The sequence below is a fragment of the Pristiophorus japonicus genome, chromosome 17, assembly GCF_044704955.1.
Source record: "Pristiophorus japonicus isolate sPriJap1 chromosome 17, sPriJap1.hap1, whole genome shotgun sequence".
NCBI classification, from domain to species: Eukaryota; Metazoa; Chordata; class Chondrichthyes; family Pristiophoridae; genus Pristiophorus; species Pristiophorus japonicus.
In genome coordinates this window covers 96,672,099-96,816,277 of record NC_091993.1, presented here as the reverse complement: position 1 = coordinate 96,816,277, position 144,179 = coordinate 96,672,099, and the positions used below count along the sequence as shown (strand labels likewise).

Genomic DNA, 144,179 nt, shown 5'->3' with positions numbered 1-144,179 from the left:
TGTGGCATGGAATTGATTCAGACCTGGAACACTGTGTTCGCAGGTGCACGACGTGTGCCCAGCTGGGTAATGCCCCTAGGGAGGCCCCGCTCAGCCCGTGGCCCTGGCCCATCAGGCCATGGTCACACATTCATGTTGACTACGCGGGCCCGTTCATGGGAAAGACGTTCCTTATTGTGGTAGATGCATACTCGAAATGGATCGAGTGCATCATTCTGAATTCATGCACGTCATCCACGACCGTGGAAAGCCTATGTGTGATCTTTGCAATCCACGGCTTGCCGGACATCCTGGTTAGTGATAATGGCCCATGTTTCACAAGCTACAATTCCGAGAGTTTATGTCGGGCAATGGCATCAACCACGTCAGGACTGCGCCGTTCAAGCCGGCCTCCAATGGCCAGGCGGAACGTGCAGTCCAAATCATTAAGCAAGGCATGCTCAGGATTTAAGGACCCTCCCTACAATGCCGCCTATCGCATCCCCTGCTAGCCTATAGATCCTGACCGCACTCGCTCACGGGGGTCCCGCCCGCAGAGCTACTCATGAAACGGACACTCAAAACTCGGTTGTCCCTCATTCACCCAGTCCTGACCGACATAGTTGAGGGCAAGCGCAAGTCACAAAACGAGTACCATGACCATAATTCGAGGGGGAGATGTATAGAAATAAATGGTCCTGTATTCGTCCTCAATCATGCCATGGGGCCCAAATGGCTTGAGAGCACTGTAATTGACAAAGAGGGGATTAAGGTCATCGTGGTAAAACTCAACAATGGTCAGATATGCCGCAAGCATCTGGACCAAGTAAAAAAAAGGTTCAGCATCGACACGGAGGAACCTGAAGAAGACCATGAGATGGAGCTCACCACACCACCAGTGAGCAAGCAACAAGAGCAATCAGAAGAATGCACAGTCCCTGCGGTCAGGCCGGAATCACCGTAGGTGACAGACACTCACGTCAGTGTCCAACAACCAGAACCCCAACTGCGGCACTCCACGAGGGAGCGTAGACCACCTGAGAGACTAAACCTATGATCCCAATAAGACTTTGGGGGGGGGGGAGGTGATGTCAAGTACGTAACCACAATGTAACACCACTGTATTACTGTATACACCCAACCTAGATGCATACCTTGACCACTGGGGGTGAACTTGTAGGAGACACTCCTTACCTGATCACACAGGTATAAAAAGGAAGGTCCCACGCAGGGTCATCGTCTTTGGAGTCCTGTGAATAAAGAGTTAAGGTCACAGAGTGACCTTGTCTCCAGAATGTGCCTCATGTGGTTTCATACTGTAGAGTAAGGACTTTACACTTCACCTGCTCCACGGCGACATGCAGACCATGATCCTTACCAATGCATCCATTACAGACCCAATCCACATCTGGACCAGGGTCAAACAGGGCTGCATCATCGCTCCAACCCTCGTCACTCTTCTTCGCTGCCATGCTCCACCTCACAGTCAACAAACTCACCGCTGGAGTGGAACTAAACTACAGAACCAGTGGGAAGCTGTTTAACCTTTGCCGCCTCCAGTCCAGGTCCAAGATCACCCCAACCTCTGTTATTGAGCTACAGTACGCGGACGACACCTGCGTCTCTGCACATTGAGGCTGAACTCCAGGATTTAGTCGACGTATTTACCGAGGCATACGAAAGCATGGGCCTTACGCTAAACATCCGTAAGACAATGGTCTCCCACCAGCCTGTCCTCGCGGCACAGCACTGCCCCTCATTCATCAAGATCCACGGCGCGGCCCTGGACAACGTGGACCATTTCCCATACCTCGGGTGCCTCTTATCAACAAAAGCAAACATTGAAGAGGAGATTCAACACCACCTCCAATGCGCCAGTGCAGCCTTCGGCCGCCTGAGGAAAAGAGTGTTCGAAAGACCAGGCTCTCAAACCTACCACCAAGCTCATGGTCTACAGGGCTGTAGTAATACCCGCCCTCCTGTATGGCTCAGAGGCATGGACTATGTACAGCAGTCACCTCAAGTCAATGGAGATATAGCACCAATGATGTCTCCGCAAGATTCTACAAATCCCCTGGGAGGACAGGCACACCAACATTAGCGTCCTTGTCCAGGCCCACATCCCCAACATTGAAGCACTGACCACACTCGATCAGCTCCGCCGGGCAGGCCACTTAGTTCGCATGTCAGACACGAGACTCCAAAAGCAAGTGCTCTATGCAGAGCTCTTTCTCGGCAAACGAGCCAAAGGTGGGCAGCGGAAGCATTACAAGGACACCCTCACAGCCTCCCTGATAAAGTGCGACATCCCCACTGACACGTGGGAGCCCCTGGCCAAAGACCGCCCTAAGTGGAGAAAGTATATCTGGGAGGGCATTTCAGGTCTCAACGCCGAGAGCATGCAGAAATCAAGTGCAGGCAGCGGAAAGAGCGTGCAGCAAACCAGTCCCACGCACCCTTTCGCTCAACGACTATCTGTCCCACCTGTGACAGAGTCTGTGGCTCTCATATTGGACTGTTCAGCCACCAAAGAACTCACTTCAGGAGTGGAGGCAAGTCTTCCTCTATTTGTGGGACTGCCTATGATGATGATAATAATCTTCCTCATCCACGTCCTGCTCTAGCTGTCGTGTCTCACCAAGGCTAGCGACTCATTCCTTCGCAATGTCGTGCAGTGTGCAGCAGGACACCTCAATCTCTCCAACATATTGCAAACTATCCTCTAACTGATACCGAAAAGGAGTATTGTTTCTTGAAGACCCTGAAGCCATTGAATGACCTCACATTTTATGCCTCATTTTACAGATTCTCTGCTTCAGGATGCGGATTGCACAGTTCAGCCGCAAGTTATGGTGATACATTGTAACTCTTCTGTCCTAGAAACAATCTTCCATCTTCACTTAAAGGAAAGAACAACACACGGGTTCCATAGAATGAAGGCATCATATCAACTGCCAGAGAATTGGGCATTGCGTGTATGATCCTCTGCTGGCAGTCACAAACCATTTGTATGTTCCAGGAGTAGAATCTCCCAGGTTGAAGCCCACAGATTGAGAGGAGGCTTGAACAACTGTACGGGTGCAATCAACAACTCGCTGCAGTCCCGAGAAACAGGACAAGTGGTAAAAGCTATCTCCTTCTTTACTATTACTGTGGCTTCGGGAGATGATTTTGGTGTCTGTGCGGTATGATAGAAACCAGTCATTTCTTTGATGAGGCACTAGACAACAAACTAATGAAAGATGCAGATAGCATTTGTAAGCAACTGGAAAATGCCAGAAGCAGTTGTGACCTTAATCATTACTGGCAGCGACACGTCAACAATGAAAGGTGACTGCAGAGCTTCCTGCAACAAGTGAGAGGTTGGTCATCGGAGGCCCAGTTCACTGTAGAAGGAGATAGCTTTTACCACTTGTCCAGTATCTCGGAGCTGTTTCGCCGATATTGAGGTAGATTTGACATTGCTGATAGGTTTGCTGGACATGATAAATGTCAAATGCAGGTGGTTCCTCTCCAAACAAATCTGATCCAGATGGAAGCTGGAACCACCTCCAAAACTATTCCACCAAAACAATGAACAGAAAAGATCCAAGGCAGAAGATTTAAATCAGAAAGGAAACGAAGTGCGAGCACCCACAAAAATAGATGCAACAACAAGCATCTATCTAGTGCCTTCAATGTCGTAAAACGTTCCAAGGCGCTTCACAGGAGTACTATCAATAAAATGCAACACCAAGCCACATAAGAAGATATTAGGACAGATAACCAATAAGTTAGTCAAAGAGATAAATTTTAAGGAGCACCTTAAAGCAATTAAAAATCAGGTATCCGCAAGAGGCCAGAACTAGAGGAGCAGAGATCACAGAGGGTTGTGGGACTGGAGGAGGATACAAAGATAGGGAGGGGCGAGGCCACGGAGGGATTTGAAAATAAGGATGAAGACTTTTAAACTGAGGTGTTGCCGGACCAGGAGCCAATGCAGGTCAGCGAACACAGAGGTAATGGGTGAATGGGACTTGGTGTGACTTATTGATATTTGCTTTGTGAACAATGCACAATTCTGTTCAAATGCTGCTTTGGTCTCTCGAGCAGAGTTTTGGATGAGCTCAAGTTTATGTAGGGTGGAAGAATTGGAGGAGCAGAGAGATCTTGGAGGGCTGGAGGAGGTTACAGAGATAGGGAGGGGCAAGGCCATAAAAGCCATAAAAGAATTAAAGGAAGAGAGGCACCAAAAGCAGTACTAACTATAATCAGAGAAAAAAAACTCTCTTTCAGCAGCAAGCAAAATCAAATGCGTTTTGTACAAATCACTTCATTGGCTGGGAGTTCCACCACAACTTCTTACTGTGAGAGATTCTCACATGGCTCGTGATTTGTTCAACAGGGGACCATTAACAAGCAATTGCATGCATATCTGTATTACTATTGAGCTCAAATCTCTCTCGAGATGGAATTTCACAACAAATGGCCAAAAATTGAGAGGGCATAGCCCCAGATATTAAAAAGCCCATTAAAGGAATGTGCATTTGACACTTTTGTTTATGTAACACAAAGCAGATTTCAGGGCCTGCATGCTTCTTCTTACAAGTTGGTTGTTTTCTACTTTTGTTGCCTTATAACTCACCAATTTCATTCTACCATTCTGCAATATAATTCCCATGAGACACAATGCATGCAAAGAAGCACAGTTGTACTAAGGGGCTGATGCAACATAACCAAAAAGGCAAACTACAACTCTCAGAGGCCCGTGTATAGGCCCAGGCTTCCCAGTCCCCTCCCTTCCTCTAGCAGTTCCAAGCTCCACACCACTCTCCCTTACAATCTCTGCCCCAATCTAGCTGTTCCCCATCACCAAGCCCACTTTTCTGATTTACAGGCCTCACTGAACCTGCTCTCATCTTCCATATAAAGTTCACTCCTACCACGTTTCCTCCCAATACAAGTTCTCCCCCCGCTGCTCTCTCTAAATGCACTCAGACACTCAACTTTAAATATCCCCAAACCTTTCTCAAATCTGGTGCAGCCACAAGCCCGTTGAAAGCTCAGAATGAATCCCAATTTATGCCGTGAAGGGGCAACTCACAACTTAAATATATGCATTCTTTAAATTCAAAGACGTATGTATTTTATACAAGTAAACATTTTTAAATCAATAGAAACAATCACAAAAGAAAGAGGAATAATTATATTGTCATCATCATCATCATAGGCAGTCCCTCGAAGCGGGGATGACTTGCTTCCACGCCAAAAAAGGATGAGTTCACAGGTGTTTCAATGAAGGACCTAATATTCCAGGTCCTGAACTACATCCTAAAGTGTGGAAGATGCCTGTGCGTGGATTTCTTTTAACGTGGGGTGGCTGTTGCACACCAGCCACCACACGGGCTTGACAGAGCTAGGTCTTGGTCCAGTGGCAAGGGTTATCCAAGACAACTGGAGATCTGCTCTGCTGCACGGACCTAGTGCACACACATATCGCAGTGTGGGCTGGCCCGTGCTGCCCCTGGACCCCTGGCCCCGAACTCATGCCTCACCTGGGTCCCGAACATGTCCCTCTACAGTCTCTCGCCGCTCCTTCACCCCGATCTCGTCGCTCCTGCTGTATCTGCCCACGCTCCAATCACTGACCTGGACCTTGATGACGTCATTCTTCGCTGCCGTCACCCTCCTGCACCAGCTCGCACTGCTCCCTGAAGTAGTACGTCTCCACGCTGCTGCCGGGCCGCCATACCTCCGCTCTTTTTATGGCCCCGGCCAGCCGCTGATGTTCTCACGCAGGTCAGGGCCTCTACACTATTCAAAGAATAGCAGGCAGTTCACCCTGGTGGTATACAATTGTATAACATCAAGGTGAACTGCCTGCTATTCTTTGAATAGTGTAATGGGTCGTCCACCTGAGGGGGCAGACAGATACTCGGTTTAACATCTCATCCGAAAAACAGCACTTCCAACCATACAATACTCCCTCAGTACTATACTGGGAGTGTCAGCCTAGATTATGGGCTCAAGTCTCTGGAGTGGGATGTAAGTATATGGTTTTTGGTTCAACAATTAATGATCCATTCCGAATTTGACAGAGATACTGACTCAAAGAAAATAGCAAGCAGGAGAAGTTCTGTGTCAAATTTCACCACTAATATTCAGTATACATTTTTCAATTAGGTGATTAAATTAGGTCTATTTCTTATTGATAATTGGATGGCAAGCGCATACGTTTGTTCAAAAGTTGCATTCAATGAATATTGGTAACTGCAGATTTTCTCCAGTGTCAGGAAAAGATCCATGTAGGCCAACAATGTGCAAACTACACTGGTTACCTCTTTGGTTACGGTTGAGAGCCATCCACATCGAGACAAAATGGCAGTCCTGGCAGCACCTCCAAAGGCAGGGAGTGAATCCACTTCACGAGTCTTCCACGTCTCTGTAGGCACATATGCAATGCTATTTACACGACAGGATGTGCCTCCAATGGTGCTCATCTCAGACGCAGTTGCATAGTATAAATGGAGTTTCAAATGAAGTACTTTCCTTATTGGGTTTCCTGTCATGCACATCCACATTGCATCACTCCAATACAATACAAGTGCACTTCAGTCAACCATTCCTATTTATACATTTTAAAGTGTCATTTACGGCATTTTTTTCAATACTCAACTTTCCTCAACAGTTTACTTTCCACCAATAAGACATCCACTTAGAAGATGTTTTGTGGGAGACCCAACAATTCAATAGGAATTGCAGTATGTACAAGTCCCACTAGTGGCTGGTATTATTTATACCATGAATAGAACCACCTGGACAACCCACAGATGACAACGTAACATTGCTCAGCTTAGAATCATAGAATGGTTACATCACGGAAGGCCATTTGGCCCGTTGAGCCCGTGCCGACTCTCAGCTAGTCTCACTCCCCTGCCCTTTCCCCGTAGCTCTGCAAAATCTTTTCCTTCAGATACTTATCCAACTCAATTTTGAAAGTTAAAATTGAGTCTGCCTCCACCACCCTTTCAGGCTGTGCGTTCCAGATCTTAAACACACGCTCATAAAAAAGTTTTTTCTTACACTGCCTTTGGTTTTTTTGCTTCTACTCAGACTAAATCATTGCTGAGCAGTATGGTTCAGATTATAGGTATTGACTTGATTACATGGTTTTATGCAGTGCACACATGTCGTCATTTTAAAAAGTTTTGAAGGTTCAAAGAGAGAAAAAATACTTGTATGAAAGGAGTTCCTGCAGGGCTGTCTGACGCCACCTTGAGCATCTGCAACAGAAATGGTGGCAAGACACATATTTTTGGCAAGCACAGTCCTAGAAGAATAGGGAACACTAATGTATGGGGGGGGGGGGGTCAATAATGCATGGGAGGTGTGGTACAGAAGGGAAGCCAGCTTGTTCTTTCTGGCAATTTGTATGGAAACCGTCACACTCTAGCAAACACGTTTTGACCTCTGCTGTAGTTTGACACAGCTGCTCTGTTAATTAGAAGAATAGCCTGTAGCAATTTACCACCATTAATACTGATTCGCTCATTAGAATATTGAATTAAATCGCACACAATTACTAAAAATGTTAGAAATTAGAAGTCAGACAATTAAAATCAGAATTATATTGTCTGTTCCGTAAAAATGAAAGTATGAAAAATCAGAGGCAAAAGGCACATCAACAATCAGAATTGCATTCACAACACTAATGTGTCAAGAATTCACTTTTTAATAAGCATAATTTTTTTTAACTATCTTACAAGCTGCATACTTCAACTTTAAGGTTTATGCTCAACAGAGAAGCAAAGTGACTATTTCTTTAAATGTAGTAAAGTACTTGCATATTTTGCATTCCTTTTAAACACTAAAGATGACCCAAAGTGATAAGATATAATCCATTATGTTAAATAACTTTCCATCGGTCTTACCAATTTTTGTTTTTTTAGACTCTTTCATATGCCTAGCCGATACAAAAGTTCCAATCAGACAACATAGCACTAGCATTAAGAAACTACAACATCATAAGATTACTTGCAGTTTTGAATTTGAATTTAACACACTCCCCTTCACATTATGAGAAACACTGGTTGACTATTGAGCAGAATCATGTTTTTACAGAGCTGTTGTGAACAGGTCCTTTTCAAATGCTCTTGATCTCAAATTCCACCCCACTGCATTTACACAGTGACATCGCTAAAACAGTGTGGTTCAGATTCGAGGTACTGACTTGTTTAGGTCCCCTAAGCTTTCATTACAAGTGGAAAGGCTGATTGAGGGTTAAACCCTTTCTCTTGCACGATTGATAGGAGGAATAGATATCCAATTAATCACTTCTAGTTTAATCACTGGTATTTTCCCCTATTTCCCTCCTTCCAGCAACATTTTAACCTCGTGGTTGTCATGTTCTATACCTGCAAATTATGCACACCAAGGCAATTTCTGGAGATGAATTTGACCCTCCCAGCTTCAACAGAGTTAATTGCCTTATGAATGAATCTATGTAATAAGCATTATTTTGTGCATTACATGCAAAACCTTTATGAGCACAATAAATCGCCATATCCTTTTGATTAAATTAGAAACACAGAATTCCCATCAAAACCATAATTCAAACATCACTTCATTGTTAGTTTTATTAGAAGTCCAAAGTCCAGCATTTTTGATTTATTTTGTGAATGTTGGTGTACAAAGTACTGGAAAATGAACCAACTTCCCATTTCAGACAGCCTGTGAACAATCAAGCACTGCCAGATCAGCTATAGTACTGTTCAATGCAGAGCGATGCTTGCTCTACTCAGCTCAAACCTCAGGAGAGCACGCACGTACGTGTCATTTTCCACACCAGCCTTCCCGTGCTTTCTCTGAGTGAGATTATCAATTGTGTCAATTAGGACTAATTTAAGGAGAGTTTTGCACTCTGGCCTCATAGCCACAAAGAACTAGATTAAGACTGTCCAATGGCTGGATGCTTAATGAAATATGTTACAATCAATGTCTCATAACACACACTAACAAGCAAAATCGAAGAGCTTCATGCATTCTTTTTTTTATATATAAAGAAAAATGGGGAACTATAGTTGTTATTTCTTTTGTAGTACTCCTAAATAGCATTCATGCTAGGATGGGAGACATCAGTAGGTATGTCTTACTAAGCTGTCCGCTTAATGTTAATCATACAGGGGGAAAATCCATCCATTAGTAACAGATAACACTTTCATACTACACAACAGGGGAGTAGTGGTAAAAAGCACATCTCATTATGTGGTATAGCCACATGGAGTTTTATTAACTTTAAGGATCAAAGAAAGGCTTTGGCCAAGCAGCTCTGCTAAAAAAATACATTAATGTAGTATCGCAGAAGCTGTACTCTGCTATTACCATGTTTTACAGTTTCAAAACCTGCAGCATTCCCACATTATTTACACCAAAAAAGCATATGACATTAAAAAATCTACCTGGAACAACTCTATCTTTAGACCAAACAAAAGACTTGCATTTATAGAGCACCTTTCATGCCTTCACCAGACATATCAAATAGTGCAATGGGATCTTTTACATCCACCCGAGAGAGTACATAGGGCCTCGGTTTAACGTCTCATCCGAAAGGCTGCACCTCTGACAGTGCAGCACTCCCTCAACAATGCACCGGAGTGTCAGCCTAGATGTTTGCGCTCAAGTGCCTGGAGAGGGACTTAAACCCACAACCTTCTGACTCCGAGGCAATGGTGCTACCCACTGAGCCACAACTGACACGACAAGAAGTGTTTCTAAACTAACAAAAAAATGTGACAGATCAGTCTGTACAGATTAAATTCTTACTCGCTATATCTGGAATTATGGATTCAATAATTGCCTACCATCAGAAAGGAGGCGCACCTATCGCTTTCTGGCATTCATTATCGGCACAATGGATGTGGTGGCCATTAGAGAGAAATTCAGCAATTTTGCTGAAAAAAAGGAGCGGAGCGGTATTGGTGGCGGGAATGGGCTCTTTGCAGCGGTGTGATGTGGAGTGGCTGATGAGGCCGTGAAAGTCAGCTCATGGCCATTTACTGAAAACAAGGCAGCTGCTCCCTGGCCTTCTTAAAGAGCAGGTTTTGCAGCTAGGCCTGAGCACTGAGTTTGTCTCTATTGTTTGTGAAAGAATGGCTAATGCAAGAGGTTTAAGGAGGGCCAGCCGCTTCTCGGATGTTGAACTTGAGACCCTGGTCCAAGCTGTGAAGGGAAGGAGGCGTGTTCTCTATCCGGACACCGGAAGACCCAGTCGCGCCATCTTTCTCAATGTCTGGAGAGAGATCGCTGTGGAGGTGTCGGGGACCTTCACTCAGGACCGCACCGCCACCCAATGCCGCAAAAGGCTGAACGTCACAATTCAACTGATGAAAGTGAGTACATGTTCCCCCAAATCCTCACCTTCCATCTGCGTGTCTCTCCTTCTTCTTCTCTTATTTCCCACCTTCACTATATAGTCAGTGAAGCACCATTTGATTGCTATGGCATGTATACCTATGTGTGCATACTCACAATGGAGGGTCCATTTCATGTGAGAGTTACACCTGTTGGGGGGTTTCCCTCTGCCCCAATGCAAACGGAGACAAGGGTATACTGGTTTCAAGTGATCTTTATTCAAGCAAGTGCAGTGAGAGGCTCCTCTCAGCTGCAGCTGAGACAAGAATCTAATTTTTATATTCGAGCAGTTGGTTTATATACAATCTTCGGGACTTGGCCAATTAATTGTCCAAGTCTTATACATTTAATCACATCTCCACAAATCACATCTTGTTTATCTAATTTGCCCTGTTTCCACATTTACCATTGTTCTACTCTTTAGCTTTTATCCAATTTACGTACACATAACCATACCTTCACAAAACTCATCTTTCTTATCTCATTCTCCGCACGTCCTTGATTGGCGGCCCATTTTTCAATGTATGGCCCCAATCATCGTGTAATATGCTCTTTCCAACTGTCAGAACTGTCTTTGTCCTGCAAGACTTCTCCCTTATTACATCAGCCAGCTAGTCATTTAAGCTGCTGATCTAACTTTTAATCCCTTTACACCTGCATGTGATGGACCCACACTTGCACTAATTGCTGAGGGCTCATGACACTACTCAGCAACCCTTCTTTGCTTTGCAGGCCAAGGTCTCTCACAACCGTTTGGAGCAACAGAGGATTGGTGGGGGCGAGGCCGATATCCAGCAGCTGACCGATATAGAAGGCAGGGTGCAGCGGCTAGTGGGCCCACATGTTGCCTTCCCTGTGGTCGCTGGTCGTGTGGATCCCGCTGGGGGCAGCATCGGTAAGTGAACGCCATCCCTCCCTGGAAGTCCAAGCGCCTATCAGTCAATTGCTTATGATTGCGTGCCAGTTGCTTGCTGCATGGTGCAATGCCCTACCTCAGCTTGATGAGACACCTTATGCCATTTATGATTGCAGAGGATACCTTGAGTGCGAGCCAGAGCAAAACTGAGACCCTTGAGCCGAGTGCGAGCCAGAATCAGGAGGGCAGTGTTGGGCCGAGTGCAGATGAAGGCGAGGAAGAGCAGGATACTGCTGACAGCACTGCACCACTGCTTTCTACACTCACATGCGCCAGCTCAGATACTGGGAGTACGTGGTCGGGTCAGTTCGATTTATCAGAGGGATCTGCACTGGATGATGCACCAAGGCCTAGTAGGCTGCAGCATGGTCAAGGGCAAAGGCAACCTCGGATGCCATCTCTCTGGGGGGAGAGTTCGTATGCGTGTTCTGCTAAAGAGGACTCAGATGAGCTCATCGATGTTGGGGCTAATGAAAGAAGGGTGAAGGGCATGGATTCGCAGATGTTAGGGGCAATGGCAATGGTGCCCGAGAGTCAGTCGCAAGTGACCAGGAGTGTGGAGGAGTCTGCCTCCCGCATTGTGGACAGCTCTGCGCACACCATGGAGCCCATCATTGCCAGTGTGCAAATGATGGTGGACTCCCAGAGTGACCGTGCGGATCCAACTGTAATGTGCGTATCATGGTCGATGTGACAGTTGCCATTACAGCACAGGCGCAAGGGAATGAGTGTATGAATGCTGCTTTGCACAAGATGGCCGCTACCCTGGAAGCTCAGAATGCTCTCATGCACTCTGAGCAACAGGCCACAGAGCGTCTTACTGCTGTCGTCTCTGGTGCCATCGAGACTGTGTCTGCTCGCATGCAGTTTCAGCTGGATGCCACGTGAGATCTGACTGCTCCCATCGCAGCTGAGTCCACCACAGTCCACAGGGAACCTGCCTGTGTCGCGACACAGCACCCACCTGTGCTCCAGCAGATTGCTAGTGATGATTTGGTGCTGCTCAGGGGGAGTGGCGTAGGCATATCGGACCATGATCCTGATGTGCTCTCTCAGGATCACAGCAGTCCTGAGCCGAGACCTGCCACTCCACCATTGCTGCCAACCATGGAATCACCCCAGCCAATTCTGACTGAAGATGCCGAGGAGGAGGCAGCCCAGTCTGCAGCCGGACCTTCTAGGGCCAGAGCTGGTCGAGGGCGTCCGAGGAGGACATCTGTAGCTTCTACACTTGAAACACGGCAGCCTTCCCAGAGCCATGATGCAGCCATAGGAGAGACACTGCGGTGTAGTTCCAGAATAGGTATGCGCGTGAGGAGTTGTAAGTGTCATGTATTTAACCATCTTGCAATGACATAGTCATGTAACTGTAACTCATGTACACTGTACCTGTACCCTAGAAAGGCACACCCTGACCACAGGGGGTGAACTTGCGGGAGACACTCCTCACCTGGGTTTCCAGGTATAAAAGGGGAGGTCCCACCCAGGGTCAACACTCCTTGGTCCTGGCAATAAAGGTGAAGTTCACAGAGTGACCGTGTCTGATATATCTATGCCTCGTGTGAGTTTGTAGTAAGGTGCAAGGTAAGTAAATGCACAAGGGTGAGGATTGATTATTGTACGTCGGAGTTGCGATCATTCCTGGGACTTTTGAACTATTTTGGGAACTTTCTGCCGAACTTAAGCACATTGTTGGAGCCGTTACATATGCTCCTGCATAAAGGTTGTTAATGGTTTTGGGGGGACTGCCAAGAACGGGCTTTCAATAAGGCGAGGAACCTGCTGTGTTCCAACAAACTGTTGACTTTGTATGAACCTTGTAAAAAACTGGTCTTAATATGCGATGCATCATTCTACGGGGTTGGGTGTGCTGCAGCAGGGTAACAATGACAGCCGACTCCAACCGGTGGCTTACGCCTCCAGGTCGCTCTCCCAGGCAGAGCGTGGATACGGCATGGTCGAAAAGGAAGCACTCGCTTGTGTTTACGGTGTGAAAAAGATGCACCAGTACCTTTTCGGTAGACAGTTCAAGCTAGAGACGGACCACAAGCTGTTAACATCCTAGTTGTCCGACAGCAAGGCTGTCAACGCCAAAGCGTCAGCTCCATACAGTGCTGGGCCCTCACGCTGGCTGCGTATGACTACACCATATGGCACCGGCCAGGCACCGAAAATTGCGCTGATGCGCTCAGCAGGCTCCCACTGGCCACCACCGAGGGGGCGTCGGAGCAGAGCGCTAAGAAGGTCATGGCCATTGAGGCTTTTGACACTGCGGGCTCCCCCATCACAGCCCGCCAGATCAAACTCTGGACCAACAGGGACCCCCTCCTATCCATGATAAAGAAATGTGTCCTGACTGGGGATTGGGCACCCGCACACAGGGCGTGCCCCGAGGAAGTCAGACCGTCTCAGAGACGGATGGATGAGCTCTCCATCCAAGCCGACTGCCTGCTATGGGGCAGCTGAGTAGTCATGCCCCAGAAAGGAAGGGAAGCGTTCATCAGGGAACTCCACAGCGAGCAGCCTGGCATCGTGTTAATGAGGCCATTGCCCGGTCACATGTATGGTGGCCGGGGATTGACTCAGACCTGGAACACTGGGTTCGCAGGTGCACGACATGTGCCCAGCGGGGCAATGCCCCCAGGGAGGCCCCACTCAGCCCGTGGCCCTGGCCCACCAGACCATGGTCACGTATTCACGTAGATTATGCGGGCCCGTTCATGGGGAAAATGTTCCTGATTGTTGTCGATGCATACTCGAAGTGGATCGAGTGCATCATATTGAACTTGTGCACGACATCCATCACCGTGGAGAGTCTGCGTACGGTTTTCGCGACCCATTGATTGCCGGACATCCTGGTCAGCGACAATGGCCCATGTTTCACTAGCCATGAATTCCAGGAATTTATGACAGGCAATGGTATCAAGCACGTCCGGACAGCGCCGTACAAGCCGGCTTCCAATGGTCAGGCGGAACGGGCAGTCCAAGTCATAAAACAGGGCATGCTACGCATCCAAGGACCCTCCCTTCAGTACCGCCTATCGCGCCTCCTGCTGGCCTACTGGTCCTGGCCGCACTCGCTCACGGGAGTCCCGCCAGCGGAACTCCTCATGAAACGCACGCTCAAGACGCGGCTGTCCCTCATTCACCCAGCCCTGGCAGACATTGTTGAGGACAAGCGTCAGTTCCAAACCGAGCTCCATGATCGAGGCGCAAGGGGGAGGTGTATAGAAATAGATGACCCGGTATTTGTTCTTAACCACGCTTTGGGACCCAAGTGGCTTGAGGGCAACATAATTGGCAAAGAAGGAAAATAGAGTCATGGTGGTCCAACCAAACAATGGGCAGATATGCCGCAAACACTTGGACCAAGTAAAGAAAAGGTTCAGCATAGACACAGAGGAACCTGAAGAAGAGCATGAGATGGTACCCACACCACTGCCAGCGGACGAGCAACAAAGACAGCCCTCAGCATGCACAGTCCCTGCGGCCAGCCAGGACAGGCCGGAATCACCTCAAGTGACAGAGACACGTGCCGAGGCTCAGCCACCAGAGCCACAACTACGGCACTCCACGAGAGAGCGTCGACCACCTGGCAGACTTCACCTCTGAAACAAAAAGACTTAAGGGGGGAGGTGATGTCATGTATTTAACCATCTTGCAATGACATAGTCATGTAACTGTAACTCATGTACACTGTACCTGTACCCTAGAAAGGCACACCCTGACCACAGGGGGTGAACTTGCGGGAGACACTCCTCACCTGGGTTTCCAGGTATAAAAGGGGAGGTCCCACCCAGGGTCAACACTCCTTGGTCCTGGCAATAAAGGTGAAGTTCACAGAGTGACCGTGTCTGATATATCTATGCCTCGTGTGAGTTTGTAGTAAGGTGCAAGGTAAGTAAATGCACAAGGGTGAGGATTGATTATTGTATGTCTTGTGGATCCATTATTTCTGGTCTCATAAATCTTTATTTTGAATAGCTATGCAAGTTCACTGTGGGGAATGATGTGTGAAAGGGCTCATTGGTTTGCCCATAGAGATGCACAGATGAAGGCTCAAGTGAGCATGAACTCAGCGGAAACAAGCAGCAATGAGACGGTTTAGGACTTCTCTTGGAGGGTCTGAATGGCGACACCACCTCCTGCATGGCTGCCAACCCGTATTCTGGAACTCCTCCTGTGCCTCCCCCACCTCCTCCATGTGGTGCTCCTGCACCTCCTCCTCCTGGACCTCCTCCTCAGGTGGTACTGCTGCCTCGTCCTCGAAACATAGAAACATAGAAAATAGGTGCAGGAGTAGGGCATTAGGCCCTTCGAGCCTGCACCACCATTTAATATCATGGCTGATCATTCAACTCAGTACCCCTTTCCTGTTTTCTCTCCATACCCCTTGATCCCTTTAGTCGTAAGGGCCATATCTAACTCCCTCTTGAATATATCCAATGAACTAACATCAACAACTTTCTGCAGTAGGGAATTCCACAGGTTAACAACTCTCTGAGTGAAGAAGTTTCTCCTCATCTCAGTCCTAAATGACTTACTCCTTATCCTTAGACTGTGTCCCCTGGTTCTGGACTTCCCCAACATCGGGAACATTCTTCCAGCATCTAACCTGTCCAGTCCCGTCAGAATTTTATATGTTTCTATGAGATCCCCTCTCATCCTTCTAAACTCCAATGTATAAAGGCCCAGTTGATCCAGTCTCTCCTCATATGTCAGTCCAGCCATCCTGGGCATCAGTCTGGTGAACCTTCGCTGTATCATAACACCCAGGTCTCGTTACACCTCCCCTTTTCCTAATCTGCCGCCATTCAGATAATATTCTGCCTCTCTGTTTTTGCCACCAAAGTGGATAACCTCACATTTATCCACATTATACTGCATCTGCCATGTATTTGCCCACTCACCTAATCTGCCCAAGTCACCCTGCAGCCTCTTAGCGTTCTCCTCACAGCTCACACCGCCACCCAGCTTAGTGTCATCTGCAAACTTGGAGATATTACACTTAATTCCTTCATCTAAATCATTAATGTATATTGTAAATAGCTGGGGTCCCAGCACTGAGCCCTGTGGCACCCCACTAGTCACTGGCTGCCATTCTGAAAAGGACCCATTTATCCCGACTCTCTGCTTCCTGTCTGCCAACCAGTTCTCTATCCACGTCAATACATTATACCCAATACCACGTGTTTTGATTTTGCACACCAATCTCTTGTGTGGGACGTTGTCAAAAGCCTTTTGAAAGTCCAAATACACCACATCCACTGGTTCTCCCTTGTCCACTCTATTAGTTACATCCTCAAAAAATTCTAGAAGATTTGCCAAGCATGATTTCCCTTTCATAAATCCATGCTGACATGAACCGATCCTGTCACTGCTTTCCAAATGAGCAGCTATTTCATCTTTAATAATTGATTCCAATATTTTCCCCACTACTGATGTCAGGCTAACCAGTCTATAATTACCCATTTTCTCTCTCCCTCCTTTTTTTTTTAAAAGTGGTGTTACATTAGCTACCCTCCAGTCTATAGGAACTGATCCAGAGGTGATAAACTGTCCTCCAATGGTTGTGCCCTCATGATTGTCAGGTTGTGAATCATGCAACAGATGATCATGATTAGGGGCACCTACTCAGCACTCCTCCTGAGCGATCCAGGCAACGGAACCTTTCCTTAAGGATTCCAATGGTCTGTTCAGTGATGCACCTGGTGGCTGAATGAGATTGCTGTGCTGCAGTCCTGGAGTGCCGAAAGGGAGTCAGCCAAGTGCAGAGTGGGTAGCCCTTGTCTCCAAAGAGCCAGCCGCAATCTTGGTTTGGCCCAGCAAAGGCACCTGGCACACCGGTTTAGCACAGGATGAAAGCATCTTGGCTGATGCCAGGATAGCGGGCATCAACTGCTATGATTTTGCGGTTGTTGTCGCACACCAGCTGGGCATTGAGGGAGTGGAATCCTTTGCATTTTCTGAAGATCTCCGTATTGATCTGCTGTGCCTTCAATGCCACATGGGTGCAGTCTATAGCGCCCTGAACCCTGGGGAAACCCGCGATCCTGACGAATACGGTCTGCCACTCCAACTGCTTCTCCCTGCTCATGGTGAAGGATATGTAGTCCCTCCTCCTCTTTACAGAACATCTGTCACCTGACAGATGGAGCTATGCGCGGCGAACTGGGAGATGTTCGAGATGTCAGCTTGAAAAGATCCAGTCGGGTATCAATTGAATGTGATGGTCACCTTTGATGCGACGGTCAGTGCTTCAACCTTGTTTGAGGCTGCAGGTCTGGCTGCAAGATATTGCACAGCTTCATCATGATGTCCTTATGGAATCGCAGTCTCTGGAGACATTGATCAACCGTCTGGTCCAGGTATGAGAACAGCTGTCAGTCGACCCTTTGGTAATAGGGCCTTCTGCCACCACGTCGGTGTAGGCGTCTTCCTCTTACAGCTGCCTCATTGCCTTCTCCCTCCTGCTGTTCTTGGTCCTCATCCTCTGCAGCCTACTGCTTCCTGGGGCACCTCTCTGGGTTCAGCTCTGTCACCATCTCCATGGCCTTCTGCATTTTCCTCAGCCATATATGCTGTGTCCCTTACCCACTGCCTTTGCAGCCGTTGGAACCCACACCGCTTTCTCCTAAGTGCCTCCCTGCCACGCACAATGTGCAGGAGGCGTTCCGCTGCCAGAACTGACCCCATTTAGTTCTCCTCCGCAAGCACAGCCTCCACAATCAACGCTCTCTGTTGTAGAGAATGAAGATCCTGGGCCACTATAACTCAATCCCGCTGTCAACAAGGCAACTCGCAATGGATGAAAAAGTCCGAAAAAAATCTCTCCGACAAGAATGCTGCTAGACACAACACGCCTTTAAAGGTCACTGGCGGTCTAGAGCAAGCACAGTGTACTGACCCAAAAACCTGTCGTTAGCACCAACAGGCAGCTCGAAGGCGATTTGAGCTGAATTTAACTTCCGGGGCGGGTCAGAGGTGCGCGATCTGATGACATCGTTAACGACGCATCTGCGGAAGCAGGGCGGAATTTGGGGGAACGGGAAAGATATCCACACCGCTGGAAAAACCCATGAGGGCAATACCACGAATGTCGGCCAGTCCGCCGCGACTCAGCAGCCATTCCACACCGACCCGTGGCCGCCGCTTTCAGGTGGCCAGAAGCCTTATAGAAAGGGGAAATTTTGGCCCCTCTGAGTTTGTCCACAACTAGTCTATAAGTTACCTGGGATACCCTTCACTCTCCATTGGTTACTTTCCAATCCAACTGGTATATTTAACAAGGATTGAGAATTTGCCACCCCCAATGGGCTGCACTCTATGTGGGAGTCGTCCCTTTAATTATTGGGGACTTGGCCTGGAGGGGGGTAATAGGTTTTTAAGTCGGTTCACGGACTCCCAGGCCGCCTTCAATTTCTGCAGTCTGGAGGAGTCCGTGTTCCATGTTTATGTTGAGTGTGCGAGGTTGCAGCCCCTCTTCCAATATTTGAAGCGGCTGCTCCTCAAATTCTGGTTGCACTTCAGTCCCACATTCCTGCCCGCTCCCCTGTGCAGAGGGGAGCGGGCAGGTCGGAAGGCCTATTCATAGGACTGCTCCTGGGCCTGGCCAAGGGGGCCATCAACCGGTCCAGGCAGCGGGCAGTCGAGGGGGTCGTTCAGCCCGACTGCCTGCCTCTCTCCCGTGGTTACATTCCTGGAGATGGAGCACACGGTGTCCACTGGTACACTCGCAGCCTTCCGCAAGAGATGGGCGCCAGAGGGACTGGAATGCATCATCAGCCCCGGCAACCAAATTTTAATTTGATTTGTTTAACGTCCAAAGTTTAATTTGTGAATTTGTCAGTTTTAGTGCCCCTTTTTAAGGAGGCACTTGATTTATAGTTTTACTAAAATAGTTGAGAACTTGTCACCTCTACTATTCCCTCACTAACTTCTTACAACATTCCTGGTCTTATTTGTCAGTTCTTCTAAGAGCAAAACATTGTGAGCTAGACATTTCAGACTGTCAGGTGCATCATTTTTACACCAATTTAAAGTAAGTTTCGCCTATCAATGATCTGGAGAGGTATTTAAAAATCACATTTGGCTATCCACTGGAGCGGAGATTGATATAAAACCCATGTAAAAGTGAGCAATCTACTGGCATGCAGCCTTTAAAATGTCAGTTTTGACGACTGCAGAAGCAGGTTGGGAGCAGAACTTGGCTTATTTCAGTTTGACTGCAAGCTTGACTGGATGTCTCATGATTGTGTCACTTTACACGAAAAAAGGACATCCTGGCAGGTATCACCAAACAAGGGGCAGAGGCAGAGAAGATTTATTTCAAGGTCCAACCTGCAAACTCTCTCGATGAAATAGAGCAGAAGAGAGACCGAGTGCCAGATGTCATTGACTCAGAAACATTTATGGCACAAAAGGAGGCCATTCAGCCCATTGTGTCTTTGCCAGCCGAAAAAGAGGTATCCAGCTTAATCTTGGTCCGTAGCCCTCTAGGTTACGGCACTTCAAGTGCATATCCCAGTATTGCCTCTACCAGCCTTTCAAGCAGTGAGTTAAAGACCCCCACCACCCTCTGGATGAAAAAAGTTCTCCTCAACTTCCCTCTACCAATTACTTTAAATCTATGCCCTCTGGTTATAGACCTCTCTGCTAAGGGAAATAGGTCCTTCCTATCCACTCTATCTAGGCCCATCATAATTTTATACACCTCGATTAAATCTCCCTCAGCCTCCTCTGTTTCAAAGAAAACAACCCCAGTCTATTCCCAGGCAGTGGCAGTAAACCTTCAAAAAAGATAATTCACACCATGTAGAGAGAGATGGCATTGGCACCCCAAAACTGCAGACCTGTGCCACAAAACATTCAATGATCTGAACGGGGCAGGCAAGACAACACAACAGGCACTCTCCTTTTTCTTCCTTGGCACCAGCACACTCTTCGCCCTCAAAGTAACAGCTGTACAACTAATCTTAGTTAAGGAGGGCACGGACTCAAGATCTTACAGTGTAGCTACCTCTCTGCCCTCACAGCAATTACTTTAATGCACAACTATAAAACTCCTTCCTCCACTTTAACAGGGCAGTATCACCACATTCCTTATTTCAGCTCTCCTATAGCACCTAGCACCGAGGATCGTTTGCTCGTTGTCACATATAATCTGTGCGTTTGGGTGTGAAAGCCCTTCCAGGTGGGTAGTTCAGGGGGTTTTCTGTGGGAGTTTTCAAAGCAACATGGCTGCCATCGATTGCATCCTGGACATCGGAAAAGCCAGTAACTCCATAAACTGAAAACCCCACAGTGCACCGTGGTGATTTACCAAGATCCTCTGTGGCTGCCTGTAAAGAGCTTGTGCCATAAAAGCTGAGTGTGGTTGTCGTTTTCATTGCCACAGATGGAGCAATGGCAGCAGATGATCGTGGCTGCAGATCCTCATGCAAGAGGTGACAGAGATGGATCCCTGTTATCTCTTGGGTGAAGAACAATCTTCTTATACACATCTCCTCATTAAGTTCCTCATATGAGCTGTGTCATCTGTATATTCTTTAGAGGTGGGGGTAATATCTAGTGGAGTCCATCCTCCTTAAATACTGCTCGACTCACCTTTGCTTCATTCTGTGGTTCTGCTCCTCCTTCTCCTAGTGTCAGTTGTGGCTCAGTGGGTAACACCCTTGCCTCTGAGTCAGAAGGTTGTGGGTTCAAACCCCACTCCAGGGACTTGAACACAAAAAAATCGAGGCTGAAACTCCAGTGCAGTGCTGAGGGAGCGGTGCACTGTTGGAGGTGCCATCGTTCAGATGAGATGTTAAACCGAGATCCTGTCTGCTCTCTCAAGTGGACGTAAAAGATCCCATGCACTATTTCGAAAAAGAGCAGGGGAATTATCTGTCATGTATCTCACATAACTATATCTTACCATGCTATACATGACTGTAACTAGATATGACCTGTAACCACAAGCTTACCTTACCACCAGGGGTGCACTTGCAGGAGACACTGGATACCTGTACTTACACAGGTATGTAAAGACAGGTCTCAGGCAAGTGTGGCATTCGAGAGCTGTGTAATAAAGGTGCAGGTCCTGAGTGACCTTGACTTCAGCATGTGCCTCGTGTGAGTTTGTACTGCAGGGTCAGGACTTTACAGTGGCGACGAGTTACGGGATTACAGAGTCCACAGAATGGCGACCAACGGCTCAGATGAAAAATACAATGCTGGAGATAATTGGGAGAACTTTATAGAAAGGTTCCAGCAAAGCTTCGTAACCAAAGACTGGTTAGGCGACGATAAGGTAGACAAGAGAAGAGCCTAAATCTTGACCAGCTGTGGCTAGAAAACATACGCCTTAATGAAGGACCTGCTGGCACCCGAGAAACCAGCAAGCAAGTCGTTTGAAGAGTTGAGCACACTGGTAAGAGACCACCTGAAGCCAGCGAGCAGCCGACACATGGCCAGACACAAGTTCTACAACTACAGACGCTGTGTGGGCCAGAGCATACCCGACTTCGTGGCGGAACTTCGGAGGCTGGCTAGCTTATGTGAGTTCTCCGATGAACTAAGGAGAGAGGTACTGAGAGACTTTTTTATTGAAGGAATAGGCCACGCAGGCATATTCCGAAAGCTCAAAGAGACCAAGAACCTGACCTTAGAGGCAGCAGCACTGGTTGCACAGACATTCTTGGCAGGAGAAGAAGAAACGAGGTTGATCTACACTGCGGGTACGACAACTAACGAAACTTCGGAACAAGGGGTTCAGAGCGTGAAACAAGCCGCTACCCCTACACACAAAGGCAGGAGAGCAGGCCCTCAACAGCAGGCAATGGCACCAGAAGCCATCAAGGGCCACATGAACGGCCGTTCACACCTCATCAACCCACAATGCGAGCGATCAACTACAAACTGAGAGAAGCTCAAGAGAGATCAGCCAAACGCAGCTCATCCTTTGGAAACAATGGAAGCAGTCTGTGCTGGAGTTGTGGTGGAAGGCACACATCAAGGCACTCATGCTGTTTGCAGAAACTGCAACTATACAGGACATCTGGCCCACATGTGCAGAAAAACGGCAGCTCGGCTGGTATATGAATTGGAAGGGTCGGAAAGCGGACCAGAAGACAGTGGGGACAGTACCCGGGACACCGAGGCACAGCGGGTCAACACGATCAATGGCCACTGCTCTTACAACAAGACGCCTCCGATAATGATGAGGGTCCTACTCAACGGGATACCCGTCAACATGGAGCTGGATACGGGAGCGAGTCAATCTCTCATGAGCGCTCAACAATTTGAACAACTGTGGCCGCACAAAAGCGACAGACCAAAGCTCACAAGGGTCGACACCAAACTAAGGACCTATATGAAAGAAATCATCCCCGTCCTTGGCAGCGCCATGCTCTTAGTCACACACAAAGGGACAGTGAACCGACTTCCCCTGTGGATTGTTCCCGGAGATCTCCCAGCACTGCTGGGGAGAAGCTGGCTGGCAAAACTAAATTGGAAAAGGGATGATGTTCACGCCATGTCGTCAGAGGAACGGACCTCCTGCTCAACAGTTCTAAGTCGATTTGAACATCTCTTTCAGCCAGGTATGGGCACCTTCAAAGGGGCTAAAGTCAAAATCTACATCACACAGGATGCCAGACCAGTCCATCACAAGTGCCCTATGTGATGAGGGAAAAGATTGAACATGAACTGGACAGGCTTCTGCGGGAAGGCATTATCTCACCCATGGAATTTAGTGACTGGGAAAGTCCCATCGTCTCAGTCATGAAGCCTGATGGATCCGTACGAATCTGTGGGGATTACCAATCTACCATAAACAGAGTCTCCCTTCAGGACCAACACCCGCTGCCCAGAGTGGAGGACCTATTTGCCACATAGGCTGTAGGAAAACTTTTCTCAAAACTAGATCTCACATCTGCGTACATGACGCAAGAACTGACCGAAGAGTCTAAGCTACTCACCACCATCAACACACATCGAGGCCTTTTCATGTACAATCGATGTCCATTCGGCATCAGGTCGGCAGCTGCCATATTCCAGCGCAACATGGAGAGTCTGCTCAAGTCCATCCCGAGGACGGTTGTATTTCAGGACGACATACTTATCACGGGCAGGGACACCGACTCCCATCTCCGCAATTTGGAGGAAGTACTAAAGCGGTTGGCTCGGGTAGGCCAAAGAGTTAAGAAATCTAAGTGCCTGTTTCTTGTGCCCGAGGTTGAATTTTTGGGCAGAAGGATTGCCGCTGATGGAATCCGCCCAACAGAGTCCAAAACAGAAGCAATTCGCCTGGCACCCAGGCCACGGAATGTCTCAGAACTGCGCGCCTTTCTCGGGCTACTCAATTACTTTGGGAACTTTATGCAGAACTTAAGCACGCTGCTGGAGCCTCTCCACGTGCTACTCAGAAAGGGTGCGATTGGTTTTGGGGGGACGCCCAGCAACGCGCCTTCAATACAGCACGCAACCTTCTGTGTTCCAACAGTGTTTTGGCATTCTTTGATCCAGGTAAAAAGCTAGTTCTCACATGTGATGCTTCAGCATACGGGGTCGGGTGCGTTTTACAACATGTCAATGGTGCGGGTAAATTATAACCTATAGCTTATGCCTCCAGGTCACTTTCGCGGGCGGAGCGCAGGTACGGAATGGTGGAGAAGGAGGCGCTTGCGTGCGTGTACGGTGTCAAAAAGATGCACCAATACCTTTTCGGGGCCAGGTTCGCGCTAGAAACCGACCACAAGCCCCTCATGTCCCTACTATCCGAGAGCAAGGCAATAAACGGCAACGCCTCGGCGCACATTCAACGGTGGGCACTCATGCTGGCATCTTACGACTACACCATAAGGCACAGACCAGGCACAGACAACTGTGCCGACACGCTTATCAGGCTACCCCTGGCGACCACGGAAGGGTCTGAGGAACAGGACTGTGAGATAGTCATGGCAATCAATGCCTTTGAGTCCACAGGTGCGCCCATGACGACTCGCCAAATCAGAGCCTGGACGACCAGCGACCCCACGTTATCCATAGTAAAAAGATGTATCTTAACTGGTGACTGGGCAGAGGCTCGCAATGGCTGCCCCAAGAAGATCAAACCCTTCCATAGGCACATGCATGAGCTGTCACTATAAGCAGACTGCCTGATGTAGGGCAGCCGAGTAGTTATGCCTCTGCGAGGCAGAGAGGCATTTGTCCGGGAGCTTCACCGCAAGCACCCGGGGATCGTTCTCACGAAGGTCATAGCCAGATCCCACAACTGGTGGCCTGGCATTGACGCGGACTTGGAGCTCTGCGTCCGACGGTGCACCATTTGTGCCCAACTCAGTAATGCCCCCAGGGAGGCCCCCTGAGCCCCTGGCCCACCAAACCTTGGTTGCGGGTACACGTAGACTATGCGGGCCCATTCATGGGCAAAATGTTCCTTGTAGTTGTAGACGCATTTTCAAAGTGGATCGAATGCACCATTTTAAACTCGAGCACCACCTCCACCACTGTGGAGAGCCTTGGAACTATATTTGCAACGCACGGAATTCCTGACAAATTGGTCAATGATAATGGTCCGTGCTTCACCAGCGCAGAATTCCAACATTTCATAAGTGACCACGGCATAAATCACGTTAAGACGGCACCATTCAAGCCGGCCTCCAACGGCCAGGCGGAGCGAGCAGTGCAAATCATTGAACAAGGCATGCTCAAAAATCCAAGCTCCAACGCTGCAGGGGCGCCTGTCGCGATTGCTGCTGGCATACAGATCTCATCCGCATTCATTGACTGGAGTTCCCCCCGTGCAACTATTGATGAAACGGACTTTAAAGACAAGCATGAAATCGTTGAGGCAAAGCGCCGTAAGCTAACTGAGTACCATGACCGAAATTTGAGGGGGAGGTGGAATGAGATAGGGGACAAAGTGTTTGTGCTAAACTATGGCAGGGGTCCCAAATGGCTTGCAGGGACAGTAACAGGAAAGGAAGGAAACAGGTTACTGGTGGTACAAATGGACAATGGCCAAACCTGCCGGAGGCATGTAGACCAAGTCAAAAATAGATTCACCAACAACACTGCTGAACCAGAGGCAGACTACAATGTGGAACTCACACCACACCTGGTGGTCAGACAGAGGGAACAACCTGAGGAAAGGGCAATCCCAACAGACAGCCCAGGCGAGACACCAACAATCATACTGAAAGAAAAACAGGCACCAAGGCAAACAACTGAACCACAACTAAGACGCTCCACGCGAGAGTGCAGACCACCTGGGAGACTGAACCGATAAAGACAATAAGACCTTAGGGGAGGGTGATGTCATGTATCTCACACTACTGTGCATAACTGTATCTTACCATGCTATACATGACTGTAACTAGATATGACCTGTAACAGACAGCCCAGGCGAGACACCAACAATCATACTGAAAGAAAAACAGGCACCAAGGCAAACAACTGAACCACAACTAAGACGCTCCACGCGAGAGTGAAGACCACCTGGGAGACTGAACCGATAAAGACAATAAGACCTTAGGGGAGGGTGATGTCATGTATCTCACACTACTGTGCATAACTGTATCTTACCATGCTATACATGACTGTAACTAGATATGACCTGTAACCACAAGCTTACCTTACCACAAGGAGTGCACTTGCAGGAGACACTGGATACCTGTCCTACACAGGTATATAAAGACAGGTCTCAGGCAAGTGTGGCATTTGAGAGCTGTGTAATAAAGGTGCAGGTCCTGAGTGACCTTGACTTCAGCATGTGCCTCGTGTGAGTCTGTACTGCAGGGACAGGACTTTACATTATCCCTGGTGCCCTGGCCAATATTGATTCCTAAAACAACATAACAAAAAAAAAACAGATTATCTGGTCATTATCACATTGCTGTTTGTGCGAACTTGCTGTGCACAAATTGGCTGTCACATTTCCTGCATTACAACAGTGACTACACTCCAAAAGTACTTCATTGGCTGTAAAGCACTTTGAGACATCCAGTGGCCGTGAAAGATGCAATATAAATTCAAGTCTTTCTTTCTTACATGATAAAGGCATACAGAGGTATGCCCATAGGGAATGCCTTCACTTTGGTTCAGAGGCAGTGAGAAGCAAGTTCAGATCTGTGTAGGCAGAATGCCAAAGCAAAAATTCACTACAAAAAAGTCACTCATAGCTTCAGAGATTGCCACTGAAACTCTCCACAAGCTTCAGCTTCGGAAACCCCTCACATCTGCCTGTCTCAGTTGATCCAGACAACAGCTGCACCTTATATTTTGCGATTGAACCTACCCAGTGCTCTGTGAGTGTAAACGCAGGAAACCCAGAGCTGCAGCATTACTATACCTCCCTGGAATATATATAAATAAGATCACTTGGGATTTGACGGATGGATTGCACAAGGGAATTTGAGATGGGGGGGAACAATTTTGGGGCAAAAAAAAAGTTTCCACCCCAATTTGCTACCAAAATAAATGACTTCCTTTATAATATGCTGAAATTATGCAGAAAGCAGCATAGAAAGTCTTGCCCCCTGTGATAGGGGACCTCTGTTAATGTTATGGATCCCAATACACCATGTATTCCCAGTCCTTTGCAATTCTCCCATCTCCAGAGTGCTCAAATAAAAAGAGGAGGACTACAGAGCGAGATATCTGGATAAGAAATGGCTTGCTTGGATTAAAATACGGGAACAGATAATATAACAAAAGCATTAAACCAATTCAAGTGAAAGGGCTAGATTTTCAGCTCTATTTGTGCCCCATTTAGCACGGACGGGGCGCAAAAATTATTTTTTTGGTGTGAAACGAGGCGCATAAGATTTTGCGCAGGGGCGGAATTTTCAACAATGGTTTTGCGGCAGCACTAAATCTTAGCGCCCGCCCGCTGTTTTCATCGTTTGGACGATGTAAATCGGCGTACATCGCTGCACTGGAGCCCCGGGCGGAACTTTCCAGCATATCGCCCGATTTAGCGTCTGCCCGGGAACCTGCCAGCAAAAAGCAGTCGCACCCCGGGTGCACGAGGTGCGAATGGTGCCATCTTGGAAATGGAGGAGAAAGTCAGAGTTGTGAGTGATTAAAAGCATTGGGAGAAGAATGCTGCGTTACTGAGTACTTTTCATTGTGAAGTTTATGTGAGTTTATAGTTTGTTTTAAAGGACATTTCAGGACATTTTAAAAGATGGGAGCTATACTATGTCAGCCATTAATTCCAGCTGCTATATTTATACGGCGCCGAGCTGAAATAAAGCTTATTGTTGATCCTTTTCAACTTAATCGAAGAAGTCGCAGACGTATGGGGAGGAGGCCTTACCCCCCAAAGGCTTTACAGGGAACATCGCTCATACCTCCAACTCTCTGAGGTACAGTGCGTTAGAAGGCTGCGCTTCCAAAAAGAAATGCTGAAAGAGATATGCCAACTCGAACAGGCAGACCTACAGCCTACCAGCGGCAACAAGACTGCACTGCCCGTCAAGGTGAAGGTGACTGTGGCACTTGCCTTCTATGCCTCCGGCTCCTTTCACGCATCAGCGGGGGGACATATGCTCCATCTCGCAGCACGCTACACATTGCTGCATTTGCCAGGTGACTACTACACTGTACGCACACAGGATGGACATCATAAACTTCCCAATGACCAAGGAAACCTAAAATAAGAGGGCCATAGGTTTTGGATGATTTGCTAGCTTTCCCAAGGTTCAGAGTGCCCTTGACTGTACGAACATCGCCCTGCGAGCACCTTGATAGAATCCAGAGGTTTACCGAAACCAAAAGGGATTCCACTCCATGAACGTACAGATCGTCTGCGACCATACTCAGTGCATCATGGCAGTCAATGCCCAATATCCAGGAAGCATCCATGATGCTTTCATCTTGCGTGAGAGCACTGTCTCAGGCATGTTCCAGCGTCAACCACAAGGTTGGAGCTGGATGCTGGGGGACAAAAGTTACGGCCTCGCCACCTGGCTCATGACCCCCCCCTCCAGAACCTTCAGACAGAAGCCGAGCTTCGTTAGAATGAGAGCCATGTAGCCACATGCAACATCGTCGAACAGACAATTGGAGTGCTCAAGCAGCACTTCCGATGCCTGGACCACTCTGGAGGCTGCCTGCAATACTCCCCTCAGCAGGTCTCCGAGTGCATTGTGGTGCGCTGCATGCTACACAACTTAGCCATCACGAGGGGACAGGATTTGCCAATGGGGATTGCAGGACCACCTCAGGAGAGAGGAGAGAGGAGGGAGGGGCAGGAGGAGGAGGAAGACAAGCTTGGCGAGGAACCACTGCCACCACCACCCCACCACAACCACAGGGGAGGCATCTTAGAAATTTCACCGCTGCAAAAGCCTTACGTCAGCAGCTCATAATTCAACGCTTTGCTTGAAGAGTGAACGGCACGTTTGAACATTGCCTGGCCACTCTATCCCACCATGTTGATTATTCCCCTCTTATTCTGCAAATGAGACACGACACAGGAATGGTTAAGATGAACAAAAGAATTTCTCAAACATTGTAAACTTTTACAAATTTGTTAACTTCATTTTTAAACTTTGAAACTTTAATAAAATAACACAAATTATCTGCATCCAGCAGTGTGATTATTCAACAATAACAGCAACATTATAAACAACACAATTCAGAACATAATGCAGCAACCCCTGCCCCACTGTCTTTTACCACCGGTTTCTCAGCCCCCCTCCCCACCCTTACCCTTATCCCCCTCCCTTGCCTGCTGCTCCTACCCAAAGTGGCACCACAATGGCATGCAGCAAAGTTGCCAGAGCACTGCTGTGTTGGGGGGAGGGATTTTGGAGATGCCGCCTGGGGAGACACTGGATGAGCTCGTGACGTGGAAGGCCCGGCTTCTGACTGGCGAGCCTCTTCATCGGCGTCGCCAATCACAGGTAGTGTGGGTCTGGTGTTACACTGGGGAACACAGAGGGTATGGGGCAAGGGTTTATGGACTGCATCACCTGCCCAAGCTGAAGCAGAGCTTGTGCCTGTGATGCACCATATTTGGAAATGCTTCTCGCCACACTCTCTGGGACTTCAGTGTCACTGTTGGAGGACATCAGCCTCATGTGGGCACTGATGGCCTCGCAGGTTTCACGGCTCGCACCAACAATCTGCGACCCTACCTCTGTTATGGTCGTAGTGAGATTCTCGATGGGCGAGGGAATCCTACCCAGGATATCAAGGAGCTGACTGGTGAGCTGGATGCTCTCCCTGGACAGTCCCACCATGTCCAGTTCCGCCTCTGCCTGTCTGTCAGCAGACCGACTTTGCCAACTCACCCTCCAGAGAGATGACATATGGGATTCGACCCCAGAACTGCGTTGCTGCACGCCATTAGTTCCAGGAGCCTCGGAGGTGTCAAACCCTGAGAAAATGACATCATCCGCAGACGAGGTGTTTGCCGGTGGTGAAAAAGGCGTAGAGTGCATCTGCCCCAGAGTCGGATGACCTCTGAACTCCTCTTCCTCCCCCTCCTCCCCCACATGATGGCCTGACATGGAGGGTTAATCCGAGGGATGCGGCACCTGTGATGGTCACCTGGAAGTAGAAAGCAACAGACGAGTGGTTAGCAGCAGGGCAGGGGGCAGGGTGACATGAGGAAGGTCACACAACACAGGCTCATTTGCAGCACCACCACTAGTCCATTATATCTAGTCCAGAGACACTGCATCACATTGCCCCAACTCTAGTCCACAGACACTGCATCACATTTCCCCAACCCTGCCCAGGGAATGTGCAGGACTTGCCCTCAGTATCCAAGCGGAGGTCAGCACCTCCAGTGACAGTTGCCCAACCTGAGATACCAATGAGACCTGCCACTTGATCCTCGAGGTCACGGCGGTTATGGGACTTCTTTGCCTGCAAAGATGAAAATGGGAATGGTTACCAGAGGGTCCATCTGCTCTTGTTGCACACACAGATAGCCACCAAAGTATTATACCATACTGGGGAGCAGTGTTGTGTAGCGGGGTCAGGTTGGTGGAGGGCCTTTGTCTTACAGATGTTTAGTGTAAGGCCAAGATACTTAAACGATTGACGGTGGATAGGCAATGGCAGATATTTAAAGATCACATGGATGAACTTCAATAATTGTACACCCCTGTCTGGAGTAAAAATAAAACAGGGAAGGTAATTCAACCGTGGCTAACAAGGGAAATTAGGGATAGTGTTAAATCCAAGGAAAAGGCATATAAATTGGCCAGAAAAAGCAACAAACTTCAGGACTGGGAGAAATTTAGAATTCAGCAGAGGAGGACAAAGGATTTAATTAGGAGGGGAAAAATAGATTATGAGAGCAAGCTTGCAGGGACCATAAAAACTGACTGCAAAAGCTTCTATAGATATGTGGAGAAAAAGATTAGTGGACAAATGTATGTCCCTTGCAGTAAGAATCAGGTGAATTTATAATGGGGAACAAAGAAATGGCAGACCAATTGAACAAATACTTTGGTTCTGCCTTCACTAAGGAAGACCCAAATAACCTTCCGGAAATACTATGGGACCGAGGATCTAGCGAGAAGGAGGAACTGAAGGAAATCCTTATTAGTCAGGAAATTGAGTTTGGGAAATTGATGGGATTGAAGGCCGACAAATCCCCAGGGCCTGATAGTCTGCATCCCAGAGTACTTAAGGAAGTGGCCATAGAAAAGTGGATGCATTGATGGTCATTTTCCAACATTCTATAGACTCTGGATCAGTTCCTATGGATTGGAGGGTAGCTAATATAACACCACTTTTTTAAAAAGGAGGGAGAGAGAAAACAGGGAATTATAGACCGGTTAGCCTGACATCAGTAGTGGGGAAAATGTTGGAATCAATTATTAAAGATGTAATAGCAGCGCATTTGGAAAGCACTGACAGGATCGGTCCAAGTCAGCATGGATTTATGAAAGGAAAATCATGCTTCTCAAATCTTCTAGAATTTTTTGAGGATGTAACAAGGAAGAACCAGTGGATGTGGTGTATTTGGACTTTCAAAGGACTTTTGACAAGGTCCCACACAAGAGATTAGTGTGCAAAATTAAAACACATGGTATTGGGGGTAATGTATTGACGTGGATAGAGAACTGGTTGGCAGACAGGAAGCAGAGAGTCAGGATAAATGGGTCTTTTTCAGAATGGCAGGCAGTGACTAGTGGGGTGCCGCAGGGCTCAGTGCTGGGATCCCAGCTATTTACAATATACATCAATGATTTAGATGAAGGAATTAAGTGTAATATCTCCAAGTTTGCAGATGATACTAACTTGGGTGGTGGTGTGAGCTGTGAGAAGGATGCTAAGAGGCTGCAGGGTGACTTGGACAGGTTAGGTGAGTGGGAAAATGCATGGCAGATGCAGTATAATGTGAATCAATGTGAGGTTATCCACTTTGGTGGCAAAAACAGGAAGGCAGAATATTATCTGAATGGTGACAGATTAGGAAAAAGGGAGATGCAACGAGACCTGGGTGTCATGGTACATCAGTCATTGAAAGGTGGCATGCAGGTACAGCAGGCGGTGAAGAAGGCAAATGGCATGTTGACCTTCATAGCAAGAGAATTTGAGTATAGGAGCAAGGAGGTCTTACTGCAGTTGTACAGGGCCTTGGTGAGGCCTCACCTGGAATATTGTGTACAGTGTTGGTCTCCTAATCTGAGGAAGGACATTCTTGCTATTGAGGGAGTGCAGTCAAGGTTCACCAGACTGATTCCCGGGATGGCAGGACTGACATATGAAGAAAGACTGGATCGACTAGGCTTATATTCACTGGAATTTAGAAGAATGAGAGGGGACCTCATAGAAACATATAAAATTCTAACAGGATTGGACAGGTTAGATGCAGGAAGAATGTTCCAATGTTGGGGAAGTCCAGAACCAGGGGTCACAGTCTAAGGATAAGGGGTAAGCCATTTAGGACCGAGATGAGGAGAAACTTCTTCACTCAGAGAATTGTGAACCTGTGGCATTCTCTACTACAGATAGTTGTTGAGGCCAATTCATTAGATATATTCAAAAGGGAGTTAGATGTGGCCCTTACGGCTAAAGGGATCAAGGGGTGTGGAGAGAAAGCAGGAATGGGGTACTGATGTTGCATGATCAGCCATGATCATATTGAATGGTGGTGCAGCTTCGAAGGGCCGAATGGCCTACTCCTGCACCTATTTTCTATGTTTCTATGTTTCTATCCACGACGCGGCCTTGGAAAACATGGACCATTTTCCATCCCTCGGGAGCCTATTATCAGCAGGGGCAGACATCGACGACGAGGTTCAGTGCGCCAGTGCAACCTTTGGCCGCCTGAGGAACAGAGTTTTTGAAGATCAGGCCATCAAATCTGGCACCAAGCTCATGGTCTATAGGGCTGCAACAATACCCGCCCTCCTGTATGGCTCAGAGACGTGGACTATATACAGTAGACACCTCAAATCACTGAAGAAATACCACCAATGATGTCGCCGCAAGATCCTGCAAATTCCCCTGGGAGGACGGACGCACCAACGTCAGTGTTCTCGATCAGGCCAACATCCCCAGCATCGAAGCACTGACCACACTCGACCAGATCCGTTGGGCGGGCCACATTGTTCGCATGCCTGACACAAGACTCCCAAAGCAAGCACTCTATTCAGAATTCCTACACGGCAAACGAACCCCAGGTGGGCAGAGGAAATGTTTCAAGGACACCCTCAAAGCCTCCTTGATAAAATGCAACATCCCTACCGACACCTGCGAGTCCCTGGCCAGAGATTGCCCTAAGTGAAGAAAGAGCATCCAGGAGGGCACCGAGCACCTCGACTCTCATCGCCGAGAGCATGCAGAAAGCAAGCGCAAGCAGCGGAAGGAGCATGCAGCAAAAACAGACTCCCCCCACCCTTTCCTTCAACGCCTGTCTGTCCCACCTGTGACAGAGACAGTAATTCCCGTACTGGACTATTCAATCACCTAAGAACTCACTTTCAGATTGGAAGCAAATCTTCCTCAATTTCGAGGGACTGCCTATGATGATATACCACACTGTCTGAATGTAATAGAGTCCTCTTTTTAAAGGCCTTAGAAGTTGCACGTGGTTCATCAGGAGGGCATCAAAGTGTGGAAACATCCTATGAGATCTCAGAAAGCAATCTTAATAATATGTAAAGATCATTCATGGCAAATAGAGTGCTGAACTAAGCCTACCTGTGTGTCATGCATTTTAGGAGGCAACCCACAGAGAGCTGAGACCCAGCAACAGCATCAGAACAATAGTGTGTCAGATTTATAACTGAAGTAATGAAGGAGTACATCAATAAAAATTGTACTCACTAACGACCCTCGAAAGATCATGAAACTTTTTCCGGCATTGTTTCCCACTCCTGGCCACTGTGTCTGAAGCAGAGAATTCCTCAGCGATTTCCCTCCATATTCTATTAAAAATGGATGGCAGGGGTCTAGATCCATCCCTCCGGTGTAATTCTTGCCATCTTCTCCCCACAGCCCCCACCTGAGCTTCGTTAGCCGCTTGAGTAAATGGCCTGGCACGCTGTCTGTTATCCTCCTCCTCCTCCATGATCAAAATCAAATTTTAAAATGGCTGATTCAGCCCCGGGTGTACTGCGCATGCACGCGGACGCGCCCTGCATTAGCGTTTGCGATCAGACAGTGCACGGGAAGAAAAAAAAAATGGCGCATGTGCAGAATGGCCAATTTTTTTAGATTCTATGGTGCAACACAAGAGTTAACGCTAACGCTCATCATGAAGTTTCATTTGGTGAACGTTGCACACTCTGGCACTAATACTAACCTGCCGCAAAAATTTTGATTTTGTCGCGATTTGCACCCAGAAATGGGCAAAATCGCAAAAAGCAGGAAATGCAGCCCAAATTCTTTTAAAGTGATGTAATCCTGTGATAAGATCTCCAGAATCACCTATAAAATGTATGTTACATTAAACTGATTTGCATATAAATGGGTTTGGCTATACGAGCATATCAAAGCACTTTTTTTTTAATTCCCTGAAATTTCTAACGTGTCTAACTCTGGAATGGCCCTTGCAGGAAAACGGAAGAGATAGTATTTACGCACCCCAGTGAATTTTGGAGTTCCAGCATTATTTGCCACTCAAAAGCAGTCATTCTGCACTAAAGAGCTGACAGTCTTGGTGCTCACAATAGTGTATATTTTTTTCCTTCTTTCCGATGTGTTACGTCTGTTCAGTATAGGTACCTGGAGTCTCCTATAAGTGTGTAAGTTAAATGGTGCAAGACAAAAAATAAATTAAGTTGAAAGCTGGAATTCGCCATAATAACCAAAATCCAATAATTTTGTGATTTAAAAGTACTCACCACATTTTGGTGATATGCCAAAAGTCAAATCTTTCACTCGACCTTTTGTGAAAATTAAACATGATTGTAATAATGTTGCTTTGGGATATGATCCCCAAATTTATAAAACATATATATTTTTTGAAATGTATGAAAACATTTCAACGACAAACAAAGGATTTGTGGGAGTGTCAAATTTCACGCACAGAGCTTATAGAATAAATACAACTGGGGAGTTTCCACAGATTGTCAAAAATAGGTCATTTTAAATAAATTTCACTTTAAATGGACACCATAAGAAAATCAGAAGTGTTGGTAAGAAACTCATTTTGATTTCAATTTTCATTTTAAAGTGGTCATCTGCTGCTTTAAATCCAATCTAAAAAAAGTGTCCTGCCCAGTGATTCAATACATCTGGAACTTGTTGGCAGCAGATGCAGAGTGTGCGAGGTTGCAGCCCCTATTCCATTATTTGAAGGGGCTGCTCCTGAAATTCTGGTTGCACTTCAGTCCCACACTCCTGATCTTTGGGCACCCTGTGCGGAGGGGAGCGGGCTTCTTTGTAGGACTGCTCCTGGGCGTGGCCAAGGGGGCCATCAGCCAGTCCAGGCAGCGGGCGGTCGAGGGGGTCATTCAGCCCGACTGCCTGCCTCTCTTCCGCGGTTACACCCGAGCCAGGGTGTCCCTGGAGATGGAGCATGCGGTGTCCACCGGTACGCTCACGGCCTTCCGCGAGAGGTGGGCACCGGAGGGACTTGAGTGCATCATCACCCCCGGCAACCAAATTTTAATTTGATGGTTTGTCTAAATGTTTAATTTGTTTATTGTGCCAGTTTTAGTGCGCCTTCTCCCCCCCCACCCCCACCCCCGCCTTTTAGCCAGGGGGCACTTGTATAATTTGTATTTTAGTGCCCTCAAAAACAAAACAAAAAAGGAGGGGGCACTTGAAAAGTGTTTTGGATTGTGCCCCGCCCACCCCCCCACTTGATTTTCTGATGACAACAAAATAGTTGCGGAGTGGCAGACCGGAAGCGTGCTGGGTCCATAACCCAGAAGTCAATGGATCGAAACCATTCTCCAACAAAATAGATGTAACCAAGCTCAATACGCACCAAAAAAAAATCATCAGATCTGCTCCTCCTGTACATTGGGTGTAGAAGCAGTCAAAATATTAAAAACAGCCCATTCTGATAGTGCATATAAATGTAAAACAAAATCCCACTCAGCACAATGACATTAGAGTACCATTTCCATTCCATTATTAATTATTAGAAGTAATTTAAAAAATAAATGCAAATTGGATATTTCTCTTTTTCAGTATGAAGCCCAAAATGCATCAAACCTTATTGCATGGAATAAAATAATGTCAGGTTTGCCGTGACTTCATTATATATTTAGAAGACTTTGCATGTTCTTACTTAAGTCGGGATGTGTGAATGAGACAGAAGTTCAACCTTTCATCAGACAGAGGTCCAGCTAATATTGTACTTCATAGAAATTCAATTATGTATTGCCTACTCTTTTCTGATTTTTTTTTACTTACGAAGCAAGCAGTCACATTTTAGAGGAGCCAGATAACAGCTGATTCCACTGTTACCTTCTTACATTCGCCAGTTCCAAGGACAATGTGGCAATAGGTGACCAACTCACAAGAGAAATGACTGATTAAAGTGCTGGTTCAATTTGGTTTGAATTATTACAACTATTTTAGTTGAACCTATAAATCAAGGGCCCCCTTATTAAAGGGACACTAAAACCGACAAATTAAACAAATTAAACTTTTAACTTTAAATGGTCAAATTTGAATCATTATAATCTGAAAAACTAATCCTCCAAAATAAGAGCAGACCCAGACAGCAGTGCTCATTTTGGGGCTTTATACATTATTACAGTCCAGAGTGAAAACAATCTTTTTTTAGACCAATATGTCGAGGAACCAACTAGGGGGGAGGCCATCTTGGACTGGGTGTTATGTAATGAGAGAGGATTAATTAGCAATCTCGTTGTGCGAGGCCCCTTGGGGAAGAGTGACCATAATATGGTGGAATTCTGCATTGGGATGGAGAATGAAACAGTTAATTCAGAGACCATGGTCCAGAACTTAAAGAAGGCTAACTTTGAAGGTATGAGGCGTGAATTGGCTGGGATGGATTGGCGAATGATACTTAAGAGGTTGACTGTGGATGGGCAATGGCAGACATTTAGAGACCGCATGGATGAACTACAACAATTGTACATTCCTGTCTGGCATAAAAATAAAAAAGGGAAGGTGGCTCAACCGTGGCTATCAAGGGAAATCAGGGATAGTATTAAAGCCAAGGAAGTGGCATACAAATTGGCTAGAAATAGCAGCGAACCTGGGGACTGGGAGAAATTTAGAACTCAGCAGAGGAGGACAAAGGGTTTGATTAGGGCAGGGAAAATGGAGTATGAGAAGAAGCTTGCAGGGAACATTAAGACGGATTGCAAAAGTTTCTATAGATATGTAAAGAGAAAAAGGTTAGTAAAGACAAACGTAGGTCCCCTGCAGTCAGAATCAGGGGAAGTCATAACGGGGAACAAAGAAATGGCGGACCAATTGAACAAGTACTTTGGTTCGGTATTCACGAAGGAGGACACGAACAACCTTCCGGTTATAAAAGGGGTCTGGGGGTCTAGTAAGGAGGAGGAACTGAGGGAAATCCTTATTAGCCGGGAAATTGTGTTGGGGAAATTGATGGGATTGAAGGCCGATAAATCCCCAGGGCCTGATGGACTGCATCCCAGAGTATTAAGGAGGTGGCCTTGGAAATAGTGGATGCGTTGACAGTCATTTTCCAACATTCCATTGACTCTGGATCAGTTCCTATGGAGTGGAGGGTAGCCAATGTAACCCCACTTTTTAAAAAAGGAGGGAGAGAGAAAACAGGGAATTACAGACCGGTCAGCCTGACATCGGTAGTGGGTAAAATGATGGAATCAATTATTAAGGATGTCATAGCAGCGCATTTGGAAAGAGGTGACATGATAGGTCCAAGTCAGCATGGATTTGTGAAAGGGAAATCATGCTTGACAAATCTTCTGGAATTTTTTGAGGATGTTTCCAGTAGAGTGGATAAGGGAGAACCAGTTGATGTGGTATATTTGGACTTTCAGAAGGCGTTCGACAAGGTCCCACACAAGAGATTGATGTGCAAAGTTAAAGCACATGGGATTGGGGGTAGTGTACTGACATGGATTGAGAACTGGTTGTCAGACAGGAAGCAAAGAGTAGGAGTAAATGGGTACTTTTCAGAATGGCAGGCAGTGACTAGTGGGGTACCGCAAGGTTCTGTGCTGGGGCCCCAGCTGTTTACACTGTACATTAATGATTTAGATGAGGGGATTAAATGTAGTATCTCCAAATTTGCGGATGACACTAAGTTGGGTGGCAGTGTGAGCTGCGAGGAGGATGCTGTGAGGCTGCAGAGTGACTTGGATAGGTTAGGTGAGTGGGCAAATGCATGGCAGATGAAGTATAATGTGGATAAATGTGAGGTTATCCACTTTGGTGGTAAAAACAGAGAGACAGACTATTATCTGAATGGTGACAGATTAGGAAAAGGGGAGGTGCAAAGAGACCTGGGTGTCATGGTACATCAGTCATTGAAGGTTGGCATGCAGGTGCAGCAGGCGGTTAAGAAAGCAAATGGCATGTTGGCCTTCATAGCAAGGGGATTTGAGTACAGGGGCAGGGAGGTGTTGCTACAGTTGTACAGGGCATTGGTGAGGCCACACCTGGAGTATTGTGTACAGTTTTGGTCTCCTAACCTGAGGAAGGACATTCTTGCTATTGAGGGAGTGCAGCGAAGGTTCACCAGACTGATTCCCGGGATGGCGGGACTGACCTATCAAGAAAGACTGGATCAACTGGGCTTGTATTCACTGGAGTTCAGAAGAATGAGAGGGGACCTCATAGAAACATTTAAAATTCTGACGGGGTTAGACAGGTTAGATGCAAGAAGAATGTTCCCAATGTTGGGGAAGTCCAGAACCAGAGGTCACAGTCTAAGGATAAGGGGTAAGCCATTTAGGACCGAGATGCGGAGGAACTTCTTCACCCAGAGAGTGGTGAACCTGTGGAATTCTCTACCACAGAAAGTTGTTGAGGCCAATTCACTAAATATATTCAAAAAGGAGTTAGATGAGGTCCTTACTACTAGGGGGATCAAGGGGTATGGCGAGAAAGCAGGAATGGGGTACTGAAGTTGAATGTTCAGCCATGAACTCATTGAATGGCGGTGCAGGCTAGAAGGGCCGAATGGCCTACTCCTGCACCTATTTTCTATGTCTATGTTTCTATGTAATCTTTAAATGATTGTACTAATTAAACAAAACATTGTGACAAAAACAGCCACACGAGAAATCTATTTCTTCACACTGTTGCACTTACCGAGTGAGTAATATATAAAATCAGTTTAATTCTTTCTATAACAAATGCATTGTATTTAAAGTTAGATTTTACTGCACATTTGCTGTCAGGTGGAATTATAATCCAAATGTTAAGGATGTTTTCTTCAGTGTTAATAGAACTGCACACATTCCAAGATAGGTTTGGCACAATTGTAAATAATTACCACCAATAAACTAAAAACATCAGTTTGTTAATGTTATGTATGTAAACATTGTAACTGTATAAGACTTGCCACCAGAGGGTGCAACTGTTGGAGGCCCAAGTTGGAATAAAATAATGTCAGTTTTGCTCTGACTTCATTATATATTTAGAAGACTTTGCATATTCTTACTTAAGTAGGGATGTGTGAATGAGACAGAAGTTCAACCTTTCATCAGACAGAGGTCCAGCTAATATTGTACTTCAACCTCGTGCAAGGGAGTTTAATAGGTCGTCTGCCATGCTGCTTAGGCACTCTGGAGTAGTATTAATGAAACTAAGGTCACATCAGTTTTAGCTCACAGTACTGTCTTGTGGAGTTCTTCCATACTTAACAGTTAACAAGGGGGCAGATCCAATTAACTCAAGGAACTCAGATAGGCTACTCTTGGATCAGGGTTTGTTCCTGAAACCTAACTGAATTTTGAACAGAAAATGAATGTTTAAGACTTGCTGATGGAGTATGATGAAGCACTAATGATTAGAGCAAAGGCATGGCATCCTATGACACATCCCACAAATTTCTCCACTTACCCAGAGTACATTGATTCTGCAGAAAAAGTCCCAAAAGCAATGAAAAAGCTGATTTCTGGTCAGCGCTTCCCATTCTCTTTAATTGGTCTCCTTGTACTCCATTGTAATGGTGAATCTGAGCATAGTCAGTGATGTGCGCATTTCACTAGTGACAACAAGAGGCCACAGGTTTGGGAGAGGAACAATCAGAGTCGGGTCCACATGTGCAGCACACAGTGTTGGATCAACTGGTAGCAGGAGAGAAAGGCACGCATTAAAAGCATAAGAGAAGACGGGGCAATGAAAAATGGAGGCATCGTGGAACCAAAGAATAGGACAGCATAGGAGGAGGCCATTCAGCCCGAGTCTGTACCGGCTCTTTTGAAGTACAATCCAGCTAGCCGCACTTCTCTGTCCTTTCCCCATATCCCTGCAATTTTTTCTCTTTCAGCATTTATCTAATTCCCTTTTGAAGGCTGCTACTGAACCTGTATCCACTACCCTATCAGGTAGTGCATTTCAAATCCTAACCACTCATTGTCTCTGGTTCTTTTGCCAATTACCTTAAATCGGTGCCCTTTCATAATTGACCTTCAACCTTTGGAAGCAGTTTCTCTTTATTTACTCTATCTAAACACTTCATGACGACACAACAGCAGCAAGTTCCGGCCTGAGAGATACTGGAGGAAGAAGACAAAAATGAAATCAAGGAGAACAGCCCATGTCAGAGGGTGACAAGGATTAAATTACAGGGCTGGAGCAGGTCTGAGTCAGAAGGCTGTGAGTTCAATCCCATTTCAGGATTTGAGCACATAATCGAGGATGACACTTTATTTTAGTACTGAGCGAATGCTGAACTGCAAGAAGTGTTGTCCTTCAGATGACATATTAAACTGCAGTCCTGTCTGTTTGTTCCGGTTCAAGTGGACATTAAAAATGTCATGGCTTATTCAGTGAAGAGCAGAGAGCTCTCCTGGCATCCTAGCCAACTTTCTTATCAGCACTACCAACAAATTAACTGACCTTTCATTTCTTTCCTGTGTGTGAATCCGACAGTGTGAAAAATGGTTACATTCCATTACATGGACTCTCTTGACATTCAATAACATTGCCATCACCGAGTGCAGCTGCAGCAATGCAAGAATCCCAACACCATTCAGGACAAAGCAATCCGTTTGATCGACACTTCGTCCAGTAGTCTAAACATCCACCCCCTCCAAGCCACACACCATTCTGACTTAAGCATATATCACCACTCCTTCATCGTCACTGGGTAAAAATCCTGGAACACCCTCCCTAACAGCACTGTGGAAGCACCTTCACCAAACAAACCACAACAGTTCAAGAAGAAGGCCCACCACCACCTATTCAATGGCAGCTAGGGATGGACAATAAATGCCGGCCTTGCCAGAGACACTCACACCCTGAGAATGAATTTTATTGAGACTCTTTTTATGTGAAGCACTTTTGTAATGTTTCTGAGGAACATAAAAACACTCTCTCTCTCTATCTATATCTACGTGTATGTATGTATGTATGTATATATAAAAATAGATATATACCTGTATATAAATCTACCTTTCCTCTAGTGAGAGAGCAACTGGAGTCTGGCCAAGCAACCAGTCGGTACTGAGAATAGAGTGAAGAAGAAAGCTATACCAACCACAGTGACGCTTCTAAGCCATTGAACTAGGACCTGGCCTTTCCTTTGTTGGAGTGCCAACATATTAATTTACAACATGAAGGCTTGTCTATATTTAATAACATTTTAAATGTAATAAACTCCATGATAAAATGGTGTAAAAGTTAAAATGAGCATCGCTGAAATATGACCAATTGATATCATCACGTGTCAGCAACTGAAGCCTAATTTGGGTTATGCATGTAAGCTTATTCTCAATGTACCTGGAATCAAGCTGCCCACACATTGAATAAAAAATTTGTGACACTCATTTCCACAAATGGGGAACCCCCGCGTACCTGCACAATTTACAGATTTCCCTGCAACTGAACTACAATGTACAACAATTCACTTTCCCTAGTAATGACTGCTCCTTGGCCAAAACATGCAGCACAACTATTTCCATCACATTGTACTACTGCAATGTTCTGAGCTGCAAGTGTTTGTAACAACTAGATTTTTAAAGAAAATAATTGATATGTTTCAGCTGTCAAAGGCCAAGCCAGCTTCTACAGGAGAATATTAATGGAAACATGAGCTGGAGGATATTTAAAATTCCCAACACTCTAGATTTAGTTAACAATTCATTGATTCTGCATGATTCATGGCAATAGATGGGAAAGAGAAAAATTGAGCAGTAATAAAGAGTCAAAATTTGCCACTATGCCTAATGAACTTGTATAGTAAACTCATTAGCCTATATGCTGCAAACCAGTTTAAAGTCCTCTTCAAACTCAACATTGGATCCATTGTCCCTATGGACTATGATGTGGTCCCCATTGCCATTTCATTGACATCTTTATCAGTCTCACTGCTGTCCTCATCAACCTTGCTCTTTCCAGAGATAGAGATAAGCTTTTGGAGCAATTCTAAGATGCAGGCTGTACAAAAGCCATCTATGGTCATATCAAAGAATATTTTCAGAAACTAATTTTGTATGAACTGCAGGATCTACAATAGAACCCATGCCAAAAGAGACAGAACTCATTTATTGGCTTGAATCACATCAAATGGCTATGGACACAGAATATTATACATGTGATTTGTAAGACAGTACTGGCAAGTTTATTAATATTACTATAATATCATTTCTTACTGATGAGTAATTTTAAATAACAGCAAATATCACAAAACAGAGTATGATTCAATAGGTAAAGGCTTCCTCATGCAGAAGATCAGCAGATCAGCAATCATATTTTTCTATCCAGCTGAAGATCTTCTGGGAGCCCTGTACATGCTTGTTTACAAACAATTTTTTTTTACATATTATAAATGTAGACAAATCATGAGCATATTTTCTGAAATTCTCTGCATTTCTCGTAACCTCAGAAACTTTGACTTTTTAGAAAATTTAGGCCTCTGTTATTAACAATGCTGTTTCAATGTAAAAATAGTGGGGTAGGTTTTGAACTTGCTGCCTGGGCACACAACTGGCATTGCGGAGCCTCTCCAAAGTCCACAAATGTATTGTTGCCTCCCAGATCTGTGCCCACCTTTCCTGCAACACTGTGTTTGAATCTCTTCAAAATCAGGTTTCCGCTCCAACCACAGCACCAAAATGGCCTTATCAAAAGTCACAAATGACATCTGCTGTAACTGTGACCATGGTGCACCTCATTCTCCTTGACCTCTTTGCAGCCTCCGATCCGCATCATCCTCACCCAATGCCTCTCCTCTGTTGTCCAGCTCAGTGGGACCACCCTCGGTGGTTCCACTCTTGTCTATCTATTTGTTATCTCCAGCAATTATTTCTCTTCCCGTCCCTGCAGCTTTACCTCCACACTCCTCCAAGGATCAATCTTTGGCCTCCTCCTCTTCCTCATCTATATACTGCCCCTTGGCCGCATTATCCACAGACATGGGGACAGAGTCCACGTATATGGTGATGACACCCAGCTCTACCTCTCCACAATCTCTCGATCCCTTGAATCTATTTGTGTTGTTAGTCTATTTGTCTGACAGCCAGTGTTGATTGAGCTACAATTTCCTCCTGCTAAACATTGGTAAAACCAAAGCGATTGGGCTATAAATTGCAGCCTTGCCGGATGTGTACGATGTGCGCATGCACCCAAAGAGGCCTCGCAAATGCTGGTTCTTGCTTTTCCAATCTGTCAAAAATTATTTTGACAGATTCTACACATCTCTGCAGGAAGAACATCCGCGGGGCAGAGATTGGGCTATTTGCCTAACTCCTGCCCAGCAAATGTCCTTCAAACCCTTACGCCTCGTATAAGCAGGCTTATAGCCTACTTTTACCAGCGTGAAAGTTTTAAAACATAGAAAAATTAAACTTACTCACTCATTTTTCTATTATAAACCCTGTCCATTAAGGTAATTGTATTTTTAACCCTATTAAAACACATTCAAAAAAAAAAATCACTTTTTTTTTCTAAATTTCTTCTGACAGATCATATGCATCCCTGGGAGAAGGACATCTACAGGGTAGAGATTGAGCTATTTGCCCAACTCTTACCAGCGAATGTCCTTCAAACTCTTACACCACGTAAAAGCAGGCATATAGCCTTCTTTTACCAGTGTAATAGTTTTAAAACATAGAAAAATTTTATTTAATCACTCATTTTTATATTAAAAACCCTGTCCGTTAAGGTAAGTTTATTTTTAACTTAATTGAAACACATTAAAAAAAAAATCCAAAAAAATATATTTTTTCTAAAACATATAATTACATTCAATTTCAATTAATTTTAAATATGTGAGGTGTTTTTTTTAATTTATTGTGTTGCGTTTCTTGTTTTTTTGGGGGTGTTCTCATTGATAGTAATGGGAGCTCGTATAAACGGAGTTCCTATTATTATCAATGAGAATACTAGATGTTCATTGGTGGTCCAGGCCCACGTGATCCCAGGATACGGATACTTATTTGGAAGACATGGTCCTGTATGCTGGGCTACGAATGAAGGCCTCCGATCGGAATCCTATGTTCCTCTGAGACCACCAGGTATTGTCGTAAAATTGTTTCGGGTCGGAGGCATTCGCCCGCAGGAAGCCGCCGGCCGCAATTGTCTTTGGCTCTGCTACAAACTGCATATCACCAATTCCACCGATTCCACCTCCCTGCCCTGTCGCTATCTGAGGCTGAACCAGAATGGTGCCCCATTTAAGTATGAGCTGATTTTCCAACCTCATATTCTCTCCATCACAATGACCTCCTTAATATCACCTGCCTCCATCCCTGCTTCAGCCCATCTGCTGCTGAAACCTCATGCATGCTGTTGTCAATTCCAGACATGACTATTCCAAAGCTCTCCTCCCACCTTGCACCTTCTGTAAAATTTAGCTCATTCAGACTCTGCTGCCCGCATCCTAACTTGCACCATCCTGTTCACTCATCACCCTTGTGCTCCCTAACCTGCATTTCCTTTCTTCTCCTTATCTCCGTAACCTCATCCAGCCCTATAACACTCAGAGAACTCTGTGTTCCTCCAAGTCTGGCCTCATCCAAAACTCTATCGAATTCTATTCCCTTAAAACCCACCTCATTTGGTCAGTGTCAACCATGGCACTAGTGGTTTGCTTCAGAGTCAGATGATTGTGACTACTAACATCTTTTCGGAAGGTTAACATCCAGAGACACTTGGGTTCAGATTCAGCTTCAGCAACTATTACAGTGATGGACATTAATGAAGTGGCGCGTCTTGGCCAGCTGGTTAAATCTAACTGATTGCAATTGTTCAGAATCTGGACAACTTGCCAAATTTTCCTGCTTTGTCTGAAATATTGCCACAGAAGTTACGTATCACCTGTATTATGCAGATAGTGGTGTTGCAATATTGTAGCCCATCTGCTGAGGTTACAGTAGTATCTGATAAAGTATTAACGAAACAGCATTAGGTCAATATAATATACACCAAAATTAAACAAAACAATCATGTTTATGATGGTGAGCTGCAATAAATGGAATTGGGACCTGGAAGGACCCAGTGCTAAATGCTCCTGTCTGTCTTGTACCTTAGCGAAGATTTTAAAAAGCCATGGTTTCTCATTTTATATGAAAAAAAAGAACTTGCATTTATATAGCACTTCATCACATAATTGTCTCAAAGCATTTCACAACCAATTACTTTAGAAATGCATTCACGGTTATATAGATCATGTGCTAGCTAATTTGTATACCACAAGGTTCTACAAATGACCATTAAATCTTGTTTTTTGTGGTATAGAAACATAGACATAGAAACATAGAAAATAGGTGCAGGAGTAGGCCATTCGGACCTTCGAGCCTGCACCGCCATTCAATGAGTTCATGGCTGAACATGCAACTTCAGTACCCCATTCCTGCTTTCTCGCCATACCCCTTGATCCCCCTAGTAGTAAGGACTACATCTAACTCCTTTTTGAATATATTTAATGAATTGGCCTCAACAACTTTCTGTGGTAGAGAATTCCACAGGTTCACCACTCTCTGGGTGAAGAAATTTCTCATCTCGGTCCTAAATGGCTTATCCCTTATTCTTAGACTGTGACCCCTGGTTCTGGACTTCCCTAACATTGGGAACATTCTTCCTGCATCTAACCTGTCTAAACCCGTCAGAATTTTAAACGTTTCTACGAGATCCCCTCTCATTCTTCTGAACTCCAGTGAATACAAGCCCAGTTGATCCAGTCTTTCTTGATAGGTCAGTCCCACCATCCTGGGAATCAGTCGGGTGAACCTTCGCTGCACTCCCTCAATAGCAAGAATGTCCTTCCTCAAGTTAGGAGACCAAAACTGTACACAATACTCCAGGTGTGGCCTCACCAAGGCCCTGTACAACTGTAGTAACACCTCCCTGCCCCTGTACTCAAATCCCCTCACTATGAAGGTATAATTGAGGGATGAATGTTAGAACAACAGGATAACTCCCTGCTTGTCTTCAAACAGTGCCATAAAATCTTTAATGTCCACCTGAACAGACAAACTGGGCCTCGTTCTAACGTTGACGGCTAAAGGGATTAAGGGGTATAGAGAGAAAGCAGGAATGGGGTACTGAAGTTGCATGATCAGCCATAATCATATTGAATGGTGGTGCAGGCTTGAAGGGCTGAATGGCCTACTCCTGCACCTATTTTCTATGTTTCTATGTTTCAAGTCCCACTCCAATTGAGCACAATATCCAGGCTGATATCTCAGTGCAGTACTGAAGGCCTGTCAGAGGTGCTGTTGTTCGGATGAGCTGTTAACCCAAAGGCTCACCTGCCCTCTCAGGTGGATATAAAAATTCCCATGGTACTACTACTCAAAGAAGAGCTGGGAAGTTCTCCCCGCTGTCCTGGCCAACCAATCCACAACTAACATGACTAAATAAAATAGATTATCTGGTCGTTATCATTGCTGTTTGTGGGAAATTGCACAAAATTGGCTTCTGTGTTACCTCCATTACAACAGTGACTACACTTCAAAAGTACTTAATTGGCTATAAGGCACTTTGGTAGGTCGTGACAGGCGCTATTCTTTCTTTGATTCATTTTTTTCTTGCGTCTCTGTGGAGCATCTTGGGACATATTTTCTACATTAAAGACTCTATTTAAATGCAAGTTGTTTTTGTAGCCTTATTTCCATTTGGTGTTGTGATACATTTGAATGATTTCAATGTAATGCATTATAACTTAAGATTCATCAGAATATTTTGAATTAACACTGACAAGTATGAAGTGTTGCATTTATTTTTAAAGAATTAATATACAAAATGAATGGAGTACAGTTAGCACAAAATAAAAAAACGGACTAGACTTATGTGATGCCTTATCATGTCTCAAAACACTTGCCATACAATGTAACTTTAGGTGGTAGATTATTTGCGGACGTCAATGCAAATATTACAATGTATTGTGCTTACGTCTGGAGGTGCCTCACAATTTTGTTGAGTAATTTTATCCACTAGAAAGGGTCATTTCTCCTATTCCATGGCAAGAGACCAGATGTGGTAATGTCTGTGATTTATTTCCAAACTGGGGCTGTACTGAAATTCAAGTAGTTGGTGTTTCTTGAAGCAGTACGTTTTTCTCAAAGTGGTTTTTGAGAAATGCTTGTTCCTTGACCACATGATGCTGAGGTGGCAGCAACAGCGGCAAACGGAGAAAGATCCAGACCTAAAAAACAAGGTTCAGAATTCCCAGGAATAGAACTCACTGGAATAAAACAGTCTTTCATGTTAGTTTAGAGTCTATACAAGGTTCAGTGGTTACTGGTAAAGGTGCATTTGATTTTTATTTGCCTTCCTTACATTTTATTTTTAAAACTTGACCATTTTAGCCTTGTTGTTTGTGTAATTCTTCTGCATGTTTGCAAAATGCACAGAGGACAAAAGTAAGATTTAGAAGGAGTTACCAGAGATCCTCTGTGACTACTGGTGTTACCAGAATAATAAAAGAACTGAAAGTAGATGCAAGTATAAAATAGTCCAACCAAAGCCTTCCAGAGCTAACTGCTCTGGCATGGTGGAGCAGATATGATTGTGACTGATAGTTGGTGAAAGAAAAAGCGTTAAAGATAATGGCTGGTCTGGTAGTCTTATAGAATATTGGGCCGAAAATTGCAGTCTTGCTGGGTGCGTACGAAGTGCGCATGCACCCGGCGAGGCCTCGCAAAAGCCGGTTCTCGTTGTGCGATGCGCGTGCGCTGAAAACCGGCTTTTCCGATCCCCGCAGGAAGGACATCCGCGGGGCGGAGATTGGGCTATTTGCCCAACTCTTGCCCAGCGAATGTCCTTCAAACTCTTACAGCTAGTTAAAGTAGGAGTATAGCTTACTTTTATCAGTGCAAGAGTTTTAAACCATAGAAAAATTAAATGTAATCACTCATTTTTTATATTACAAACCCTGTCTATTAAGATAAGTTTATTTTTAACCCTATTAAAACACATTAAAAAATTGCCCCCAAATCTTTTTTTTTGAAAACATTTAATTTCAATTAATTTTAAATATGTGAGGTGTTTTTTTTAATTTACTGTACTGTGTTTCATTGTTTTAGGGAGGATTTTTCATTGATAGTAATGGGAGGTCCATACAAATGGAGTTCCCATTATTATCAATGAGAATGCTAGATAGTGATTCGTGGTCCATGCCCACGTGATTCCAGAATATGCGTTCATACGTGGAAGACATCTTCCTGTGCGCTGTGCAGTAAATGAAGACCTCCCACCGGAATCCTACGTCCCTCAGGGAACAATGGGTATTTTCTTAGATTTTTTGGGGGTCGGAGGCGTTTGTCCGAAGGAAGCCTCCGACGGCAATTTTCGACCAATTATAAAGGAATGATACGTGGGTTTCAGCTGCAAGTCTCTTTAATTTTTCCTCTAATTTAACTTGTTGGAAGAAACATAATTAAAATATGTACAATTCATGCCAGAGTTTTAGCCTCTTGAAAACATTGATACAAGTTATAAAACGACATCTGCCAATGAAATTGCTTACAATTTTACAACATGTAAAGCATATTTGCCCCATCATATCAGAAACACTGTATAAAATTATGGTTCATGATATGACTGAAGAAGTACATGATTTCAGTTTCCTGTTTTCCAAAAAAAAGTATATTGAAATATTATTTTGTACTGCAGATTCCCGAAGGATTCAATGACATATTTCTGCCTCCATAACTCATACTTAGTTAGGTCCACTTATTGTATGAAAATCATATCTAATGGCAACCCAGTGTGTATTCTCTTAAATTGAGCAATACTCAATATGTATTTCTTTAATGAAAAATACAATAAAGTGTAGCTGAATTATTCCCCTGCATTATACTGTTCATGCCACAGGACAATACAGCCATCTTCTGGTAACAATCAGTAACACTTGTCCACTATTTCACTAGTACTCTAGTACATACAGATGGAGCGTTGCAGTGTCAGCTGTGTCTTTATTTGGATAAAATGTTAAACCAAAGTCCTGTCTGCCTGTTCTGGTGGGTATTAAAGATCCCATGGCACTATTCAAAGAAGAGCAGGGAGGAGGATTCTCTCAGTGTGCTGACCAACATCATTCCTCAACCAGCATCATCAAAAACAGATTAACTGGCCATTCATCTTATTGCTGTTTGTGGGGTCGTGCTGTGCACAAAAAGGATGTTGCAATTGACTACATAACAATCAGTCACTACACTTTAAAATCACTGGGCCATAAATTTGGTTGGCATCTCATGGGTCCATGGCCAGCGGCACAGACTCCGCTAAAATCATGGGGATGGGGTCATTATCGTAATCAGCATGGGTGGCCTTGCCATTCCAATGGTGGAAGGGAAACTTTTAGAAAGGCCAGAGCAAAAAAGCTCCTAAGGGAGAAAATTACCATTTTTATAATTGTGTCCAATGTGGCTGTACTTGGAGTAATTCCCAGGGTTATCCAGGATCTCATAGAAACATAGAAAATAGGTGCACGAGTAGGCCATTCGACCCTTCGAACCTGCACCACCATTCAATCAGATCATGGCTGATCATTCCCTCAGTACTCCTTTCCTGCTTTCTCTCCATACCCCTTGATCCCCTTAGCCGTAAGGGCCATATCTAACTCCCTCTTGAATATATCCAATGACCTGGCATCAACAACTCTCTGCTGCAGGGAATTCCACAGGTTAACAACTCTCTGAGTGAAGAAGTTTCTCCTCATCTCAGTCATAAATGGCCTACCCCTTATCATAAGACTATTTACCTTGGTTCTGGACTTCCCCAACATTGGGTACATTCTACCCGCATCTAACCTGTCCCGTCAGAATCTTATATGTTTCTATGAGATCCCCTCTCATCCTTCTAAACTCCAATGTATAAAGGCCCAGTTGATCCAGTCTCTCCTCATATGTCAGTCCTGCCATCCCGGGAATCAGTCTGGTGAACCTTCGCTGCACTCCCTCAATAGCAAGAACATCCTTCCTCAGATAAGGAGACCAAAACTGAACACAATATTCCAGGTGAGGCCTCACCAAGGCCCTGTACAACTGCAGTAAGACCTCCCTGCTCCTATACTCAAATCCCCTAGCTATGAAGGCCAACATGCCATTTGCCTTCTTCACTGCCTGCTGTACCTGGATGCCAACTTTCAATGACTGATGAACCATGACACCCAGGTCTCATTGCACCTCCCCTTTTCCTAATCTGCTGCCATTCAAATAATATTCTGTCTTTGCGTTTTTGCCCCCAAAGTGGATAACCTCACATTTATCCACAACTGCCATGCATTTGCCCACTCACCTAACCTGTCCAAGTCACCCTGCAGCCTCCGAGCGTCCCCTCACCGCTCACACCGCCATCCAGTTTAGTGTCATATGCAAACTTGGAGATATTACACTCAATTCCTTCATCCAAATCATTGATGTATACTCTAAGGAACTGGGGTCCCAGCACTGAGCCCTGCGGCATTCCACTAGTCACTGCCTGCCATTTTGAAAAGGAACGTTTATCCCGACTCTCTGCTTCCTGTCTGCCAACCAGTTCTCTATCCACGTCAGTGTATTACCCCCAATATCATGTGCTTTGATTTTGCTCACCAATCTCTTGTGTGGGACCTTGTCAAAAGCCTTTTGAAAGTCCAAATACACCATATCCACTGGTTCTCCCTTGTCCACTCTACTAGTTACATCCTCAAAAAATTCTAGAAGATTTGTCAAGCATGATTTCCCCTTCATAACTCCATGCTGACTTGGACCGATCCTGTCACTGCTTTCCAAATGCGCTGCTATTTCATCCTTAATAATTGATTCCAACATTTTCTCCACTACTACTGATCTCCCCCAACATGCCCCTAAAACATAGAGGGTGAGCGAGCAGAAGACTTGCCGATTCCCTCCTCAACCCTGGAAATTGGACTGAAATTTAAACAGATCTTAGTTCTGTCCCGAATTACAGTCCCACTGGCAGGTGATTACCCCGACTTGTGCCATGATTCCCGATCAAATTTTGAGACAATTGTGTGTAAGGTGCTTTGAAATGTTCTGAGAGATGTGATACCATGTACTCACAAGTCTTTTTTTTAAACTAGAGGTGCAATAATTCTTTGTTCTTTGAATGAAGGTATACTCCACAAGTCATGAGCAAAGGAATACCTGCACCTGGGAAAGTATGCCCTTCTCTTTAGGAGACTTTGTGGTTGGAACCAATGTGATATTTCCTTACTGAGTCTTTTAAGACTAGTTCTCCATGTATTAATTATAATTATTTTGACCAAAGTATATATATTAGTACAAGATTAATAATAAATGCCATAAATATTTATTTATCTTATGATCTATTAGAAGAGAAACATCTTTCTTTGTTGAAACAACACCACAGCACCACAGTACATATTGTCAGTCAGGTATACAATTTAAATAAATATGTATACTTCTGTAAAAAAAAAATACATAATAAACAAAAATGGAGAACACTGAAGACAGGGAGTAGCTATTCATCATTGTCACTTCCACATCATCCCATATTATTTTCAAACACTGCAAAAGGAAAACTGTAATAGCTTTAATGGAAAACAGCCAATAAAGTAAAATAACAAACTGAAATAAACTGGAAAACTAAAATAACAGTTGACAGTAACATGTAACTTTTTAATGTAAGGATCTAGGGTTGCCATCTTCTCTGTAATTTTTATGGGCTTTCCTGAAGTATCCCTTTGAACAAAGTGATGTACCTAAATGCTTTTAATGCCACTTTTATATTGCCCAAGGGGTACAATTTTGCTTTAATTATTAGAAAGAAAAAAAAGATTTGCATTTATATAGCGTCTTGCATGACTGCAGAACGTCCCAAAGCACTTTACAGCCAATGAAGTACTTTTGAAGTGTAGTCACTACTGCATTGTAGGAAATGTGGCTGTCAATTTGCACAATGTGATAATGACCAGATAATCTATTTTAGTGATGTTGATTGAGGGATAAATATTGACCAGGACACCAGGATGAACTCTCCCGCAATGAGAGCATAGAATGTGTTTCCACCAGCATGACTAGATTTTTATGGTGCAGTCGATTGTGGATTATTGTTTCGTTCACCAGTCAGTTGAGAGGTTGAATGTGAGGAAAAATAAAATGAGTTGTGCAGGTGAGCTTTTTGGGGGGATGGCAAATGAACATCTTACCAAATAAAAATGAAAACCTTTCCTAATTGAGTAGGATATTAATAAAATTGTATTTCTGTAGAGAAAATATCAAAGTTGTCTTATTTCTCTGACTAATTTCTCTCTGCTGTATTGTCCCAAATTTTTTTTAAATTAACTCTGTGCATCAGATGGAACTATTTTGTCTGCTCAGTGTGTTGAAGTTGAGGTTCAGGATAATGCAGGAGAGAATCCATCAGATGGTTTGCTTCTCCTCCTTTGCAATACTCTAGTATCTGAATTGTATAAGACATGTAAATCGTGATGTGTAAAAAAAATGATCCAGATCATTACATTAATGTTGAATTTGAGTAACTATGCAAACTGAAAGTTGTCTGTAACACATTTACTTAAGGACTTCAGAAACATTTTTAAAACATTATTTCTATCTTTATGCTATTTGACATTCAGTGAATATTATTCACCATTAGGTCTACCATCCATCATTGTTAGTGGGTAGTCATTGTTCAAGATAAAGTGACTGTTACATAAAATGCATGTCTAATTGAGAGAAAAATGCCTATTTCAATATTTATGCCAAGGAATTGTGTATTCCTCTTCTTACATTGCATGAGTTCATCCCCGCTCAATTATCTCACCGGCGATGTTCCTTTTTACCCCAGCAGAATTTAAACGGTGTCATAAATTGGCCCATGAGAAAACATACTTTGATCATTAGACAGGGCCTGGGGAAGGGTGAGGGGTGGGTTTAAATTGAGATTTTTTATTCCTTTTTCTTATACTAAACAAATCAACAGTTATTTATATACAAAACAGAGCAGATAGATCTCAATTCTTTTAGTTCAGAGCAAGGGGGTTCAAGAATAAAAGAGGAACAGTTGCATATTCTTTCCTGAGATTGGTAAACCGCCTTGAGAATGCCTCCACTAATTGCTGCTTCAGAACAACATTTTGAGAATGAAGGTCTGTACTTTGTATTAGCAGTCTTTACTTGCTAGCCAATCCTAATCTGTGCAACATAAGCCAGGGAGCAGTAAGGGAATGCATTCACAAAGTCACCAACACCCTTTACAGCAGAGCAATCCAGTTCATAAACTTTGGGATTACAGCGAAGCAGCAGAGAAAAAGGGCAATGCAGTAATTTGGGGGTTCTGCCTTGCCCAAGGTACAAGGTGCAATTGATGGCATCAACATTGCATTGAAGACATCCACTGAACACTCCATCCCCTACATGAACAGAAAAGGGAATTCCATTCTCTGAATGTACAGATAGTTTGTGACAGAGGATCTTCCATGTCAACACCCGATATACAGGGAGCTTCCATGACCCATTCATCATCCGGCATTCAGCCCTTCCTGTCATCTTCAGGGAAGAAAATCCTATCAATGGATGGCTGCTGGGGAAAAGGTATAGCCGCTGTTACCATGGCTGATGAACCCAATCTGAGTGCCCTGAACAGAAGCAGAAGAGCTCAATTGCAGCTATCAGGTCGGCGATACACAGGACCATCGGGCTGTTGCAAGCACGGTTTTGCTGCCAAGATATGTTGGGTGAGCTTCTACACTATACAGGAGGTTGAGAATAGTTATAGCCTGTTGTATCCTTCACAACTATGCCAACCAGCTATGTATGGCTGAGGAAGAGGTGTTAGCTCTAGTCGTTGCTGAACTACAGGGAGCAGACCATCCTAATGATGTCCACTCAGAGAAGTCCTCATTGGTAGCTGTAAGGGGCATCAGAGGGCAGATAATCATGGAATTCTTTTTAATGTAACTCTTTTTAATGTGTCTACCTTGGACACCACAGCCTGACCTACTTCTCCCCCACTTGCAAATAAAGTGATATGTCCTCAATCCCTTACCCATCCTACCACATGACAACGCATCAGTCCTCTTTACTCAACATGACCGTGCCAGTAATCAGCACTTGAGTAATAAGCCAGCACCAAATGAGTGCACCCTTTTCTGTATGACTATAATCTCCATGTCATTACACAGTCTGCTTATTGCAAAGCGCAATCACCCGACTCTTTCCAAACACCATGCCTCCTTGGGTGCCGACAGGTGACTTTCCATCACCTATTCTAGTCCTACATGTAAGTACCAGCTGATTCCAGCTGGGATCGCAGGAGGTGGTGGCTCCTCACACAATATAGTAAGGGCATGGGACTGAAGTGGTCCTCATCTTCTGACAGGAAGTCATTGCTGGCTGTATTTCTGGATGATGCCCATGGGAAGCCTAGGCTTGCTTCTCACATTCCACTGGTATGATTCTCTGAGGGGGAGGCCAGAGACTTATCACGAGCCATGAGAGACAACGTTGTCAGGAAGGTGGACTCCAACTGTCACCATTCCACGGGGACCTGCATCTATTGCCCCAATAATGGCAGCTATCAGATCCTAAATGCTCTGAGACACAACAGTCACCACAATCTGGAAGCTGCAATTCATGTTGTGCTCCAATTTGTCCCTATTGCCTAAAGAGTTGCAGTCTGTGCGTTTGTGGAGGTGGAGGCACCAATTGGTCCCTGGTTACTTTTTACAGGTATCTGCTGCAGATTGGAGTAAAGCCTTCACTCACTCCTGGTGCTTGCAAGAAAGACAAAGCTTCTGAGGTTCTCCTTTTGCTGTTGCAAAGGAGAACTGCAGATTCGAGAGCCACACTTGTTAATTGCCGTACGTCCTATGAGATTATCCTCAGAGCATTGACGTAGCAATGAAGTTCCACAAACATTGTTCTTTTCAGGAGATCACCCAAGAGTTCAGAGTTGCATAACTCTAAGCAATTGGCAGCCTTCTCCTGAGCCTTCACAGAGAAGATGACACATCCTCACCCATTCCTCCAGTTCCTCTGTATATATAGAAAATTACTTTGTTTTTTTTAAAATTGGGCTTGTAATTTCAGTTTTCAAAATGTACTCAAATTATCCAATGTCAAGTGATGATTCCATCAAATTAAACTCATTATCTTATGATCAAATAACCTTGGATTAAAATTAGGTTCTAAGTAGGATTTTCCATCACTGCCCTCCCCCAAATCTAATACTCAAATTTTAATCCCATCCTTTATAGATATGATCAGCTAGGTGCATTCCTGCCAAAATAACATTGGAAATCACTAAACAACTGTCTGGAGCCCAGTCCTTCTGGATATTCACCGATAACAGCAATGGACAAATCCATTAAGGAAATTAATACATTTATGTAGTTTGTGGAAGAGAAAAAAAATGATAAAAATCAATTGAAGAAAAGCTGTAAAGCAGCTGTGCTAAAAGTATTCAATCTACTGTTAAATCTCCTGTCAGTTCTATAAATATAACAGATGACTTAATTAAAGATTGATTTATTTGGATTGATGGGATAGCAGCCAGTCTTGAGCTCAACAGTTTGCTTTACAGAAGGCAGCTTTGTGACCTTTCCATTGCTTGCCTCAGAGGTCTTTGCATAGACCTGGTGGAGACCAGTGCGGCAGCAAAACTGCTGCCTGATTGAATGAGTCTAGACTTGGCGTAACCTTCCTTGGTCAGCCTCATTTAATAAAGGTCTGAGCCCAAATTGGGCCTGATGCTGAATGCCTGCCAGAGAGGTGCTGGGACAGAGGATAATGGAAATCTTCCATGGGATTTGACTGCTTAGTGGCCATTTGGGACAAAAGTTGTGTTAGCCATAAGGAAGCACCCAATGAAAGGTTGCCCAACAGTTCCATTTACTGGGGTAGAGTTTCCCCTTTGGGCACAATCAGCAAACTGGGCATAAATTGCACTTAAAATTCCACCTAATAGTGAAAGGGAGGTGGAGGAAGAAATAATCAAACAAATTAGGGAAATGAGTAAAAAACATAGAATAATAATCATGGGGGGGGTTTCAACTACCCAAAATTAATTGACGGAAAGAGATAGGTAAAGGGGATAAGGGGACGGAGTTCCTATATTGTGTACAGGACTCCTTTCTAACCCAGTAAGAAGCCCAATAAGGGAGGATTCACTACTGGATCTAGTAATGGGGAATGAATCACACCAGATAAAAGAAGTAAAAGTAGGGGAACATTTAGGCAATATTGACCATAATATAATACGGTTTAAGATAATAATTGGGAAAGACATAAGCATGACAAAGACAGGGTAATAGATTGGCAATAAACTGATTTTGAGGGGCTGAGAATAGAACTTGGGATAACAAAAAGGACAACGATATTAGCAAGCAATGATGTAGAACAGAAATGAGAAACATTTAAAACGGTGTTCAACAGAGTCCACGAAAAATATATTTCGCTAAAAAACAAGAACAAACTAAACACTAATGAGACACCATGGACGAATAAAGACATAAATGAAAAATTGAGGGTGAGAAAAGAGGCATACACTAAGTACATGAACAGCAGGGAAGAGCATGATAAGGGAGAATACAAAGAGATTAGGAGAGATGTCAAAAAACAATTAGAAATGCAAAGAGAAATTATAAAATTAAATTATCAAGGAACATAAAACAAAATAGTAAAATATTCTGCAGGCACATAAATTTAAAAAAAGGTAAGTATATGAATAGGGCCACTAAGGGATAGACAGGGTAAAATCACAGGCAGCGAAAGCAAAATGGCAGAAATATAAAATAATTACTTTGCTTCTGTATTTACAAGGGAGACAGATCAGTCGGACATGACATCGGAAGATGAGATTAGAAATGATCTAACCGCGTTTAAAATAAAGAGGAGAAATATATATAAACGAATCAAACCCAAAGAGGACAAAATCCTTAGTTTGGATGGATTGCATCCGCGCATTTTAAAAGAATTTAAGGAAGATATAGCAGAGACACTATTACACATATTTAATAATTCATTAGAAAAATGTGTAATGCCAGCGGATTGGTGGATACCTAATATTATACCTATATTTAAGAAGGGAGATAGAACATGTCCAGAGAATTATAGACCAGTCAGTTAATATCGGTGGTAGGAAAGATACTGGAATCCCTACTAAAGGAGAAATTAGGAAACCATCTAGAAACCAAAGATATAATAAATAGTCAGCATGGGTTTCAAAAAGGAAAGTCTTACTTGACCAATGTCATTGAAATATTTGAAGAGATAACAGAGAGAGTAGGCAAAGGTAATGCAGTAGATGTAATAGATCTGGATATCCAGAAGGCCTTCGATAAGGTACCATAATAGACTAATGAATAAGGTCAGAGCATGCGAGACAGGGGACAAGTAGCAGATAGCTAGCTAGCTGCAAGACAGAAAGCAGAGATTACAGATAAAGGGTGGCAGAAGGTGGGAAGTGGGGTCTCACAAGGATCAGTGCTGGGACCACTGTTGTTCACAATTTATATTAATGATTTAGACTATGGAATCAAAAACACAATTTCTAAATTTGCAGACGACATCAAATTGCAGGGGGGAAGGGGAGGGGTGGGGGGCGCGGGTGCAGAAAATAGTCAATACTGAGGGAGACTACAACAAAGCATTAATAAACTTGCAGAATGGGCATATAATTGGCAAATTAATTTCAACATTGATAAGAGTGAGGTATCACATGTTGGTAAGAAAAATAAAGAGGTCACTTATTACTTGGAAAATAAGAATCTAAATGGGGTAGAGGAGCAAAGGGATCTGGGAGTACAAATACAAAAATCATTAAAAGTAGTAACACAGGATAATAAGGCCATTAGAAAAAGCAAATCAAGTACTAGGGTTTATTTCTAGAGGGATAGAATTGAAAAGTAGGGAAGTTATGCTAAACCTGTATCAAATCTTGGTTAGACCACACCTGTAGGCTGGAACTTTAACGGCGCTAAGAGGATAGTTTTGGAGGCGAGTCAGCTGTCAAAGTGGAAATAATTGACGCTAGTCTCCCAGGGGTTGGGTCTGTCGGCGCTTAACAGACCCATCACCAAGCAGCGGGGGAGGCGATTTACATCATCAAGAGCTAATTAAATGCCAATTAAAGACAATTTTATTCTCTACTTACCATTTTTCCAGCTTTTTGACGAGGTTCATGGCACTCAGGGATTACATCAGGTAAGTGGGTCGGCTTTTCAACGAGTATACATTCATCTGAACAGTTGACAGCTGCAAATGTGGTATAAAAGCTACCATTTCACAACTATTCACTTTCCAATCTTAGAAGTTGGAGCCTTCAGGATTTGGAACACACTGTTGAGCAAAATGCAGGTTGGAAGTGTTTGGAGTAAACTTTCTATTCACTATCACCTTCTTGAAATAACCTCTCTCGCCATTGACAGATCGCTTCAGTCATTTCAATCTCACCTGCCATCTATTCCATCAGCATCGGTGCACTTGAAAATTTTTTTACCTTGGTCCTCAGAATCCCAACACTATCAGCCCCAACACCAGCAGCACCCAGCACACCAGCAGCACGAACAACAACCAACCTTCTCCACAATCGCCTGATGCTGCACAGGGCATTAGCACCTGACCACATTGCTGCCCAGGAGTCCAGGGATGGACTCACTATGGCCATATTTATTTCAGTTGACACTGTACACCCTGGCTGCCACATGATGTACCAGGTTGGCACCACACTAGCACCATCAAGCATCCCTGCAATGCCCAAGCCATTCCTTTCATACGCATTACCATTGCGGGGGGGGGGGGGGGGTACCGTTATGTCTCACCATTCATTCCAACTCACTAAGACACTTCCAAGCGTGAACACAAATCTGTTCAAGAAGGCAGTGTTCAAAATAAAGATTTCAATGTTTGACAACATATTAACCAAAACTTTACGTGAACATTGGCTAAAAGATCCAAATTCCGACCTTTGTGTGTTGTTAGTTGGTATGATTGGACTAGGATGAGGGTGAGTGTGAGGGGTGGCAAGTGAGGTGGGGAAGTGACAATGTAGATGGAGAGAGGGATGGGTGGAGGTGCAAGGCAAGCTGGTGTGAGTAAGGCTGCACAGGACTCGGGTAGGGGACGCAGAGTGATGGTGATGTGCTGAGTGACACAGCAGGATGAGGTTGAGTGTGGCTTTGCAGTAATGTTTCGTGATCTACTGAGATCATTGAAAGGTTTGTGGTACTGCAGCCAGCTCCTCCTGTCAACATCCCAGTTTGTGCACTCCCGTGTAATGTGCAACCAGGCTGCGTTTGTCTCCTGGGAGGTCTCTTCTGCCCATTGGAAGGGAAGAGAACCTCCCTGTGTGCCATGGGAGATCCTGGGTGCAGCCGTGCACCTCTGTGCAGTGCATGTCAGTGTTTGCAGCACCTCAATACTGTAGAACACTGATAGCTTAATTGTCAAAATGAATGTGGGCATGGTCCCTTTAAGGAAACCAGCTGATGACGTGTCATCAAATGATCTCATCAGACATTCTTCCTTTTAATTGGCCAGGAACCTCGCTGGGCAGGCTTAACATTGTCAAATAACTTGGAGAGAGCGGGCCGAAAACTTGCTAAAGACCCTGGCCACCCTGGACTGGTCACTGTTGGTGAAATCGCAGCAGTACTGTGTACAGTTCTAGTCACCATATTATAAAAAGAATATGGAAGCACTGGAGAGGGTCCAAAATTGATTTACAAGGACGGTACCGGAACTGCGAGGTTATACCTTTCAGGAAAGGATGGGCACGCTGGGTCTCTTTTCTCTTGAAAAGAGAAGTCTGAGGGGTGACCCAATGGATGTATTTAAAATTATGAAAGAATTTGATAGAGAAAACAGAGAATGTATTTACTTATGGGGAACAGCAAAACTAGAGGCCAAAAGTACAAGATAGTCACAAGAAATAAAATAGGGAATTCAGAAGAAACTTCTTCACCCAAAGAGTGGTGAGAATGTGGAACTCACTATCACAGGGAGCGGTTGAAGCAAATAGTATAGATGCACTTATGGGAAAGCTAGATAAGTTAATGAGTGTGAAGGGAATAGAGGGTTATTCTGACAGAGTTAGATGAGAAAAGATGGGAGGAGTGGAGCAGAAACAACAGAATGGATTGGTTGGGCTGTATGGCCTGTTTCTGTGCCATATATTCTATGTAATTCTATGAAATTGCACTATTTTTCTGAAGTAAAGTTATAAGAACATAAGAATTAGGAACAGGAGTAGGCCATCTAGCCCCTCGAGCCTGCCCCGCCATTCAATAAGATCATGGCTGATCTGGTCGTGGACTCAGCTCCACTTACCCGCCCTCTCCCCGTAACCCTTAATTCCCTTATTGGTTAAAAATCTATCTATCTTTGACTTGAAAACATTCAATGAGCTAGCCTCAACTGTTTCCTTGGGCAGAGAATTCCACAGATTCACAACCCTCTGGGAGAAGAAATTTTTTCTCAACTCGGTTTTAAATTGGCTCCTCCGTATTTTGAGGCTGTGCCCCCTAGTTCTAGTCTCCCCCACCAATGGAAACAACCTCTCTGCCTCTATCTTGTCTATCCCTTTCATGATTTTAAATGTTTCTATAAGATCACCCCTCATCCTTCTGAACTCCAACGAGTAAAGACCCAGTCTACTCAATCTATCATCATAAGGTAACCCCCTCATTTCTGGAATCAGCCTAGTGAATCGTCTCTGTACTCCTTCCAAAGCTAGTATATCCTTCCTTAAGTAAGGTGACCAAAACTGCACGCAGTACTCCAGGTGCGGCCTTACCAATACCTTATACAGTTGCAGCAACACCTCCCTGCTTTTGTACTCCATCCCTTTCGCAATGAAGGCCAATATTCCATTTGCCTTCCTGATTACCTGCTGCACCTGCAAACTAACCTTTTGGGATTCATGCACAAGGACCCCCAGGTCCCTTTGCACCACAGTATGTTGTAATTTCTCCCCATTCAAATAATATTCCCTTTTACTGTTTTTTTTCCCAAGGTGGATGACCTCACACTTTCCGACATTGTATTCCATCTGCCAAACCTTAGCCCATTCGCTTAACCTATCCAAATCTCCTTGCAGTCTCTCTGAGTCCTCTACACAACCCGCTTTCCCACTAATCTTAGTGTCATCTGCAAATTTTGTTGCACTACACTCTGTCCCCTCTTCTAGGTCATCTATGTATATTGTAAACAGTTGTGGTCCCAGCACTGATCCCTGTGGCACACCACTAACCACTGATTTCCAACCGGAAAAGGACCCATTTATCCCGACTCTCTGCTTTCTGTTCGCCAGCCAATTCTCTATCCATGCTAATACATTTCCTCTGACTCCGCGTACCTTTATCTTCTGTAGTAACCTTTTGTGTGGCACCTTATCGAATGCCCCCCGGAAATCTAAATACACCACATCCATCGGTACACCTCTATCCACTATGCTCGTTATATCCTCAAAGAATTCCAGTAAGTTAGTCAAACATGATTTCCCCTTCATGAATCCATGCTGCTTGATTGCACTATTCCTATCCAGATGTCCCGCTATTTCTTCCTTAATGATAGTTTCAAGCATTTTCCCCACTACAGATGTTAAACTAACCGGCCTATAGTTACCTGCCTTTTGCCTGCCCCCTTTTTTAAACAGAGGCGTTACATTAGCTGCTCTCCAATCCGCTGGTACCTCCCCAGAGTCCAGAGAATTTTGGTAGATTATAACGAATGCATCTGCTATAACTTCAGCCATCTCTTTTAATACCCTGGGATGTATTTCATCAGGACCAGGGGACTTGTCTACCTTCAGTCCCATTAGCCTGTCCAGCATTACTCCCCTAGTGATAGCGATTGTCTCAAGGTCCTCCCTTCCCACATTCCTGTGGCCTGCAAATTTTGGCATTGTTTTTGTGTCTTCCACCCAAACTTATTTACATAATCATAAATGTAATATCATCCATGAACCAGCACAATTGGGCAGCCTAATAGAATATAGTTGTTTATTTTTAAAAAATATATTCATTGATGTGGTTGAACAGCAACCTGCTTCAGTTTTATTAATACAGCTGAAAATGGGTTTATCACAAAAAATAAGCATTTTTAATGTGTCTAGTCCTCCACCTGTAAGTAAAATGATTTTAAATCACTGAAAATGACTTTAAAATGGTACAGAATCATTTACTGGTTTCATTGATGTACACTAGTCAGTTTCTTAGTAAGTTAAATATATATTTTAAAAATGTTAAAACGTTCCTACTAGTGCGTCTAAAAGAAGAGTTCAACTTGAAGAGCCTCCTCGAATGGCCACAATTGTTAAAAACTTGCTATACTAATTATTTTGATCTAGGGCTGTGGCTAGTTTTGTGGCCCAGCTAACTTCAGCGCAATGTTTTTTAAACCAGTGTTAAAAATTGCAGAAATTCGATTTACACTTTACGTAACTTGTGTTTAAAATTCCGCAATCATTTGCGCTGGTTTGGCCAATTTCAGCCGATTGCAAATCAGCACAAACTGGCGGAAACTCTAGGCCAGTATGTCTCACATATTCCATATCATTTCATATTAACTGTTGACATATGCCAAGGCCATTCACAAAATTACAGCTTTTATTGCTGACCATGGTTATCATTGGGCACAAATTACAGATGTATCTCACATCTGAAATCTTCAACGGGTTTCATATGTAAAAACACTGTACCATGACCAGCAGTCTTTTTTGTTCCAATAGGAACTTCGAGATGTGACTGCCCAGGTATTTTGGGCTGTATCCTGACAGGTAACATCTGAAACAGACAAGAGATGGTAGTGGCAATATCGATCTTAATTGTTTTCAGTGTACCAATGGTATGGGCAGATTGGTCCATCTAGTTAGGCCAGCATATATACTGGGAGGGAAGTTTCATTTATACAGGGTGTTGGGCATTGCTGCAAAAAGTATACTGAGGTATATAAATACAGTCCCTGACGATGCAAAGGGTTGAGAATCCTGTATGTGCATCGCTTGGAATAATCAAGCTTGTATCCAAAGAGCTGCCCAAATTCTTTGATGTTTTGGAAGATGTTGTGGAGTAAGAGGACATCCCTGTCTCGTCCCTCGGTGAAGCAAGATTGTGAGGCCATTAGTGCAGACTGTGCATATAACTTTTATTTATATTGCGCCTTTAATGTAGTAAAACGTTATTAAGTACAGGATTTTAACCCATCTGTTGGATGCATCATCAAGGGCTATTTTCTCAAGTGACATAAGACGGAATGTCCACTCCATCCAGTGAATACCTTTTCTAGATTCAGGTAGAGTACCAGGATAAGAGTGTTTTGGTTTCACAGGGCAATAATGATATTGATAGGGTGGTGGAGATGGAGATAACCTAGCCATGGAGGCATAGGCTGTCCTTGGCTCTGGACATCACCTGTTTATTCTGGGCATTGTGTATATGTGCTACAAAAGCTCTGTGGCAGTGCTGATCACCTCTCCTAATATCTTATTCTTTGGCTTGTCCTCTGTGAAGCACATTAGAACATTTTAAAATCGCAAATATAAATGCAAGTTGCTGTTATTGAAAAGTATTGGCTGATTTTCCTCCAGGCAGTCATGGTGTTAAAAGTGCATGTTATTACAACAACCCTGCTTATCTGCATCTTTATCTTTCCATCCATGCAAGTTATCTGGGCTTGTGGTGTGTGATCTCAGCCTTATATGTATGTACACAGCTCAATTTGTCCAGTGACACATTGCTTATCTCTGCATTCACTTTTTGAACAGTTATTCTATTGAGCTTTCCAATTGCTGCCAGTAGAAGTATTCAGGTGCGATCAGCCTGTATTTAGGACATTGGGCTCCCTTTGCTGTTTCATGCGGACTTTTGAGATTGATCCATATTGGCAGTTCCTGGAAGATTAGGATGAAAGAAGATTAGGGTGTAGTAAGACAGCGTCGGCATGTGATTGGAGGCTACTGTTCCACACATAATGAGTGTTAGCATCTTGGGGGTGTGGGCCTGGTCTTTCGCATTGAGACACTGGGATTACCAGACAGTAGATGCATTCTACAATGGAGGTATGGGAAAGTTGCATGCATGGATTCTAACAGTGTAGTCATCAAAAGGCACACTTCCCATACAGGTCAACAGGAGTAGGGCTCCATATGTGCAACATTGCTGGTGTTAAGAAGCAGCACCTTCTGACTATTTGTTTGCTGATTCTTTGTTGCTGTCCAGAGATGCAGGATGTCTGTGATGCAGTATTTCTGATCTTTTTGCTTTTTGAACTCCATGGAGAAATAGACTTCCATAAATCGACAGTGGGGTTGAGAGCCCACTGTTGCACAGGCCATGACATCACTGGTAGTCCAAGATAAAATTCACTTGATAGAATCTTCTTAAATATCAGTTGAACAGTCCAATGTAAAATTAGAGTGAAAGACCATAATCTAGTGATTAGTATTCAAAGAAAATCTGTTCAAGAAGACTGCTTAGAGAGATAGTTCAACCAAAACTTAACTGTAAGGAGAGTCAGCCCAGACTAAAGATGGAGAACTGAGATTGTTTTTGACAATGCATGCGTCAAGTTTGACATTTGGACATTGAACTAAATTCTGCACTAAACTGTAAATCATTAAACCACTTAGAAAATGGCATTTTTTTATATGGACATCATAAACCCTTATTGCATTCATGTTGCATATTAGCCGTGATCTCACCAACTATGGTAACCCCATTCTGGCTCCAAGCTGCACCGTATGAAGAATCTTCCCTTGATGAGACTTGTAAAGTCCGCCGTGCGAGGTTCCCGGCCAATTAAAAGGAAGCGGGTCTGATGACGCATCATCAGCCAGTTTCCTTAAAGGGACCATGGCCATATTAATTTTAACAGTTGTTCTGTTAGTGTTCTGCAGCATCGAGGTGCTACAAATGCTGACAAGCACTGCACAAAGGTGCACGGCTGTACCCAGGCTCTCCCATGACTCCCTCCAGATGCTTATGGAGGGAGTCACAGCATGCAGGGAGGTTCAAAAGGCGGAAGACTCCTCCCTGGTTGCACATTGCACAGGACGGCGCAAGCAGGGATGTCGTCAGGAGCTGGCTGCAATGGCGCAAACATTTCAATTACAGTAGATCACGAAACTTTAGTGCAGCCAGTCAACCCCATCCTGCTGTACTACTCATGACTCTTTCCTACCCGATTTCTGTACATCCTTACTCACACCAACTTACCATGTACCTCCACAAATCCCTCTATCTACATTATCACATCCCCAATCTCACTAGCCACACTTCGCACTCATCCTCATCCAATCATACCAACTAACAGTACACAAGGGTAGGCACTTATGTCTTTTAGCCAATGCTCATGTAGAGTTTCTGCTAATGTGTTGTAAAATATTTTGAACACTGCGTTCTTGGACAGATTTGTGTGAACCTTTGGAAGTAGCTTAATGAGTTGTAGTGAATGGTGATGAGTGTCAAAGGAATGGCTTGGGCATTACAGGGATGCTTTATGGAGCTGGTGTAGGGTGGTACCAACCTGCTGCAAAAGGACATAGACAGGCTAAGTGAGTAGGCAAAAATGTGGCAGAAATTTAATGTTGGAAAGTGTGAGGTTATGCAGAAAAAAAATCAAAGAGCAAGTTATTATTTAAATGAAGATTGCAAAGTGCTGCTGTACAGCAGGACCTGGGGGTACTTGTGCATGAAACACAAAAGGTCAGTATGCAGGTACAGCAAGTGATCAGGAAGGCCAATGGAATCTTGGCCTTTATTGCAAAGGGGATAGGAGTATAAAAGCAGAGGTCTTGCTACAGTTGTAGAGGGTATTGGTGAGGTCACACCTGGAATACGGTGTGCAGTTTTGGTTTCCATATTTACGGAAGAATATACTTGCTTTGGAGGCAGATCAGAGAAGGGTCACAAGGTTGATTCCAGAGATGAGGGGGTTGACTTATGAGGAAAGGTTGAGTAGGTTGAAGATTATGAGGGGGCTTGAGAAGGTGGATGCAGAGAAGATGTTTCCACTGATGGAGGAGACTAGAACTAGAGGGCATAATCTTAGAATAAAGGGCCACCCATTTAAAGCTGAGATGAGGAGAAATTTCTTCTCAGAGGGTTGTGGATCTGTGGAATTTGCTGCTTCAGAGAGCTGTGGAAGCTGGGACATTGAATAAATTTATGACAGAAATAGAGTTTCTTAAACAATAAGGGAATAAGGGGTTATGGAGAGTGGGCAGGGAAATGGACCCAAGTCCATGATCGGATCAGCCATGATCGTATAAAATGGCGTAGCAGGCTCAAGGGGCCAAAATGGCCTACTCCTATTTCTTATGTTCTTATTATCATGTGGCAGCCAGGGTGTACAGCATCAAGTGAAGTAAATGCGGCCATAGCGAGGCCATTGCTGGCGTCCCAGGCAGCAATATGGTCGGGTGCTAATGCTCTGTGCAGTATTGGGTGATTGCGGAGAAGTTTGGTGTTGTTGGTGGTGATGCTGGTGTGTTTAGTGATGTTGGAGCTGATCGTGGTGGGATTCTAAGGACTGAGAGATTTTCTCAAGGGAATTTCAAGGGTACTGATGCTGATGAAAACTGAAGTTGCGATGACAGAAGCGATCCGTCAATGGTGAGAGGTTGCTCCAACTAGATGACAGTGGATAGAGTTCACTGCAAACACTTCCAAACAGCATACAGCTCAAAAGTGTCTTCCAAATCCTGAAGGCTTCAGCTTCTGAGATTGGAAAGTGAACAGCTGTGAAATGGTAGCTTTTATACCACTTCTGCAGCTATCATCTAGTCAAATCAATGGAAAGTCATTGAGAACCCAACACACTTACGGGACATGACACCCGAGCGATGGAAAGCTCCTGAAAAATTTAGAGAAATGGTAATTACCTGGTAAAATTATTTTTAAACACCTTTAAAAGTACCTCTTAATGATGTTAAATGGCTGGCCCGCCACTTGATGTCGGGTTTGGGAACCACAGCCAGACCCTGCACTTTGGAAACTGACAAGGAGGCGGATTCAGAGTGGGATCCCGTCCCGCTGTCAATCATACCCATTTTGACAGTGGGCCCGCCTCCAAACCTGCAGTGCTGGTAAGATTCCAGCCACCGAATGTCTCTTATTCTACTCCTCCTGATCATTTAAATTCCTCGTGCAAAAATAGTTACATCACATTATGTGGCATTTAAACTACTGCTTTCATTGCTATTGTGGAGAGCACACTTGGCATTAAATGTTTTTGGAGGTACAGTACTTGGATTTTAAGTGTTCCCAACACCATGATAAGTGACCTAGATGACATTTTGGACTTCTAGTGCACACATGGTTCCCAATTTCCACACTTAGCCAGGCTCTGGATAGATGTAGCATGGCTGGTGTGCTTCGCTTGTCCATGGCTCCGAACATGTGAATTTGGTGGTCTGGGCTCATCCCCTCCTTCCCCCTCATCTGCAAGCCCACTCACTGGCAGGGCCTTGTGACAGGTGATAGGGTGCAAACACAAGCGCAACTGCAGGCCTGAGAAGCCTATAGCTACAGGACTGTCCAATGGCCTTGGGCCTTCTGACTGCTGTTGGAGAACAGAAGCAAGGAAGTCACACCGGAAGATAATTGGGGAGACTGCAAAGGAAAGATGCACTTTGTCAGGACTCCCGTGCCTTGTTGCCTGCCCCCCTCAGACCCAGATAGAAAGACTAGCACCAACTCCTTCAGGCATCCCTCAAAATGGGCACTATTCACTCAGCATGGACTGCAAAGTGTGGGAGGACGCCCAGGAAAATGTGTACCCTGGCTCTTTTCCATGGCTGCCCTTGTCCTGTGCCTGTTACAAGGTACAAGCCCAGGTCCACCTCTCTGGAAGCCTCAGAAATTCCAGAGTAATGTAAAGGGAACAACGATCTGATGTAATAGGTCTCCAATACCTTTTCCTGCCTGTAGAACTTGGGAACTGAATGTTACTCTGGTGTTGCAGAGAATAACATGAAGTTAAGAGAATGCACCATCAAACTGAAGTCAACTATTTCAAACATACTATTAAACAATAAACTATAAATAATGATTTTATATTTTGATATATAAAATGTTATAAATTTAAAGTTTTGAGACCTTTGTAATTTTGATGTTATTACTTCTGTTCATAGTGTAATTTCCAATTACTCTGCTGAAAATACAGAAACCCTCCGTATGACTGCTACACATAACAAGCAATATAATATGTGCCATTTATTCCTAGATTTGTGCTTTGAATTTTCTCTTTTGCCAAAATTGTGAATTTATGCTCCAACACAAATTGACAGTAATCTTTGGCTGGCCCAAATTATAATCGAGAACTGTTGCAGACCACTCCCTAACTGGTTTCTTTAAAAAAAATAAAAGTTGGATGTATTCTGGAGCGTGTGTAAATTTTAGCTTGCAGTTCATTTCCCACTGATTTTGTTCAATGAATAAAGAGATAAAACAGACCATTATTAATATCCAGTTTAAGTATTTGGTACAGAAAACATAACAGTTCTGTAGTGATCTTAATTTTAAACATATGGAAAATGACAGACAGGAACTGACCTACTGGTCCATCCAATTGTGATGTCTTGCACTTCATAAAACATACACTCTCCACCACACCCGGAAGCCATGTAAACTCCTGGGAGAGGTGAAAAACCAAATAAAAACACAGGCCAATTAGGGAAAAGAAATCTGGAAAATTCCTCTCCAATCCACTTGGGTAATCAAAACTAGTCCAGGAGAGCACTGGGGCCCTGATTAATGTCATAAGGTACCTACCTACCTCTTGTACAAGGTGATCTCCGCCCCAGCCAGAAACAGGTCCAGCTCTCGCTTGAAGGAATTAGCAGAGAATTTTGTTGTCATTATATTTTGTCACAGGAACTTCCCTGCAATGACTGTAATCACAGTGAAACTGATTAAGAGCAACTATATTTGGACAGGAGTGAAGAAACTGACTCCAAGTTATTGAGACTGGCCTAGTTTGAAAGCTGACAAAAGGAGTTCAGCTATTAAAATTAGAAACTGTTAACTTCTAGTTCATCACATTTAATTCTCAGGAGAAAATATAGCCTCAGACAGTTGGATTGTAATAGATCAGAGGTAAAAGTACAGTTTTGCAAGTGTCAATTCTCATTTTTTCTCAACTATTACAGCTTCTTATAAACAGTACTAGAAAGCAAATAATCTTACTTTCTACAATAAATACAACATGAACATCCTGTGTTTCACAGTGGACACGCAGCTAATTTTAGGTCCCTAGGTATGTCAACATCATTGATATAATAGGCTGAATACATTAAAAACCAAAATCATAAAATGTAATAAAAAATGTTTTAAACTTGTACTACACAGTATACACAGGTCACAAGTCCACTGCATTTTAACTGAACAAATACTTTCAAACGTCAAATGGTATTGTTTCTCAAATAAATTACAGTGTGTGCGTACAAAACCCATTACCATCACAGAGAAGCTAAAGATTCAGATCTGCAGCCTTGAATAATTTAGTGTATAACAATATAATACAATAATATACATGGTTTTTCTTCCCCTTGGCGTCCACACAAAAGACATTATAAACACTATGAACAGGATTTGTATTTGTAAATTTAAAGCATGATCTATGTTTAAATGAAGTAAACATGACAAGAACAAGTCAAAGAAAGGCCATATAAGAATTGGCAGTGACAGAGGCTGAGTGTCGATCTGCTTAAAAGTATGAAAAAATAAAGAAAGGAAATTTAGTTTTTACAATGAGCAGAAATTAAGGTCTTTGATGCCTGATGTCACATCATACAATCTCCTTCCGCAACTTTGGTTATGTTTTATAACAGTCACATGTAGTTTGAGGTGAGAAAGCCATGTTCTCCGCGTACTCTGCTCAAATGGATCATTGCTCGGTCATAAGCAATTTGAACAGATTTCCGAATGCTTGATTTACGCCCTTCCATCATTTTCAGTTTGTCCACTGTGTCATCAATACCAAGAGGAAGTAATTTTGAACGGGGAAGCCACTGCCTGTTGATGAATACATTCGGAGGTTACAAGTCTTACAAAAACATCCGACAGAAATTATAGATCAAAAGCGTTATTTCAGTTCTGCGATGCCGGACTACAAATACAGCATGGCTTCAAACTTTGAAGTTCAAGTTTTGAAAAATTAGAACAAAATATTATTGGTGAAAGCACAATACACATGATGTATAGCCTGTATGTGTGCTGGACACAGGGCCTCTCACTTGTACAAATGCCATAGTTAATTTAAGGAGACTACTGTATGTTTCAAGACTGTCTGCTATTGCGGGCTTACAACTTAACTCTGTTTACACCAGTCAACGTACTATATGTAATGTACAGGAGCTAAAAAAAAGTCACAACACTGTGAGCAAATGGACAACTTTGCTATATACTACAATTACACAACTTTGGAAGTAGTTATTTCCATTCTTCAAAATAAATCAAAGGAGGAAAAACAATCCAACTCCTTTAAGTTTCTATCCAGAGACATGACTATTTCCTTTCCATTCCCCATACAGAGCACTCACAATAACCATGAAGTTGTTTCTGACCAAATGAGGTGATGTGGAAAAGATTTTTTTGGGTTAAGTCAGCATGGAAATTTATTTTTAAAGTAGTTGACCTCCCATGGCATTGCTCATTGTTAGTCTGAGATCTAGACTGCGATTGTCATGTGTATCCTAGTCTCATTCCAAGCAGGGAAGTGGCACAGAGCTCGAAGCCTGGACAGTAGAACACAACAGAGCAAGGAAGGAAGCCGGATACAAATTTTAAACTTAATACAACTGCACCTTAAGACAATTAGGGGCCTACCTGCTTAATAGTGCTGACAATGCAGCAAGCTTTGATGGCAACTGGACTTATTTTTCCCCCCCACATATTATTTCCGGTCAGAATATAGGGCAAATGTTTTTGTTTGTCCAATCAGATTGCATCTTTAAAGTGCCAGCCATTTCTTTACCACCAGCAAGATTGGTCAATCACAGGTCAAAGTCGGACTTTTTGTTTGTAAGCCTTACCTTACCTTTGCAGTGCTATATTAGGCTGAAGAGAAAATGGCAGTTATCAGAGTGGCACATACACACTTGACAGTAGTGTAGTCACCAGTGCAATGTGCAGTGTGCCACAAATGCATTCTGGGAGTCTGCTACTTGGAATCTGGGGAATGCAGCAAAACTCAAACCTTGGACTAATAGGTCTCTGAACAAAGACATCTCAAACACAACAATCAACTATACATCTAGAAAGGCTTATACACTGAATGTCCCAGTACATTTTTCAAAATCTATATGGAGTTAAAACAAAATTCTTAGTTCAGGATTTCCCCCCCACTTACCATGTTCTTTTGTTGTCAAAAAACAATACTAGGTAAAGTTTCTCTCCAGCTTCAGCGTGCATCTGTTCTCCTAGTTTTACTACATCCAACGGAGGTACAGGTATCGGGACACCATTGTGATATAAGCCATCTCGAGGCATGTGAGGATCTATGATCTACAAAGTAAAATATTACAGAAAATAGTGGGAAAAATATTTTGTATTTGTATAGCGCCTGTCATGAACTCAGGGCATCCCAAAGCGCTTCACAGCCAATGAAGTACCTCTGAGGTGCAGTCACTGTTGTACTGTAGGTCAAATTTACACACAGCAAGGTCCCACAAACAGCAATGAGATAAATGACCAATTAATTGTTTTTTCATGGTGTTGATCAAGGAATAAACATTACCCAGGACACTGGGAGAATGCCCCTGCTCTTGTTCAAAATATAGCATGGGATCTTTTATGTCCACCTGAGAGGGTAGACAAGGCCTCGGTTCAAGGTCTCATCTAAAATACAGCACCTCCAACAGTGCAGCACTCCCTCAGTACTGTACTGGTGTCAGCCAAATGATGTGCTCAAGTCTCTGGAGCAGGGCTTGAACCCGCAGTCTTCTGTCTCAGAAGCAAGATTTCTGCGTATGCGTATTCTGCGTATTTACAATGTAAAAGCCAGTGAGCAGCCTGCATGGGACCTTTGAGTTCACTGCGTGGCCGCACACCTTAGCGGGAACATAGCCGCCCACCCAGTTCCCATATCCCTTTTTCTTTCAAACACCTATCTAACCTATTCTTTAAATGCTGGTATGATCCCACCTTCAATTACTAACTCTAGTAGTGCATTCCACAGTATCACAACCCTCTGACTTTTATCTTGCTCTGTCTTAAATCTCTTGCATTTAATTTAATTTAATCCCATCATTCCTGATCCCGTAGTCACTGAAAAGTCTGTTCCTATCTATTCTCTATTGACCCACCCTGTAATCTCCTCCGTTCAATTGAAAACAGCTACAATGTCTTCTGTGACATTTAACATTATTTGAAGATTAAACTACAATCTAGAATTAGACAATTATTTCAGTTAGGTTGTTGAAGCTATTATGTAGTTTTGCTCATTTTAGTTTGGCTGATGGTATTTCATTTGCAAATACTTAATGGGGAAACAAATACAATTTGACTTACGAGTGCTGGATAAGAAGGGTATCCTCTGCATTTGGCCCAAACTAGTTCCAGAGGCTCTAAAATAGCATCATTCTCAAAGGGTGTCCAGACCCCTCTCCCTATTAAAACAAAGAAAATTAGAAGTAGCATTAATAAAGCTCATATATATTACAATGTAAATGTTGCCATTTCACTTATTTTAAAAAGAAATACCAAGCCATCTTGGATAATACAACACTCCTCAGAGAAACCTTGAACTGAACTAATGCACTTAACATAAATTCATTTATTTCAATTTCCTTTTTTTTTAAATAAAGGTTTGCATTTGCTTTGTTTAATTAAAAGGCACTCTTCCTTTGCTATCTTTTAATGCTGCTGGAAATAAGTGTTGTTAAAACAGGAATTATTGCCAGAAAGATAGACCAATGTCCCTGTGTTCAGAAAATAAACCTGTCGGATGTTTTGCACTTTTTTCTTAACTTTAAAAAAAGAAATAATTGATCTAGGAAACTGCTACAGCAGAAAATGTACCAACTCTAAACAACAAGGATACCATTTTAACAAAAAATTGTATTTAGCAAACCTTTTTCTGTTTTTACACAATGCAGCAAAGTAAATCACACTGAAGTGCATCACTGCCTAACTTGAAAAGTATGAAGAAAATAACGTGGTCCTTCTTTCTTTCACATAGTTTTTTAATGAAGTTGCCCTGCCAAGACATAGTAACAGAGGTGTCAAGTTTCGGCCTGAATTGCTCCTATTTTTTGAGCAACTGGTTTAGAATGGAGTATCTTAGAAATTGCAATTCTCGGCATTTAGTTTGCTCCAGTTCTACTCAGTTAGAACAGTTTAATTTTGGAACAGATTTTTTTTTCAAAAGGGAGAGAAGAGGGGGGGTGGGAGAGAAGAGGGGGGGTGGGAGAGGGAGAGGGAGGTGGGAGAGGGAGAGGGGGAGGGGGTGTGGGAGAGGGAGAGGGGGTGTGGGAGAGGGAGAGGGGGTGTGGGAGAGGGAGAGGGGGTGTGGGAAAGGGAGAGGGGGTGTGGGAAAGGGAGAGGGGGTGTGGGAAAGGGAGAGGGGGTGGGGGAGAGGGGGTGGGGGAAAGGGGGTGGGGGAAAGGGAGAGGGGGTGGGGGAGAGGGGGTGGGGGAGAGGGGGTGGGGGAGAGGGGGTGTGGGAGAGGGGGTGTGGGAGAGGGGGTGTGGGAGAGGGGGTGTGGGAGAGGGGGTGTGGGAGAGGGGGTGTGGGAGAGGGGGTGTGGGAGAGGGGGTGTGGGAGAGGGGGTGTGGGAGAGGGGGTGTGGGAGAGGGGGTGTGGGAGAGGGGGTGTGGGAGAGGGGGTGTGGGAGAGGGGGTGTGGGAGAGGGGGTGTGGGAGAGGGGGTGTGGGAGAGGGAGTGGGGGGGGTGTGGGAGAGGGAGAGGGGGTGTGGGAGAGGGAGAGGGAGAGGGGGGGTGGGAGAGGGAAGGGAGGGAGGGACGGGGGGGAAAGAAGGGGGGAGAGGGAGATGATGGGGGGAGAGGGAGGGGAGGGGGGGGGAGAGGGAGAGAGGAGAGAGGAGGGGGGGGAAGAGGAGAGAGGAGGGGGGAAGAGGAGAAAGTGAAGAAGCCGGGCCGAAGACTTCGGGCGTGGCCCGCCGAAGGACGAGGGAGTGGACCGGACTTGGGGGGGGGGGGGGGGGTGCCGGGGGAGCCGGAGCCAGAGCGGGAGCTGGGGGGGGGGGGGGGGGGGTCGAGCAGCGGAGCGGGAGCTGGGGGGCTCAGGCAGCGGAGCAGGGGGGGTGGGGGGGTGTTGAAGAGCCAGAGGGAGCGTGAACTGAACAGGGGAGGAAGCTGAAGCCCACACAGCCAGAGCAGGAGCTGAAGAGGAGAGAGGTGCAGCCTGATCTTCGCCGCCCCAGTGAGGCCATTCGGCCAGGGCTAGGGGCGGCGTGCTTCGGGCCCCTCCCACACAGTTTTGGGCGCCTGGAGCTACTGCACATGCGCGCCCACTGTAGCGCACATGTGCAGAGGTCCCGGCACTGTTTTCAGCGCAGGGACCTGGCTCCGTGCCCCCACAGCTCGTGCTGCGCCGCGACGCGCCGAGGGCCTGGATCGACCTGAGGGAGTTGCGAATACCGAGGTAAGTTTTCAGCGCGGTGTCAGCGCGGTTTTGAGCGCAGAAATCAGACGTGGCTCGCGGGGGCTGCGCTGTTCTAGGTGCAGCCCGATACTTGACCCCATAGTAACTACACATTGGTAAAATTAGAGAGACAGGTTTCCCTTATCCTTCTGGCATGCTTCACACTGCCTCATTAGTAATATTTATTTCACAGTCAACTATTTCTTGTTATGTTATTCTTACAGCCAAATAAAGCTTAGTAGGAAGTTCTTACTGCTGTGCAATGTACCTGATGTACTGTAATCTCCACAAGATACATCCCTATTGCCATTGTCAAGATAGTGCACTCGAGCAAGAGCTGGCTTCCCTCGACTACGTTTGGGTGGAGACAAGCCACTAAAAGAGGAAATACAATATTAATCACGGATAATATTTCCAAAGCTAATGGACACAAATTTATTTCAAAAACTTGTTTTTGAAGACACACTCCATAAATATGAGGTAATAAGCAACAGTAGTTGATCGGCAGAGAAGTAAAAGTGATTCATTCAGCAACAGAATGAAAGCAGGTTACTACACTTTGCTATTATGAAAATATTTGTTATGCTGACTATGACTCAGATATTAACTCTCACACGTGGGACTGAGAACACTTTTCTGCTATTACCAGAGTACTCACAATTACATGTTTTTCATGCATCCTGTCAACTATAATAGCCCATCATACTCTAAATTGCAGCATGTTTCAGAATTGAGTGAAAACACTGAAACTTTACCACTAATACAGTAAAAGATTATATGAAGGCGGCTGCAGCTGTTCATATTTTTTTAAGTGGTTGTACACAAGTCACATCTTAATGGACGTTCTGTTCCAAGAAAGCACCGAGGAGCCTGATAGTGCAGCATGCTAGTGTATTAAGTTGCTGTGGTACTAAGTGATAGAAAAGGGCTTTGGGGCTGAAATTGCTCCTCTCCTCAAGGCCTGTTACCACCACAAATCGGCGGCCACGCTGCAGTATGCACTGGCCGACGACTTTTGGTGGAATGGCCGCTGCTAGCCCAATTGCCCTCCCGAGTTTTCCCAGTGGTGCCCCAATCCGCTCCCTACCGCTCCGCTGCTGCCGATCCATGTTAAGTGCATCATCACAATGCGCACCGCTGATCTACCCCACTGACGACGACATTCCCCTTGGAAAATCTTTGGCCTACCCTGCAATGTCAAAACAAGCCTTTTCCCGGTGGTTCAGTAAGGCTGAGGCCTTCTGCAGCGGTGGTATGGCTTCCCTTAAGGAGGAGAATGCACTGCCATTGCCGCCATACAACAATTATGCCCCCCCCACAACCTCGGGTTCAGCCGGGCCACCAACCTGGAGGCCTAGAGTTTAAAAATCGCGGAGGCTCTCCCCTTAAAGTGAAGGGGAGAGCCGTGGTGACGCTGCGCCGTGATGATGGCATCGCGGCGGTGACTCCGCTCCGCACCCATCTTCTGCCCCTCAGTTGCTGTCACCGCCACATATCCGCCCCTCAGTTGCTGTCACCGCCACATGTCCGCCCCTCAGGTGTTGTCACCGCCACATGTCCGCCCCTCAGTTGTTGTCACCGCCACATGTCCGCCCCTCAGTTGCTGTCACCGCCACATGTCCGCCCCTCAGTTGTTGTCACCGCCACATGTCCGCCCCTCAGTTGTTGTCACCGCCACATGTCCGCCCCTCAGTTGTTGTCACCGCCACATGTCCGCCCCTCAGTTGCTGTCACCGCCACATGTCCGCCCCTCAGGTGTTGTCACCGCCACATGTCCGCCCCTCAGGTGTTGTCACCGCCACATGTCTGCCCCTCAGTTGTTGTCACCGCCACATGTCCGCCCCTCAGTTGTTGTCACCGCCACATGTCCGCCCCTCAGTTGCTGTCACCGCCACATGTCTGCCCCTCAGTTGCTGTCACCGCCACATGTCCGCCCCTCAGTTGCTGTCACCGCCACATGTCCGCCCCTCAGTTGCTGTCACCGCCACATGTCCGCCCCTCAGGTGTTGTCACCGCGCCCCCATTATGATCGTGTTCCGGATGCATGAAAAAAACAACAAAGAGCTGAATGTTGCGCAAGAGCCGACCTGAACCGCAACTGCGTTAAAACCATTGCAACGAGGTGGGAGCGCCCTGTTTTGGGCGGGGGCAATTTCTAACCCTTTGTGTTTATTGCCCATGAGTTCATCACCTCAGACCACTAAACTGAGAAAAGTAACCTCCTTGATTTTTTCCAACTGTTGTACAAGTATGAGAAAGTCAGCGACTGTCTTTGATTCACACTCACTAGCAACGGAATCACGGGCAACATAAATAGAAGGGAGCAAGTCACCTAGCTCCCCTCGCAGTCAGGTAATCCCGAAGAGAAAACGAAAACTGAAAATGGGGACAAGCTTTAAATAAACTGACAAATTCTAATGTCGATGGCTAAAGCTACTACGATCTTTGCAGAAAAATTGGATTGTATTAAGAATTTGTGACTTGCTTGGGGAAGAGGCAATCCAAATTTGGTATTTCTTCCAGTTCTCCATTCAGAATAGAAATTCAATAGGGGTTTTACACGGAAAATAGTCAGAGGTTTTGTTTAATGTGTTTTACCAATAAGTAGGAATCCACTAAGCCGGTTAAAGTGGTCTGGTGGAAGTTTTCATCACAAAAAATCATTTTAAGTTGTACAAAATAATTTGACATGTAATATGTGTGTTTAAATCTGGCTTAGTTCCCCTTTCATTTTTAATGTGCAGAATGTTATATTCAAATGCTTTCCATCATTTTTTCATATACTGCATTTTTTAAAATAAAATGGTTAATGAAATATTCTCGGTACACAGATTACACCCTACACAAACTACAACAAAATGTGTATTGCAGCATATTGCACTGCCTATATGAAACATTAGAACATACTGGAGTACCAAAACATGATGCAATGTCTGCAGATCGCCTACTCTGTTAGAAGAGGGTGCATATCCATTGCTAAATAAGTTATGTATGTTAAGATTGTATACTAGTATGACTGACCACAATTTCTATGGCAATGCTTTAGAAAAAACACCTTAATTTATATTCCTTTTATTTAATCTGCAGGGGAATTTTGTACTCGATTGAGAGGTATTAGTGCTGGAGAAGTAAAGATTTTTCTCACTTGCTGAAATTCATGTTGGCATCAAGGTATGTTCAATATTAAACTTCCTCTACAATGTCCCAACTGCGTTAGTGTAACTTTTTCATTTATCAAACCAACCATGTACAAGTGAAACATCAAGGTCAGATGTAGCAGAGGATTCAGGTCACTATATAATGTCCCAAGATGTGCCTCACTCGCAAATGTATGAGTGTAACATTTTCATTTCCTGTACCAACCATCCTTATAGTATCTCAAAGCCAACTTAGTTTTGGTAGTTATTATTGCAAGTTTTTGTATAGTCAGAAGGGAAACAAGTGCATACAAGCACATGGTATTGGGGGTAATGTACTGACGTAGATAGAGAACTGGTTGGCAGATAGGAAGCAGAGAGTAGGAATAAACGGGTCGTTTTCAGAATGGCAGGCAGTGACTAGTGGGGTGCCGCAAGGTTCAGTGCTGGGACCCCAGCTATTTACAATATATATATTAATGATTTAGACGAAGGAACTGAATGTAATATCTCCAAGTTTGCAGATGACACTAAGCTGGGTGGCAGTGTGAGCTGTGAGGAGGATGCTAAGAGGCTGCAGGGTGACTTGGACAGGTTAGGTGAGTGGGCAAATAAATGGCAGATGCGGTATAATGTGGATAAATGTGAGGTTATCCACTTTGGTGGTAAAATCAGGAGGGCTGATTATTATCTGAATGGTGACAGATTGGTAAAAGGGGAGGTGCAACGAGACCTAGGTGTCATGGTACATCAGTCATTGAAGGTTGGCATACAGGTGTAGCAGGCGCTGAAGGCGGCAAATGGCATGTTGGCCTTCATAGCGAGAGGATTCGAGTGGAGGAGCAGGAAGGTCTTACTACAGTTGTACAGGGCCTTGGTAAGGCCACACCTTGAATATTGTGTACAGTTGTGGTCTCCTAATCTGAGGAAGGACATTCTTGCTATTGAGGGAGTGCAGCGAAGGTTCACCAGATTCTCGGGATGACACGACTGACATATGAAGAAAGACTGGATCGATTAGGCTTGTATTCAATAGAATTTAGAAGAATGAGAGGGGATCTCATAGAAACATATAAAATTCTGACGAGATTGGACAGGTTAGATGCAGGAAGAACGTTCCCGATGTTGGGGAAGTCCAGAACCAGGGTCACAGTCTAAGGATAAGGGGTATCCATTTAGGACCGAGATGAGAAGAAACTTCCTCACCCAGAGAGTTGTGGGCTCGTGGAATTCTCTACCACAGAAAGTTGTCGAGTCCAGTTCGTTGGATATATTCAAAAGGGAGTTAGTCATGGCTAAAGCAATCAAGGGATATGGAGAGACAGCAGGAATGGGGTACTGAAGTTGCATGATCAGCCATGATCATATTGAATGGTGGTGCAGGCTCCAAGGGCTGAATGGCCAGCTCCTGCACTTATTTTCTATGTTTCTACCTACGCCCTAGAGGTGAAAAACAGCCTTCATGAGCCACCCAATTCCCCAACAAATATGCACATTTAATTAATCTTTATGATCACATGATCTATTACATGCATAGGAGTCAGCATAACTTTGTAGTGTTTTCAGGTTTTAATAATTACCTGTTACTGTCGAATGCCCCATTGCTTCCAAGACTGGAACTACACTCAGAATCTGAGTAGCACTCTGCATTTAATAACTGGGGGTGTTTTCCAAACCCATTTGAAAGCCCTGTGCAGATAAATATACAAAGTTTCAGCAAAACATAGTCCTCCAATATAAAATGCTTATTTTAAATAAAGAAAACCCAACAGACTGACTCGCCCTGCTAAATAACAGCTGTTGACTGACCACAGAGCAGCACACATAGTGGCTACAAAGAAATCCATGGACGAGATTTTTAAGCTGTCCAAACAAGGAGGTTCAGCTGCTGACAAACAGCACTTCTGCGGAGAAAAGCAACGGAGAAGGATTACCTAGTTCTGTAGGCGTGCATGGAGATTTCTCACTTTCACTGTCTGAGCTGCAGCTCAGACTTTGGGGTCGTTTCCTTGACTGACGTAAACTCTGTAGTTTTGAGAGTGCCCCTGGTGAAGTATTCAGAGCCAACTGTTCTGTTTGGTGCTGGCTGTCTCCATTCTCCACTGGCTGGCCAGAGCCCTTCTGTAACTTTACTCCATTTTTGCCCTTCCTGAAAAGAACAGATGTACGTCTGCCCACTTCATTGACTGACTGAGCTGCTGTGTCTGAGGTAGGGAGAGCTAGACCATTTACACCACTGTCACTGAGAAGACGCTGAAGAGTATGAGTGCCAAGGGCTTCCTTTTGTAGTGTTTTTCTGTTGAGAACATCACTGTCAGATTTAATTCGTTTGTGCAGTCTGCTGTGTGCCCTGCTCTCACTCACAGGTTTGAGGGTAGGAGGGTCTGTGTGGGTTTCAGAGTCTGAGGGTGAAGGTGCCGGTCCCGTAGGTTCTAATGTAGGTGGCAGTGAAGATTTTGAATCCTCTGTGGGGAGGAGGGAGAAAAAGAATTATACCCATTTTTCCAAATTTACATCCAGTTTATTCTACTCTCAAACATTTGCATTGTTTCATTAAATTAACTTGTGCATTTTCCAAACATTATTTAACGACTCTGATTATTCCAAATAATGAATATCAAAGCCAAGATTCATAGTACCTAATCCAACCTTAAAACCCAAAATATGTATCTAAGAATACTTAAAATTCACATATTGTTCTTCCAGGACTTCTTTTCTATATGCATTTTTTTAAAATCACCTTTGCAGCAAATGACAATTATACAAGTGCTGGGCTGTTCTTCGTATGGGTTACAAACTTCAAAAAAAAAAGTAGTGGATCTCCCATAGCATTGTATATGTTAAGTCAAAGAATATGGGGATAGAGTTTTAACTTGCTGCCTGGGCGTCTCATTGGCATGGTGGATTGCCTGCTCATTATAAAAACCATAAATGAAAACTGGGCCGTTTTTATAACAGGCAGCCAATCCACAGTTGAAAATCTACTCCATGGTTTCTCTTCTACCCATCTATTTTATTCATGTTGCTATTTTTCTGTGTCTGGTTGACTCGCTCCCTAACTCTTAAAGACAAGATTGCCTCTCCATCTCCTATCCTATCCCCTCTCCTATTATTGGTGCTTCTCCCTAACCCATTCCCTTTCTACAACCCCTCACTCCCATCACTACTGCTACCTCTTCTCCTTCGATCTACCCATTCAACCCCATAATCCTTCCCACCCACATTACTCTTAAGCCTCCAATCATTCCCCTTACACTGTTCCAGAGCCGGTGGCGAGAGGCTAGAGGCCTTTTCACCATCACCCTGTTTCTATCCTCCCCCTCCTATCCATTTGCCTCAGAGCTTTGTTTGCTTTCAAAATTCGATTCTTTAAAAAAAGTAAAATTAGGACAAGGAAAGCCACTGTCCATCCAGCTCTCACTGTGTTTTTCTCAGTCTGTCTGTGTCCCATGATACAAGCATCGGTTATTAGGATGTTTACATTTCCCGTCAAGAAAAGTTGATCGAGGCTTCAAAATTCAATGGCCTGGATTTTCTGGGGGCCTACGACTGCATACACAGTGCGTACGCGGCCATACGATCCGGGTTCCACATGCGCTGTGCATGTGCGTAAACCCAGAAATTGCGATCTGTCGAGAATCTTCTTGACAGATCATCCGCATCCCCAGGAAATGAACATTCGCTGGTGGAGAGTTGAGCTATTTGCCAAAAATAAGTTTAGGTTATTTTTGGCCCCTTGAAAAATGTTTACATTTATTTTTCAAAATAAACATTTATTTTGAAAAATAAATGTTGTTTTAAATGTTTAATTAAATTGCATTTGAATTAATTTTAAACATGACATTTTTTATTTCAGTGTTGTCTACATGTATTTTTAGGTGATTTCTATTATGCTTATGGGGACTCCGTATGTAAATGTATTCCATATAAGTATAATGGGAATCCCCTTTCTAATTAGTTGGCCCGACCTAGGTGAACCACCTGTGCCCCTGGGATACGTGGGCCTCTACATTGGCGTACCCGCAGAGGATCCAGGAGCACGATTCTCCATGGATCCAGGACCATCAGGTTAGGGCGTAGTTTATTCTCGAGGCATCGGCCCCCAACCACAAATTCAGGCCCAGCATGTTTGTTAAAAAATAAACAAAAGTTAGCATGAGGAAGACACCATTTTTTTTCAGCGTACTACATATTCTGAAGTTTATGGAACACAAAAAAGGTATGTATTTAGTGCAGTCTATCATTTTTCACAACAAATCACAGCCTCTGTGTTTAAAAAAAATACAACACAAACTTTTTTTTGAATAAAGCCTTTTGATTTTCTCTCTAATTTTTCCATTTTGGGGGGGGGGGACACTACAGAAACTGCTGGAAGCTAACAAAAAATATTCATATGAGCTGACTAGATAGCATTGATGCATGCTGCACATGCTTAGATTGTGCAATACGCAATTAGCTAATACGAGTCATTACGTCACAGAAGGAGGCCATTCGGCCCATCGAGTCCATACCAGCTCTCTGTAGAACAATCCAGTCAGTCCCATTCCCCCGCTCTATCCCTGTAGCCCTGCAAGTTTATTTCCCCCAATTGCCTATCCAATTTCTTTTTGAAATCATTGATCATCTCCGCTTCCACCACTCTCGTAGGCAGCGAGTTCCAGGTCATTACCACTTGCTGCGTAAAAAAAGTTCTTCCTCACATCCCCCTGTATCTCTTGGCCACAATATTAAATCTGTGTCCCTAGGTCCTTGTACCATCAGCTAATGGGAATAGCTTTTCTTTGTCTACTTAACTAAACCTGTCATAATCTTGTATACCTCTATCAAATCTCCCCTCAACCTCCTTTGCTTCAAGGAGTACAAGTCCAGCTTCTCCAACCTAACCTTGTCGCTAAAATCTCTCATCCCTGGAACCATTCTGGCAAATCTCTGCACCTTCTCAATGACTTTCACATCTTTCCTAAAGTGTGGTGACCAGATCTGGATGCAATACTCCAGTTGTGGCCTAACCAGAGCTTTATAAAGGTTCAGCATAACTTCCTTGATTTTGTACTCAATACCTCTATTTATGAAGCCCTGGATCCCATATGCTTTGCTAACTACTCTCTCAATATGTCCTGCCACCTTCAAAGATCTATGCACATGAACCCCCAGGTCCCTCTATGCCTGCACACTCTATATTGCCTCTCCCTATCCCTTCTGCCAAAATGCATCACCTCACACTTCTCTGTATTAAATTCCATCTGCCACTTGCCTGCCCATTCTGCCAGCCTATCTATGTCCTGTTGCAGTCGACCGATATCATCCTCTAGTTTGCCACACTCCAAGTTTGGTATCATATGCAAATTTTAAAATTTTACTCTGTGTTTCAATATCCAAGTCATTCGTATATATATCAAAAAAGCAGTGGTTGTGGCACTGACCATCGGGGAACACCACTGTCCACCATCCTCCAGTCTGAAAAACAACCATTCACCACAACTCGCTGTTTTCTGTCCTTAAGCCAATTTCTTATCCAAACAGACACTGACACTCCTATCCCATGAGCCTTAATTTTGTTAACTAGCCTTTTATGTGGCACTTTGTCATACGCCTTCCTAAAATCCATAAAGGCAACATCCACTGCATTCCCTTCATCAAACCTCTCTTTCATCAAAAGATTCAATTAGATCAATCAAACACAATCTGCCTTTTACAAATCCGTGCTAGCTCTCCTTAATTAACTTAAACCTTTCCAAGTGCATCTGGGCAAAAATATCAAGTCCAAGCTTTTGAGAGGCTGAAGGGATTAAAAAGTCACAACACAACTTAAAAAAGACTTGCATTTTAATAGCGCCTTTCATAACCTCAGGACTTCCCAAAGCACTTTACAGCCAATGAAATACGTTTGAAATGTAGTTACTGTTTTAATGAAGAGGATTTACTGTGATTGAAAGGCTGCATTAGAGGGAGCAGCGTGCGGTGGCCCGGCCCGGGAATCGGCACGGCCCTGGCTTGCAAGACCATCAGCAGGCCGGGGCCATCAGAGGGAGCAGCGTGCAGCGGCATATCACTGCAGGAGGGTAACGGCTGCGATGTCAGGGCAAGCACAGCAGGAGGGGCAAAGGAGAGGCAAGAGTTTGTAGAAGGAAGTGACCGGGGCCCAGGAGAGGTGTGAGTCTTGGGGCCTAGGAGAGGCGAGGGCCCAGGGGCAGCACGAGCCAGCCCACACTGCTATAGGTGTGCGTGCTCGGTCCGTGCAGCAGAGTTGGTCTCCAGTTGTCTTGGGTAATGCTTGCCACTGGACCAAGACCTAGCTTTGTCAAGCCCGTCCGGTGGCTGGTGTGCAACAGCCACGTGTTAAAAATATTCCACGCACAGGCATCTTCCACCCTTCAAATGTAGTTCTGGATCTGGAATATTAAGTCCTTCATTGAAACACCTGAGAACTCATTCCTTTTTGGCATGGAAGCAAGTCATCCTCGCTTCGAGGGACTGCCTATGATGATGTTTTAATGTAGGAAACACGGCAGCCAAGTTGTGCACAGCAAAGTCCCACGAACTGCAATGAGATAATGATCCGATAATCTGTTTTTGTGATGTTGTTTGAGGGGTACATATAGATTATTTATTTATGTTATATTGTGAGATGTATAATGTTTCGCATTTTTAACCCCATGTGCTTCAATTCCACTTTCCAAGACTACACTGGTCCCATGCTGTCGCCACCTTTTTAATTGAGTTGTCAATCAAACAACCCAGGATTTACATCTACAACCCTGACCAGTAAATTAACCTACCATTCATTTCAAGAATGCAGAGCAATTACATCTTTTACCCTTAAAGAGACACACAGATACATTCTATTTACAGGGCATCATATTTGCATCCTTCTAAAATTGAGCATTCTCTGTCTTACCACGAACAGCACCATGGAATAATCACTACTAGTATCTAATAAAAAATGTACTCTCTGCATGTTATATTTCAGATGCAAAACAATCTTATAATGCTATATGCTTCTAAACTGGAGCCTGAAACAGACAAGCACATTCCAATTTGCAAACTCTCAATGAAACAACAAATGATGTGAGACTCTATTAGCAATTAAGACTTAATGGCCTTAAAGGTTCTGTCTTATTAGCAAAATAATACATTCTGTAGTACATGATATAATAGCCCTAAGCTTATAAAACATCATATCCTCTGACTTACCATGTGCAATGCCACAGGAGACTGTAACATTTGAAACTGATTTGTGAATATGGAATTTTAGCCAAACAGCAACAAATCACAATGGAAGAGGTAGGGAATGCATGAAACAAACGTGAGGAGAGATTGAGAATAAAAACTACCAGTAAAGACCAATCAAGATTAAGCAGTAAATTAAATTTACTAATAAAAAGTAGGCCAAAGCGAGCAAATTAAATCGCTCCAAATATTTTTTGAAAAACATTAGTGCCGGTGCTGAGTATTTACCACTGGAAATAAGATTTGGAGTATAAAAGACAAAAATGATGTTATTTACAAGAAAAATATTGAAACTTATGCATAGCATTTTCTGTACTTAAACGACGGCTTCCATTGGAAGTCTGTTCTATATGAGAAGTATGAGCATTGAATTCATACAGCTTCCCAGACCAATCACTGTCAGTTGAAAAGATTCATGTTGCCAGGTTACATCTCCTAGCATGCACTCGTGACTTCAACTTTTAGAAATGTTTTCAATTGGCACAACACTGACATTATTCATTGAGCCTGCCAAGGCTTGCTGTTTATACACCCACATTCTCTCACAATCTGATGTATCAATAGGAAATTTACCGAGAATGAAAATGCCTATGAAAACTAGTTTTATAAAGTAAACAGCATTATCTTTTGGTACAATCATCAAATGAAAGATAAAAGTACGAACTACAACTTTTTCTGAAATAATAAAATCAATGGATACTGTATTCGAGGGATTGGTTACAGTGTCTTACATTATATGGCACGTTAAACTTTTGAAACAATTACAAATTCAAAAGGGGAGTCTTTATGTAATATACTCTAAATAATTACAGCAACTGCCTTTCTTTTTATTTGTTTGTGATTGCCGTCTAAATAACAACTGTTCATACGAACAGTAGCAACTTCTGGAAGAACTGCCCAATTATTCCAGTTTGGAAGGAGGTTCTAAAATAAAGTCCTGAATTTAAAATATTTATCCAATAGGTTCCACTTAAAGTACACTAGATGCTGTTGTAGATATTTGCTAGAGAAGAAAAGATGCAAATAAAAAGATTAAACTGAAGTTTTATCTATTTCTTGTCCTTCACTATTAAAAAGTCATGAACAGTAAAGATCTCCTGTATTACATGCATAAACTTATTTATGGAACTGGTATGTATGGATCTATTTACAGGGGGTAAAGTACTATTTATTTTCCAGAAATCAATCAAAAACACTTATCTCACTGTCTCTAAGCAGATCTCTTACAATCTTATTTCCAAATTCTTTCAATGGATAAATCTATTTTAAACACTTGTATATCCACATATCTCAGGTGTGTGATCTAAATCTTAAATCCTTCCTGTTTGGTTATATTGAATGCATGATGTAAACTAGTTGTAAGAACACAATAAAAACATGAAAATGTTCTATGCTAACTGACTGCACTGTAAAGATGAAGGAATCTAAATGACTCATCAGGCAAATGTTTTTCTTCAAGAACACCATCCTTCTGCCTCTTGAATTATTCCAGAGTTTTTAAAAAATCTTCACTACCCTACTCAGAAGACCAGTTCAGGTATTAATCAATGTCTGCATTAAAAGGTATTGTCTGACATCAGTCCTCAGATTAGTTTGTAATTATACCTTCTTGTTCTGGAGATCTATGGTGCATTTAAAAAAAAATACATAGCAATGACATGCAGTAAAATATACCACACCTCTCTCAGCACTATCCTCGTGGCCTTCAGCCAGTGGTTTTTCGTTATCCTCCTTCGACAATTCAGAGTAGTTGCCGTTATGCAGATGCTGCTGTTGTGCCAGTTTATGCCTGATGCTGTTAATTTCTCTCCTCAGTAATCTTACGCGTTTTGATCTAGCTCCACTCGACTTCATGGTACACGTTATGTCCAATTTATCTAACAATTCTTTCAGCTGGTCCTCCAGCGACAGATGGGCTCGGTTCTCTGGTATCAGCATGTTATCCACTGAAGAACAAATCAAAACATATAATGAATCCAAGAATTCCCCATGGTCAGCAATGTATATTCTGCTTTTAATTTTCTTAGTCTGGTTTGCATTATGATTAAAATACATGAAAGGAGTATTTTAAGCATCAGACTGAAGCCAACATCTGGAGCAGGCGTGAAGGGCAGTATGGCCTACTCCTGCTCCTAATTCTTATGATCTTGACATTTACACATATGAATTCATAGAATTAATATTTTGACTACACAGCTAGTGGATCTATTTACTATATGTGAAAGATCAGTAATGCACTATTAAACAAAGAATGATAATGAAAATATTAACATTTTAAAAATAAAATCAAAAAAATAAAACCTACAGACTGAAGTTAATCATTTATGATTGAATCCTAAATGAATTATAATTTCAGATCACAATAATCTAATCAATGGTTACAAAAATTACAGAAAATGTCCCGTCATTGAACGCATAAATGAAGTAACATCCAATATTTAACAGCATTACATGTAAAGCTTTGTGCATTAACTTTAATGTATTTCAGTCTCAAACTTTGCCTCCTGCTTACAATTTAGCAATATAAACGCCAAATGACTGAAAACATCAGTGATGTTTGAATGCGACGAAATTACATCTAATTCAATGCAATAGGCTCAACTGATGACGGAAACTGGGGATTAACAAGCACATGATGTCACAGGGCTAACAATCTGAGGTGTCCATTATCAGAAAATCAAATGCAACATGAATACTTCAATTATCATTTAGATTAATGGTTAAACATGATGGATAATGGTTGAAATGGATTATATGGTCTAGAAGTGAAATTAATTTCAAGCAATATTTTGACCATGAATTTGTAGTCGGAGGCTTCCTGCGGGGAAATGCCTCCGATTTGCAAATAAAATGCCCGCGTATCTGGTGGTCCGTAGATTTGCGGTCTTGGGTCTCTCCGGGTGTCCGCGTGTAGAGGCCCACGTATCCCAGAGGCGCAGACAGTTCGCAAGCACCCCTGAGATCACGTGGGCTGGCCCAACAAATGACAGAAGGGGATCCCCATTCATACTTATGGGGATCCCCATTCATACGTATGTACGGAAACCCCATATGTATGATTGGGAATACCCCCCAAAATACCTCTACATTTCAAATAATTAAAAAAATCACATTTAAAATTAAAATGGCATTTAATTAAATATTTAAAACAAAAACTTAAGGATTTTAAGTTCTGTATGTTAGGTTTTGGCATATTAGCATATAGAATTCTAGTACAATTGAGTTACTGCCAGAATTTGTTTTTTGGGGGAATGGAGTTTAAAATGTAGTGAATGTAATTAAAACTAAAACAACATTTACAAAATTAATTTTTCTCTTTGGAAGTTGAGGTTTAAATGTTTTAAATAATTAATATAACATTTTTGCAATGAATAGTGAGTGAAGTAGAAACAAGTCTGTTTGCCTTGGCTATCGGTGCGATGGAGTGTACTCATTTACAAATCAGAGAAGATTCCATAGCACTGGGGTCAAAAGAAAAAACAATGGGCTTGTAGGGTCTGCCCAGGCCAATAATATGACACCTAGAAAGAATGGCAGCTGTATACACTGTAGCATCAGCTCTGTTGCCTCTTAACAGCGAAGGGAGAAATTATCTGATTGTTTATGCCACCTAAGACAGTAACCATAAATGGGCTAAAAATAAACTTGTATAAATTATTGATAAAATTTTATTTTTCTGTTTTTTAAAAACTCTTATGCCTGCTTTTACCAGGCTAAGAATTTCACGGGCATTCACTGGGCAGATGTTGGGCTTCTTTTCCCGGGATGTGGATGATCTCGACAGATTGCAAGTTCTGGGTTTTAGCGCACATGCAGTGTATACCTAATCCGGAACTAACGTGGTTCCTACGGGCGCGTGCGCATCTCGTGCCCGCTCATTGGGGCCGCAAATTACGGGCCATTATTTCCATACTTGATATGTAATATTTTGAGGTACTAATTTCAGACCATTTTTATTTTTTCCAGATTGTCATGATTTCTTTATGGAATCAGAAAGGTATCAGCATAGATGATATATAGACTAAATTAAATTATAAAACCAAGCATCTTTAAATTTAGGTAATAATCCAACAGCATCTACAAAAAGATTATGTAAATAAATCTATTTTATAAACATATATATATATACATATATATATATCCACATATCTCAGTATTAGCGACTTGAACCCTTAAACCTTTCTCACTTGATTATATTGAATACATGGTGTAAACTAATTCCACCTTGTTGTAAGGACTCAATAACTACAGGAACATGTCCAATGCTAACTGCACTGCAGTTACTACTTCAGCAAAACTACACAGTAAAAACGATGGTTACTGTCTTAGGTGGCATAAACAATCAGATAATTTCTCCCTTCGCTGTTAAGAGGCAACAGAGCTGATGCTACAGTGTATACAGCTGCCATTCTTTCTAGGTGTCATATTATTGGCCTGGGCAGACCCTACAAGCCCATTGTTTTTTCTTTTGACCCCAGTGCTATGGAATCTTCTCTGATTTGTAAATGAGTACACTCCATCGCACCGATAGCCAAGGCAAACAGACTTGTTTCTACTTCACTCACTATTCATTGCAAAAATGTTATATTAATTATTTAAAACATTTAAACCTCAACTTCCAAAGAGAAAAATTAATTTTGTAAATGTTGTTTTAGTTTTAATTACATTCACTACATTTTAAACTCCATTCCCCCAAAAAACAAATTCTGGCAGTAACTCAATTGTACTAGAATTCTATATGCTAATATGCCAAAACCTAACATACAGAACTTAAAATCCTTACTGTTATTTAAAAATCATTCCATGGCATCATTGACACCTACCTCTGCAAGCCCCTAGAGCCATATATGCCAGCGTATACCTTCCATTCTTCTAACTCGGGCCTTCCCTGCCTCACCCCTCCCTCTACTTCAAATGGCACAGCCTTCAGCCATCTTGACTCTACAGTTTGGAACATTTTCCCTAAATCCCTCTCTTGTGCCACCTCTTACCCTACCTTCAAAAACGGTCTCAATACAAATCACTTTGACCAAGGCTTCAGTTACATCTTCAAAGTCTTACCCTATTATTTTTTGTCTGTCCCTGCTTCGATGTAGTACTTTGGATGTTTCCTTCCTTCTTAGGGAGTCCCCCCAAGTCGAGGATGACTTGCTTCCATACTAAAATGAGTTCTAAGGTGACTGATGAGACCAATGCAGGATCTACAGTCTCTGTCACAGGTGTGTTTATTACATTCAAGGCACTATATATAACAGCACGGTACTGGTACCTCTCTTTCTGTATGTCCTACTCTATTTGAATGCCTATTAAATATATTCTCTACTCTCTATGCCTATGTTTCTTTTTGGGTACATCTCTTACTTCTGAGGATGACGTGAAAAAAATGGGTGACTAAACCATTGCAAAAAGATATTAAAAAATGAAATCACTGTTGCAACTGATTTATGGGAACATATGGCTGAGGAACATGGCTGAAATAATTTTTCAAAAGATAATTAAAAATGTTTTTCCTGTGGTACTGCTTGTGTTTTTTGTTTAAAATATAAATGTCTGCCTTTCACATACCAGTTACATAATTAAATACATGTTTATTACGTATGTATTGTAGTCACATAAATAAATCTGAGCACCTAATCTTGTTCTATTATAATAATCAGAAATGGAATAGATAAGCTAAATTCCTTATTTGAGCCAGTCAGAAAAACATGACAATTTTTTTTAATCCCTGTAAGGATTGATTTAATGTGCAACCCTACACATTTAAAATGTGGCTTGCTATATGCAATATTTAAAAACTGAAGTTACAGTATTCGATTAAAGTTTTTTTTTAAATAGAATAAATTGCAATTACATGTTTGAACACTAACCATCTTGACAAAATTATAGCTTAAATCTGGGACAATTTACTGAATATTTTTTGAGCCCATCAATAGAAAATCTTGGTCCCCCACTTGAAATATATTTTTCAGTGAAATAACAGAAACAAATAATATCTCCCCTACCCACCAATCTGCATTGCCAGAATACCTACCATCCTCCCAGGAGAAGCGGTAGAAGTTTGCCAAATTTGGTGATTCAGGTAGATGCATTCCAGTTTCATAGTCATACCCATTGTTTTCAGCTTGGCGTCGAGCACACCTTAATATGGAACCTCCCATGTCTCTCAATCTCACTGCTGCCCGGTAGAATATAGTTTCCTTCGCATTATACTTCATACAGTTGTTTATGACCAGGTTAAAATCTGTTTCAAACTCATCAAGGGTTTTGTAACAGTGAGTTTCTAGTTTTTTCCTCATGGTGGAAAAGTCCATAGGATGTTTAATAAACTCTAAATAATCTGGAACCTTGCAACAACAAAAAAAAGACAACAATAATTAAATGTCCAATAGACACCTTAAAGAGGGGAAGGGGAACCCTTCCTCTTCCACCTCTCCCAAAAACGTACTTGTACATTAAAGAGCGAGTCTCACCATCAAGACCTCTTTTAATAATGAAATCCTTTGTGTTCGATTTGTGGATTTGTTTTTAAATTTTAGCAGTGACCTTATTAGGGGAACAACCTTCCAAATTAGTAGACCCAGTAATGTTGTGTGCCCGCAATAATATCAGCTATTGCTTTTGCACAGTAGTTTCCAATAAACTGACAGAACAAGATGATGTTAAGTTAATTATATATTTTGTGATAGTTTGTTATGTACCAAAGATGAGACTCTCCCTTCGAACATAGGTAGCATATGAAGTGCTTTCTCTACAGATTCTGGCCCCAAGTTTCCACACGCGGCGAAAAAGGCGCACCCCAGAGCTGGGCGCCTGTTTTTCGCGCCGGAAAAAAAGTGCAGTATTCTAGCTCGATGTCTGCTTGGCGCGGCGCACAGGGGGCGGAGCCTACCACTCGCGCCGATTTTGTAAGTAGGAGGGGGCGGGTACAATTGAAATGAGGCTCCTTGGTGCCGGCAACCCTGCGCGTGCGCGTTGGAGCGTTCGCGCATGCGCAGTCTGAAGTAAACATTGGCACTCAGCCATTTTTAAAAGTACTGCAGAAAAAATGAAGATTTGTTTCTTGGACCCCTGCAAAGGCTTGTATTTTAATTTTCTTGATATTTGTGTGTGTGAGGGAGTGCTTTTAGCAGCACTGCTGAATAAATCACCTGCTGAAATCAGTGAGTTCAGCTTTTCACTGCTAAACTTGCCGAACCGGTGCCTGCAAATTAAGGACTGTGCGTTTGGAGAAATAAAAGTGCCAATTCAACTTTGCAATGGATCAACGTCCACCAAGAACAAAGAATTTCTTGCATGAGGAAGCAAACCATTGCATTATATGTGGTGTTGACAATGCAGCACCCATTCTGCAAATTTAAATATAAAGATGTCGATGTGGCTGCCTCTCCCTGTCCAAATGGCCTAGTCAGTCCCCCTCACAGCTCGAAGGCTGCTGCTGTTCTTTCTTCAGCTCCCGACCAGCCACTGACGCCGCTGCAATCCCATGGCCGAATGGCCTCAGTCAGTCCCCCTCACAGCTCGAAGGCTGCTGCTGTTCTTTCTTCGGCTCCCGGCCAGCCACTGACGCTGCTGCAATTCCATGGCCGAATGGCCTCACGTCCGCTCCTGATTCTTCGGCTGCCTTCGAGCCACTGACGTCGCCCCATAAGCGTGGTGAACGGCCGAAAGAATTTTAAATCTGCAGCTGCGTGTGTCCTGTGTTCATTCGTCGGCTCCCGGCCAGCCACTGACGCCGCTGCAATCCCATGGCCGAATGGCCTCAAGTCCGTCCGAGTGCTGCATCTTCACGGGGAATGAAGGCCTGCCTCAAGCACTGCAGCTCAGCTCGAAGGCTGCTTGCTGCCTGCCGCTGCCGTCGAGACGAGACACTGACGCCACACCGCTGCCTGAAGCACTTTCACACAGGTAGGAACATGGTTTATTTAATCTTTTCTTTGCTTATAAATTTTTATTCAGGTTGGATTTATTTGTATAATATTTGTATAAGTATAACTAAGGATTGATTGTAGAATTTAATGACTTCCCTTCCCCCCCCCCCCCCACCTCGTTCCCGACGCCTAATTTGTAACCTGCGCCTGATTTTTTAAAGTGTAGACAAGGTTTTTTCAAGCGTACAAAAATCTTTACTTACTCCATTCTAAGTTAGTTTGGAGTACGTTTTCACTGTGGAAACTTTGAAATCAGGCGTCAGTGGCTGGACACGCCCCCTTTTGAAAAAAAAATGCTGTTCCAAAGTGAAACTGTTCTACCTGACTAGAACCGGAGGAAACGAAATGTGGAGAATTCCGATTTCTAAGATACTCCGTTCTACACCAGTTGCTCCTAAAAATCAGGAGCAAATCATGTGGAAACTTGGGGCCTCTGAATTATGTGGAATGACTGGATCCACACCTACCTAATTTAAACGTTATTCTGAATCATGCACAGAATTCCAATGTACCAATACCATTCGATTAAATACAAAAGTTAAAACCATGCATAATATTCTGAGGAAAAGTTTAAGTTTAAATGAAACGATTTCTGGGTGGAACTGGGATAAGCGGGAGCAGAAATCTGGGCAAAGACACACTCAGCCACATTCGTGCCTACTAGATTTCCCACAAACACGTGTATTGAAATTATATCCAAATAATCAAAATAAGTCATCCAAACATATTTTCCATCATGTGATCCATGGCCCAAAAGCCTATGCAGTTGATGGCTGAGTGACCGACTGACTAATCTTTGGTGCTAAATTCAAAATAAAATTGTTTTTGAATTTATACCAGCAACACTAAAGCTGCGGCAATGATGCATCTATTGCACCAGAGCTTTGAGGTATACCGCAGCTCTTCCCCACAACCACTTCCCGTGGACTCTCTGGCAGAGTCTGTCAAAATTATACAAATGACTTGGCCAGAAAAATCACTAAGGGTCTGGACACAATTTCTGATGGATGGAACTACACCAAAGATATGTGTCTAAATTCTACTGAAACAAAAAATCTAGGCTATACTGTTAATCTATGTTCATATTCAACAAGTACTATCCAGTTTGGGGCCGGGGGAGGAGGTTAATTAAGTATAATTTAAGTTTACTTGATTCAAAATAATTAAGTAGAATGTAAATTTACAACAGCCAAATTAATTGCTTATATTTGAAAGTTTACCTAAAATATTTGATATCGATACTAGTGATAAACATATACTATTTACACACTGGCTAAAAAAGCCTTACCTCTTTGAGGCTTACAGGTTGTGCAAATATATTTGCTTGATCTCTTTCCTGAAGTTGATCCAAAATTTGTCTTAAAAAGACAATAAATGGTGTAAGTTGCAATTCTAAGGCAACTTGCTGAACTTTGACCTGCGAAATGTCAAAGAATATAGATTAATTCATAATACGGTAGAGATGTTAAAAGAGTTAACAGTACTAGTTAAGTGTTTTTAGATGTGGCACAGAGCCTGTCTGCTCATGAACAGGAAACAGCATTTCGGAAGCAGAGTTTGTGGTTCCACTGGAAAATGGAGGTCAATATAATTGTTGATCAAAAGGCTGAGTACCATCATTCTTGTAGTTCACAAGCACTTGTGTGCAACATAATCTGCGTGGTACTAAGGCCAGCCTTCGAGTACCTTATTGACAAGATAAATTCTGCAGATTTGATGAAACTGTACTATATAAATGATTAGTCCACAAGGTAGAATAGAATAGTATAGAATAGAAGGCAAGCTTCTGAAGTGAATTAAAAATCGACATGCCCTCAAACTTGAAATGGCCAGTTTAGACATTACACAGAGGATAGTGATTATGTGGAATGGACTAAACAGAGGGGCAGAAAGTGTGGAAAATTTTAAGGGAGAATTTGAAGGAGTGGACAATTAAAAGGGGTTAGTTTTTGAGATGTACAATACTAAATTCAGAAAATACTTTTAGAGGAAAATGTAGTTTTGCTTCACCAAGGATGGAGTTCAAAGGAATGATCTGTTGCATCTATGATGAATGAGCACAACACACTAAATTTCCTGCTGGATGTACAAATCAGCAAACACAACAAATATTTCATATCACATTTAAGTAGAAAACAGGTGAGAAAGAAAATCAAAGCATCTCTCCTACAGACTGGAGATCATCAATTTAATATCAGTGATGCGAGGCTGTACTAAGCTTGATCTATATACTGCAGCAAAACCAAAACTATACTTTGGAGAAGGGAACTGACTACAGCAAGTCAAATAGCTCGAATAGCAAGCTATACTAGAAATGGCCTATTCTGCATCCTTTACTTAGAACCAATCTCTAGTTCCAAAGCCACTGTGTAATTAAATCAAACGCTGTACATTAAAGGAATTGTGCGCTTCAATTAAAGATGTACCCCATTCCTCAATTTATTTCATATTGAAATAGTTTGAGAATTGATTCCCCAGTCCAGCATCAGTGATTGATTTAAAAGATAAGCTACCATGTCTGATCTCATTGAAACAAAGCATTCTTACAGGGCTTGACGGGGTAATATGTTTCCCCTGGCTGGGGAGTCTATAACTACATAACATAAGAAATAGGCGCAGGAGTAGACCATTTGGCCCCTCGAGCCTGCTCCGCCATTTAATAAGATCATGGCTGATTTAATCATGGACTCAGTTCCACTTCTCTGCCTAGGGGTCACAGTCTCAGAATAAGGCGTCAGCTGTTTAGGATTGAGATGAGGAAAAATTTCTTCACTCAAAAGATTGTAAATCTTTGGAATTCTCTAGCCCAGAGCTGTGGATGCTCAGTTGTGGAGTATATTCAAGGCAGAAATCAATAGATTTTTGGATATTAAGAAAATCAAGGGATATGGAGATAGTGCGGGAAGGTGTAGCTGAGGGCGAAGATCAGCCATGATCTTAATTAAAGACGGAGCAAGCTCAAAAGGGTCCAATGGCCTATTCCTGCTCCTATTTTTTATGTTCTTATGTCTGTTCGCTTTATCATAAAAAACAAGATTAGGCTACAGGTAAGTGGGAAAATGCAGCTGCAATCCACACATTTATAATATAATGGTAGTGTTATTTTTTTTAAATAAAGTTATGCTATTTAAAAACAATGACAGTAGAATCATAATTGGAAAGGGTTCTTCTATGTGCAAGCTGTAGTGAGATCAGAAACATGTTCCATATCAACACATTTACAATTCTTACGACATCTAGTGCACAGCGGAAATCTTTCCTCAATATTAGTCATTCTACCACTTGCAATTCCCAAAGAAGGTATGCAGTGCTTTTAACATTCCAATATCAAAAATAAAATAATTACCTCTTCCCTTTTGAGCTTCTCTCTTTTGCGAATCAGTTCGACAAGCAGGCGAGCCCTTTCCAAATCGTGGCGCAGTTTCTGCCAGTACTTCAATTGTTCTTTCACTGCACTGTGTTTTTCATTCTGTTCTTTCTGTGACGTGAACACAACAAGGCATGTTTAAGTATATTACTATCTATATTTTGCTAAAGTCAGTGATTGATCATTACCACTCTCAAATGCATCTGGTTAGATGACTGGTGAATACAAGAAACTTGGATGGTATGTGCATAACTGAAGTGGATATACGTCAATCACAAAGCTTCAAATTACTTACAATATTTTCTAAGATTGTATCTGTCATGCTCCAAATATAGTGAAAATATCAATACTCTACATAGTAAAATATTAAAGATTGAACGTCATGTTGAAGAACTTGACTATTTAGGATGATTGAGAGTTAATTAGAGGCACTAGCATTGTGCAAGTGAAAGATGAAGGAAAGAAGACATTTCAGGCCGCACTCCGCCATAAGTTTCAAATCATTAACATGGTTTCCAGGGCGGAAAAGGCACTGGCTTGAGTAGCAATAGCATTGTCATCACCATCGACGAATTTCTGCAATCTGGTAGTAAGTAGACAGTTTATGTATGGATTAAAAAGCAGTAGTGCTAAAACTGATCCAAGGAAGGTCATTGATTTGGAATTTCCATAACCTGGTTCGATCAGCCACGTGTACTCTGAAATATCAGTCCCGCAGCAGTATTTCAACCAAGCAGGTGGCACAACATTTTTCGCCAGCACCAGTATGCCAGACAGCGTCATAAGCTGCTGTCATATCAAGGAAGACAACACCAGTCTTAAGGTTTCTCTGAAAGCTATTTTCACTGAAGGTGGTTCGGGTTTGTACAGCGTCAATATGGCATGTACATGGGGCGAAAGGGATTATGGATTTTGCAGCTTTGCAGACTTCCATAAAAATATTTATAAGGTTCCTAATTGGGATGTTATGCTTTGGGATAGTAATAATAATTTGTTCAACAGTCTCTGTAAACAAAGCCCAATTAGCTTTCCATCGAGTTTTCCTTATCATTTGATGAGTGGTAGTCACAGATCGACATGGTTAAGCAACGGTCAGTGTTCACGGTGTGGAAAGTCATTGAGAACAGTCCATGATACTGGACTGTTGTAGGTCACTGTTGATTATTGTGACCCAGCAGATGTCAAGTGAGTAGTCTTGACCCCCATCTTGCTGAGTGGAAGGTGCCACGTTGTTTAGGGTCATGAAAACAAGACGAGGTCGTTACTAGATGCCCAACTTTGTAACCGATCACTATCTTCTAGGATTGTGAGTCATCCCAGTCTGTATAGTGGCTATTAAAGTCACCAATGTTGATAGCTGGGTAGAAAGAAATGGGAGTAGGTTGTTCCCTCAGATTACACTTGGTGGTTTATAAATGCTTCCAATCTTGAAACCAACTGTATAACATTACAATGGTTAAATGGATAAGACGAGCGTTACATCTAACATGTTGTTACAGACATAGGTAGCTCAACCATGTTTGGCATGAAGTGCATGATATAGCAAATCAAATCGATCAATAGCGAAGTGACCAGCTTCATCTGTTGCAATGTGGGTTTCTTCAAGCCACGGTCTGTCAACCTTGTGGTGGATAGTGTTGATGATTGAACGCTTCGCCACTGAGAGACCCTCAATATTTAAGTTGTAGGATTCGCAGCACTGGGCCTATGGACTGAAAGCCACTTGTCTGCCTGGAAGAGTCATCATTGTCATTGTTAACCAATTGACCGGGTTCTGAAGATTCGCTCATTTAATCTGCTGCTTGCATCATTAACTGCACCAGCAAATCGATTACTCACAGAGGGCGTGACAAGAACGCTGATGCATTGCCACACATGTATCACAATACAGCTTTTCATCAACTTTGTGCTGGTTAAGTCCATAAACAAAAAATCACCAAAAGACTAAGCGAAAATTAAACTGTTAAAAAAATTATAAATCGCATGCTGTAAAAATGGAACACAATACAGTAACATACTCATATCTGTGATACTTCTATTTTTGTGCAATCCATTAGTTTTCACTGCTTCAGGATTTTTTAAATATTAATGCTTTCGTCATACTAATGACTATTTTCAAGAAGCTTATTGAAGTCAGCTATATCACAGTACAGTAATGCCATGTCTTATAGCAACTTTTATAATGTAACAACAGAGACACAGGCAACATACCAAATGAAGATAACCCATAACATACATGTAAGCAGAATAAAAACTGCCTGCTTACTTCCCAAACTCGGAGGGACAAAATTGCCCTTTTCTCCCCGACGCCCATTAGCACCTCTGGGAGCGCAAAGCACTTTTCGCCTGGGGGAGGGGCGCTACTGGCTCATGGGAAATTGCCTGAAAGTTTGCGGAGGCACTGTCATGGCAGTGCCATGCCCCACGGGTAAGTACCCCGGGCCGCCACATGTCATGTGCAGCGACTCATTAGTGATGCATGCCAATCCCTTTCCGGCCCACGGGGGATATTGCCCCACGAGGGATATTGCCCCACGAGACTGGCGTGAGCTGGGCGATATATGCTCATGGGGAGGTTGCCAGTGCCTCACGCCGCCATCTTGCTTGTTTTGCCGACTCTCAGGTCGGCTCTATTAGTTCCACCCTAGAGTGGTCCAGGCCGCCACCTTGCAGCCCGGCACTCCATTTTGGGCCCTAGTCCCACGCTGCCATCGGTCGAGTGGAGACCATCAGAGACCTTGCAGAGTGCGCAGCAGCCTTCCCCTTTAAGCGAAGTGGAGCATCTACGTAGCGCTCCAGATTGTGACACGTTAGCGCCGCTGGTCCCACCTCTACAGGAAGTGGAGCGCGCAAGATTGCGCTCCACTTCCTTTATGGGGCGGTAAGCCCAATTCAATGGCCCGGGCGGGACTTCCGTGCCTGGCGCAGGAAATCCAGCCCCAATCAGGTTACTACCCCCAATCAGAGCACAGGGCAATTTCACCCCCACTATTTCTGATCTGTATTCACTAAAAGAAGTTCCCAACACTTAATAAACATAAAGATATGAATCAGTAACTCAGTTAAAGATTCTTTTACCTGTTCTGCATTTCTTTGAGTCTGCAAATGTGAATGCAATCGTCGAAGTAGAGGAACACCATTCCGTGACTGCCTTTTCAACATCCAGTAATTATGCAGCCTTTGCATGAACTGGGTTTTCCTCTGGATAGATAACTGACTGCAGATTTTATTTAACCTGATAAGAAAGCAGGAATTCTCAGAATTACAAATACAGATTGTATTCTTTAGACTTAAATATTGTGATTTTATTATAAAACTGCTGTTTTTTTGATAACCAAAGAAACCTTCAACATGGTGAAGAATATCCAATGTCTTACTCTTTGTATATTTTGCTCAATATAGAAAATGACTAAAGAAACACTAAAGTAGTTAAAGCATTTGAACATTAAAATTCAAGTTTTGCTCATTATTCAAGTTTCATATCTCAGTTTTGTGACTTGGTACTTTTCAGAGCCAATAGACAAGAATTTTGTGAAATAATGAACCAGTGAAAATTAAAAGTTGCCTAACTAGCACTGTGTCAAAGGGGAAACAATAAAATTATCACTCAAATAAAAGTTTCAAGCTTATACTTTAATAAAAGCTTGCAAGAATATACTATATAGTTCATAATCTGTACTGTTGCTTTGAATACTTTTATTTAGATAACTGATTGCATTATTCTTTGACAATCTTGTAACATTCAAAGAGGAATACCATCCATATCAGAAAGCAGCTTATATGATGGGTAGTTGACAAATATATTCTTTCCAGATCAAATGTGTGATTCCTTGATACCTCACTCAACAATCTACAAATATTGGGATGGGCGCTGGTCAACCCCTACTAAGTTCCGACTGGGTGTGAGCCCATCGCACAAAACAACTCTTAATTTGCCCTTTAGAGAGAGTGCTCCAAGAATGCCAACCTCAAAAACTATCAAAAGCTGAAAACTCCCAAAACAGTCCTGATTATAGGCCTCAAGAAGCATGCACACTAAAAGTGAAGTAGGGCACAGCTGGACATAACTTAAGTTATACTAATCCTTTATAAAACACTGGTTAGGCCTCAGCTAGAGTATGGGTTCAATTCTGGGCACACCTAGGGAAGGATTCAAAGCCTTAGAGTGCAGAAGAGATTTACTGGAATGGTACCAGGGATGAGGGTCTTCAGTTATGTGGAGACAGAAGAAGCTGGGGTTGTTCTCCCTATCTGCTCTAAGCTGCCATGCGCTAAGGTTAAGAGGAGATTTGATATCGGTGTTCAAAATCACGAATATTTTGATTAAGTAAATAAGGAGAAACTGTTTACAGCAGCAGAATGATTGGTAAACAGAGGATTTAGCAGATTGGCAAAATATTTTTTTTTGGATTGTGATTTGAAAGGGTGGTGGAAGCAGATTCAATAGTAACTTTCAATGGGGATTTGGCTAAATACTAAATACTCGGAAGAAAAAAAAAATTACAGGACCATGAGGAAAGAGCAAGGGAGTGGGACTAATTGGATAACTTTATCAAAGAGTTGGCACAGACATGATGGGCTGATAGAATGATGCAGCACAGAAGGAGGCCTATGATTCTCCAGTGTAGGTAAACCCAACATGTCATTTGTACAGCAGATCGTGGCAAAACTGAAAATTTTTCCCTTATCCCTTCAGAGAAATTGTGAGCTATTGTACATATGTACTAGTATATTTGCTGATAAATCTGATGGTTAAACTGTTATAAAATTGTTGCTATAGTTCTCAGTGATTCAGAGACACTCATCTCCCATCTTCAGTTCACTGCAGTACTCTACTGCCCCTTTAATAATTATTGGGAATTTTACATCCTTAATGCTGGCACTCTTCTATCCCCTCCATAGTTCATGTTTGTACTTTTCTCCCCTTCACTCTCATCATGTTGGCAGTCTTCTCTCTCTCTCTTCTCCCCACCCTATCCAATTCAGATATCCTCCTTCTCACTCTTAGATCAATCTGTTCTACCTGGTGCTACTATAGTTCTGACAGATGGAACTCCTGCACAGATTGGCAGGAATTCCTGACCTTGCAAACTATTGAGAGAATTGCTACCCACAGCAGAATTCCATTCCTTGGAGCAGCAGCATCAGTGGGAGAAGGTAATAAAGGGCAGCCGGCATCGGTGCTGATTTTCGTTCAAAATGCATAGCTGACTCCAAAACGCCGACTGTTTGTTTCAGACTCACATGATTAATATGCATGTGCTCATCAGAAGGTACGGGCTAAGGCAAATCATTACAGAAGAGTAAAAGGCACTCTGGCATATTGGGCTCGGGAGTTCCTGATGCCGATACTGGACAACCAAACTAGAATAATATTTTTATTCCTGAGGTTTGGCATCTTTACTAACTATAAAATTTACCCATTATATTTTTGAAGAAAAAATATGCAAAGGCTATATTTCAATAATGAAACATTTTGAACTGTTCTAGTCTCATTCAGTTCGATGAACTCAGCACCTGTCTCTTAACCTAATTTGAGCAAGATAAATTCTTATATCCATAGTGTTGCATACAGCATACAAGTGGAAGGAGGCAAGAGTTATTTACCTTGACAAACTGCAATCTAAATGCAAGTAGTTTTCACATTTGCCTATAATGCTAACGTGAAGAGGAGAATTTCTGGTATGCAAATATCGAGGGATTTCTGGTGGTCATCAAACCACTACAATTTATCTACCATATACTCAGCCAGTCAACTGAAAGTTGTCTGGAATTAGGTAAATGTAGTTTATTTAGAAATGGCTCATTTGCCCTTGCAAATCAGTGCAATCTGCAAGAAAGACAGGTAATGGAAAGTGATGTTCCAAAATAAACAAAGCATGTTTTTAAAAACTTGTGCATTAGCAAAAAAAAAGCCAACAATTTTGGGTATTAAAATATTCATGCAATAATAATCCAAAGTCAACAAGATCTTCAAAATGCACATGGATCAAAAGGACTGTTTTCGATCTCTCGAACAGCAGAGATGCCAGTTCCACTGAATTCTCCTATTATGACAAGTAATACAATACATTGTTTTGTATTTTTTAATGCAAAGCAAAACTCACATATGTGCCACCAAGAGATACATTCCAATAATACACTGCATTATATACACAATACTGGATATAAAACACACATACAAAGTTTCAGTGTTGATTTTTATTTACATCCCAGAAAATTATGAAGGGAACAGTTTATGTTGTGACCTTAAATTTAACATACTGTTAAAAGTTATGTTAACAAATCAATGTTTATAGAACTCCACAAGTCATTCATTCACATACCATGCTATGGTTGATTCTTTCCTGAAGGGTCAATTGTTCTATCTTCATATATGAGCAGGAGGCAATGAGGATGAAGCCAGAGCAGATTTTGGGGAGTGGGGGCTTCACATATGCAAGTCAACCAAGCATAGTTAACGAAGTTGGTTAGCTGGCAAGTCAACCTGTTGACAGCACTATTCTGCAACTAGCAAACCTCCTTCTCACAGCTCGGGGATGCATCATTTCTACACTGGCCCTTATACCAGAATGTGAGACATTGAAAGCCACAATGGCAGTATGCTACTTCATTTAGACACTAATCCTGTGAAGGATTCTTCCAGCAACACCTCTGCAAGGCCCACATTCATTACATTTCCAAATATACTTAAAAATGCTTGCTATTTAAATAATTGCTTTGTACACTGATTATTTGTTTTTAAAAAGTTGTTTTGCATCAGTGTCTAGTCCCCTTTCCCTTTCAAATTAAATATTTATCATTTCAGATAGAAAGTTCATCTCTAGATAGCTATGTTCATTACTTTCACTTTTCTTTTACCACACATCTGGTTCTTTGGTCTTCAAATTTCCTAAAATAAATGACCGTGCTTTGTGCCAGGTGAAGCATAAAGTTGTATTGAATGCAATGTGATGTCATATTTAGAAAAGTGCAATAAGATATTAAAAGTAGTAGGTGGTCTGTACATGTAGTGCACAAAACCCTGAATCATAGCTTCATAATTTGACAATGGATTCCTAAACTTTTCGAAGCTGTGTGAAAATATGTAGGGTACAAAGCCAAGTATTAGTGTATCACACTGGGATGCATTATGAAGTGCTATGGCCCACAGCCAAGAAATAAGCAATGAATCGGTACAAGAAATGTTACAACTTTATGTGCAAAATTTAAAAAGCTTAAACTACACAAAATAACTTTTCTTAGTCAAGATCTATAGGAGAAATGCTAGGCTGTAAGCAGAGTTAAGCACTTCACTGAAAACTTTTTCAGACATGAGGGGCAATAAAGTGACAAGAGATCTTGGGTTGTGTGGCTTATTCTGACCTGTGGGATAGGTAATTACATAATGACAGATGTGTTACACCATGTAATGCACAATGCAGTTGATCTCCCATGGCATTACTCAAACAAAAAAAATTCCAGAGTGGACAAGAAACTTTGTGTGTCACTGTCTCTTATCTCCTGTGCTTTTTCTCTCTTTTACCGTCATATTTTATCATTTTGCACCTGTAGCACTGACTCCTTTTCTCATTGCCTGTTAGGAACTCATCATTTTTGTACGTTTCCAATGTCCGTGTGGGCTCGTGTCCCTTTACTCCTGTACTCAATCACTCACTTGCCATTTTTAAACTGTAAGGTACAGTGGAAGATTAGAGGCAGGAAAGGCTGCAAGAACGGTGATTCAGAGGGAAGGTTGGGGTGGGAGGGGGATGATAATGTTGCAGCCAGGAGGCAGCAAGGGGGGGGGAATGGGTGGAAGAGTTGAGGCTGAGTCATGATGTGGAATAGGAGTAGTGGGTAGACCTGCTGTCTAGGGTGGTTGAGTTCAGGTAATACTCATGGAGGACGGACGGTCTGGGCATTGAATGCAAGGCCAGGAGGAATGGGAAGAAAAAAAAAACTTTTGATTACTTTGTGGCTGGGGGAGAGAAGTTCGCTCAGTAGAGAGTCTGAAGACTGGAAAGACTCAGCAGGTTGGGGTTTTGAAAAAATGGTGGCAGGGAGCAGAAATCTATGGGTAGGTAGGAGCAGGTCGAGTACACTCAGCAGGTGGAGAGGAAGATGGTGAATGGGAACAAGTGGCATTGGGGGACTAGGAGGGGCCAATGTGGGACAAACGATGCAGTTGAGTTGTGATGTGTAATTAGAAGGGTCTGGTGGAGCATTAAGGATAGAAATGGGCACTGGAAACACTGAGGGGAACCGTGACACTAGACTGGGCTAGAAGCATTAAAAAGTCAGGATCTAAGACGGTTGCAGGGCACATGCCAGGATCTGGCCATAAAAATATCAACTTGGCTCAGTGGTAGCATTCAACTCTCGAGTCAGAAGGTAGTAGATTCAAGTGCCATTCTAGGACTTCATCAAAGCAGTCACTTCAGAATTAAGGGAGTGTCACATTGCCAGAAGTGCTGACACCTGTTCAGGCAAATGTAAAAGATCGCAAGATACTATTTGAAGAACAGAATAGGCATTCTCCTTCAACCAACACCACTATTTCTCTCACTGAATTGCTGTTGGATAAATTATCTGATCTGTTTGCTTACATAACTGACTACACTTCAAAAGTAACTTATTGGCTGTAAAGTGCCCAGTGATGTTCTAAAGATGCAAAAAGCATGATATAAACACGTTATTTCTTACTGGCCAGACACAACAGAGCATACACACCATTTTGGAGCATAATTCAAGTGCCACAGCTTGGCAAGGGCAGAATTGGTTGCAAGAGATGCCACATAAAACACACAGCTGAAGAGATTGTAAAAGTGATGTTAGATGGGGAGCAGACTGGAGGGGAGTGGCCACAAATTATTTTGATGGAACAAAATCTAAGAGCTGGAGAAAAATATTTTGTATCTATATTTTTTTAAGCCTGCCTTCTATCAGTTCACTCAACCAACATGGCCATTACTGACCATCAATATCACCAATAAATCAACATTTTGGGGACCAAACCTCATCAAAAAACTATAGCCATGGGATATGATCACAGAAGTTATATCAGGATCACACACATTTGCTTGGCCAGTGGGAGGGCAGCTCATTTGCATGGAGCTATTATGGCTGCATCTTGGGAGCAGGCTGGCCCAAAGCTGGTGGAAACCCTGGTATCCAGCAGCTATTGACGAGGAGGTCTGGAATCTTCATTTAGTGCACCGTTAGGCCAATACTATTTAAAAAAAATAAAAGTGCCCATCTTCAGAGTCCAGGCAGTTTCCCTGGCTTGGATCCTCCTGGTGGGAACCATTTTTGGCCTTTGAGACAAGTCATGTGAAATAGTGTACCAGTCAGTATTGTGCTTGGCCCTTTATGGGCCAGTGAAGCAGGAACTCCCAATGGAAGGAGTTTCCACCCACTGACATGGCTGATCTTCTAATGGGGAGCAGGATTTCTTCTCCAAGTCCCAACCATTTATTGAGTTGTTCCGTTCCACCCAGCGTTATTTTCAACTGAGTCCTGCAACTAACCTGCATTTTTTTCATCCTTTTGCTAGTTTTTTTTCAGTACTTGTCAACTGAAGTTGAAATTACAGTCGAACTGAAAATAGCATTAGATGATGACGAGGAAACGGTTGCTGAAGGAGGACTCAAGTGGCACAGAATTGTAGGGCTGGGGGGGTCAAGGGAGGCTGAATTGAAAAGGATTCCAAGAATGGAAGACGGTTGTGGAAGGAATAGAAGAATGATGGCCCAACTAGCGAATGTTTGGTACCATTCAGTGGAAGAGCATCCGGGAGGGCGCTGAGCACCTCAAGTCTCATCGCCGAGAGCATACAGAAACCAAGCGCAGACAGCAGGAGGAGCATGCGGCAAACCAGACTCCCCACCCACCCTTTCCTTCAACCACTGACTGTCCCACCTGTTAGAGACAGTAATTTCCCCATTGAACTGTCCAGTCACCTGAGAACTCATTTTTAGAGTGGAAGCAAGTCTTCCTTGATTTCGAGGGACTGTCTATGATGATGACGACGATGATGGTACCATTCGGGGTAGACTGCTGCAGGGAGTATGGTAAAGGGGTTAGGCAGTCAGAACTTCAGCAGAAGCAGTGGATGAAACCAAAATAAAAAGGGGAGGGGGCTTTCTATAATGACATGGACTGCAGCTAATCAGGTGGAACCAAAGTATTTGCAGAAAATAAGTTAGTAAAGACCAATCTAACAAATTAGCCAAAAAGACCAAATTCAGCCTCAATTCCCCAACGTAAGAGTTGGCCTCTCAAGATTTTTTTTCCCCCCCAGAGATTTAAAACATTGTGCAGGCAATTATACAAGAATAGGCATTTTTTATTATGTGTTTCTTATATTACAAATGTTTCAGAGTCCAATATGCAAAGCAAACAGCAGCAATCCATGCAAATTTTAATAAAGTTTATTTATATCATATGTAATTTCTCCCTAACCAATATTAGTCCAGGAAGACGAATGTTGAACTCGTTTTGCAGAATGGAGATGGGGATGGGGATGGGGGGGGGGGGCGGGAAGATAGAGAGGTTTCAACTTATAGGAGGCCAGATGATTATATCTGTCTCACAAAGCTTCCTTCAATGATAGACAAAGCAGACAGTTGCCTGACTAAAAAGTGTGGGGGGGGGCAGGGGCAGAGGAACAACACCTCCTTCACTGCAAACAATGTTTCAAACAAACCATCAATAACAGGAGACAATTTGTTCAAGCCTTACAGTCTTGTTACTGTAAGTGCAATGTAATACAACTAAAAAAAAAATACATCTCAAAACAACATGCTACAGAAACAGAGCTGAACTATATCAGCTATACATCTCCTTCCCTGCTGAAGAATTCGTGTCCTCAGGCCTATCCGATGTCCCACTAAAGTTTTGATGCTGCACGAGCACAGATTTGCTCACTGTGTGGCATGCACATAAAAATACAGTCCATCTTCCAAGTGAAGTAGTTGTTGATAAAACCGATTTCTGGTCTACCAAAACAATGGAATAAGATCACTCCAGCTCTACTGCACTGCACGGAGTATTGTCCAGATCACGTGAATGGAATACCGACCGAGTGGACCTCCGCGGTCCCACCTCTGATTCTGAATTGTTCTCTCTTGGGGCAGTCCGATGTCCATCGTGTCAGGTTGGCCTTGTATGGATGCTGGACTTGTTTTTTGATTGCCCTGGATCCATGGACATCCCCAGAATGTAGCTGCCAGGAGCCCCGTCTCACTGCCCTGTCTTTCAGCCGATACCCCCATGTTGATCTCTGGTCTCAGCTAGGCCTTGCTGTCTTATGACTGTTCATGGTTCTTGGTTGACCTGTTTAGGAAGAAAAGCAGAGGGACACAGCATGTTTCTAAACAGCACACTATCTCTCCACCTGGACCTCTTTCAGACCTAATTACAAACACAAGATGCTCAAGATTGGGCCATTTGAGTACTATGTCTGGAACTGGCTCCCACATATCTCAAATTATTCTTACACCTCACCCTTGTATTCCTACCTAGGGCTACACTGCCTGTTCACAATAGGTTTTGTCTAGCCTTCCAGTCAAATTGCAGCTCCGAAATCTCTGATGGTTGTGCTGCCTGCTTCACTGTAATATTCTAGGTGTACCTCAGGTGCTCTTGATGTCATTTAACCCCTTTTGTCAGTTGATACTGGCAGGTGTAAACCCATTTCCAGATCAATCGGCAGATGGGTTTAGACATATAGTACAGGGAGCTTTTACAAGTTTCACCATTTGCCCTTGATACCTCTCTGGCCACCCCGCACAGTGAATTCTCGTCTGCAGGAGTTTCAGCGTTCAGTCAGCCCCAAAGCGGCCTATCTGGCTGTCAGTTGCTTAAAGGGCTCCAATCTCTACCTGATAGCAACAGTTGGTATTTGGGGCTAGAATGCTTCTACTCCCAAAACAGTAATTGGTGGAGTTTTAACCAATCGCATTGTATCATTAGCTTCATGACATCAAGTAACTTAACTCTGCTTCTGTGGGTTGGTATTACTTCTATTTCAGCAGATGACTCTCTCCAACACAAGGCCTTCACATCCACTCAGTCTGAGTCGCCAGCCGCAATGCTGCATTTTTGCCCAGTCCGTTTCTTTGCCCGTCTGAATATCTCTAACAGCAGCCCTTATTGCATCTATTACAGTCTTCACTGTATTTCGTTGCTATGACTAAAAAGCTGTCAGGTGTCCTGGACCCATTGTCTGGAGCCACTTTAAAACCACACCTCCATTCATGAGAAAAGAACAGGAGAACTATTTTGGTAGTGCCACCCAGCTCTGCATTGCCATACAAACATTGTTTCAAAGGAACCAGCACAGCACAGTGTGTTCAAGCTTTACAGCCCTATTACTGTAACATTAACATAATGCTGCTAAACAGTCCAAAGAAATTGCTGAATAATCCAAGCGATACAGCAGCTTTCACAAAAAAAGTGATTGCTCGCTTGCTCGTTTTTCTGTTTATTTACTTTCCTTGAGTTTTTCTAGTGACTTTTGTTGGTGTGTTTTTTTAATCTTAAAAGATCCCCTGGCACTATTTAAAGTAAAAAGGAGTTCTCCCAGTGCCCTAGTCAACACTTGTTGTTGGGGGGAACCTTGCTGTGCACAAATTGACTGTCACATTCACCTACCAAACAGTGACTACACTTCAAAAGCAATTTATTGATTGAGATGCACTCTGGGATGTTCCAAGAGTGGGACAGGAACGATATAGAATCTGAAACTTCAGCAAATCAGCTCAGAGAAATTTGTATAGGTAAGGCATGATGCCCCACATATGACATCGCCTGTGGTGATGCTCAGTGAGTGACAAGATATAGTTTTATATAGGCATTATACCATATAACATTACAGCGTTAAGCTCACGACACACTTTGACATCACAGTGTGCTGACTGCTGCTGTTTTACTTTGAGCCAGAGATTGTGAATATGCAAACTAGAAGTGAAGACGTGGTTAAAAAAGAAGGTAAATTAATTGAATCACTCAAAATGCTTTCTGGAAAATAATTGCCTGTTCCTTTTCCTCAGTAACTGAAATTTCTAATGTCCAAAATAAGGATTTAAAGAAACAAAATCATCAAATGCTACATATTTGTTAATAATAGTTAAATTTACCCAATGTCTGAGTGTTTTTAAATGGCCAAGAATTGTGGTCAGTGGCTTCCTGCAGCCGGATGCCTCCGACAGATTTTTTTTAAACGAAGCTCCCATTACTATCAATGAGAACACTCCTAAAATTAAATAAAACACAAACATAAATTTAAAAATCTTCACTTTTAATAATTATTAGAAATTGCATTAAATTAAATATTTTAAGAAAAAAAAATGTTTTTGATTTTTTTTAAAATGTTTCTTACTCTGGCTTTACCAGGCGTAAGAGTTTGAAGGACATTCGCTGGGCAAGAGTTGGACAAATAGCCCAAATCTCTGCCGCGAAGGGCCTTCTCCCGGGGATGCGTGCGATCTGTCAAAAAAACATTTTGATAGATCACAAGTGCTGGGTTCAGGCGCATGCACTTTGCGCGCCTAAACCCGGAAATTGCGGGACCTCTTCAGGCGCGTGCGCACATCGTACACACCCGGAGGCCGCAATTTCAGGGCAAATACCTTCATTAATGCATCTACTTTAAGCTATCAGCTTGTATCAAAAGCTTTTGACTGATTGAAGGAAGTTGCAGGCCACACTTGTTCACTCTGAGGAAGTGCAGTTTTCAACATTTCCCAATACACCTCAGTAGGGAGTAGAAAGGGTGTTGTCCCCTCTTGCTGAGGAATTCTTTTACAAAAGACTTCAAACTAATCTGAAGATTGAATTCTCAAAGCGTTATTCTAGGTATGGTTCACATTTAAAATATTAACAGCTGCTCCTTTTCTAATATGCACTGTTCAATTTTTACCTCACAGACCGTTAGATAATATCTGTGCTTAACAGCAACTGTGGTTTCTTCATTTGCTATTTAAAAACAAATAGGTTTAGAATGTATTCTTTTTCTCAATTGAAAATTTGAAGGAGATTTCAGTTTGTCCCCCAGCACTCCTCCCCCACAAGTGATTTAAGCGTAGCAGGAAGGTGAGTTTAAATTATTGGGTTCACCTGATTTTCTGCTGCCTATGTAAGCAACAGCAAGCCCTGTCCCCTCTTTATTTTGGTTCCAAATTATTTTCCTATAAGAAAAACAGCAAGTCATTTCACTTTTTTTTCCCATTAAAACTTGAAAAATTAGGTTTTTGATGCTATACGAGATCATTTTAATGAAATTTGTTGAAGGCTATCATAGTCAGTGCAGTACTCTATATAAGTCGAACAACACTCGAAGGCAGAAGCCAACTGATAGCAGGAAAGGTGCTGGAAGGGTAGGGCTGCTTGATGGTCTAAACAGGGCCACAAACAGGTCGGGGAGGAAGCTGGCAGATGGAAATATGGTGAGGACCACCCTCCAGAGTTTTCTGCATTCCTCTCTCTCTCTCTCAAGGCTCTCGGACACTGCTCCTTAAAAAAGTAGACCTCGAAAACGCCTCCCCCTCCATTATTACCAGACTCTGAACCCCAATCTCCAATTCTCCTGTACTCTCACCCACCAGGATTTCTCCCTGCTCCCAAATCTCATGACACAATTCAAATCACAAAGAGTCAAATGTCTTCCCAAACCCTGGAACCACCCCTAATAATCCTATGATTCTCCCTCTCCAATGCTCCCACATCCAAGCAACTCTTTCCTAGTACTGTAACAGCAGAACCTAGAACATTCCTCAATCCTTCTAGAACCCCTCTCCACAATGCTCCTACACCCCAGGGTTACCCCTAATTCTAGTAAGTTAGAGTCCCTGATAACAATACTTGGCATAACAATTCACTGTGAGCAATGACACAGGCTTCACCAAATGTATGGGCTAGACTTTCCATCGGGATCTATATCACCCAAAAATGAGCAATATTTCCGGCGTTAGTGATATTGGGCTAGACTTTCCAGTAGGTGGCTAACCTTGTTCCAGCAATGTGGGACGTCTCGGCCTTGCTGATCGCCGGCACAAGGCCCATTTTTTTTTTGCGATTTTCCACTCGGCCTTACCCAGACGATGTGATTTTTCGGCGATCTCACAATCGCCCACCGAAAACGGAAACGGAAGTAAAAAAAAAGCTTCCCTAACAACGCTATTCTACGCATGTGTTGGATGGGGGGTTTTTTGTGGCTGAGTTTCTTTACCGCATTTTGAGAGGTCAGGGGTCATCGCAAATGTTCAGAGGTACAGGGAAGGTGTGAGAGAGAGAGAGAGAGAGAGAGAGAGAGAGAGAGGGGATATTTTTGTGCCTGGTATTGAGAATTTGGATTTAAAAATAATTAATCTTATATAACTTTGCCTTATTTTTTTTTGAACTGAAAATAATTATAATTATTTGTTATTACAATATTGTAATAGATACTTACAATATAAAATGGAGGGTGATAGCGAGAGGAAGAGATCTAAACCCTTCAGCGAGGAGGCCAATGAGGCCCTCGTGAATATTGTCAGTGGCAGGTGGGATGACTTGACACGGGGTGGGCATGGGAAACCTCCACCCTGTGCGTATCGTAAAATAAGGACAGAGATTGCCGATGTCATTACATCGGCAGCTAATGAAGTACGGACACCTGAACAGTGCAGGAAAAGGTGGAACAGCTTGTTGGCAGCAGCCAGAGTAATTTGCATGGTATATTTTAAATGTTACATATGTAATATTTTAATGATGCATGTAAATTTTTATTGTAATCTTGAATGTCATTTCTTTATAGTATTAATTAAATTATGAATTAATTTATGCATCCTAACACTAAGTTGAATTTTATATTATGAAATATTGTTCATATGCAATGCAAATTTCTAATCAGACATTTAAATCTGTCATTCTTAAACGTTTATTACCAAGTCCATTAACTTATGCCATGCTATCTTATCATTTACAGAAGAAGATATCTATCAATCGGGCAGAGTAGAGGAGGATGGGCAGCGGCTGTGCTCTGGTACAGACGCTCTCAGAATATGAGGAGTTTGCGGTCACCTTAGTGGAGCCTGGCAGCAGTTCGGTCACGACCCGTGGTGTGGCCGAACCCACCCTTGAGTCTCGTGAGTAATGGGAACTGTGCAATGTGTCAAACATTATTAAAGACATCTTAAAAATATATCTTAGTTACTCATGTAATGTCCTACAATTATAATGCAATATGATATATACTTTTGATGTACTCTTGATTTACGAATGATGTCATGGCAGCCCTGGCGAAACCTTGTGCATATGGGGTATTGAAAAGTATTGTTATGTTATGGGTTATTGATATGTATGTTTACTATTAAGAGCACCGTTAATGTGCTAATAAGTTGTTTAGAAATATCATTCGTCTTTTTAAGGTCAACCTGAAAAGGTAGTGTCGTTGGCGTCAGTGGAGTCATCCACTCCTCCTGCAACATCAAATACCTCAGAGGAGGAACAAGTGGTGAGAGATGTTGTGGAGCAAGAGGACAAAATTATTTTTGGGGGGGGAGGGGGGGGGAAAGAGAAAGAGAACAACCTGCGGCCATCTCTATTGATGAATGAGGCACCGGGACCAAGCGGTGTGCAGGTGGCGATGCCAAGTCGCAAAATTTTGCATACGCCGACCCCATGGAGGTCGGGTCAGCAATCGCCTACCTCGGAGGGGGAGACGGTCGCGATGAGGCCATTCGGCCCTTCGAGCCTGCACCACCATTCAGTAAGATCATGGCTGATCATTCACCTCAGTACTCCTTTCCTGCTTTCTCTCCATGCCCCTTGATCCCTTTAGCCGTAAGGGCCATATCTAACTCCCCCTTGAATATATCCAATGAACTGGCATCAACAACTTTCTGCGGTAGGGGTTCGCGGGTTTCTCCACAAACTCGAGCCAGTTTCCAACAACCTGGAGCAAGTTCAACACGAATTTCTCCCACTGGTCTTCCGTGCAAACCCAGATAGCACGGGAGACGTTGGAGGCGGTACGTGAGCAGACCGCCGCAACCAATGCCCTTCGGCATGCGTTGCTGGCTGTACATGGCGCTGCACCCCAGGGTGTCGTGTCAGCTCGCAGCGAGATCCCGAGCACGCAAGCAGGTACGGAGGACACAGTTCCTCCTGACTCAGAAGTGGAGCCTCAGGCTTCTACTTCCACCACGGCAGGAAGTCTTGCCGTCCCACACTGCACAACGCGTTTGTGTCAGTCTGCGTCGACCAAAACGGGCAGGTGGGGCAAGAACACGGGGTGGGACAGGACCTGGAGGGAAACGTAGCCACAGGTAGGGGGGAGGGGGGGGGAGGAAGAGAGAGGAGGTGGTGTTAAATAATTTTTTTAAAATTAATTAGTTCGTTGTGTTTGATAATAAAATTTTTTTATTTAATTCAACAAATTTTGTGCCTTCTCTCTGTTACATTAGTTACATAAGAACATAATAAGAACATAAGAATTAGGAACAGGAGTAGGCCATCTAGCCCCTTGAGCCTGCTCCGCCATTCAACAAGATCATGGCTGATCTGGCTGTGGACTCAGCTCCACTTACCCGCCCGCTCCCCGTAACCCTTAATTCCCTTATTGGTTAAAAATCTATCTATCTGTGATTTGAATATATTCAATGAGCTAGCCTCAACTGCTTCCTTGGGCAGAGAATTCCACAGATTCACAACCCTCTGGGAGAAGAAATTCCTTCTCAACTCGGTTTTAAATTAGCTCCCCCGTATTTTGAGGCTGTGCCCCCCAGTTCTAATCTCCCCGACCAGTGGAAACAACCTCTCTGCCTCTATCTTGTCTATCCCTTTCATTATTTTGAATGTTTCTATAAGATCACCCCTCATCCTTCTGAAATCCAACGAGTAAAGACCCAGTCTACTCAATCTATCATCATCAAGTAACCCTCTCATCTCCGGAATCAGCTTAGTGAATCGTCTCTGTACCCCCTCCAAAGCTAGTATATCCTTCCTTAAGTAAGGTGACCAAAACTGCACTCAGTACTCCAGGTGCAGCCTCACCAATACCCTATACAGTTGCAGCAGGACCTCCCTGCTTTTGTACTCCATCCCTCTCGCAATGAAGGCCAACATTCCATTCGCCTTCCTGATTACCTGCTGCACCTGCAAACTAACTTTTTGGGATTCATGCAAAAGGACCCCCAGGCCCCTCTGCACCGCAGCATGTTGTAATTTCTCCCCATTCAAAAAATATTCCCTTTTACTGTTTTTTTTTCCCCAAGGTGAATGACCTCACATTTTCCGACATCGTATTCCATCTGCCAAACCTTAGCCCATTCGCTTAACCTATCTAAATCTCTTTTCAGCCTCTCTGTGTCCTCTACACAACCCACTTTCCCACTAATCTTTGTGTCATCTGCAAATTTTGTTACACTACACTCTGTCCCCTCTTCCAGGTCATCTATGTATATTGTAAACAGTTGTGGTCCCAGCACTAACCACTGATTTCCAACCCGAAAAGGACCCATTTATCCCGAATCTCTGCTTTCTGTTAGCCAGCCAATTCTCTATCCATGCTAATACATTTCCTCTGACTCCGCGTACCTTTATCACCTTTTGTGTGGCACCTTATCGAATGCCTTTTGGAAATCTAAATACAACACATCCATCGGTACACCTCTATCCACCATGCTCGTTATATCCTCAAAGAATTCCAGTAAATTAGTTAAACATGATTTCCCCTTCATGAATCCATGTTGCGTCTGCTTGATTGCACTATTCCTATCTAGATGTCCCGCTATTTCTTCCTTAATGATAGCTTCAAGCATTTTCCCCACTACAGATGTTAAACTAACTGGCCTATAGTTACCTGCCTTTTGTCTGCCCCCTTTTTTAAACAGAGGCGTTACATTAGCTGCTTTCCAATCTGCTGGTACCTCCTCAGAGTCCAGAGAATTACATTAAGGATAACATTTTCATATAACATATTTACAGTTGTTCATCCTTATTTGTTCAGTCTTATTATAGCCGTACTTTACTTAAAGCATTAATGCCGATGCCAAGCCAGTGCAGGCAAGACAACAATGAAACCCCACGCAAATGAAACTTTTGATTAACGCTAACTGTAAATGAACATTTGAATATCCACAATGATAGTTCATGCAAAGCGTTCATTAATGAGCTACTGACATAACAGCTTAGCAGCCGTGTAACTGCCACTGGCTACTGGTCTTTGGGAGGGGGGTGGTGGTACTGGTGCTAGATCGCCAGGCTCCCCTAGGTCCTCACCTGCGTTCTCTTCCGCCTCTTCCTCCTCGCCGGCTGGCTCTTCTGTCTCCCCTGGAGGTGGACCTGCAGCCCGATCTGGCATTATTTGTCCTCTCCTTATAGCTAGGTTATGCAGCATGCAACACACAATAAACTCAGCGACCTGGTCAGTGTGGTACTGTAGGCTGCCTCCAGAATGATCCAGGCATCTGAAGCGCTGCTTTAGGACTCCAATTGTCTTTTCAATGATGTTGCGAGTCACTATGTGACTTTCATTATAATGCTTCTCTACTTCTGTGACGGGATTACGCAAAGGGGTCATATCCTTTATCCCCCAGCATCCACCTGGCTGATTGACAAACAGGTCAGGGATAGCACTGTCACGTAGGATGCGCGCATCATGGATGCTGCCAGGAAATGTAGCATGATTGTTTGATTGTGGTCGACAACAAGCTGCACATTTATGTTACGAAACACCTCCGCGTTCTTTAAGCGTGGTTTCAGGGCAATGTGCGTGAGGTCTATTGCTCCCTGTACCTTGGGGAACTGTAATATCCTGTAGAAACCCAAAGCCCTCTCGGTCTGTGCCTCCCTGGTCATTGGGAAGCTTATGAAGTCCATCCTGTGAGCGTAAAGGGCTTCAGTCACCTGTCGAATGCAGCAGTGTGTAGCATGCTGAGATATGTGGCAGATGTCGCCAGCTGAAGCTTGAAAAGATCCCGATGCGTAGAAGGTTAGGGCAGCAGTAACCTTCACCTCAACGGAAAGTGCAGTTTTGATGGTGCTGGAAGGCTGCAGATCACTCTTGACGAGTTGGCATATCTTATCGAGGACCTCCTTCTGGAATCGCAGCCTCCTAAGACAAGCGTTTTCAGACATGTTCAAGTACCTTCGTTGGCTGTACGGCCGCCTCCTCTGTCTTCGTCTCCGTCTACGCATTACTCTGCCACCTCTTCGATTGATCCTTTCAGTAAGCAGTGTGTGAGCAGTTACAAATAATGGCAGGGAAAGCACATGCCCCATGTCACTATCAATAATTTACTTTCACTAAGTTAAAATAATCTCTCTAATCACTGTACTCTCTGCGCTGTAAGTCTAATAGGCCCCAACAATATCTGTAAACAATTTCACTATATAAAAGCACTTTTCAAAATAACTATACAATACCTATTATATATACCCTGATCTAATATTCTGAGTAGAATTATATTTAAATAATTCTTTAAAGAATTCAACTATTTAGCTCCTTCTTTTCTGTTGCCTCCACCCTTTCTCCGATCTTGAAAATGACGTCCGTAGTGCCCTTTCCCTTCTGTTAAATCCAGTAAAAGCAACTATTTCTCAGCGATCTTTTGGGCCTTGCATCAGTCCAACGAAGTGCATGCTAGATGCCGAAACTTGGGATGGGCCTGCATGGGCGATCATTTCGGCGATGCGAGCCGAAACTTGGGCACCTGTTTTTTTTCAGCAATGTTTTGGGCCTAGTTTCCACTTTTTCCTCAAAATGGGCGATAGAGGTCTGTTTTGGGTGACAGATGGGCCTTAGATGGAGGATGTGAAGTGGACAGTCTAGCCCCTTATTTTTCGGGATTGCCGGAATATCGCCCAATTAAAAAACCGCTAGTTTCGATTTTTTTCATTTGGGCGTTAGCCGTAGCAATGTGAAATGGGCGTTAGCGATTTATTCCGTCGTGCAAGGCCGGCGTCCACAGCAACGGCCATTCTGCACATGCGTGTTTTTTTTCAGGTGATTAACTTTTCCCGCGACTTGGGAGGTCAGGGGTCATCTGCACATGTGCACAACAGACCGAGACAGAGAGACATACACACGTGCGAGTGTGGTTGGAAAACTGGATTTTGAGGATATTGAAGAATTGTTTTTTGACGAGAAATAACTGAAAATAATAAATAAATAAATAATGGAGCACGTAGAGGAGGCCGTGTTGACTGATGTCGTAGAGGTGGAGGTGGTGGGTGAAGGGCGTGATCTGGGTGAGGTGGGAGAGGAGATGGGTGACAAAAGTTGTGCCAAGTGTTTTTCCAGAGGAGGCAAATGCTGTCCTCGTCCACGAGGTGGAAACTCATTGGGTCCAGTTGACCCGGGGTGGTCGTGGGAAACCACCCCCCAGGGTTTATCAGCGAATATGGCAGAGATCGCCGAAGTGGTCTCGTCAGCGGCACATGAAGTCCATGAGCCGAACCAGTGCAGCAAGCGCTGGAACGACCTTGTTGGTTCCGGAAGAGTAAGTATTATATTTATAAATTGTAATGATGCAATGACTCATTAATTCAAATGTAGATCTGCTGGATTGTAATTAGGCTGGTAACCTTGGTGTCTTAACCTCGATCTTATTAAATTTCTTCTCAAGACCGCAGATATAACCATGCATTCAATTGCATACAAAGCGTATTAGCATATAACATAAACGATGAATAGCATGGGCGATAACTAATTGCGGATTATCTGTGAGTTCTGTTGGGGGTTGTGTGATAATAATAGTATCTATTAATATCTGTAATAGTACCTAGGCAATGAGCTTATGCTATGATCTTGTCACCTTTGCAGAGGAAACGGTCAAAAAACTAGGCCGAGCAGAGGCGAACTGGAGGAGGACCGGCAGATCTGTGCCAACTCACCAACCGAGGAGCGGGCGTTGGTGATAGTGGGGGTCCACAATTGTTCGGCCACCCGTGGTGTTGAACTTGTTCTTGTGCCACGTGAGTAATGTATAAAGCATTGGTGATTGGTTTTGCAGTATATGATTGATCTAATGTTACGTAATTAATGATGGGATCATGAAATATCATTGTAATGCAATGCAGATTCTGTTAATTATATGTGATGTCTGTCAGTGATATTTATAGCCGTAGTGTTGCTCCTCGTACATATGCCTGCGTAGCATAAGCATTCTCATGTCACCCTGACATCCCCTTCTCTTCTACTAACCTCATTTATGTTTTCTAGGTCCCCGGGCTTTGCAAGCTCCCCAGGCTGTATGTGGAGGCGAGGAGGCAAGAGCCTCTTCTCTGCTCATTCAAGTGTTCTTGTCTACCGAGGACAGTGAGAAGGTGGAAGAGCCTGCAGCAGGTTGTTCTAATGTTCCTGTGGCCACGTCCTCTGACTCTTAAACAGTGCTCTCACGCAAGATGTGCACATCATGGATGCTCCCTGGAAATTTTGCATTTACTGCCATTATTATTTGCTTGTGGTCGACAAGTTGCACATTCAGGGAGTGGAATCCCTTTCAGTTCCAAAACCCTCTGCATCTTGAAACGGTGCTCGCAGGGCGATGTGCGTAGTCTATTGCTCCCTGCGCTTTCAGTAAGTTTGCTATTCTTGAGAAACCAAAAGCCCTCTCAGTCTGTGGCATCCTAGTCATAGTGAAGTTTATAAAATCCATCCTGCATACGTAAAGGGCTTCAGTCACCTGTCGAATGCAGCAATGTGTGGTGTGCTGAGAGATACCGCAAATATCGCCAGCTGACGCCTGAAAGGAGCCCGATGCATAGAAGGAAAGTGCCGCAGTAATCTTGACCTCAACAGGTAGTGCGGCCCTGATGGTGTTGGTAGGCTGCAGATCTCCCTTAATTAGCTGGCATAGCTCACTGATGACCTCCTTTCGGAAGTGCAGCCTCCTAAGGCACGTGTTATCGGACAAGTCCAGGTATGATCGCTTATCCCTGTAAGTGCATTGGGTGTAAGGTCTCCTCCTCCTCAGCAGTATGCCACCTCCTTGATTGGGCACATAATGGTCTTCAAAAAACCTTCTCCCATCTCTAGTCTGCAGCATGTGAGTAGTCATCAATACTGGCTAAGAAATTACAGGCCCCATTACTATAAATGCACTATTATGTCTTCAAAATTATTAAATTGTCCTCTAAAAACACAATACAAACTCAATTCACCACAATGTGATTAGATGATTTTAAAACGACCTTAAAAGCACTCAAATTACTTCAAAGCTCCCATGAACTTGAGCCAGCCTTTTATGAAAAGTCCTCCAAATTACAAAATGGCATCCATAGTGCAGTTTTTCTTGAGCGTCTTTTTGGGCAGCATATGGGCGAGATGCTGAAAGTAACACTCGGCGATAATCTGAGCAGTATTTGGCCGTTAGTTTCCATTATAAACAGTCTTCTGGGTGATGACGTCAGATTTTATTTAAAAAATATGGACGAGCGGTTCAGCTAATTTCCGGCGTTAATTGTATGCCGAAAGTTACACCGGCGATAAATGGGCGTTAGTTTCCATTTTTAAACCAAATATGGCGTTAAACTCAATCTCAGCGGTTACTGGGCGATCCCGATGGAAAGTCTAGCCCCAAGTCATTTTCTTCTCAAGGATATGACAACAGTATCCTAATTTTCTGTGGAGGTGGAATGAATAAGGTTGGATTTGCATGTTATTTTTCCAATCATGAATTATTACTCTGATTGTAAAGTTACTATTCACTCCCACAGAATACAAACAGATCATATTAATTAAAGTCAATTTGACCTCCAAATCAAACAGAGCTGGAGTCAAACAATGAAAAAGCACTATCTTTCTGATTTCCTGAAAATGGAGTATAAATGACAGTAGTGTGATGTTGGTAGCAGTATTTCTACATGTAATAACAGTACTGCAGAAAAATAACATGAAGAATTAAGAATCCAGTGTAGAATTCTTAACAAGGAAACTTTTTTCAACAAACAATCCTGGAAATGAAACTTCCAAGATCTAGGTTTTAAAGCCATACATATTTTTGTAATACAATGACAAGCTAGTTTGCATTCACAGTTCAATGAAGAATTCTTCTCATTTGAAGTTTAGTGAGCAATGTACATCAAAACTCTACTCCAGAAACTGCAGACGACTGGTTATTTGCACTATAGGAAACAAATTACTGTTGATAATTCAGCAACTACTCTGTTTGAGAAATAATATCCTGGGGTTTGCAAATATTCACAAAGTAAATAACATTTATGTTCCTACTTGAGACAGGAATAAAACTGTGGCTCAATACCTTGACCCAAATGAAACTGAAAAGTATTATTAGGCAAAACATGCCAAATGAGTCCCAAGAACTACCTAGTCAGAATGCCAAGTCAAATATCTCTGATCTGTAATCAGAGCTTACATGCAAAACTAATTACATCAGTGCAGTTATCCAACATAGTCCCGATTCTCACTCACTTTCAGGGTAGCTCCTCGTGGAGAGCACAGAGATGCCTCTTTAATTTTACACATTACAACAGATTTGAACATGCCGTTAAGTTGCGAAAAACGGAGATAAGGTCCCAAGGACTTAATTGGGCACAATTCCCAAATAAACTGCATAAAACAGGACACTAGCACATGATCCCAATGATCCAAACACAATGGTTATGAAAGTCCTTTACTGCTAGACCATGGAGGATTTAGATGATATTTGTTGCTGTTCAATGCCAGTTCCTAACACAGGTGGCATGAGCCCTGAATACCAACTGGCACTAGTGCATCCTTGCCAGTCATTGATGTAGGTAATGTTCCACTGTGTTTAGTACATCTGAGACAAAGTGACAGTTGTGATTTTATATTATTTTTGGAACAACCATTTTATGCAATGATTGCACTGTTCTATTTTTCAGTTTTCTTTTAAAGCCACTGGCAAATATTAGTGCAGACATGATGATCCAAGTTGCAGAAGCATTTTGTTTATTTTAATTCTGCTTCATTTACTCTCCATATGGATTAGAAACATACAGGGTAATTGGTCAATGGTTTTACCATTTAAAAAGCACAGCTTTGTTTTTTCTTGGGCTGAGCATGTAGTCACAGGATTCATTTTATTTTACATTGTTTCTCACATCCTTGCCCTAATAAGTATACTCTTTGATGTTATTATTTTCTTGAACATTCATTGAATGTCCTGAATACCAGGGGGAAAAAACCCTGAATAGCAGGGTTTGAAAACAGATGCATTGGCCCCAAGTTTCCACACGATAAAAAACGGGAGCCCCTCCGAGCTGGGCGCCCGTTTTTCGCGCCGAAAACGGCGCCGGAAAAAAAACGCGCGATTCTGGAGCGCCCTGCAGCTCCATGTCTGTTGGCGCGGCGCCCAGGGGGGCGGAGCCTACCACTCGCGCCGATTTTGTAAGTCGGAGGGGGCGGGTACCATTTAAATTAGTTTTTTTCCTGCCGGCAACCCTGCGCGTGCGTGTTGGAGCGTTCGCGCAAGCGCAGTGTGAAGGAAACATTAGCACTCGGCCATTTTTGTAGTTCTTTGTAGCTGTTTAATTTTTGAACATTTTTTAAGAAAAGCACATTGCCATCACCTGCCATCGGGGAATGGCTGCTGAACTTGAGGCTTCCTGCAGTCTTCTCACCGTCTCCTTCCCCCCCCCGCCTGGAAAGGCTCCCCCCCCCCGCTGCGTTCGGTCGGTCGGTCGGACCCGCACTCCCTCCCTCCCCCCCCCCGCCCGCCGTCGGGAACGGCTTCCTCCTCTCCCCCTGCCATCGGGAACGAACGGCTTCCTCCTCCCCCCCACCACAGGAACGAACGGCTGCCTCAACTTGTGAGGCTCCTGCAGCATTCTCCCTGGCTGAAGCACTTTCACACAGGTAGGAAGATGGTTTATTTAATCTTTTCTTTGCTTATAAATTTTTATTCAGGTTGGATTTATTTGTATAATATTTGTATAAGTATAAATAAGGATTTATTATAGAATTTAATGACTTCCCTCCCCCCCCCCCCCCACCTCGTTCTGGACGCCTAATTTGTAACCTGCGCCTGATTTTTTAATGTGTAGACAAGGTTTTTTCAGTTCTACAAAAATCTTCACTTGCTCCATTCTAAGTTAGTTTGGAGTACATTTTCACTGTGGAAATTTTGAAATCAGGCGTCAGTGGCTGGACACGCCCCCTTTCGAAGAAAAAATTCGGTTCCAAAGTGAAACTGTTCTAACTGACTAGAACTGCAGAAAAAAAAATGTGGAGAATTGCGATTTCTAAGATAGTCCGTTCTCCACCAGTTGCTCCTAAAAATCAGGCGCAGATCATGTGGAAACTTGGGCCCATTGACACAGAATTCTTCCAATTCTAACCTACCCTTGTTGAAAAGCAGTGAAAACTTTATCCCAATTTAAGACAAGAGGACTCTCAGAAAATTCTCAACCATTTACTGGCGAAAATTGAACTAGTCGATGATACAGATCCTGGATTGTTATATGGTGCAGAAGTGAGGCACCACAGGCGGCACTGCCTATCTGCAATATCATAACGGCACTTGCATGTGCACTCATACCAAAAATAATTCATGCAAGGTTTATACAACAACTTATATTTATATAGCACCCCTCAAATCGAAGAATGTCTCAGCTGCTTTACACGGGAGAGGAGGAGGCGGAGAGCAAGAACCAAAAGAATGGTTAACAGATATGTTTTAAGAAGGGTCTTGGGAGACGAGAGTAGCAAAGCTTTAGTCTTCTGGTACAAGGTTAACTAATGAAGAATAATATTGAAAGTTTATCTTATGAATTATTGCTCCTTGATTGACTTTAAGGAGTGTTTGGATTGTGAAACAGATAGTAAATGCTATAATAGCACCAGGAAAGCCACATTTGACAGAAAAAAAATCAAATGGCACCAATGAAGGGGAGGGGGGGCGGTTTCTCAAGATCCATTCATTCACCAAAAGAAACTGCACACTTCCTTTAATTCCAAGAACAGTGACAATTAGAACAGTTTTTTTCCAGCCTTGTTTAAATAATTAAGCATATCATCACTTCACAGCACCGGCACATACATGGTGGCATAAGGAAAGATGTGGTTTGTGCACAGTACCTCAACCATTCACTGTTTTTGTCAAATACAACGCGCCTAAAACCACCCAAGCGGCAAGCCAAATCACGAGCAAAACTTAAAGGATAATTCTACTATGGATGAAAAATTCAAATGCCTCCATCCTCAGAACTCTTGTAGTTCACACAATTGGGACTAGAATTTAAAACTGCACCTTTTGGTGGGTAGGGTACAGAGCAAAAGAATACTTACAACTCTCAAAAATCATTTTTGAATACAGCTCCTACCAATTCTATAACTTACAACTATGATCTATTTGGTTTTGAATTCGGAGTAATAAAACATAGATATACACAATTATTTTCTAAGTAGCGACCTATGTAAAGGGACTACTTTAAAATGTCCCATCTTTGAATGGATTACCTGATTCACTATTGGAACAGCCAAGGCTGCCTTTTGACATCACAGGTAGTACTACAAACTAAGTGTACATGTAATGCAGTATTGTTGTTAATAAATCTGCATTCAGGAAGATATATTGGCCTTGGATGGGGTACAGTGCAGATTCACCAGAATGATACAAGAATAAAGCTTTGCTATTTTTCTCTTTCAAGGAATTGGAGGTAGCCTTTCGATTTGGGTTAGAAATTGACTGGGAGGCAGAAAACAGCATGGAGATTGATAGAAGTAGAAAACAGAGTGTGGAGATAAAGGAGAGATACTCGGATTCATGGGATGTGACAAGTGTGTTCCCCAGGGAACAATTCTGGAGCATTAACTTTTCACCACATTTATTAATGACTTGGATTAAAGAATAGAAAGAGTTGTGTATCCAAGTTTACAGATGACACCAAGTTAGGATGGATAGCAAGTGGTGCAGATGGGAACAAGAATTTGCAATGGGTCGTAGACACATTGGGCCCAAGTTTTCACACGATAAAAAACGGGCGCCCCTCCGAGCTGGGCGCCCGTTTTTCGCGCCTAAAACGGCGCCGGAAGAAAAACTCGCGATTCTGGAGAGCCCTGCAGCTCCTTGTCTGTTTGGCGCGATGCCCAGGGGGGCGGAGCCTACACTCGCACCGATTTTGTAAGTGGGAGGGGGCGGGTACTATTTAAATTAGTTTTTTTCCTGCCGGCAACCCTGCGCGTGCGCGTTGGAGCGTTCGCGCAGTGTGAAGGAAACATTGGCACTTGCCCATTTTTGTAGTTCTTTGTAGCTGTTTAATTTTTGAACATTTTTAAATAAAAACACATTGCCATCAGCACATCAGCACTGAGGCTTCCTGCAGCCTTCTCACTGTCTCCTTCCCGCCCGCCGTCGGGAACGTCTTCCTCCCCCCCCCCCCCCCCGTCGGGAACGTCTTCCTCCCCCCCCCCCGTCGGGAACATCTTCCTCCCCCCTTCCCTCCACCCCCACCCGTCGGGAACGTCTTCCTCCCCCCTTCCCCCCCCCCCGCCCGCCGTCGGGAACGTCTTCCCCCCCACCCCCCCCTGCGGTTGGGCCCGCCCGCCGTCAGGAACGTCTTCCTCCCCCCCCCCCTCCCGCTGCGTTCGGGCGGGCGGTCGGTCGGTCGGTCCCGCACTCCCTCCCTCCCGCCCGCCCGCCGTCGGGAACGGCTTCCTCCTCCCCCCCCCGCCGTCGGGAACGGCTTCCTCCTCCCCCCCCCGCCGTCGGGAACGAACGAACGAACTTGTGAGGCTGGCTGAAGCACTTTCACACAGGTAGGAAGATGGTTTATTTAATCTTTTCTTTGCTTATAAATGTTTATTCAGGTTGGATTTATTTGTATAATATTTGTAGAAGTATAAATAAGGATTTATTGTAGAATTTAATGACTTCCCTTCCCTCCCCCTCCCCCCCCACCTAGTTCTGGACGCCTAATTTGTAACCTGCGCCTGATTTTTTAATGTGTAGACAAGGTTTTTTCAGTTCTACAAAAATCTTCACTTGCTCCATTCTAAGTTAGTTTGGAGTACGTTTTCACTGTGGAAACTTTGAAATCAGGCGTCAGTGGCTGGACACGCCCCCTTTTGAAGAAAAAATTCTGTTCCAAAGTAGAACTGTTCTACCTGACTAGAACTGCAGAAAAAAAAGTGTGGAGAATTGCGATTTCTAAGCTAGTCCGTTCTCCACCAGTTGCTCCTAAAAATCAGGCGCAAATCATGTGGAAACTTGGGCCCATTAATAAGTGAATGGGCAAAATGATGGCAAATGGAGTACAACCTGGGCAAATGTGTGGTCCCACTTTGGACCCAAGAAAGATAAATTGGAGCATTTTCTAAACGGTGAGAAACTGGGAACTGTCGAGGAGCAAAGAGATTTGGGGGTTCAAGTACATAAATCATTAAAAGCTAGTAGACAGGTATAAAAATCAATTAAAAAGGCTAATGGAATGTTGGCCTTTATCTCAAGAGGGCTGGAATACAATGGGGAGGAAATTATGCTCCAGTTGTAGAGGCTTGGTAGAACCCATCTAGAGCTCTGCACTCAGTTTTGGGCACCACACCTCAGCAAGGATATATTGGCCTTGGAGGTACGGTGCAGATTTATCAGAATGATACCAAGGTTTAGAAGGTTAAATTAAAGGGACAGTTGCATACTTGTATTCCCTCAAGTATAGAAGATCGGGGAGTGATCTGATCAAGGTATTTAAAATGTTAAAGGGATTTGATAGGGTAGATACTGACAAATTATTTCCTCTGGTGGGGTAATCAAGAACAAGGACATAATCTTAATCTTGGAGTGAGACTATTCAGGTGCAAAATCAGGAAGCACTTTTTCTACACAAAGGGTAATAGAAATCTGGAACTCTCTACCCAAAAGGCCGTGGATGCCAGGACATTTAGGGCTTGAGATGGAGATAGATTTTTGTTATGCAAGGAAAATCAAGAAATACATAGCAAAGGCAGAAAAATGGAGGTGCAGATTAGCCATGATCAAATTGAATGGCAGAGCAGGCTTAAGGGGCTGAATGTCCTATTCTTGTTCCTAATATTCCTCTGGATATCTTGGTTGAAAGAGAACAGTTACACTTTTCTGGTCTGCCTTAGATATTATTATGTTCAGTGATACTGGTCACTCCAATAAGAGATCCCTGTAAGTGATGTTTAGAAATGTGCTGTACTGCCCGATATCTAATCATACGTTTGTGTAACAGATTAGAAGTTATCCCTTGGTCACGAGAACTGACAATCACAACACAACCAATACTGCTCACCAGAGTTGGCTTCTGGGCCAACTGTAAGGCTCTATTTAAGGCTTACTCCCCATCACTATACTTCTGTATCATATATCTGAACACTATGCCAACAATGCAAAACAGTATTGTTGCAATAGTAAAAAACAAGTATAGGCCAAGATGATAAGTACCTCAAAGGACACAATGTAGTGGTTCATGCATTGCTTGGAAGATGATTATATGGAGAGTAGTAGGCCAAGTTTAATAGTGAAGATATAGGTATAGATCAATATACTTCCTCAATTACTTTTCAGGATCAGGTATATTCATTCATACAGAACTTTGTGTCAGAGGATACAGTGTACACTAGTGTATAATATACATGGTCTGTGAAAGAAACAGGCTCGTCTCATTTTAGAAATAGTTTTTAAAAAATGATTTTGTTCCTATAAAAAGATAATTCAACATCCCATTCCCACCCTCAAGTTAATGTCTCAAGCTGATGGCTGCTATATTCAATCATCACAAGCATTTTAAAGATCTTAAAAAGTTGCTACTGCAAAAATGTGCTATTTCTCAAATTGCTTTTTTACTTCAAAATGCATTCATGAAGTCTATCAACAGTGAAGGTTGACAATACTCCCTTAATCAAAAGAAAAAATATATGAGAGGTATCCACTTAGACCGTTTCCTTTCTTCTTTCAACATTTTATTTTTCTAAATATTTATTCACTTCCCTTTTAAAAACTCATTATGGATTCTGCTTCCACCACTGTTTCGGGTAGACCTTCCTTGTCTTAACAACCCAATGCATTACAAAAATTCTTAACCTCGCAGTTTTTTTTAGGTAATCATCTTAAATTTATGCACTCTACTGAAAAACTATCAAAATTTCACAATTTTGAGCAACTCTAAATCACCCTTTAACCTTCTCTGAACTAATAAAAAGAGCCCCTCATAACTGTCTCTGGTAGCAGCTAAATGAATCAGTTCTGCACCCTCGCATGCTTCCTATAGTAGGGTGCCCAAAACTGGACATAATATTCTATATGCAGCCTAGTCAATGATTTCTATAGGTTTAGCATTCTCTATCAGCTTTTGTACTCTATAGCTCTATTTATAAAACCTAGGATATTAGGTGCTTCTTTTTAAAAAAAATCAACTTACCTGAAGCCCCAAGTCTCTGCTCCTCTACCATTTAGTGTACTTATGTCCTCCTTAGTCTCTCATAAAAATGCATCACCTCATATTTCCCTGTATTAAATTTCATCTGATATATTTTTCATTTAAAATCAGGTGACAGTAGCATGCTCTCTTTCATCGGATGCCAATGAAAGCATGATGTACTATGATTGGGGGAGCTACCAAGGAACGGTCCAATAAGTCAGTGAGGCATTCATATACCTTTGTGGTGCCATCATTTCTGCTGACCCAGATTCCTTTGGGAAAACAAACCCTCACCTACACTAATCATCTACCAACTCAAGGCATGTTCAATCTTGGTCTGCAGATATGGGTGAGCAAGTAGAGGCAAGTGGGAAGAGATCATCTCTCATGCAGTCTGACCTGCCAGCATCCGTTATAGGTCCTCTTTTTCTTTCAAATATCAGATAGAGATACAGTATTCCCAGTAAACACCTAATGATATTAGTAATGGCCCTGGCAACAAAAAAAATAATGTATAATTGGCGTAAGAGCTTAAGCCAGCAAGAAAGAGAAAACTGGTTAATAGCTGAAATACACTTCAGTTAATATTACTGTGCCCTTTCTACGAATGTACAGTATTCCCAGTAAACACCTAATGATATTAGTAATGGCCCTGGCAACAAAAAAAATAATGTACAATTGGCGTAAGAGCTTAAGCCAGCAAGAAAGAGAAAACTGGTTAATAGCTGAAATACACTTCAGTTAATATTACTGTGCCCTTTCTACGAATGTCAGTACACGTGCCACTTAGCAATCCATGTCACATACATGAGATCAAAATTTGACATTGTACACGCCAGAAAAGCAAATGGCATGCATGCAAAACTGTGCCCTTTTGACAAACGTCATTATACTTGCACTCAGCAACCGTGGACATCCATGTCACATGGACAAGATTACATTTTAACGTTGTGCATGCCAGAAAGGCAATGGCATGCGGGACTGATACGCTTCCAAATACTTAATGAAATGCCTGTCTATTTAAGGCAGGTGCTTCCACTTTCACTGGTCGTGCTGACCAGAAACTGTGTGGGGCACAAAATGTGCAGATTAATAGCTGGCCACCCATTTTCATGTTCTTCAACTCTCAATTTATATTTCCTGACTGTCTTTGGTAATTGGAAGGGAGAACAAGGCGGCAGAATAATGCAGGAGAAGCAAGACACAAAAAGACAAAATAGCTTTGAAGAGAGTATAACGATCAATATACACATCAAAAGGAGATCAGAATGTATGCACAATATCACCAGTAGCAGTACAAGATTTGTGAATTCCCATTTATATTGTATAAACTCCATCAACTCTTATTATTGTTACTGCCTCAATTCACACAGCTACATCTCAGAGTAGACAATCTCTCAGCTGGGTGCAGATTTTCAGCACACACAGGGATGACAACTGAAATACTTAAGGAAAATCTAGAAATGGACAGGGGAGAAATGTTGCCACTAGCATTAGTGGATTAATACCAATATGCTATATGGAAATGAGGAAAATAAAATCAGCAAACACACTTCAAAATTTTGGAATGCATTTCTTGTAATATTCTTAAATTATCATATATTTCATAGCATTATATAGCTTAAAACACACTCAAGACAAAGAACAAGTTTGGAAGGACAAGGTCTAGTAATTATACTCCTCAGTGTTCTTCTCAAGAAGACAGGTTATAAAAAAAATGTACATGCCCACTATCACACTTTAATGAATCTGACTGATATCACAGGTGGTTGAGGTAGTCCTGTTAATTTGCTGCAAATATTTTGGCTCCCAATATTTAAAAAAGTCAGCTGGTATGGTTCTAGGTATATGGCTCGGTGTCAAATTTTGTTTGATAAATGCTCCTGTGAAGCGCCTTAAGATGTTTTTCTATGTTAATGGAAGTATATAAATGCAAATTGTTGCAATTGTGTGTATGAAACGGTGAAGCCATGAGGCATCAAGAAACTTGGCTTTCTGGAGAGAGGTAACTTCTTTGCTTGTCTGAGAATATGACCCCAATCTGGCTCAGATTCAATTTGAGTGATTAGAAAATGTATTAGAAATTCATCTTTCTGGAGATTAACTGGACAGTCTACCGAAAGTGAGCTGGTCTGATGCTTTTATAAACTACCATCCTAAGTAAGCCACTATACGATCTTAGGTGCAGACCATTAAGTTTTTGTCAGCTGCAAAATTAATTGGCATCAGATAGAACATGCCTGTTGGCACAGACCATGTAGGTGACACCGATAGTGTAACATCTGAAGCTGCCTAAACGGATAGCATTGTACATACTGAAAATGACTGCAGTCCATCAAACAGTCCCTAACAAGCTGCAGTGAATTCTAACCTGCTTTGATTTTATCATGTTTCTTTTGGGATGATACATCCTTCAACAGAAAACCTTGGATTCAATGTTCAGCAAACGAGGTGTTCAAGACGGACCCTTAAAGAATCACTATTCACAGATGGAAACTTCAATCAAGTATCCAGTATGATACGGATACCAGAGGCACAGCATCAGTCCCTGGATCAGAATTCCTTTTTTATGGCATCAACTTAATCGGTTCTGAGGAGACTACAGGAAAAATTCTGTCCTAATGGCATCCACAAACATCTGGAATCCTGTTTTGAAGGGATTATTCAAACCACATTTTAGACACTTGTGGAAACTGTATTCTTAGAACCATAGACGTTTACAGTGCAGAAGGCCTTTTTTTTTAAATGGCCAGATTTTCCTCTCCTCCACCACCCCCAACCCATACTAGTCTCCCAAAACAAGCACTCAACTCAGAGCTCCGACACTGCAAGCGAGTCCCAGGTGCACAAAGGAAACGCTTCAAGGACATCCTCAAAGCCTCCTTAAAAAAAAGTGCAACATCCCCACCAACACCTGGGAATCCCTGGCCCAAGACCGCTCAAAGTGGAGGAGAAGCATCCGGGAAGACGCCAAACACCTGAGAACTCATTAGTGTGGAAGCAAGTCATCCTCGACTCCGCCGAAGAAGAAGATACCATTCTCGAACGGGCTGTGTCAATATCACTTTGAGCCAGCCAGAGTGAGTTACCGTTCAGTTTATCCTACCCTTCTGTGCGGAGGGATCTTACCTTCACTCTCCATTGAGAATCCAAATAAGATCAGGAACTTACCGTTCAGGGAACTCGAGAGTTTGACTTTCATTTTCTTCCATTACCATGTGTACCAATGCATAGTGCCAAACCCATCTGAATTTTTTTTTTAAATAAACTGTTTTTCTTTATATTTGATAACTGTGAGCTGCAATAGAAAACTGACTGTGTAAGATCTGAAATTATTTTGCAGTGAGTTTTGAAAGATATTTTCAACAACTGAGACTTGTAAAAGGGACATAGGAAAACCAGTATAACACAAGGTTGAAAGAAAATTAACATGGATTAAAAATAGTAATGGTGTTTTAGAGGACTGCCAGTCACATCGGAGCTCTGATGAAGAAGCATGAAGCATTTTCTTCAATCTATTGTTTATTGCACATACCCAACAAAAAGTTTCTATGTGAAAAGAACTCTGGAGGAGAACAATATGTACTGGACCACTATATATCCACAAAATGTTTCAGCTCCAGAACTGAAAGAATGGAAGTTGTTGCTAAACATCTTAAAAAAAAAGATAAATTCAGCAGCATTTCTCCGATATTATTACATGGTATATTAGCTTGTGAAAAATAACATCTCTTAGTCATCTCTTTAAAAAAAAACTCACCTGTGAGTAGGTATCTGTGGCACAGTCACCACTGGTACTGCTGCACGTCGCTCTTCAAGAAAGTTTCTAATTTTTTTAGCTTTCTGTTTAGATTTGACTTTGGTCTTTTTAGGTGACACTTTCTTTGGACTCTCGCCATCACCAACATCTTTCTCTTGGTCCTCGTCTTCTTCCTCAGCCTCAGTATCACCCAACGAGAGAATCTTTTTCACTGACCCTGGTGGGGAGTGGATATCACAATACGCAGTTTTTCGGACACTGAAAGTTGTCCCATTGGCACTAGTTTCTCGGACCGGTTCCATCTTCATGTACAAACCGGCCCGCTGGGCACAGGTCACATGGAATGCCGTATAGCAATTAGCTTTGTGACACTGAATAGATGCTCCAGCACCTTTCTGTTTGCAAATATAGCATACTAACTTCCACCTAGCAGAAGGAATGTTCTCTATGCTGTCTATTGGCTCCAGAAACACAGTATTAGCAAAGCAGACCTCTGGTATCCATAGAGCACAAACTACATGGGCCCATCGGCCATCGTCTGTCTGTTTAAAAGCACCACCATTATTTGGACACAACGCGCAATCGACGGGTCTGGAAGGAGACTGCAGGCAGCAGCGGCAAAGCCATTGTCCCTCTGGAATATATGGCACTCCATAGCACTCCTGATGTACAGCAAGATTGCAGATATCACAAAATAAGATCACATTGCTATTCTGACACTCACCATCCATACAAATACAACAAACTGCATCTTCATCAATTAGAGCCTGGGGATCACCTTTATTCCGGCTTTCAAAGTAAGATTCCTTTTCCAGTTTGTCCATGAGGCACTCAAACGTCTCTTGGGAGACTATGCCAAGCACGTCACTCTTACGCTTTTCATTGATCATTTCGAGCCATGCATAATCCTCCTCATCCATATCGTACTCAACTTCAACATCCAGTTCTTCCACTGATTTTTCAATATATCTGTAATATGCTGATGGTAGGGGTGGGGCATCAGGAGGGTTATAGTCAATAATTCTAAAAGAAGGTTGAGGTAATTCAACAGAGGCCCCAGCTGCATGCTTAGAGGATGACTCTTTCCTTTTGTCTTTGCAAATTGTTTTTTTGGACTTTGAAGGAAAGAGAGGTTGTTCACTGTTTTCTTTGTTACTATTACATTCTGTAATTTCTTGGGCAGTCAAGTCATCTTCAGTGATAATCTTTAAAGTATCAAATATGCTAATTCTGTGCAGTCTGCCATCAATGTCTACCTCAACCATCCGTTGTGCTTGAGCATACGTCAATGTTTCTCTGCTTGGTGAGCATTTAAGTCCATAGGGAGATGGGGAACGACGACCTCCACAGCTATTTCTCATCTTCCTACGTGGTTTTCGCATACTCTATTGGCAATCTGTGAAGCAGTAATACAACTGTGTCAGAACAGAAATTTTCATTAGCGATATCTCCTTTATATTAGCTTTTTAAAAAAAGAAAATACAGAATATCTTTAATGTTGTGTGCTGCACTTCAGACCTACAATCTCCAGTGTAAAGTGCAAAACAATCCCCAAAGACAAACTAAGTTTGAAAGGACAAAAGTCTACAATCACACTGAATCATAGGATTGCAGAATGATAACAGCACAGGAGGCTATTCGGCCCATGCTAACTCTCAGCTAGTCCCACTCCCCCGCCCTTTCCCCATAGCCCTGCAATTTTTTTTCCTTCAGATACTTATCCAACTCCCCTTTGAAAGATAAAATGGAGTCTGCCTCCACTGCCCTTTCAGACAGTGCATTCCAGATCTTAACCACTCGCTGTGCAAAAAAGTTTTTTCTTCCTTTGCCTTTGGTTCCTTTGCCAATCATCTTAAATCTGTGTCCTCTGCGAGTCGAGCCTTCGACAGTTTCTCTGTTCAGACCCCTCATGATTTTGAACACCTCTATCAAATCTCCTCTGCTCCAAGGAGAACCACCCCAGCTTCTCCAATCTATCAACGTAACTGAAGTCTCTCATTCCTGGAATCACTCTTGTAAATCTTTTATGTACCTTCTCTAAGGCCTTCACATCCTTCCTAAAGTGTGGTGCCCAGAATTGAACACACTACTCCAGTTGGGGCCAAATCAGTGTTTTATATATGTTCATCATTATTTCCACACTTTTGTACTCAATACCTCTATTTATGAAGCCCAGGACTCCGTAAGCCTTTTTAATTGCTTTCTCACAACTAGACCTGCCACCATCAACGATTTATGCACACATACTCCCAGGTCTCTCTGTTTGTGCACTCTCTTTAGAATTGTACCATTTAGTTTATAGGTCCTCTCCTTTCTACCAAAATGCATCACTTCACACTTTTCTGCATTAAATTTAATCTACCACATGTCTGCCCATTTCACCAGCCTATTTATATCTTTCTGAAGTCCCCTCCTCACTGTTCACTATATTTCCAAGTTTTGGGTCATCTGCAAATTTTGAAATTGTACCCTGTACACCCACATTCAAGTCATTAGTATACATCAAGAAAAGCAGCAGTCCTAGAACCGACCCCTGGGGAATATCACTGTATACCTTCCTTCAGTCCGAAAGACATCTGTTCGCCACTACTCTCCGTTTCCTGTCACTTAGCCAATTACTACTGCTGGGCATTTTTTCCAAGTTTATGTGGACATAGTATATTTCACCTCCACCATCCTGCTTTACTAAAATGATACTAAATCTGACAAAAAAAATTCATTATTGAATGAATAAGTGAATTCCTTTCAACAAAATCAGAAATATTTGAGGAACAACTAAACTGGAATTATGAGAATTGTAGGAGACTCAGTATCTCAGAGATAATTTTCTGTGTTCTTCCTTCTGAATTTTGTATTATGTCAAATTGCCTAACTTGAACAATGAATGCAGGAAGCTCAGCCTTTTAAAACTAAGCCATAATATTGTTAAGAACTGATCAAGCAGAGGACAGAAAATTCCTCTTCAAACACCTTAAAATAAATGTTCCTCTTCATTTTAGTGTCTTTACAGATAATTTGATATATTAAAAATGCCACAACAATCCTGCACAACCACCATCGATGCAGTCCACTGACCTAGCAAAAAGAATGTGATCATACATAGAAGTTCACAAAGTTTTACACCTTCAGATGATTATTTGCAAAACTGGAAGTATCTCATCTCGATTGATTTCCAGACAGTCTGATCTGAAAACAAAAGGGACTTCCAATTTCAAAAGAATATAATTAAACATCATCTCACTATCCTAGTATCATTTCCAAAATGTGGTATGACTCTGGAGGAAGAAAAAGGCACTCCTCTGCAATTTCACCGTCACCCCATAATTGCTTTACATTCCCAACACATTACCATTAAAACTTAACCTATTTAATGTACTTAGAATAATATATAGTTAACTTAAATTGGATGCTAGGAGCTAAATGTCCAACATTATAATGTGCCTTACAATCAAATCTATTGATTACTTTGTCTTTCTTAAGAAAGGTGCTCCTCTGAATTCAGGAGAAGCCTTGTAAAGAGTGTAGTCTTTTTTGCCATTTAATTTATTTTCTCTGTCTGATAACTCTCACATTCCCCCTGAAATTGGGTATCCAGAATGCTGGAGAGAAGGCGGTGGCAGTAGGGGATTTACCGTCCTGACTCCTTACCTTTTTCATACTTGGCGCAAAAACTGCATCTGGCCTAGAAGGATGTCCCAAGCGTTTTTTTTAAAAAAGACAGCGGCACAGACTTTGTGCCAAGTTTGGTGAAACTGATACTTTGAGACTAGAAGTTTTCTAATTATCTATTTACTGCCAAAAAGAGACAAACCCTCAAAAAAAATTTCAAGTTTACTTTATTGGAAAGTCTTTGATTATTAGCCAAACAGTCAAGGGTAACCACAAATGAAGTTTAGGTGTCTGGATAACTTACACACATTACCTTAAGCAATGCCTTGTTTGCACTTCAGTATGGTCCACTCAATCACTTATCTGAACATCTTTTTCATGAACAATAACTCAGCTCAAAGTGTTTCTGTTACCATACTGCACTTGTTTTTAAAAAGTTCCTTTTTAGGATAGAACTGCTTTTTATTGTACAGGTACTGCATATGGCACAATCAGACTATGTAAGTTGGGTGCCAGGAGACCACTCAAATAGAGACCTCTATACACTATTCCCCCTATTGATAATTATTCTTCTCGATTTCAAATTCCCTCTTATTGGAGATCAGAGACCCATGACTAACAGGTAGATGGGAAGGAATTGGGCTCTCCATCCTGGCTAATTTCTAAATTTATGGACAACACCAAATTGGGAGGGATAGTCAACACTAAGAAGGACTGCAACAAATTACAAGACATTAATAAACTTGAATAGGCATATAATTGGCAAGTTAAGTTCAACATAGATAAGTGTGAGCTATTACATTTTGGCAAGGGAAAATAAGGAGGCCACATATTACTTGAAAAATAAGAATCTAAATGGGGTAGAGGAGCAAAGGGATCTGGTAGTACAAATACACAAATCACTAAAAGCTGCGACGTAAAGAAGGTCATAACAAAAGCAAGCCAAGCACTGGGGTTTATTTCTAGAGGGATTGAATTGAAAAGTAGAGAAGTTATGCTAAACTTGTATCAAACCTTGGTTAGACCACATTTGGAGTAGTGTGTACAGTTCTGGTCATCATATTGTAAAAATGAGAGAGGCACTGAAGAGGGTACAAAAAAATTACAAGGGTGTTAGCAGAACTGCAAGGTTATACTCATCAGGAAAGGATGAACAGACTGGGTCTCTTTTCTCTTGAAAAGAGAAGGCTGAGGGGTGACTTAATGGAGGTCTTTAAAATTATGAAAGGTTTTGATAAGAGTGGGCACAGAGAGAGTTCCGCTTGTGGGAAAGAGCAAAACTAGAGGCCCAGTATAAGATAGTCACCAAGTAATAAAATATGACATTCTGAAGAAACCTCTATCCAGAGTGGTGACAATGTGGAACTCGTTATCACAGGGAGTAGTTGAGGTGAATAGTTTAGATGCATTTAAGGGGAAGCTAGATAAGCATATGAGGGAGAAGGGAATAGAGGGTTACGCTGATTGTTAGATAAGGAGGCCCGTGTGATGCATAAACGGTGGCATGGACTGGTTGGGCCAAATAGTCTGTTTCTGTGCTGTATATTCCAAGTAATCTTTAGATTTAAATGGAGGCTCAAAAGCAGCTCGTGAGACCAATAAAAATATGAATCTCCAATGTGGTCATGCCTGCAGTGTTCTCTCACTATATAATGCAATGCCACTAAAGGAAGATGAACCGCATATCTGTGACTGATGGCACGCTATCAACACAAAAGTGCACTGTGATCGCATTTAAAACGCAACAGAGAAATTAGGTACAGGCTGCATAAACGAATTATGTTCAATAGTTCAGACAAGTGTGTATCATACATTCAGTTTGGACAAAAATTGTGTAAACTGATTCAAGCTCTCCCATATACAGTCCTTGTCCAAAGTGACAACTTCAGAAGGCATGTGAAGTGGTTAAATCCAGCTAATCTGTAACTAGGTCTCTGATAAATTCTGAACTCTCTGGAACATAAAGTGCAAAAGTCAGGGCACTGAAATTACAGTCAAGAGAAGGACTGGATGCATAGGTTGGGAGGTGGAGCACTCAGCTCCTCTTTACTCTGAAGTGCCTTGATTAAAAGGTGCTATATAAATGCAAACTCTTAACATTCAGAAAAGTTAATTGTCACCTCCATCATCACCAGTAAAAACCACTACTGACTCCTGATGAAAATTATTTGCAAAATATCAGACATCTCAAGATTGCCCAGAAATATGCATCAAAAGTAAATTGTACCAGAACTTTATTGATAATCCTTTTGTTACCAGTCGGTTATGGTGGTGTGTGTGTGGGGGTGGAGGGGGGAGAAGAGAAAATGCTTGTATCACAAGAGATAGAAAAAAAGTGAAGAAATTGTGAAAAAGAAAATAAGTCATACATACAGGATATAAAAAAACATTAAAAAGCATCAAAGAAAATGTCAGGGAGGGCAAAAATATTTAAAAGGCTATTAGAAACCTCCCCCAGTAGCGAAGTTGGTAAATTAACTTCCCAGTGTACAACTGTGTCACATTAATCAGATGATCCCAGGTCCAAACGGCAGCCTCCATACCCTGCTAATCTGAAGTGTAGTCACTGTTGTAATGTAGGAAATCAAAACACCATAATCGAATAGTATGAACAATTTAAAATAGGGATTTATTGGTGAACCTCGAACTCCAATGGCCACCATCGTCTAGACTCGTATGAAGCCAAGGCCTGTGGAACTATCTTTGCAGTAGTCATCAACTTCAGGAGTTATGGAATAAATATCTACTTAACTTGAGCATGCATCAAATAAATGTCTCATCCACTTGTATAATTTTCTAACAAACAGATATCTCTCATCAACAGCCCCTTTCTGTTTCAATGTATAAAAATGTTTAAATCTGTGGTGCAATCTTTACTATTCTGGCATTCAAACTTGGTTTAAATATGACCTTTGGAGTCTGTTTCAAGGCAATCAAAGTTTAGCTTTTTTTTTAAAAAAGTTTGTCCCATTGTCCACGGGAGTAAGAAAAAATTAAAAAAAGATATATTAAATAAAAACAAAGTTAACATTAAAATAAAACAGATTGGGGGGGCAGAAAAATATGGAGCACAAAATTAAAGAAGTTTAAAATTGTACTTTCAGTATTTATTTCAGTTATATATAGATTTATTAAAGTAATAAACCTGCATTGGGTAGCTATATTGGTGTAATATTAGTGTTTGGTTCAACATCACAATGCATGCACTCAATTTTAGCCTGCCAGAGAGACAGTCAATAATGAAAATCTCCGTTGAGAAGCTAGTAGAGCAATAACTTTTTAGTCAGGGATTTTAGTAAATTAAATCTGCTTACAATTCACTAACTGTTGGGTATTCAGTCACAACTACACCAGTGATTCAATAGGCCAAAAATCACAGTCTCTATGCACACGCACCCGTAGAGGTCCCGCAAGTGCCAGTTCTCGGCGTGCAATGCACATGCACCGAAAATCGGCATTTGTGATCTGTCAAAATGTCTTTTGACAGTTCCAATGCATCCCCGGGAGAAAGGCCTTCACAGGCAGAGATATGAGCTATTTGTCCAGCAAATGTCCTTCAAATTCTTGCGCCTGGTAAATGCAGGCGTATGGCCTGCTTTTAACAGTGTAAGAGTTTTAAAAGATAGAAAAACAAAATGTTATCAATGATTTTTATTAGAAATCCTGTTCATTAAGGCAGGTTTATTTTTACCCCTATTAAAACATATTTAAAAGAATTCAAAAAAAATAATTGTCTAAAACATTTAATTAAATTCAATTTCAATTGATTTTAAATATGTTAAGTATTTTTCTTATTTATTTAAAATGTGTTTGTTTTGGGGACTATCCCCATTCATAGAAATGGTGACATCCGTATAAACAAACTCACCATTATTGTGAATGGGAATACGCCATTTTCATTGGTTGGTCCGGCCCACGTGATCCCAGGCTGCACATACGCTCAGAGAATACATGGGCCCCCAACACTGGCGTGTGAATGGAGGCCTCGGAATGCAAGTCTACGTACCTCCGGGACCACCAGGTACTTGCGTTAAAAAAAATTTGGTCGGAGATAGCCTCTGACCACAATTTCTGGGCCAACATTTAGTACCAAAATGGCAGGAAAGTTCTGTTGTTCTATTGCTGTATGCCTACACATCACTTCCAATCCTACATTCTTCATCACATCCCAAAATTAAAATTCATGGAGTTGTAACAAAAATACTTCAATGCTGAAGTTTTTTTTTCTTTTCTTGCCAATTTTGCCCCCTCTCTGCAGGCATTGATTGTTCTAATGTTACCAGCACCTTGTTCCTTGTTTGAAAATCCATTATTTGTGTGCGAGTCTCAGCAGTGAGTGTCAATAGGCTATTCAACCACAAGACATTCCACACCCACAGCAGGGGGTTGCTGGATAGCAATCAAGCTGAGACCAACTGTAAAGCACCTAAAACTTGTGAACAAGTAATTCAGCACAGACTGGAGATCCAACCTCAGACTTTCCTCATCTGTATGGCTTAGCGAAACATTCGATAAACTCACTAAACATTGGGGGAGTCTTCCCAAAATACGTAGTTGAGAGAGTAGAGATTTAAAAATACACACACACATACTCAAACTGACGAACTATCAGTGCTTTCACATTAATTCTAGGCATTTTATGAACACACAGGTCTGTAACACAAAATTGAAAATTTACACCACATACACAGACATCATAATTCACTGATCTGAAACTTATTCAAATCATACATGAGGATGGTCATGGGCAGTGTCTGTCCTGTTCGGGCAAGAACTTTACATGATACATAGTGCAGGTTGGAACGAAACAAGACACAAAATGAAAAGGGGAACACATTCATAAGAACATCAGAAATAGGAACAGGAGAAGCCCATAGGGCCCCTTGAGCCTGCTCCGCCATTCAATAAGATCATGGCTGATCTGATCATGGACTCAGCTCCACTTCCCCGCCCGCTCCCCATAACCCCTTATCGTTTAAGAAACTGTCTATTTCTGTGTTAAATTTATTCAATGTCCCAGCATCCACAGCTCTCTGAGGCAGCAAATTCCACAGATTTCCAACCCTCAGAAGAAATTTCTCCTCATCTCAGTTTTAAATGGGTGGCCCCTTATTCTAAGATCACTTGCCCTCTAGTTCTAGTCTCCCCCATCAGTGGAAACATCCTCTCTGCATCCACCTCATCAAGCCCCCTCAAAATCTTATATGTTTCGATAAGATCACCTCTCATTCTTCTGAGTTCCAATGAGTAGAGGCCCAACCTTTCCTCAAAAGTCAACCCCCTCATCCCCGAAATCAACCTAGTGAACCTTCTCTGAACTGCCTCCAAAGCAAGTATATCCTTTTGTAAATATGGAAACCAAAACTGCACGCAGTATTCCAGGTGTGGCCTCACCAATACCTTATATAGCTGTAGCAGGACTTCCCTGCTTTTATACACCATCCCCTTTGCAATAAAGGCCAAGATACCATTGGCCTTCCTGATCACTTGCTGTACCTGCATACTATCCTTTACGACCCCAAGTAACAACATAAAAGAGAATGAAAAGAAATGCTTAAGACAAGAAAACAACTAACAAAAGTTAGTACAATAAAGTAGTTCCTTCTGTTTAAAGAAACGGAAAAGCAGAAAACGTTCACAGAATAACTAGAACACTATATTGACATCCTTAGCCCAGCTTGCAGCTCCCAGAGCTGCAATTAATGTTTCAACTTCAGCATACAGTATTGGGTAATAATGCTGCTTCAGAACAATAATCCTTTGTTTATTTGACCAGTATCTATATTTGAAAATAACATGTCTTCATTCTCATTTCTGTCAGAATGAGAAATATTTAAGAAATTGCAATATGCAATGGTTTTATCTCTCCCCAGCTCCCAGGTGGTGAAGTAGTAACTGACTTGTTACCAATCACTAAGTTTTCATACAGTAGTTGATATTGGAATGTAAAATTCATATCAATCTTGACCCATCATATTGTATGCATGTGTTAAATCGTTGTATTGTATAGGTTAAATCACTAAAAACTAATGAAATTTCTACATTAATGAATATTTTCTTTCCTCTAAACAATAACATACTTATGACCACAAGCAGCTACCAGCTAATTAATTGATTCTGTCTTACATACAACTTATCATATAATCAATTTTTATTAAATCTTTCTGCGTCTCCCCATCCAAAAAAAACTGAAATGGAACACACCATGGGTAATGTAATGACCAGATTGAGTAGCAAAGAGAGAAATTTCCATTGTACTTTTATATTTCTAATAATAGGAACCAAAGGGTAGCCAGAGAGGGAGAGGAAAGAGGGGAATGTTTTTGTTGTTGCACAACTATACACCTGTACTGGCAGTTGTGATGACAGGATCTGACAAAATCCATCAATATATTTAATGGCATCATCCAATCATTGCATTGTTAATTTCTATACCTTTATTTGCATATTTTTTTTAATTTGGAACTGGCACGGAGATCAGGAATACTAGAGATAATTTGCTGATGTAAGTAGCATGGGCAAATGGATTACATGATTTATTTTATTGTAAATTACTTCTCCCAAGTCAGAATGTCTGTTTATGCCCTAAAACCTGTGAGGTATATAAATATTCAGTGTTCAATTTGAAACAAAGGCAACATATCTCCATCAGAGATAACTGTATGGAATATTAGTGTTACTTCCCAAGTTATAAAAATAAACTACATTTCAGCTCCAACTCTTTGCTCTAGAAATGTCATAATTGATTCCACATTTCAAACAAATGCTTTACTTCCTGCTATTCAAAAGTTTAGAACTACAAAAATGTTTACGAGATGCATCCCATGCCATATGGCCAAGATATGTACAGAATATCTACACAATTCATTTATTTTAATAAATTTACAAATTATTAAAAGCCAACATATCAGCATTTAATAACAAGGACACTAATTTTAAATCAGATCAAAAGAAATTTTACTTGAGGAAAATTCTCCAAAATGTAAATCTGTAAATTGTTAATGGCATCATTACATTGTCCATATAGATGTTTTCATTGAGGACAACAGGCATTAGGGAAGGCTTCAATTTAAATACTGTTTGCAATGTTTATATATTATTTCAAATGTCTTGTACAATTTATTGGTTTCCCGTCAATGTAAAGCACCACTAAAATACTAAATTTAATTTTACATGATTTGTAATAGGAGGATTTTTTTTCCGAAAGAATAGCTCGCTTTATGACTTCCCAAATTATTTAGGTTCAACACCACATAAACGTGGTCAATTCTCAGCAAGTCGTCGAGGATGGCTTGATATAGTAATTCTCAGTAGATTAGAGCTTTGTGTATGTTATTATTTACTAGTATTTCGTGAACAAATATTTACCTTTTGTACAAACATATCAAATAAAAACTAAGGGCTACGCTAGAACAAAATCGATCAAAAACCAGTCACATACATTTCGTACTAAAATAACGGGGAAACCGGGACTTAAAGCATTTGTTCAGGTTACCATTATCCTCGTCCTGTGAGCAATATAGTGGATATCTATAGAAAAAATAAGCGTGCGCTTTATTCCAAAAGTTGGACTGGTTGTCATATTACTGTGTGTTGTACATTGTTGACGTGGCCTGAGGTCGCAGCTCAGTCCTTTGTGTGCCAGTTCACCTCCCGGGTGTGGGACACCGGCAAACTGGCGGCTGTGTCTATTCTGCATCGACCTCAGCTGTTCGATGACGTAGAAGGCATCGAGGGTCAAAAGGTGGCTGACGTCACTGCAGCAAATCATTTTCCCGGGCGCGTTTGAATTTACCTCCTGTCGGCACAGGCACCCACCCAAGGCCGTGATAAAACACGCAACAAAAACCTTCGCTTCCCCCGCCACCAAAATATCCCAACTGAAAATATGATTCACAACCCCTGTCCACTCCAACCGCCGAACCCCCTCAAGAGGAATTTTCCACTTCAACCCCCCCCACTACACACACACACCCTCCCAAACAAACGCCGGCTCGACCTACCTTGCTAACGGATGTATATTAGCACGTGAATGATCGACAGCCGCGCCAGCCAATCGTCGCCAGCGATTACGTTCGCTGGGCACAAATCAAGAAAGGAGACGCTCCTCGCCGACCAATCAACGCGGCGCAGGGGCGGGACTTGCAGCTTCTCCTCCTCCCCCACCCCCCTCCCTCCAGGTTCGGTTGGACGGAGAGAATTTACTGTAGAACAAGATGGCGGCTATTTCCACAACAAGCGACCCCCAACGCATATTAATTACAGACCTCTAACGGCTGACCCCGAGTGCGTTTCATTCGCCGGCGGCCGCGCAACACAAAGCTCGCAGCTTCACTTTCCAAACCCACAGGCAAACAAACGCGCAACAACGCGTTTAAAAAAATAAATAATCCCCCGCCATTTACCTGGTATGCGAAACGAGCGGAGAGCGAGAGAAAAAAAAACTCCCCTCCGGGACACAATAATTATTAATGGCACCAGAAGCGATCTGCCGTTCGGTTGGCCGCTGTTCAACGCCGAATATGTCGTCTTCTTCGATCGGAGCGCTTCATCGTGCGCCCGAGGATGTTTCGTCGGAGCCTGGCGACGACAAAGACGGGACTTTAATGGAGATTTTTTTTTTGAGTGCAAGGAAAGAGTACGTAAGATAGCGGTAGAAACGCGAACCCTTGCCGCTGGTCGCGGGTGGGGGGTGGGGGAGGGGAGGGAAAGCTCTTTTCAATCACAGACCGGACACGCCCCTGCGCATGACCCGAGCATTGGCGGAAACCCCGTGCAGCAGCAGTCAGCAGCAGCGGCGGCAGTAACGCAGGAGCAGGAGGCCAAGCAGCCTGGGTGCTCAGAGCAGCCACTACCTGGGGGTGGTGGGGGAACTGTCCCCCAACCCCAGCAACTCCGTCCGCAGCCAGCCTCAGCTTCACTGGCGGAGGAGCTGTGAGCCTCGGTGCAGTGTTGCTGCTTGA

The 144,179-nt window shown here is 42.9% G+C and overlaps 1 protein-coding gene across 5 annotated transcripts; it reads right to left on the bottom strand.

The window, feature by feature from the left end:
* Positions 1-68,761: 68,761 nt before the first annotated feature.
* brpf3b (bromodomain and PHD finger containing, 3b) lies at positions 68,762-143,919 on the bottom strand. Of its 5 annotated transcripts, none has more exons than XM_070858960.1 (13): positions 143,622-143,919; positions 131,608-133,003; positions 99,594-99,750; positions 96,495-96,626; positions 94,437-94,565; positions 91,252-91,564; positions 86,900-87,166; positions 79,925-80,455; positions 79,571-79,679; positions 75,122-75,228; positions 72,759-72,856; positions 71,599-71,753; positions 68,762-70,262 (listed from the first exon to the last, which is right to left on the bottom strand). In XM_070858960.1, the coding sequence occupies exons 2-13, from the start codon at positions 132,987-132,989 to the stop codon at positions 70,079-70,081; spliced, it is 3,564 nt and encodes a 1,187-aa protein (XP_070715061.1). In that variant the 5' UTR covers positions 132,990-133,003; positions 143,622-143,919; the 3' UTR covers positions 68,762-70,078. The 5 variants fall into 5 exon arrangements, with proteins under 5 accessions (XP_070715061.1, XP_070715063.1, XP_070715065.1 ...); XM_070858962.1 differs by lacking the exon at positions 143,622-143,919 and adding an exon at positions 142,658-143,073; XM_070858964.1 differs by lacking the exon at positions 143,622-143,919 and adding an exon at positions 142,712-143,073.
* Positions 143,920-144,179: the final 260 nt, after the last annotated feature.

Excerpts from the sequence above, each read along its gene's own strand:
- brpf3b (XM_070858960.1), bottom strand. The coding sequence starts at position 132,989 with ATGCGAAAACCACGTAGGAAGATGAGAAATAGCTGTGGAGGTCGTCGT. Across the intron at positions 94,566-96,494 it reads AGAAGCTCAAAAGGGAAGAG|GTCAAAGTTCAGCAAGTTGC; the intron begins GTAATTATTTTA and ends GACATTTCGCAG. Across the intron at positions 80,456-86,899 it reads CGAGGATAGTGCTGAGAGAG|AGGATTCAAAATCTTCACTG; the intron begins GTGTGGTATATT and ends TCCTCCCCACAG.